The 104,416-nt window shown below is 46.2% G+C and overlaps 3 protein-coding genes across 11 annotated transcripts in view; all 3 read right to left on the bottom strand.

The window, feature by feature from the left end:
- Nucleotides 1-2,559: 2,559 nt before the first annotated feature.
- On the bottom strand, nt 2,560-29,558 carry gfod1 (glucose-fructose oxidoreductase domain containing 1). Its single transcript, XM_080489198.1, has 3 exons — nt 28,676-29,558; nt 7,847-8,040; nt 2,560-6,319 (listed from the first exon to the last, which is right to left on the bottom strand). Exons 1-3 carry the CDS (start codon nt 28,926-28,928, stop codon nt 5,579-5,581), a joined length of 1,188 nt encoding a protein of 395 aa, XP_080345324.1. The 5' UTR covers nt 28,929-29,558; the 3' UTR covers nt 2,560-5,578.
- Nucleotides 29,559-33,429: 3,871 nt separating this feature from the next.
- On the bottom strand, nt 33,430-88,084 carry slc12a7b (solute carrier family 12 member 7b). Of its 4 annotated transcripts, none has more exons than XM_080489192.1 (26): nt 87,761-88,084; nt 53,479-53,573; nt 52,965-53,096; nt 51,810-51,956; nt 49,346-49,400; nt 49,101-49,231; nt 48,602-48,843; nt 48,263-48,474; nt 46,512-46,679; nt 46,214-46,312; nt 46,041-46,098; nt 45,351-45,525; nt 45,148-45,266; nt 44,976-45,074; nt 44,771-44,890; nt 44,093-44,197; nt 43,319-43,487; nt 42,825-43,020; nt 41,658-41,827; nt 41,416-41,547; nt 40,980-41,087; nt 40,467-40,583; nt 37,710-37,885; nt 36,534-36,548; nt 34,622-34,755; nt 33,430-34,170 (listed from the first exon to the last, which is right to left on the bottom strand). In XM_080489192.1, exons 1-26 carry the CDS (start codon nt 87,996-87,998, stop codon nt 34,079-34,081), a joined length of 3,504 nt encoding a protein of 1,167 aa, XP_080345318.1. In that variant the 5' UTR covers nt 87,999-88,084; the 3' UTR covers nt 33,430-34,078. The 4 variants fall into 4 exon arrangements, 3 of the variants coding, with proteins under 3 accessions (XP_080345318.1, XP_080345320.1, XP_080345319.1); XM_080489194.1 differs by lacking the exon at nt 87,761-88,084 and adding an exon at nt 71,044-71,449; XR_013936383.1 differs by lacking the exons at nt 36,534-36,548; nt 87,761-88,084 and adding an exon at nt 61,514-61,714 and having other exon boundaries at nt 37,701-37,885.
- Nucleotides 88,085-98,060: 9,976 nt separating this feature from the next.
- The window catches only part of LOC308125716 (5-hydroxytryptamine receptor 3A-like), a 14,649-nt gene continuing 8,293 nt past the window's right edge, over nt 98,061-104,416 (bottom strand). For 2 of the 6 annotated variants that reach the window (XM_080489669.1, XM_080489670.1), the window contains exons 9-17: nt 104,011-104,165; nt 103,832-103,876; nt 103,578-103,687; nt 103,221-103,390; nt 102,970-103,133; nt 100,471-100,681; nt 98,945-99,109; nt 98,629-98,702; nt 98,067-98,489 (exon numbers count right to left, since the gene is read on the bottom strand). In XM_080489669.1, the coding sequence (XP_080345795.1) occupies nt 98,262-98,489; nt 98,629-98,702; nt 98,945-99,109; nt 100,471-100,681; nt 102,970-103,133; nt 103,221-103,390; nt 103,578-103,687; nt 103,832-103,876; nt 104,011-104,165 (1,322 nt within the window). In that variant the 3' untranslated portion in view covers nt 98,067-98,261. Of the gene's footprint in view, nt 98,490-98,628; nt 98,703-98,944; nt 99,110-100,470; nt 100,682-102,969; nt 103,134-103,220; nt 103,391-103,577; nt 103,688-103,831; nt 103,877-104,010; nt 104,166-104,416 lie in introns of all 6 variants that reach the window. The other 4 variants (XM_080489671.1, XM_080489672.1, XM_080489667.1 and 1 more) reach the window with 3 other exon arrangements.

Genomic DNA, 104,416 nt, shown 5'->3' with positions numbered 1-104,416 from the left:
GAGGAGAGGGAGAGGAGGAGGAAGTTTGCTGGAACAGCCAACAGATAGAAGTTGATTCACTCCTTGAACTTTTTCATTCTTTGTATCAAATTTAAACGTTTTGTGTCTCATTGAAACTTTTCATGATTCTGACTGCTGGTACTGGTACTGGTACTGGTATCAGTATTGGTAACGGTGCATCACAGTCTGAAGCAGCTTGACGGAGGAGGAGATGACGGAGGAGGAGATGAGTCCAGGCTTCAGGTGAATCCTGCAACTGTTGACACGTCACACACCTGGAGGGAGGACGAGCAGAGGAAGGACTGCCAGTAGGTGGAGCTAGAGGTGGAGGGCATGATGTTGCTAATGGTAACAGGAAGAAGAAATCCTCAGAAGAGTGCGTGGAGTTATTTGAGACTTGACATGTGGAGAATCCAAGTGAAGACCTGAGAGCAGTTTGACTCAGTGCAGTATTCAGAGCAGCCAGCAGGGGGCAGCACGTGCTTTCATATCCAGCTGTCACGGTGATAAACAGAGAAACAAGGTTCAGGAGGCTGCAGCCAACCTTCTAAACTTTCTATGAATGATTTTATTTTGATCAGAGGAAGTTGGTCTTCACTTGGGGAAGATAGACTTCTTCAAGGGGGACATTTACAAAAGTGTCTCAATTTTCTTTTTTTGCCATCATAAAAGTTCAAAATATAAGAAGACACAATAACTTGTTTGGAAGGACAGAAAAAAAACATTTCTCTGGAGAAATCCCTTCAGTTTGATGTTTGTTGACCAGAAAACTGATTTTCTCTCCTCAGGGACTCAAACCACGAGAGGAGAAACCTCTCAGCAGGACATTCAGGTTTTTGTGTCTCATCGAACTCAGTAAAATCTCTTTAGCATGTAGCACGGCTCAGAGTTAAACATCAACAGTGGTTGAATAGTTCTGACGGCCGTTACAGATGTTTTCACACACACTCGTGTCTGACTGAAGCTGCTCCTCCTGGACTGCAGCTCCGAGCCATAAATCGAAGGATCACGGGCTAAAGGTGAAGACGTGAGGAAAAGAGAACAATCCGATCATTGTTTCCTGTCCGGTGACGTTAATCTGACTCTTATCTGCAGAGGGGAAAGTCTGAGTGCAGGTTAGATAAGAAGTGTGGACAAACCGAGCACTCTGAGCGCTTCAGGGCCTGGTCACATGACGCAGGAACGCTGATGTTTCAGTTGCCTTTGGGTCTTTTGTTTACATGTAAACAAAGCTCGACGTCACCGAAAACGATTGTCTGAAAACTCTGACCAAAGTGGAGATTTGGAAAAACTCTGTGTGCATGTAGACGGAGTTTTAACGTCACAGTATGAGACAGAAGCGTCATGAGTGTGTGTACCACCCGCATTTACAGGCGTTAACAGACGTTAAGCAGAAGCGTTATGCTTCGTGTTACACTGCCCCCTGCAGGCCTGGCACGGAGCTCTTAGCCAGGTTTTCATGCAAGTTTGTGTAAATAAACATTTTATTTTGAAAACGATCAGTTTTTGCAAATACCTGTCATCTGCGTGCTAATGTGGCTTCAGTTAGCGGAAAGACAGTCTGATAAAACACATTTTAATTCAGCCGCCACAAACAGTCCAGTTTCATCCTGAGTGGGCCGGACCTCAAAATAGTAACGTGATCACGATATTCTTTGAAAATGTTGATGTTTTGCCAGAAATCAAACACTTTTGACAGAAAATGAGTCCAATCTCAACATGAAGCCAATTTTAATGACACCTTCTGGTGCAAATACAATGACATGTCCATAAATTGCCTGCTATCGCTGTTGCATTCTGGGTGTTTTTACACGACAGCGTGGCTTTGAGGCTAATGCTAGTTATCATGGGTGGAAAGTTATGTTTTTGTCTGTGCGTATTTATCTATTTATTGGTTTGTATGTATGTATGTATGAATTTTACCAACGTCTCGCAAAAACTGCTTCCCTGAATTGCTTAAAACTTTCAGGGATGACTTGTCATCATCCAAGGACCAATCAATTAGATTTTGGGACGCTAACGGCTAACTGTTTCCGAAAAACATCCCCCAAAACTGCGAAAGAATGTCCCATACAAAGTGAATGAGGGAGGAGATCAAAGGAGATCAGCGTCTGTTGCCATGGAGACGCTCCCTGCTCAGTGTTTCACTCAGTGATGTAGCTACCTGACAGGCTAGTTAGCGTCACTATGAGCTAACGGCTATCATGCTAATGATGCTAACTTGGTTCCGCAAACAAATGTGGCGTTGGACAAGATCTGCGCTCTACCGAGTGTAGCTCTAGTTTGCCTATCTGGCAGCATCACGATACCTCAGCTCGGGTCTCAGTGTTGTGTTGACGCTTTTAAGAAATTAGTTAAAAACAAAATCTGTGTTTTCTTTGAAATTTGTACCATTTTCTTGGTGTTTTGGCGGATTGCAGCGTGTCGCGGCCGGTTTTGGTCGACGGGCCTTGTGTTCCACGCCCCCGTTCTAAGATGTACATCAATGTGAGAAAGTTGTGGTTCCAAAACGAGACCCAACCAAACAAAATAAAAAAAAAAGAAAAACAGGCCAACAAATCCAGGATGTGTTGATCTTTAACATGAGTTTGCATCGTAAAGATTTTCACAACAGAAGCGTCTGATGAAAGAAGCTGGACGCTCCAGAAGGCCTCGGTCGATCCGACGCGACTCGTCAACAGCAACAAAACACAGAATAAATACTGTAACACTCAGAGCCACATGTTCCACCGCCTCGGTTCTTACAAATAAAATACATACAGTACTCATTTATCTCCATGGACAAACGCATATCGTCGCTTTATAATATTTTCTTCTGTACATTTTCAGTAGTCGTTACATGGAGAGTATTTCAGCACAGCTCACCACAAAGAACGGAGAAGCACACGAGGAAAATCAATCTTTTGGCTTCGGAGGTCATAAACGTAAACGGCACTCTCGCTAACGGCGGTTTATTCCGTCGCGAGACAAACACACGAAGAAACGTCTTCCTGACCCTCGTTCAGCGGCTCTCGTAAACCTTCAGGATGAAAATAATCTACTTTGTTCACAAGAAAAACGGACTTTTTAGCTGAAATATTCACCAACATCGCTGCTGTTGAGGCGCTAGCTAACATATGCTAAAGCTAATATTTCACTTCCTGCTTTACACGTACAGTAATAGCTTATCGAGCTGAACATCTAAGCACCAAGCTAAAGGAAATCTTATATTCAGATCTTGATTTTCATGAACTTTCTGTGGCTTTAGCGGCTAAACGTCTGTTAGCTAGCTAGTTAACTCTTTAACACGCTCAGCGGTTTGAATCAATCTGTGATCAATTTGAAAAGGGTAAGAACTGAAAACATATAGGATCATAGACATCATATTTGATTTATATTTAAAATGTGGACACATTTTGGACCAGAAACTGACGCTAATTGGTGCCACGTGACACATAATTCATAATTTCATGCACTTTAACTTATTAACACAGAATATTTGGGCTTTGGACGGTTTGAGGACGTTAAGGCTCCATTTAGACGACAACCATTTCAAGTGAGAACGGAAAACTTGTATTTTGTGTGTTACGAGCCACTGGAGACGCAACTTTTTGGCAATGCTGCTACAGCGCATGCTCAGCACATTAGTAGTAACTAGTAGTTCTGCACATGCTCAGTAGAGCCAATCAGAACAAAGTTTCCTCCGTGGTGTCTTGACTCCCAGTCCATATTCTCCTGGACTTGGTGGTTTTATTTTGAAAAAATGACTGTCAAAATAAAACTACCAACTTGGTAGTTTTATTTTGACAGTCAACGTAATAACAATCCACTAGAATGGTCTGTCCACAAGAATGTCCGTGTTCTCCTGTTGTTAATGTTTAGAGTTCGTTGATCTGTGTGTGTGTGTGTGTGTCTGTGTGTGTGTGTGTGTGTGTGTGTGCTTTCAGTACTAAAACTAACAACGGCGTCAACTAGTGGCCCGACATGAAAACTACTTTTTTTTTCCAGTGTTTCTGCTATTTCAGACCTCATTTTCAGAACATTGCCGTGTAAATGTGAAACTTTTCTGAAACGAAAATGCAAAAAACGTTTTCACTTGAAACGTTGTCGTGCCACCGGAGCCTTAGACTCGGTTTACGGGACGTTTCAGGTGAAAATACCCGTCTGATAAAGGAAAGTGTTGCGTTTACACAACAGAGACACACGGACAATGATGTAGTTAGTATGCCAGGCTACAAGGGGGCACTGTTGCATGTTGTTGTAATGAAATCACACAAGACACGTGTGCAGAGAACAATCAATTATAAATGTTAAGAAAATGGAGAGAACCCGACATTCCAGTGGACAGATGACGAGTTGGATGATATCGGGGGAGAATCTCAACTATTAAACTCGCGAAGTGGACGATAAATCTAGAATACGGACTGGGAGACACGGCCCTATGGAGGCCGCCATGTTTGTTACTCGCGTGTGCGCAGAAGAACTATTTACCACGGCGTAGGTGTGCATGTGCAGTAGCGGCGCTCTGTATCCTCTGGCGGTCTCTTTGGGAAGGAACCGCGGACGTGAAAGAGACGTTCCACCAGCCTGGGTATACAGAAGTGACGGCTGCAGTGGAGTTGAACACCGCTGTCGTTTCAACGGACCCCGACAGTGAAGAAAGCTTTCCGGCTACACTGGTTTTTCGTGTAAACGAGGCCATTGAGACCAACTTCCTCGTCTTGAGCTTCAAGTTAAGAAATGTTATTTCGCTCCTCGTCGACTCCACCGAGCAGAAGTGAGGCCGTTGATGAAGCGGGCCGATTAGCCCGCCGGCATATTTCTACTTCCTTCTCTTCATGCAACGCGTCCGCACTTAAGGCAGCGATGAACTAACTGCCACGCAGCGTTCAGGCTGATTCACTTCCTGCTGCGGCTGCATGACGGCCGAGCCTCGGTGTTTTTAACCCTTTTGTTCCAGGCGGCAGCCTGATCGTATTGAAAACACCAGCTGGAAGGAAAAGCCCTCAGAGGAACCCGCCAGCCAAACGATTGATTTCCTGTTTCACACCGAAGCACACGGAGCAGACACAGACTATCAAGCACTCTGGCTTTTCTTTTGTTTCATTTTTTTTTTTTTGAACATTCACTTGGTAAAACTAGCAAGTACTTCTGATTACAGCAACAGGAGAGTGAATTCCAGAAGGCCGTCGTTCTTCCCGGGCCGTCCCTCGATCGGAGCCACAGTGTGGACGTTGGTCGTCCCAGACCGCGTTGAAGAGAAGACTTTTGTGTTTTGATCGAGCAGCCAACAGGAAGTGACAACTGTCTCAGCGTCCAATTTAAAAATGGGAAGATTGGAAGTGAATCCGTGCAGATTCCTGATCTGAAAACCCAAGAGCGAGCAGGTTCGTCCTCGTGATCCGTTGTCGGATCAGAATCCCCCAGAAAGGGCTAAAAACTCAAAAGTTGTTCTAATAAATAGATTATTAATCACATTGCTGTTCCTTTACTGCCGAGGCTGTAAACTCTTTGTAACAGACACAATACGGAGCAAACCGGTGACCAACTGAACCGGATCAGAACCGTGGTCCGCCGACTTCGCCACATTAGCTGATCGCTAACAGTAGAGCGACATCCTGCTGCGTCTCATGGCCTCGCTGATCAGGTACGCCGGGCTGACCTCCGGCTCCTCCGTCATCACCACAATGTTCTGCCACTCTCCGCACTGGTTGGACTTCTTGATCGTGTCCACCACGCACAGAGCGTAGAGACAGTCCTCGAAGGTGGCGGCCATCGTCAGGGGCCGGCCGTCCCACGTCCTGCGGTCGTCCTGGTCCTGGAATGCCTGCCGCACCGCCTGGATCATGCGGATGGTCCCGGTGAGGTACGGCGAGGGAATGTCACTGAAGGCCTTCTCCGGTAAGGACGCCTTCTCCAGCGGCGTGGTGTCTTTTAGCAGCAGCTCGGGGCCGCCCCCGCCGCCGCCGCCACCGCTGTTCTTCTGCCCGTACAGGTCCGTCCCCGTCACCGTCAGCCTCCCGACCGTCCCCACCACGATCACCTCCTGTCGGAACTCGCCGGGGACGTTGAAGTTGAGCGTGACGGTGCAGCAGGCGCCTCCTTCCAGAACCATCTGGAAGGTGCAGAAGTCGTCGCTGGTGATCTGGCGGATTCCCCGGATGTGGTCCGTCTGCTTGACGAAGGTCTTCAGGAAGCCGTGGACTTTGGCGGCGCGCTGGCCTGTCAAGAAGGTCAGCAGGTCGATGATGTAGCTGCCCACCGAGTGCAGCCCGCCGCCCCCCATCAGGTCGTCGCAGCTCCAGTTGTACTTCTTCCCGAGGAGGCTGCCGCTGTGGACCTGCAGGACACAACCGACAGAACTCAATCAGCTTTTGTCGTGTTTTGGTTTCTGTTTACATGACAGCGGCGTTTGGAGTCTCTGAAAACACTCGGGCTCCGTCTCCATGGAGACGGTGAAAACGCTCGTCCTGGTCCGGGTCACATCGACCGTCATAACTAGATCTTGTGCACATGCTCAGTAGAGTCAATCAGAACAAAGTTTCCTCCGTTGTGTCATGACTCCCAGTCCATATTCTCCTGGACTTGGTAATTTTATTTTGACAGTCACCGTAATAACAATTCAACTTGGTACTTTTGTAGTTGGCCTCACCGTACTTGGAGCAACAGAGCAAATCAGATTCTTCTCCAGGTGTCAGTGTGTCATTCTGACGTAACTTCGAGATGAAGACATACTTCGAGATGAAGACATACCTCGAGGTGAAGACATACCTCGATGTGTGTCTTCATCATCATGTGAAGCAACGTAGAAATCCCCACTTTAAACAGCTCGACACATCAGACTGAAGTAATAACCTTTGTAGTTTTGTCTGGTTGTGGTTAAGAAACGTGTCCCCCGGTTTCCTTTCTCCTGCCATGAAAGACGTCTATTTGTGTGAGCGTGAGTCTGGTCTTCATCTAAGTTAAATATATATCTATCTTTTTAATATTTTCCAGCTTTTTTGTGTCTACAATTTGTCACTATATTTCGCAGGCCAATAAAGAATTTCGGGATGTCCCGATCACACTTTTTTGCCCCCGATACCGATCCGATTTTTCAAAATTGAGTATCGGCCGATACCGATACTGTCCCGATCCGATACTCACATTGCTATTGCAAAGATGCTCAATGGTCTATTTTTGGAGCGACTAAGACGTCTGAAGCTAAAAGCACTATTGGTAGAAGCTTTGTTTAGCTAGAAATTATTGTAAAACTCACTTATTGAATCAAAATTCTTCACAGAATGACTCAAGAACTTATTTAAACTTTATTCAGTCATAAGAACAAAACCCCAATTACACTCTGCAGTCTTGTATCTCCTATTTATGTTAACCTAAACAACTTCACCTGGATTTTGGGGCAAATAAATCACTATGACTATGGCTCAACACAAGTCTTCAGGGCATGTAGTACACATGCCACGCCTTTAGGGGCGCTGTGCCCACGAAACACAACATACCACATAGAAATTTAGAAGTAGACTCTTGCACAAAAACACATAAACCACTATATATATAAGTCTAGTTTTCTAGGTCTATGGCCCCGCTCCGATTTGCCGATATCGATATCCGATATCAACTGATCTGATGGGGACATTCCTAAAAGAAAGAATAAGTTTGTAGAAGAACTTCAGCGACTTTACATTTTATTGATACGTGAGTCTAGTGGAGAGACTCAATGCACCATCTTGTGGGAGAAATTGGTAATACAACACCGCGTGGTTAGCTTGTTGGTCACTTTTTAAACTCGAGCCGCTCACACACAAACTTTTCATAATTTCTGGGTATTTTTTAAAAACGTGTTCTTGAAAGTTAAGACATTTCATACCTGCGCCTCACAGACGAGGAGCTCTCCGATGTATCCTTCCTCCAGCAGCTCCTTCATTCGGACGAACGCCGGCAGGAAACGCAGCACATTTCCCATAATGCTCAGCAGCTTGGGGTAGTACTGGGCTGCTGACATCATTCGAAAGGCATCCAGAGGTGTGGCGGTCCGGTCGCAGATCACGTTCTTGCCAATACCTGCAGAGGGAAAGAGAGAGGACGGGGAATGAGCCACGTCCTCTTGGGCCTGGAAACATCCCCACCCCTAACCAAACAATGCCGAAACAAAGAAGTCCAGATTTCCCTTCACTTTCAGGGTTTCCTCCTCTGAGCGCTGAGAAACAGACGGATTTGTTCGGTTCATAGCACCACAACAGAGCGGACGCCGCTCTGATGCCTGAACCTCTGATTGTACTTTAAAGGTTTAGATGTTGGCAGGCGGCTGTCGGACCTGGACAGCTCCGAGGGCTTTCAACACACCGGTGGAACCGGGGATGAAATGGATGGGAACTCTGCACGGAACCTCGTTAAAACCACAAAATATCCACAAACAGCTGAGAGGAAAGAAAAGGAGCTACTTTTCATAAACACTTTAAAGCTTCTGCAACAAGGAATCAATAACCTCTGCTGTACTGTGAAGGACGCGGGAGGATTCTGCACAACGTGAGAAATGTACAGAAAGCTGACGGGCTGAAAAAGCTGGTGTGAATGAAAGATAGATCCTGTTGGCTGAAGCTTCGTCCAGCTGAAGGACTCGTGTCGGGCCTGTCCGTGTTCTCGTCAGGCACCGAGGCTGTTTGCACAACGACTTAGTTTCCGCGGAGAACTAAGACGACGTGTACAGCGGCGCTGGAGCCTCGTGTCAGACCCGCATCGTTTGTTCTCCGCTGTTTGTTGTGTCAACCAGCAGTTCTGAGAGTGAACTTCCAACATTAATCTGCCATTAGCTCCAATTGGCCGGGAAATTAATCCTCCTGACCCAGTTCTGATGGAACCTGGGAGCACACACACACCCACACCCACACCCACACCCACACCCACACCCACACCCACACCCACACCCACACCCACACCCACACCCACACCCACACACACACACACACACACACACACACACACACACACACACACACACACACACACACACACACACACACACACACACACACACACACACACACACACACACACGCTTGATGTAATCGGATCGTTTTATTTATTCATTTATTATAAAACAGGTTCCAGAGTGGAGAAATCTGAAAACACCGCTTCGGCTTTGACGTGTGGACGGACAAGGCCCACATTAGCTGATACAATGATGTCATGGCCCCGCCTCTCGACCACCGCCTCCGTGACGCCACTTGATAACAACATGGCGGATGACCTGCTCCAGGTGGCGCTGCTGAGGCTCATCGCTTTAATGAGAAACACAATGTTTAGATTTGTTCATGCTCCAGATCTCATTCTCAGTTTTTGTCGTATTTCTGTGGTCGAGTTACAGCGCCACCTATAGGCCTGGCATAGGTGCTACATCAATTTGAGTGGAAACGGCCTCAGACCCTCCAGAACCTTTTACAGCCTGCTAAAGATCACACTCAGGATAATCCAGCATCATTAATGTACTGTCTCACAGTCTCAGTCCGTCTTATTCTCACTGTCTCATTCTCACTCTCTCCGGCTCAGAGTTCGACCCCCATGAAGACCTTTTGCTCCTGACGGAGAAAGCTCTGAGTCCGGATTAGACGTGTCGGTCTGTCGACTCAGCTCTGCCACGGCCTCTCAGACACTCAGTGTGTCTGATAAAGAGATTAATGGCTGCACCTCGGCACACGATACCATCAGAGCAGCTTCTACAGCAATTATCTGGCAGACAGCGTAACGTTGGACTGAAAGTTCACCAGGTGGAGTTCAGACTGGAGGTGAGGGTGTAGCATAAACGACAGCGTGAAGAGGCGGAACCGTCCTGGGCTTCAGGCCCAGATTCCACCATTTTAAGTGACAAAGCAAAACTGTCATTGTGTTTGTGGTCAGTTTAGACGACAACGGAGCTCGGAGTCACTGAAAACACAACTTTTTAAAATCAGTTCCCAACAGGGAACTTTTTGAAAACACTCTGACCCCAGTAAAAGCGTTCCCACCGTCTACAAGGAGTCCGAGCTATTTTCAAAAAGTTGCATTTTTGCCTGTTTAAACGACGACGGAGTCTGAGCTTTTTCAAAAACTTCCACCCTGTGAGCCGTTGTCAAAAAGTTGTGTTTTCAGTGGCTCCCAGCACCGTTGTCGTGGGGATGGACACCAAAATGCCAGCAAGTTTTGCGACTTCACTTGAAAACGTACTTACTGTCTTCTTATAAAACTACGTTGCCCCTGTGGATGTTTTTTCAAGAGGAGTTACCGAAAACATCCGCTTTTACCTTGACAAATGGGAATAAACGTCTTTTTTCAACACTGATTGAAATCAAACTCATTCTGAGAGTTTTCTAGAAATCTCCTTGAGGATGTTGTTTTCCCCCAAATACTTCAGTATTGCAACTTTAAGTCGTTTCGCTTTGATGACAGTAACGCATTTTGAAGAGCTTTTTATAATATTAACAGGGTGGAGGAGGTGGAGCCAGTATCCAGAGGATCAATCCAGACACTTTGAGTCCACTGAGGCTAAATAGTGACGTTCTGATGCCTCGATGGCACCAAGTATCCAGAGTGACCGTGTGTCTGGACTAGAAAGAGCTTTCTCTTCACTGTGCTGAGATTCCAGAATAAACTCCCGGGACAATGGTTCTTCTTGCTCGTTGGTAGAAAACGTCTGAACTGATGTCCTGTTGATCCAAAGACTCTGGGCTGTAACCTTATTGTTGTCCCACCAAACACAAATACCAGGGAACAAACAGCCACATTCTCTGCTGCTCTGCAATCACATTTGTTTTATGTGGAGTGATTGTGAGAACAGACGGTGGTCCATGCAGTGGTCCATACAGTGTTCCATGCAGTGGTGCATGCTGTGGGCTGCTGTATGCTGTGGTCTATGCTGTGGTCTATGCTGTGGTCCATGCAGTGGTCCATGCTGTGGTCACTGTGAGGCTGTTAGCCACAGCTGCTCTGGTTGGGCAGGTAAAACTCCTCGCCCAGTGGGAGTTCGGTAACGGAGCACAAAAAACCTCCTGCACAGCCGCTCGGTCCCTCGACATCAATAATTCACCTCCAGGACATCGAACCGGGGGACTGCAGGGAGAGCTGGTAGGAAGTGGGCATGAACCATAGCCTTCACATGTCGTTTGCTTATGGAAAATAAATGAGGCTTTATGGCTTCTACTAAGTACAGGTATCGGTAGTTGGTATCGGCAAGAGGCTGAAGGTTCGTATTCGATGGACAGACGTCACCAAAGAAACCCCAGTGGAAGGAAATGGCAGGCTGATGATTCCAGAACTCTCCCAGCACTTCTCCTAGTTCTGGGAGAGTACTCTTGCTAGTTCTGGGAGAGCACTCCTCCTAGTTCTGGGAGAGTACTCCTGCTAGTTCTGGGAGAGTAGTCCTCCTAACTGTGGGAGAGTACTCTTGCTAGTTCTGGGAGAGCACTCCTGCTAGTTCTGGGAGAGCACTCCTCCTAGTTCTGGGAGAGTACTCCTCCTAGCTCTGGGAGAGTACTCCTGCTCATTCTGGGGGAGTACTCCTCCTAGTTCTGGGAGAGCACTCCTGCTAGCTCTGGGAGAGTACTCCTCCTAGCTCTGGGAGAGTACTCCTGCTCATTCTAGGGGAGTACTCCTCCTAGTTCTGGGAGAGCACTCCTCCTAGCTCTGGGAGAGTACTCCTCCTAGTTCTGGGAGAGCACTCCTGCTAGTTCTGGGGGAGTACTCCTGCTCATTCTGGGGGAGTACTCCTCCTAGTTCTGGGAGAGTACTCCTCCTAGTTCTGGGAGAGTACTCCTCCTCCTAGTTCTGGGAGAGTACTCCTCCTCCTAGTTCTGGGAGAGTACTCCTCCTCCTAGTTCTGGGAGAGTACTCCTCCTCGTAGTTCTGGGAGAGTACTCCTCCTAGTTCTGGGAGAGTACTCCTCCTCCTAGTTCTGGGAGAGTACTCCTCCTCCTAGTTCTGGGAGAGTACTCCTCCTAGTTCCAGAACTAAGAGGAGTACCCTCCCAGCAGCAGCTCACTCTGGCTACCTGCTCACCTTCAGGTACTGAACTAAACACTCAGAATCAAATCCCTCCCGGTCGTCTCTCATGACTTCAGACCAAAACTGTGAATCCAAACGAGCAGAGTCCGTTTCCTCCTGCTTCACTTCTCAGTTCAATCATCTGTTCACACACGATGGTCGACTGAAAGCCAATTCCTGGTTCTGACTGAAGACGGAACGAGGCAGAGATCAGTTGAGTGTGTTCACACCATTACAGCTGCAGAACAACCGTTTTCACTGCTCACTGTGACTCACAGCATGGTGAACGTTCACCCCGTCACCAGGAGTCTACCACCATCTCTCTTTATCAGATTAAAGTAGAAAACAGCCTGACGGTGAGAAACTCCACTGTTCAGAACTAAGGAGTGACCTCTCATACGCACGGGAGCTCCATCACTTCCTTCAATAAGAGGTTCTCATGAAAACAGGAAGTGTCTGGTGTTAATGGAGTCACCAGGAGGAGACTGCAGCGTGTCAGGTACTTTCACTCAGCAGGAAAAACTAACGTGACGTCTTGAGTTTTAGAAGGAAACTAAAGACTGGAGTCGCTGTGCATCATCTCATCTGGAGTTGAATAAAACAAAGTACCACTTCTGGTCAAACTGGTCAGATTAGATCCTCACCTCAGTCTGTATCTGTTACAAGGTCAAGAACGACAGTTTGTCTCGTCATTTTGAAGAAATTGTTTTCCAAGTAAAGGGTCGGATTTTATCAAAAGGGGGATATATAGTTTGATTTTCTTGAATAAATTCTAACTGATTCTGAAGAATCAGAACCTTGGAAAAGTGACTTTTTAGTGTTTTATCTGGCCTTTACATTCAGCAGGAATTATTTAGAGGCATATTGACTTCATGTCTACACTGTGACTTCAATTCATCCCAACCCGAAGGTATAAATAAAAACTGTATTCCTTCATAAATCCTCCACTTTATCCCACTGGTGGGGGGGGGGGGGTTAGGATTTATTTATAATCTGCTGAATTCTTATTGTGGATTGGAAATGTCCCGTTTGTTAAGAGGCTCTTTGGTTTATTCTTTGCTGTGAGATAAGATAGATTGTTTTTTATAAAGTATGTTGATTTACATGCAGTTTATTGAAAGGACTGACGCTGCAGACGTGGCGGTGGTTCATGTGGATAATCGGAGCCTCGCTGCCGAGCGCCGCCGTCCTCAATCCTCCCGCCACAGAAACAAGCTAAATAGTCTGTACGCAGACGATGTTAGTGTCTTTGTGCTTTGACATTTCTTCTTTCTCCTCCAACCGAATTTATACTGTCAGGTTATTTCCGTTATGTTTAGCTTCTTCACACACTTTGTGAACTCATATTTACACAGTGGGCGGGGCATCCAGAGCAGCAGGGCTGCTTCTGATTGGCCAAATGTGTTGATGTGCAGATTGTGGAAAATGCAGCGTGCGGGAACGTCGTTTCATCACAGTTCAGTGTTTCTCACTCTGATGATGAAATAATGACGGATTGTGCAGACACACACACACACACACACTCACACACTCACACACTCACACACTCACACACACACACAGAGGAAGGAAAGGCTGGGTTGCGGCGCAGCAGGAAGGTCAGGTTGAAGAGCAGAGCGACGCCGGCGTCTCACTAATCTCTCGGCACATTGTTGAGTGTTTTATCACGGCAGCTTGGAAACGACTCAAACCCAACAACCGGTTCAGACAATCCGATTGTTTCACAACCTGCAGTGAGTCGTGTGTTGAAGAGAAAACCTTCCTCCTCCTCCTGCATCCGCAGGAAACAAACCACAAGTCGTCACTTCTGAGGGCAACAATCATGTTTCTCCCAAATCCTCCAACAGCTGGAAGCAGCAGCAGAACAACCCTGGTGGATTAGGAAGGATCGGTCCTCGCTGGAGGAGGAGGAGGAGGAGGAGGAGGATGTGATACTAATATGATGTCAATATCATACTAACACAAATACCAATATCATACAATATATTACTGAAACAGATACTGATTCAATACCAGTATAATATTGCATCAATTATCATTATTATTATGATCAATATGATAATGATCCAATAATAATACAAATACTGTATAATATCATACCGATACCAATACGATACAAGACTGCATTGATATGATACCAATATTGATAAAGGTACCAATATGATGCAAATACAATACCGATACAGATACAATATAGCATCGAAACTAATACTAATACTATCACTAATATGATACCAATACTGACCTAAGCCTCATTTCCACAGTGCCCCTTGGTGACGGTACCGGTGGGGTGGGGTCAGCTATCTGTAACCAGACCCATATCAGTGCCGCGTTTCCATTACACAGGGTTCGGTTTGAAATGTAGGCGGGGTTATGAACGGTTGTGTAATCACGCAGGATGTGACGCCATAGCCGGAGGACATTTTCAAAAAAGCGACCCGATTGCTGCCGGACAACTGATTGGAAATGGCTGCTTGCTGGGAGAACAGCGGTCGTCACGGACCAATGAACAGACGGCAGTGTTGAAGCTCCTCCCCCTCATATCCGGCACATTGTGCCTGGTACACCAAGTGGAGGGGTAGCGAGAAATGGTTACCAATGGTACCGGTTGGTAATGATTCTGAGTCAGTGGAAACGCACAACAACCGGTTCCGAGCTGACCCGTACCGGCACCAAGGGGCACTGTGGAAACGAGGCTATAGATACCAAGATCATACTGGTAGTAAGACCAATGTGATACACACACAATGGTAATATAGCGTTGATACAGATACTGATCAATGCCAATACAATACGGAAACATACAGGAAAACTGCAATTATCGATATTATAAAGATACAATACAATATGGATGACACCGATACTGATGCCAACATGTCAATATCAGACGGATACTAATTCCAATGTGATACAGAACAATATCAATATAGTACTGATACAGAGCCAATACAATATCAATACAATTCCAACATGGATACGACACACCACCAATACAAGATCGATACCGACAGGATACCAAACAGTTATTGACATGATCATGATACAATACCAAGACACCGATATCATACCAATACTAATATTGATATGACAATATGCCACTGGTAGCAACACTAATGTGATACAACACAAAATGTATCAATAATAGTACAGATACCGATACCGATACTGCACTGATTTCTTCTGTGTCAGAGACTGTATCGGCAGTATAACGTGTTGTAGAGGACCGTTTGAAGACGGCACGATGAAGAGACGCTCAGAGAGATGGAGCAGACTCGTCCTCCTCCTGATCACCTCAAATTCAATCGAGTTTAAAGCAATTAGAAAGAGGCGGAGCCAACATGGAGGCGTCGACCTTCTGACTGGAAACGACTGGAAACGAGGAGGAAATCAGGAGAAGAGCAGCTTCCTGTTGACCGACGTGGCTTTGGGTCTCATTTCCCAGTTCGGCATGTAAATAGAACTTTGACTGAGAGTGGAGGATGTCTGCAGCCATGTCCGGCTTTGTGTTGCAGCTGGGGGGAAGAGAGGGCACCTGGGGGTAAGAGAGGGGCACCTGGGGGTAAGAGAGGGGCACCTGGGGGTAAGAGAGGGCAGCTGGGGGTAAGAGAGGGGCACCTGGGGGTAAGAGAGGGGCAGCTGGGGGTAAGAGAGGGGCACCTGGGGGTAAGAGAGGGGCACCTGGGGGTAAGAGAGGGCAGCTGGGGGTAAGAGAGGGGCAGCTGGGGGTAAGAGAGGGGCACCTGGGGGTAAGAGAGGGGCACCTGGGGGTAAGAGAGGGGCACCTGGGGGTAAGAGAGGGCAGCTGGGGGTAAGAGAGGGGCAGCTGGGGGTAAGAGAGGGGCACCTGGGGGTAAGCGAGGGCAGCTGGGGGTAAGAGCAGTCTGGTTCCTAACGTCCACAGGACAGGCTGGAGGCTCGGCTCCAGAGAATGTAAACAAACCCTAAAGTGAATGTGTGTTGAAGGATTAAAGAATCTATTTGAATATAGAAAAGTGAAATCCATCATTATAATCTGTTGTAAAGTCCTAATAACACTGGTGAGCTGACATTATTTGCGTTTTACTGATAAATCCTCTAGTATTTTACAAACTTTGAATGAGGGACAAAGTGGAAAAGAATTTTTGTCATCAGTGTTCAACTAAGCTTCCTCTGATATAAATGTTGTTTCTTTTATACTTTTTGAGTTTAAATTGCCTTTATAAATGTTGTTTCTTTGTTATAAGACATGAAATGCCTTTCGACACACACACACACACACACACACACACACACACACACACACACACACACACACACACACACACACACACACACACACACACACACACACACACACACACACACACACACACACACACACACACACACACACACACACACACACACACACACACACACACACACACACACACACACACACACTATGGGTAATGAGCAGCATTAGAGTGTGTTCCATTAGTGGAAAAGGTTTTGCGGTTCCGACGCGTTACGAACCAGAAGCTTCAGGTTTCACCACGGAGGCTAATACGTTAGCTCGCTATGTGATGAAGAAGAAAAACGTCAAGGAATCCGATAATAAAAGACGGCCAAGTGAGCTCATTTGTTTATGGGTACAAAGTTGTACGAAAGAATGATACGTAGAAAATTAGATTCAGAGATAGTATATATATATATATATATATATATATTCATAAAACAGTACAAACTCAGAGGTTATGTTAGCTCGTTAGCTTGTGGTGCTAATACTGGCTGTACGATCTCATTACCTGTTAACTGCTGTTGAACTCCAGCTTAACAACAATTAGCTCGTTAGCTCGCTGTGCTAATGCAGGCAGTTTGCTCAATTTCCTGTAATCTTGACTTCTTCTGTGGAAGAAGTGGCTGTGGGTCCATAATGACGCTGCCACCTTGTGGCTGAAGGCTGTTTTTCACACTAAAGTTTAGAGAGTTTGATGTTTGAGATGTTTGTTTAGGGAAGGCAGAAGAATAAAACTGTCACTGTGATGACAGAGCAAATATAGCAGGTGAGATTTTCTTTGTATTCTTCTCATTTGAGAAAAATACAATGTCATGTCCTGATAGATCCTCCTGATTTACATTTAAATGACAAAATGTGGACTTGGACTCATGAAGAGGTAAGTGAGTGCCCCCCCCCACCACGATCCTGTCCTCGGGGGGCTAATTAAGGACCCTCCCCGCTAATCATGCTGACACACACACACACACACACACACACACACACACACACACACACACACACACACACACAGCATCCTAATCAGCACTTCCCGTTGCAGGCAGGAACACAAACATGGCTGCCGATGACTGAGACGTCTTTTTCCTCCCCCAGTGTCGGTTTGCGTTCGTCAGGTTGAGGTGGAGCAGGATAAACCGTCCCAGTAACATAATACATGACGGAATAACGGATTGTTGATGACGATCAGCAGGGGGTCTCAGTACACCGTCCCGTCACAGGAGCAGAATATCAGGCCCGAGAACACGTTCCAAGTGAAAACGCATCGTTTTTGGCATTTTCATTTCAGAAAAGTTTTTCCATTTACACATAACAGCGTTATGTGTTAGCATGTTAGTCCACTAGTTGGCGGTGTTGGTTGTTTTTGTAATAAAACACCAAGTTGGATTGTTATTACGGTGACTGTCAAAATAAAACTACCAAGTTGGATTGTTATTATGGTGGCTGTCAAAATAAAACTACTAAGTTGGATTGTTATTATGGTGGCTGTCAAAATAAAACTACCAAGTTGGACTGTTATTATGGTGGCTGTCAAAATAAAACTACCAAGTTGGAAGGTTATTATGGTGGCTGTCAAAATAAAACTACCAAGTTGGAAGGTTATTATGGTGGCTGTCAAAATAAAATGACCAAATTGGATTGTTATTACGGTGACTGTCAAAATAAAAGTACCAAGTCCAGGAGAATAGGGAGTCATGACACCATGGAGGAAACACTGTTCTGATTGTCTCTACTGAGCATGTGCAGAACGACTAGTTACTACGGCCGCAGTGCGAATGTCCAGTAGCGTTTCTGCTCTCAGACTAAAGGTAGAAGGAATAACAGAATGACTCAATGCACCATCTTGTGGTCCAAAGTGGAACTACAGGACTGGGCAAGCTGCTACATGATTGGTTCCTTTAACATCAGATCGATTGTCAGGTGTATCCTGATGTACAGCCAGTGGTAGCTTTATGTTGCTACCTGACAGGCACTTATCACGTAAAGATGTAACGTTCATTATTAAACTCTCATCTTGACTGAAACGTTTTTGTCGCATTGAAATGAAACGCAGGAGAGAAACTAGTCGACGGATCCATCATCTCCCCACAATCGGGAGGATTTTAGAGTCTGTTAGGAAAATTGAAGTCCAGCACAGTTTGCTGGCAGCGCCTGGCGGGGCCACAAGGCCTCCATTGTACCGACCGAAACCAGGAGGTGACGGGTGTTAGCGGGGAATGGTAATGAGCAGCAGGGAGCTAACAGTCTGAAGTGATGCTGAAACACTCGGCGGCGTGACGAGCGACGAGCGGACGCCTGAAGTCTTCGCTGTTATGTTTCATCCATCTTTCTCGGGAAACAAGGGCGACGCCACGCGAGGGGAGAAGAGCTGCTAAAGACTGGTTAATAACCATCAACGTCCGGAGGAAGACGGACTAATTCTGGCTGACGGATGAGACGTTTCACTGAGGAGGAAGATGAACCAGCGAGCTTTGTTATTACCCGTCACATGGCGGGGTGGGGGGGGGGGGGGGGGGGGGGGGGGGGTGGGGGGTCGCACCGACGTCTCCAGATCAGATCAGAGTTTACAGTTCCTGCTGTAGCTACACCATTTCACGGTTTGAGTTGTTGATGAAGGTTCAGAGCGGCGCCACTCGTTCGTTTCTCGCCAACGGTTGCACAGGAAGTGAGGCGCTGCTCTTGGGGGTTCACCACAGAATCACTTCCTGCTGCAGCCGGACGACTTCATGAGCTGAACTTCCTTTTCTGCAGTGAAGAAGGAGCGAGAGGAGAGAGGAGGCCATCCTCCATCAGGAGGAGCGCGCCTTGCCTCGCCTCGCCTCGCCTCGCCTCGCCTCGCCTCACCTCGCCTCCCCGATGACCAATTACCAAATGCAGCCGCTCTATTCCTGAAGTGGGACATAGCGGCCGAGCCAGACGGCGATAAAAGGCCGGCGTCTCGGGGGGAAACGGGGCGGAGCTAGGGACGCGGTCACACAAAACCATCAGCAGCGAGCTGGTGACGCTACAGCAGGGATTTCCCAACGCCGCGGCTTTGCTCAGATGTCTGTGTTTTGGCTCAGTCAGACTGGAGGAGTGTTTCAACAAGCGCCGCGCCGAGCGGCGAGGTCACGCCACCGCGTGTCGCAACAAGACGATGAAACCACAAGCAGATCAATTATCTTCAGCTCTCCGCCTCACGGCTACGACTTTCTGCTTCAGAACAGTCGGCGCTCAGCAACGTCCAAACTTCCCAGCAGATTCACACTGGGAACGTTTGGTGAGGCAACAGAGCGAAGCGCTGCCGCACCGCGCCGCTCCAGTCCGTCCTTACACCTTCCTTCATGGAGCCTCACCAACACAATCAGCTCACATCTGGTTTAATGATCATTAAAGAATGATGGTTCGTCTCGCAGCCGCCTCTGGAATGTGGCTGTTCAGCTATTGTGTGTGTGTTGTGTTCAGTTGTGTTCAGTTGTGTTCAGTTGAGTGTGTTGTGCATAAATGAAATGAAGGAGTGATGAGTCAGCACTTTTTACAACTCAACCCAGACAAAACGGAGCTCATTGTTTTTGGCCCCAAAGAAGAAAGGTTAAAGGTCAGTGCTCATCTTGACTCCAGGTCACTCAGGACATCAAATCAGGCAGAATCTGGGTGGAGTTCTGGACTCAGACCTGAAATTTAACAGCCACATTAAGACAAGAACCAAATCAGCTTCCTACCGTCTGAACAATGTTGAAGAATCAAAGGATTTCTGAGCAACAAGATTCTGAGAAACTTCTTCTGCTTTCATTTTCACTGGAACGGAGTGTTTACAGGCCTCAGGAGACAATCTGTCAGACAACTACAGCTCATCCAGAACACTGAGGGTGGAGCATATTACACCACCACGCTGAGGATGGAACACATTACACCAACACACTGAGGGTGGAGCACATTACACCAACACACTGAGGTTGGAGAACATTACACCAACACACTGAGGGTGGAGCACATTACACCACCACACTGAGGGTGGTGAACATTACACCATCACACTGAGGTTGGAGAACATTACACCAACACACTGAGGGTGGTGAACATTACACCAACACACTGAGGGTGGAGCACATTACCCCCGTGCTCCACCCTCTCCACTGGCTGCCTGTGTATCAAAGGACTTCAGAACCTTCCTTCTGCTCCAGAAAGCTTTGAATGGTCTCGGCCTAAATCCTCTCAGATTGACTTGTAGAAGATCAAAGCTCCAGACCTCTGAGGTCATCAGGAAGAGGTTGACTCACTGTTCCTACAGTCAGAAGAAACAAGGTGAAGCAGCTTTTAGTTCCTACCTCCTCACCTGTGGAACAAACTTCCTGAACACCTGAAGACTGTTGACACACTCACTTCTTTTAAATCAGGACTTAAAACATTCCTGTATGCACGGGCTTCAGAATAAACAATAGATTTTACTTACTTATTAAACTTATCTTAATAAATCTCTTACCTTATTTATTCTACTTTTCTTCATTATTTGTTTTCATGCATTTCTTTCATTTCTTCTAAAGCTTTAATGTATTTCTTTATTCTGTATTTCTTTCATTTCTATTATTTCTTTGTAAAGCACTGTGAGTTGCCTTGAGTTTGAATGGTGCTCTAGAAATACATTTGCCTTGCCTTGTGTTCAGTTGTGTGTGTTGTGTCGAGTCGTGTATCTTCTGTTGTGTTGAATGTCCTGTAGTGTATGTTGCATTGTGTGTCCTGTGTTCTGTTGTGTGTTTCTTGTGTATGTTGTGTTGTGTATGTTGTGTTGTGTTGTACGGACTGAAGCTCAGCAGGACCCCCCCCCCCCCCCTGCTCACTGCTGCTGTTGTGGTGTTGTGTTGTGTGTCTTTTGTTGTGTGTGAGTGTGTGTGTCAGCAGACTCACTGCTGTGGAGTGAAGTGACATGTGAAGCTGCTCTGCAGTTCACCTCGACTTCTTAAATCCTTTTTCTCTTGAGGAATGCTCACTTGTCAGTGGACCCCCCCCCCCCCCCCCCCCCCCCTCATTCATCTCATCACAAAGGAGATTTCACAGGAGTGGAAACTCTCCGCCGCCTCCTCGTCCCGCCCGTCGCTCACACGCCGTCATTAGCATGTTAAAGGACGTGAACGTGAACCGCTGGGAACCTGGTGACGGATTTTAAAAGAAGGCCTGGGAACGTCAGCAGACCTCCGTCTGCGGGATCTGAGGGAGGCTGCTGATTGGCCGAGACCTGGAGGTCTGAACTTCAACCACAAAGTCCTCGGTCCGTCAGGGTTTGGCACTCTGAGAACTATGGATTATTTAGAACACCGTGATGACTTTCATGTGAAAATACCGACCGGTGGTCGGAGCCACTGAGAGCGCAACTTTCTGAAAATGCTCCAACCCCGTCTCCATGGAAACGGGTGAAAACGAGACTCTGGAAACACTCAGGCTCTGACTGAGTTCTCCATGTTTGTTTCGTTCCCGTGGAAATGGACGTTTTCAAAACTTTGCCATGTAAACGCAAAACCTTTCCGAAACAAAAAACCTAAAACGATGCGTTTTCCCATCATGCAAATGAGGTCAAAGACTGATTTGAAGACTCGTTGTCGGGATTAGAACAACTTCGTTTTTGTCTCAGAGAACAGATTTTGAAGACCTCAGCAAATCACTGTAAAATTTACAAAAATATTTCAGATAATTTCTATCTGGCATTTAAATCTAAAAATGGTTCAGTGACTTGTAACTGAAATAAGGATGATAAGCTAACATGTCACCAAACTACAGAATACCTTGTCTCACAATGTCGCCAAAATTGACTATAACTGTGAAAAGGCTCAAGCTACTGAAGCCGTTAAAACGGCTAAAAATGCTGCATTGCTAACCGTGTGAAATATCAGAATAAAATGTCAGCGGTTCTTAACTAAATCTTTTAAATTTCATAAACACGACATAAACTACAGTTCTGGTGAAAGTTGATAAGCTTCATTTGATGGACAACCTGTGTATTTCTGGTCATGAATGTTGACCTTTGACCTCTGGTACTGTGTGAATACTTAGCTAGCTAACCAGTTAGCTAGCCTGCTAACTCACCAATTCTGCTCCTAAGTTTTCTCAAAGGTGAATTCTCACGAGTAACCTTAAACAGATATTTCTGTTGTTGTTTAACAGTTAACTTTGAGCGGCGGCGTCCTCGACTTTCCCGCCGTAGCGCGGGTTTTGGTTGCGCTGCGTCTTTAAACGAGCGCCTCAGTGGAACGTGTATGCACGATGACGCAGGCAGGTTAAAAATAGGCGGCTGCCACTGGACCGTCCTTCACAGCAGGTGTCTCAGCTGCTTTTCACCGTCAGTCGATTATAAAAATAAAAGCGGGCCGGGAGTCACGAGCTGGTTCTCATGTGATGAAGACTGATCGTCTCTGATCGTCTGGACCGAGGCTCTGCTGCACTTTGAATTCAGTGCGAACAAAGAGGAACTAACTCGTCTGGAAGCAGCTCAAGTCGCCTCGACGCTCAAAATGTTTACGTTTTATAATCGGCTTTTGGCTAATAGCTGGCTACGGAGCGTTCAAGCCAATTCGGTCGTTTAATCACAGAAGTGGAACGTCTGAAACGCCTTTAAATCACTAAAATACAGTAGAAAAAGTTTTGACTCCACCATGACTGTCACCGTGGCGTAAATCTCACCGGTTGTTCCCATCATGACCACCTGGGGGCGCCAGAGAGCTTCAGTAGAAGCAGTAATAAAACGTGGCGGGGTCGGGGAGGCGCCTTCTCCCGACATGACACACTGCAGATTGTCAAGATTTAAAATCGTATTTCTAGACATGATGATAATTTGGCTCATTTTGAAGATTCATGTAATTTTACAGAATAATCTCATATCTAGATTTTAAATCTTTTTTCAAGATTTGTTAACAAGTAAAATTCACTTGCTGCATGGACGTATAATTTCACTAGTTTTCAAGTAATTCTCCTCTCAGATTTAGTTTTAATAACTTATATTTGGGTTACTCTTTCCAGCAGTGTAATCTCATAAGATTTGTGTTCAACATTTTCAAGTAAAAACGCACTGGAAACGCAACTTTCTGAAAACGGCTTCCAAGGTGGAACTTTCTGGAAACACTCCGACTGCGTCGTCACGCTAACGGGGGAAAGCGCAACTTTCTGAAAATATTGGGGTGCAGGAAGTCTGGGTTGCGGAAAACGCAAATTACGAGACAAAACGAAATGATAAATAAACCAGGAGTGCAAGACCAGCTGTACATTTCAAATTAAAAGCATCCAATTATCCACGAAGGGTTCTGCTTGAAGTTTTTACTTATTTATGATTTATCAGCGAAAAAACATCTGATCTGAACAAGGTGAAGAACAGGAACTAGTCTGGCATCCAAACAGAAGTTTGACGTAAATGTAAAACGTTAAAATGTTCCACTGGGGGGGGGGGGGGGGGGGGGGGGGGGGGGGGGGTTCAGAGTAAAAATCCTTTGAGTCATCCGAGCCGTGACTCATGTAAAAGTCCAGATTCTACAGAAGAGACGCAGAGTCTGAAGAAACCTGCTGCTTCGCCCTCATGATGTGATGAGGACCACGAAGAAACAACTCAACTGTTTTCCACTGAGTGACGAAACTCAAGAGGGTTTCACACAAACGTCACACGGCTTCCTCTTCCTCTTCCTCCTCCTCCTCCTCTTCCTCCTCCCCCGTCAAAACAAAACCTGAAACTGGCGCTCTAACGTTTCACTTCGGCTTCAGGTTGAGTTTCAGGCCGCGGCCTGGAGACCGAGAGCAGAACAGAACTTTACTAAAGCCGTCGCTGTTTAACGGCGAAGAGTTTGAGGCGTCGTCTCAAACTTAAACATCAAGATGGCGACGTAACGAATCTGGATAAATTTAGTCAAAGGTCAAAGGTCAAACCCTTAACTCCCCGAGAAACGGAAACACTTTCATCTGATAGCTCAACATGGACTTTAGCGGAACCGTCAGTGTTTCATTCTTTGACCAAAGTAAAGCTGAAAGGCCAGAAAGCGGATCGGTCGGTTAAGATCCAGTTTCCAGAGGAGACAAAGGAGAACCCTGGAAGGTCTAGAGTTCTAGAGTGGAACTCCAGCAGAGAGGCTGGAGGCCGTTGTCACCCGAGAAGCTCCGACGTGATCGCTAAGCACTGCTAATGCTAATGCTAACTGCTAACACTATGGAGGAACCAAAAGATCCTGAAAGTCTGAAGTTGAAACTGTGTGTGTGTGTGTGTGTGTGTGTGTGTGTGTGTGTGTGTGTGTGTGTGTGTGTGTGTGTGTGATGTAGACACTCACACACACACACACACACACACACACACACACACACACACACACACACACACACACACACACACACACACACACACACACACACACACACACACACAGCTTCCTCTTGATGACTCCTGGTTGAAGTATCAGATCAAACCTGAAGAACCGGCGAGACGCGACTCCTGTCAGGGATTTTCCATTTTCTACGTCACGACGAGCGTCTCCACCCTCAGAGGGTTTATTTACAGACACGAGAGGAAACACTGAGCGATGCAGGTTGACGGAGGGCGGAGGTTGGATGGAGGGAAGGTGGAGGATGAACTGAGGGTGTAGAGAGGGTGGGTGGATGGTGGACTGAGGGTGGAGGGTGGAGGTTGAATGGAGGGAAGGGGGATGATGGACTGAGGGTATAGAGATGGTGGGTGGATGGTGGACTGAGAGAGGAGGGAGGGTTGAGGATGGAGGGTGGAGGGAGGAGGGTGGAGGATATCCCACCAGCACTCTTTAAACAGCTCAGCCAATCCTCTCGGCTCAGAGCGAAAGTTCACATTCCGGCGGCACCGCGGAGCTTCTGAGGTGAGCGGCGGGCAGATTAGCATCAGCTCAACACCCCCTCCCCCCTCCCCCCTCCCCCGACACAACCGGTCGGTTCAGCCACTGCTCCGCTCCGTCAACAATCACTGTCCGCCGTGACGACTTCCTGTCAGTGAGCTACGACCTCTGGAGGAACCGATCCACGTTCCATCACAATCAGACCGAGGTTCCTCCACCTTGACATTCCCCGACTCGTCTCTTCGTCCTCACCGTTCCCACACTGGGTGGAGGAACCGATCTGGACGTCTTGGACCCACCATCAGTGAGAGGCTCCAGCTGTGAGGCCAGACTACCAAACCGCTGCTCCACCGCGTCCGACGACATTAACAAAGAAGAAACTAAGATCAAACTGGAGAGACTCTGGATGAACGTCGTACGAGACGGGAGCTTTTTCCTAATTTGTTCCTGGCTGTATTGGTTTAACTGTTACGTTCTGCTGCGAGACGCCTGATATGTCATCAAGCTGCGTTTAAATTCTGGCAAAGAAACAAACATTTCAATCTGAGGCGTCGAGCAAAAAGCCCGACGTTGACGATCGCGGTCGTAAAGGATCAAACAGGAAATGATTCTCACACCACGAGAAAACTAACTGAAGAAAAGACAAACCAGGAAGCGTCTCGGTTCGCGGATCAACGTCTTCCTGGAAACCGGATTTGAATCTGAAGACTCCTGCTGGCGTCTCCTGGCGACGGTCGCTTCGTCTTCTCTGGAACGTTTTGGAAAATTAGGCCTCGTTTCCACGACAACGGATTTGTAGTGTTTTGAGGGTCCGTTTCCATGGTACCGGTGCTTGGAGCCACTGAAAACACAACTTTTTGAAAATGTCCCGACGCCGTCGCTGTGTAAATGGGCAAAATGAGACTTTTTGAAAACGGCGGATTGGTCCTCCTGCTCTGCATCAAGAATGAAGTCGTACGTTTTGTAAACTGGACCTCGCTGCACGTTGGGTTTTTCCGAGAAACACTTGACGACGTGACCTTCGACCTGGAAGCAGCGCGACACGATTCTCCGCCCGACCGCGGCTCGGGAGGCGGCGTGCAGCTCGCACTGCTCCACCAAACCCACTTCCTGTCTGCCGCGCTGCTCCAGATTTCAAACTAGAACGAGTCTCTGGGCGGATTCCCGTCTTCTTCGCTGCTCCCAGTTTGTCACCGAGGTTAAATCAAGAGACGCGCTCGTCCAATCAGAACGCTCCGTCACATCAAGAGATTTCACAGAATAAAGTTCAGGCTATGTTAGTTTTCTGCTGCAGACGTGAAAACAAACAGCAAGAAGAATAAATTCACTCTTAACAAAACTAAAGCTTTAATTAAAACGAATCTAAAATAGAAAATGCAAAAAAGTGTAAAAAAAGAGCGGCGAGTATCAGTAAGTATCTTGAACACGGCCTTTGAAATATATTGGTTGAATCACTGAGTTTCTGAAATCTGCAGCGCAGTGGAGGTTAGCATTTAGCATGATTAGCACTGTGTTGTTTTCTTCTGGTTGTGATTCTACGTCAGTATTTTTCTCCGCAGCCCTGGTACTCTGGGTTGGATCACTGTCTGACGGCTCTTTGGCTCCGACTAGTGGCCGGCGGGGATATGACAGCAGCTCCTTGCGCACGGTTTTCAACACCAACTAGTTTTCCTGGCGCTCACAAGTAAAGAGGTGGACGATTAACCGTTTACTTGAGTGCCCGGACACGTAATTGGTCACGTGACGACTTTCTGAAAGCAAACGTTAGCGGGGTTGACGATACGTCGCGGGACGGCTCACCAAATTAAAAAACTAAACGTGAGTAATAAAATAAATTATACCTGTGTGTGTGTGTGTGTGTGTGGGTGTGGGTGTGGGTGTGGGTGTGGGTGTGGGTGTGGGTGTGTGGGTGTGGGTGTGGGGGTGTGGGTGTGGGTGTGTGCGGGGTGGGTCATGGGTTGGGTTTCCCAATCAAGACCCGGGGGGAGGGGTTATGGGGCGGGTGGATTATGAGGCTCCTGGGGGTGTAGAGTTGACTGTTCTCCGACCGGGGCCTGCGCCGGGCTTCGCTTTCCTGGGTCTGGGGGCGGGGCTGGTCCGGGGCGCGGCGGCTGGGGCCGTCTCTGCCTTGCCGGGTTGGGGGGGGGCGGTGGGTGGGCCTGTTCCCGGGGGTGTGGTGGGACTCGCCGCCGGGGTTGGGGGGGCTCTCGGCCCGCTCGGCCCGGGGGCCCTGCTCCGGCCTTTTCTCGGCTTGGCAGCTTGGGTCGGGGCCTGGGGCCCTGTGCCCTTTGTCCTTCTCTTGTGGGCCCCTCTTGCCTGGGGGGGATTCCTCTCTGCATTCTCCGTCGGGTGCTTTTTGGGCGGGGGCGGGGCTCTCTGGGGTGGTTCGCTGGGGTCTCCCCGGGCCTGGGGGGCTTCTGTCTGCCGGGGTGGCGGTGTCCGGGCGCGGTGGCCTCGGACCCCGGGGTGTCACCACGGGTCCCCCCACAACAGTTCCGGCCACACCCAGTGGACAAGCCACACACACACTCACATACACGCACACACACACACACACACTTTCACTCCTCACGAAAGGTGCTTCTGAAGTTGCTTGTTGTCTGTCATCATTTGCTCAAACTTTAAAAATCATGTTCCTCTTTTGTTGTTGCCTCTTTGTTATTTCATGTTCCTGCTTCACGTTACTGTCTAGATAGAGCTGCTCAGGCTGGTTAAATCTAGGAAATCATCTTACTGTCTAGATAGAGCTGCTCAGGCTGGTTCAATCTAATAACAGTTGGAAAGTATTTGGATGAGTGTGATTATTGCAAATAATATATGTAGCACAACAAGGACATTGTATGTTATCCCCTTCCCCCCACCCCCCTCCCCCCTCCCCCCTCGACTTTCTTCTCTCTCTTCTCTTCTCTCTCTCTTTGTGCGTTCCCCCCCGGTCGTGTACGGCAGCCATGCCAGCTTCTGACGGAGAAGGCAACAGGAGGAGACTCCAGGTCTCTCCCTGTTGCAAGACCAAAAACTGTTCTGACTCCGAAGGCTCTCAATCACATCATATTGTTGGCCCAAGCTGCCGAACAGGACAAGGGCGAGAAAAAAAAAAAAAAAGAAAAAAAAAAAAAAAAAAAAAAAAAAAAAAAAAAAAAAAAAAAAAAAAAAAAAAAAAATAAAATAAAATAAATTATAAATAAATAAATAAATAATAAAAACAATATGTATCATGAAGTCCAGCCTGATGAGGCCTGAACCACTGGGCCAGCAATGAAGCAGGAGTCAAATTACAAGCAAAGGCTCAATTTTGTCTTCAGTGAAAAAAAAACCTTTAAGAAATAAAACAAAATGACTGGAGAACTCGTGAAAACTGCAAGAGGATGATGGATGGATGGAGTTGTACTGGAATAACGAACGGATGATGGATGATAAAGGCTGGTAGTGTTGATGGACAAAGGGATGGCGAGATTATCGATGAATGGTGGTTAACGAATGATGGATGAACTAGTGATGACCGGATGAACTAGTGATGACCGGTGATGACCGGATGAACTAGTGATGACCGGATGAACTAGTGATGACCGGTGATGACCGGATGAACTAGTGATGACCGGATGACGAGCGGCCGGGGACTCACCGAGCGTCTTGACGGCGATCTGGCGGGTGAGGGGCGGCGGCAGGTTGATGCAGACCAGGTCGACGTCCTGGTGCAGCAGCACGTCGTCGATGCGGTTGGTGTAGAAGGGGACGTTCATCTCCTGGGCCAGCTCCTCCGCCTCCTCCTGCGTGCGGCCCCACAGCGCCTTCACCGCGAAGCCCTCGTTCTTCAGCAGCGGCACGATCACCCGGGCGGTCAGGCCGGTGCCGAACACCCCCACCCCGGGGAGCATGGCTCGGCTGGCTGGCTCGGTGCGGAGCTTGGCTGCGGGGGTCGGAGGGTCACAGTGCGGCTCCGGGCGGAGGCGGAGGCGGAGCGGCTGCTGCTGCTGCTGCGGAGCGGAGCGTCAGGCTGGCCATCCACCTGCAGTCACACCCGGAGCTTCCGCACACACACCCCGCATGTCCCGCTGCAGAGTCCCGCTGCAGAGCCCCGCTGAGATCCCAGGTTAAAACGAATAAAAGCGGCGGAAGCGACGCGACGTCAAGGCGGAGGGTTTCACCTCCTCAACGACCGCGGCACGCAGCGCTCCGCATGCCGCCGCCTCCTGCACACGCAGCCCGGCGGAGGACGCCGAGCTCCGGTGGAGGTCCGGAGAAAAGCCCGGGGCGGAGAGCGGAGCTCCGGCCGACGTCCACACAAAGAGGCCCGGGCAGCAGAGCGGAGCTCCGCCGTGATGAGGTGCTCGATCCCCGCAGGAACCCGCTGCGGCGCCGCGGTGTTATGGTGGAGGCTGCGAAGATGGTGCACACACGCGCGCGCGCACACACACACACACACACACACACACACACACACACACACACACACACACACACACACACACACACACACACACACACACACACACACACACACACACGGGAAAACTCTTTCACAATAAAACACAGGGCTATAGATATAGATTAAACAAAGTTAAAATTCATAAATAAAAAGAAACAACGAGATTATGTTTAAAGATCCAGTGAAACATTTATTTCTGTGGTTTCTCTTTATTATCACACTTTATTTATCAACACACCTTTATTTCACATTCACACGATTTCAAATGAAGACATGAAACTTTTGAGAGACAAAACATAAAAACGACGAGTTTTGACTGGAAACGTCGTGGGAACGAGGCTTCAGTAAAGCTGTAATTATTCGCGAGCTTTTATTTTTAAAGTGTAGTTTCCGGTTTGTTTGTGGTGTTTTCTGGTGACTCTACTATCCTCAGTCCGCTCCCTCGTTAACCCTTCAGCCCCTGGACTCATTTAGTCTCATTAAACGTTTCGATTCTTAGATTCACTTTTCATTAAATAAAACTTTTTTTCTTAAATTAATACCACATTTATCAAGTTGCACAACTCAAAGTTTATGGTTTAGGGAAAAGTCTTTTTATATTTTCATCTTTTTATATTTAAAGATCATCTTCCTCCTCTATCATCCAGATTATAGAGCATCTTCCTCCTCTAACATCAGATTATAGAGCATATTCCTGCTCTATCATCCAGATTATAGTGCATCTTCCTCTAACAGCAGATTATAGAGCATCTTCCTGCTCTATCATCCAGATTATAGTGCATCTTCCTCCTCTAACAGCAGATTATAGAGCATCTTCTTCCTCCAACATCAGATTATAGAGCATCTTCCTGCGCTATCATCCATATTATAGAGCATCTTCTTCCTCCAACATCAGATTATAGAGCATATTCCTGCTCTAATATCCACATTATAGAGCATATCCCTCATCAAACCTCAGATCATAGAGCACCCCCTCCACAACATCAGATTATAGAGCATCTTCCGCCTCTAACATCATATTATAGAGCATCTTCCGCCTCTAACATCAGGTTATAGAGCATCTTCCTCCTCCAACATCAGGTCATAGAGCACATCCCTCCTCTAATATCAGATCATAGAGCACCCCCTCCACAACATCAGATTATAGAGCATCTTCCGCCTCTAACATCATATTATAGAGCATCTTCCGCCTCTAACATCAGATTATAGAGCATCTCCCCCCTCCAACATCAGATTATACAGGGTATATGCAGGAATCCTGAGGTTAGTTTCAATACCTTTTAAAGACTTTTTAAAAAACTTTCAAAAGAAATTAAGACCTCATCGCCACTTTAAATTGTTGTTAGCAAGTATGAAATGTACTAATGTATACATGTATTCTCTCAAAAGACAACTTGAGGATAATATCAGGTCAGAAAAGGAAACAGGACAAACTATTTTTGTTCCATTTGGACAATGTGGGGGTCCGCAGGACGTCATCATCTCAGAATAAACTAGCTCTATCTTTAAAAGCTCAGAATAACTTTATTAATCCCGGGGGAAGTTCTTTAGCAGCGCAGCACCAACAGAATGTTTCCAGCTCTAACGCAGCTCCAACCATTGGGACTATTTTCAGGGAGTTTAGCGCGGAGTAGGACGCAGCTTCACGGAGGTGTGAATCGCCTGCTGACAGCCTGGAGGAGCTGCTGTTCGTTGTTTTGATGCCGCGGTCGGTGCCGTTCTCCTCGGGGAGCTGGCGGTGACGTCTGGCGGCAGAGCGACCGCCTCGCTGTACTACGGCTTTGCAAACATCCCCGTCGATGCTTTGAGCGTAAAATAGATCCAAACAGCAACATGTTGTCATGAAAAGTTGGACAGCACAGTGCTACTTCCCTAGCCTGCTCGCTGGCTGGCTGCAAACTGTGGAATGGATTTCCTGACTCACTCCTCCTGGTCTCATTGAGACCCGCCTCCCTTCAGGAAATCCAGTCCACAGTTTGCAGCCAGCGAGCAGAGCGGCAGCAGGGAAACACTGTGGAGTCATTTCAGTAACGCGCGCGGCCCCGAGGCGATCGGGCTCCGAGAACGCAACCGAGTCAAAGCGTATAAAATTTAAAACCTGATAGAATCGTGATTAAGACTTTTTTAATACTTTTAAGGGCCTTAATTTTCCCACAATTGATTGATCAACTGTTGATACTTTTTAAGACCCCGCGGACACCCTGTTATAGAGCATCTTCCTCCTCTAACATCAGATTATAGAGCATCTTCCTCTATCCCCCCAGGGCAGATGACTCGGTTTGGATCGATAATGGAATAATGGAGCGAGTGTACAGCGTCCTTCTGTCACTTCTCTGAAAAGTCAATGAGATTTATTTTGGTCTGAACAGAAGTGAGGCGCTCGTATGGATCCGACCGACATGGCGCGGCGGCGGCAGCGCTAACAGAGCGGCGGCAGGACGGGAGGCCACATCCTGAATGAGACGTGCTCCGTTTCTTTTTCTGTCGATCTGAATGAGCTCATGAGATAAACACAGATGACATGAAACTCTGCACGAGTTCACTGGTAAAGTCATGAGAGGTCAGACTGAGCACGTGCTCCATGGCTCAGGTTCACCTGCAGCGCTCAGAAGGCGAGGTCGCCCCCTGGTGGACAGAACTCAATTCTATTTGTAAAGCAGTCACTTGTTTACAGTCCTGGTAACTCGCAGGTTCCCCACAGTGGTACTGGAGGTCAAAGGTCAAAGTAATACCATCCAGTGGTTCTACATGTTTACGTCAAATAGAACAGCTTGTGTTTTCACCAGCAGAACGTTCCAGCTCTTGCAGGCGTTAAGACAAGTTGATCAGGATCATCTGGTTTCACTGATCAATCAACCGCATAACAATGAGAAGTTACTGGAGTGTTTCCTGGAAATATTCCTACAGGACGCAGGTACAACGTGACGAGTAGAGGGCCTAACATGGAACCCTGTGCAACTCTAAATCTGTGAACTTTAATCCCCGATGAAATGTTCCAGTAGTCGGATGTTCAAGATGACTTCCAACTACTTGTTCACACACACACACACACACACACACACACACACACACACACACACACAGCTGAAGCCTCCATCTAAAAAGAGAAATCACACAAACTCCGCGGTTCGTTTCAGCACTTTATTATTTACTCAGAGAGGCACAAATACAAGTTACAGGGCTACTTCCTCTAAACCTGCGCCTACGTCCACCGGGCCAGACGACCTGCATCTCTCACGCACGCACGCACGCACGCACGCACGCACGCACGCGCACGCACACACACACACACACACACACACACACACACACACACACACACACACACACACACACACACACACACACACACACACACACACACACACACACACACACACACACACACACACACACACACACACACACACACACACACACACACACACACACACACACACACACACACACACACACACCTCTCTGCACAGCTACGTACTTCAGCTCCGATCAGAACAAACACAATAAATTATCTCCATCGTTGCGACGCCTCCCGACTAAAGCTACGTGGGTTTATTGACTCTTTGGTGGTGCGGCGCCCCCTGGTTGTCTCGTCCTCCCTAACGGTGAACAGGAGAAACTACAGAGTTACACAGGACACAACAACAACAACAACAAGAAAACTGATAAAAGTGCAGAAGGTTCTGCTTTAAAAACACTGCACAGCTACGACAAAGAGACTGTGGAGGTCCCGTCAAGTCTTCACACTTTCTCCTCTGAATTTACTTCCACAGTTTCTTTAAAAATAAAGGTTTTTTTGGCACTTTTCTCCCTCCTGCATAGCCTCTATCTACTCCCGCCGAGACGGACAGAATAAGCCGACAGATTGTCGGCGCGCTAGATTATAAAAACATAGAAATGAGTGTGAAAGAGTCAGAAAGTGAAATAAGTGCTGAACGTTTCTGAGTGCAAAGTGGGAAGGATCCAGACAGAGTCACTTTGTGCTTTTTGTTTTTTTTTTTCAATTCAACGTGTGACGTGAGCGACGGCGTGCTGTCAAACAGCTCGCCACTCAGAAACCAACTAACTCAATCACCAGGAAGTACGGCGGCGGCGAAGCACTCTGATTGGCTATATGGCTATCTCCTGATTAACAACGTCCTGGAACATGAAGCCTCCAGGAAACCTGGTGTGTGTGTGTGTGTGTGTGTGTGTGTGTGTGTGTGTGTGTGTGTGTGTGTGTGTGTTCACAGCTAAACTCCTTCCCGTCTCAGGTCCAGAAAAAGTCGAGAACAGCAAACATTGAAGACTACGAGGTTGACACACAGAGGACAGAACCAGAACCGGTCCAGGACCGAGGTTCACAGGAAGAACAATGTACAGAGAGTCTATGTCTATGGTCTTTGACCCCAAGGGGGTGGGGGTTCCGCCCTGAGGCCTCGTCGTGGCTCCGCCCGCCTCCATCCCGGCGTCCAGCGGCGGAACGCCTGTCAATCACAGTGGCTCCGCCTCCAACAAACCAAACAGGGACTTCAGTCCCCGTGGAAACGTCCGGCAAGCGGTCTCCATGGCAACGCGTCCATGTGTGCAGGGGGGGCCAGAGAGGGCTTCTGAGGGGGTTTAAGAGTAAATGGTGATGACCTCTTGGCCGCCGCCCCGCACAAGGAGCACCCGGTTCAAACCCTCCAGGAGGACCTCCAGGAACTCCATGTCTGAGAGGTCAAAAGTCAAGGACAAACAATTCACCCCCAGGAGACCGAGGTCCTGGACTACAGACTGAGGTCCTGGACCAGACACTGAAGTCCTGGACTAGACTGAGGTCCTGGACAAGAGACCGAGGCCCTGGACTAGAGACCGAGACCCTGGACTAGAGACTGAGGTCCTGGACTAGCGACCGAGGTCCTGGACTAGAGACCGAGGCCCTGGACTAGAGACCGAGGTCCTTTACTAGAGACTGAGGTCCTGGACTAGAGACCGAGGCCCTGGACTAGAGACCGAGGTCCTTTACTAGAGACTGAGGTCCTGGACTAGACTGAGGCCCTCGACTAGAGACTGGACTAACGGGGTTCGGGGATGAATGCTGGCTAATGATGACCGTTAGCAACAGGATGCTAAGGAAGTTAGCATAGGCCTCACTTCCTGTGTGGGACTCCAGAAGGATACAGTTCTCGTCGCCTCCCCGGTTCTTCGGCGGTCCCGGCATGTTGAGCAGGACCAGGTGGGCGCCCTGGGACTTGTTGACCACCATCTCGTTGAGCTTGACGGCTGTGTGCATGCGGCGGACGTTGGACTGGTTCCTGGGGAGACAGAGTCCCTGTGAGGACCAGATCCTGCAGGACCAGGAGCGATTCTGTCCAGGCTTTAGACTAGTCTGCTGAGCGACGAGTCAGCAGGTTTTCCTCTTACCGAGTACTGATACAAGTACTTGTTAAATGCAGTAAAGTCTGATTCATACTCGATACATGTTGCTGCTAACATCTGATTAGTGTGTTGAGATTGTTAAATATTCCTACATTTCCAACAGAACTTTTAATAGTAGACAATTTATTCTTTGGTAGGACTGGAAAAGTTGTACTTTGTCGGATGGATAAAGTTATTTTACATGTCTTTTATAAATGTATTGCTGTATTGGGTCATATTATGCAAAATCCACGTCAGAAAAGTTTTCCAACAGTACTAATCGTCCCCATACCTGGAATGACGCCCCAGAAGTGAAGACAGTCTGTCCTCTCTCTCCCTGGCTTGTTTCAGTTTTTAAAAAGTGTGTTGCTCCAAGCAGCCAATCAGAAATCAAACCCTATATAGTGTCATCAGGGGTTTAGCCAATCACAATCAAGGTAGGCCCTCCCTTTGACTCCCCCCACAATTAGGCAGCTCTGCTCTGGCACATGGCACCACGAGAGTAAGTACTTCCTCCTCTTCCCAAGATGGGCATGTGTGGGCGGAGCCAGTCCAGCTCACACAGACACAGCAGATTCTGAATGCAGCTCCTATGATCCAATATTCAAATGGAGGAAAATTAAGGAGGAGCTAGAAACTTTAAATAGAAAGTTTCTGGACCGACCCGACCAAGAGGAAGAGTTGAAGTTGGAGAATATGACGCCTTTAAAAACCAGTATTATCAGAATGAATCTGGTTTCTATTACTGTAATTTCTGGACTATTGACCTGAATATAAGCCACAACCACCACATAAAAAAAAAGAAAAAAAGAAGGTACATCTATAAGCCGCAGGTGTAACAGGGCAGGAATTTCACTGTGGCATTGCGAGTCTTTTTGTTGTTGTTATTTTATTTTAAGAAAAAGCAAGTTTTAAACACGGCTTCCATGGTGGGGCGGCGCAGGTCGGAGTTACATGATGCACCTGAACGCATCACCCATGTTGTGGTGGCATGACACCTGTTAACCTGTAAAAATCCATAAATTAGCCGTCACTGTTTAAGCCGCAGGGTTGAAAGAGAGTGGAGAAAGTAGCGGCTTATCGTCCAGAAATTACGGTATTTATATGGAGGGAAACTTGTTACTGTTCCTGCTGGTTATGAACCAACGAGTTCTATAGTCAAACTGTTCATGGTGGAAGATTGTTTCTTTCATATTCCCAGAAGAGTTTCTGATCTGCGACACATCAAAGTCTGCAAACCTCTGGACAGAATCGCTCACCTGAGAAGCAGCTGCTGAATGAAAACATTGTTCTTAAAGTTTCCACAGAAAACAGATTTAATAAAAACGGTTTAGTTTGGGGACTGAAGCATTCAGACTTTTACACAAAGAGGAAACATTTAAAGACCAGCGGGCAGAATCGTTTTTTTTACCGTCTGGGTTTTATTTGGTTCTGAATGGGTCCGATAATGAGTCCCGTCTCTTTAAATGTTCCCTCCGTCACGGCCATGCAGACGAATCAGGACACACCAACACGTTTTAATCAAGTGGCTGCTTTTTTAAATGTTAGATTCAGAACATGCAGGCGTTCCCGCCGCCGAGCGCCATGCAAGCACCAGACAGAGCGAAGCTACCACCACACAGCAGACACACGGGGGCGGAGCCAAGGGGGGGCGGGGCAAAGAAATCAGACTTACAGACTCTCCCACTCTCTAGAAGGAGGAAAAAAATGGGACAGAACAACAGAAAACAGGCTTAGATGCTTTTGTCTCGTCGGCTCTGCTCGCTGCTCTTCTCCTGAAGGACTTTGACCTGGGCCATCAAGTCCGGCAGGACGGGGACACACCGGTCCACATGGGTCCACACAGTGAGACCGACTCATGTTGAGATTTTAAACACGGAAATCATTTCACCAACTCTCAAAACCCCAAAAAAGCTTCATTTGTCTTCCATTTAACTTCACTCTTTCAGCTGCGGGTGTTAGCATTCACCCCGGGACGCTTCAAAAGGAACTACAGGGCCCCCTGGTGGCACTCTGGGGTACTCCTAAATTCTTAAGTATTCTAAGGACCCGTTGACATGACGACGTTTTCAAGTGAATATGGAATGGATTTGGATGTCTGTGTACGCGACAACAGTGCTTTGAAAATACAACTTTTTGAAAACGCTCACTTTCTGTTCCCGTGGAAACGAGACATCATTTTAAAATTGTTGCCACGTGAATGATAAATAAAAATAAACAATCTCTTGAAACGTTGTGTAGTAAATGGAAAACAAAGTCAACTTCTACGGCTTGTTGTCAGGAGTCTAACAAAGTCCAATGACAGCGCCCACTAGTGGCCCAACATGAAAACTACATCGTTTATAAAAGGGCTCTGTGTAAACTCAAAACTTTTCTGAGACGAAAACGGAAACATGAATCATTTTCACTTGAAACGTTGTGGTGTAACCTTAAATCGTTTTCTGGTATTTTGACTCGAACCGACTTCCTGCTCACTAACTTTCTGTAAACATCCTCCAAACAATCAATGGAGTTTTTTCACGTTATTCCTCTTTAATCTGTGACGTTAGCGGCATTTCTGCATCCGACACGTCACTTTGCTCGTTTTATGAAATAGAGCCGTCTCATCAGAAGGTCGGGGAGTCGATCTGTCTGCAGATCGTTCTGACTGAACATCTCCTCTGGTCTGCCGGGTTTGGGGGCGGAGTTAGTGCATGGAGGTGTGCGTGGCGTGGCCATGCTCTACGGCTCCAGTGGTTCAGCGTGCACACACCCAACGCCATGCGCGCGGCGGCAGCTCCGCGAGGCTCCCAGGAGCTGCCGCCGCTCCGCTACAGCAACCGGACTGGACTCTGCGCCTGGCAGGACTTACGGCTTCATGTTGAACAGGTCGCGGACCGCTACGTTGGCGTTGCACTCGCGGTTGCGGTTGCGCTCGGTGAAGAGCTTGTCCTTCGTCCAGGTCATGTGAACGCGCTCCGGCCCCGTGTCAGCCTTGTCGTTGATGGTGGCGTGAGACGCCGTATTCCTGTCGTGGATCAGCTGCGCCTGCATTGAGGAAGAGAGGAGGATGAGGAGGAAGAAACCATGATGGAGAGAGGAAGAGGAGGGGGAAGAGGAGGAGGATGAGGAGGAAGAAACCATGATGGAGAGAGGAAGAGGAAAGGAGGGGGAGGAAGAAACCATGATGGAGAGAGGAAGAGGAAAGGAGGGGGAGGAAGAAACCATGATGGAGAGAGGAGAGGAGGAGGAAGAAGAAACCATGATGGAGAGAGGAAGAGGAGGAGGAAGAGAAGAGGAGGAAGAAACCATGAAGGAGAGAGAAAGAGGAGGAGGAGGAGGAAGAAACCATGATGAAGAGAAGAAGAGGATGAGGAAGATGAGAGAAGGAAGAAACCATGATAGAGAGAGGAAGAGGAGGAGGAAGAAACCATGATGAAGAGAGGAAGAGGAGAGGACGGTGAGGAGGAGGAGGAAGAAACCATGAGAGAGGAAGAGGAGGAGATGATGGTGGAGAGAAGAAGAAGAGATAGAGGAGGAAGAGGAGACGGTGATGGAGAAAAGAGGAAGAGGAGATGATGATGGAGAGAGGAGGAAGAGAAGACAATGATGGGAAAAGGACAAAGAGAGGAGGAAGAGGCGATGATGGAGAAAGGAGGAAGATGACGAGACACCGAGGAGCAAACAGCCATTCATGGTCGAAATAAAAGGGACGAGTGAGAGAAGCATCAGTAAGAAGTATTGATGCACCGATACCGATACCGATACCAGTATACTGCACAGAGTACTAGTTACAGATTACAGATACAACCCGGCGAGTATTACTTGATGTTATCTGTCAACAAGGTCAGTACTCGTGTCTGTACTCAGTATCGGCAGGTAGCTGAAGGTCAGTATTCGTGTCTGTACTCAGTATCGGCAGGTAGCTGAAGGTCAGTATTCGTGTCTGTACTCAGTATCGGCAGGTAGCTGAAGGTCAGTATTCGTGTCTGTACTCAGTATCGGCAGGTAGTTGAAGGTCAGTACTCGTGTCTGTACTCAGTATCGGCAGGTAGCTGAAGGTCAGTATTCGTGTCTGTACTCAGTATCGGCAGGTAGCTGAAGGTCAGTATTCGTGTCTGTACTCAGTATCGGCAGGTAGCTGAAGGTCAGTACTCGTATCGTCTGGTATCGGTGCGTCACTCAGGACACAAACACGTCACAAAGGAACGAAGATGAACGAGTTCCTTCTGGAAAGTCGTTCAATCTGAGTTCAACTGAAATCTTCTGGGTGGAAACGACCAAACGATGAACATGAAGACAAAACGGGTCGAGAAGCTGGAAATGAAAACGTTACAGGAAGCAGAGCTGATGTGTCTCAATATATTAAATATCCTGCTGATAATCGACGACAACAGGAAGCAGCTGCAGGTAAATTTTATTTAGTTATGATCAATCTGCTGTTTTCAAACTTTTCCGCCCTCAAAAGGCAGAAAAAAATAAAAGCAAATGTAAGATTTGTGGAAACCAGTTCTTTCCAGAGTTTTGATGTTTCAGCTTCAGTGATGAAGGAGTGGAACAGTTTCCAGGCTGTGACAGAGGAACACAACATGTTTGTCTCCTCGGGGGGGTTTACTTTTATTTCTAAGGGGGGGGGGGGGGGGGGGGGGTCACATCCACGTGGTGAGAATCCAGAGTAGAACAGAGTGGAGACAGAGTGTCGCTGAGGGTCTGCAGGTCTTTTTTCAGACAGGCCTGTCCACGCTCTGTGCTCCGGTGGGGGGGGGTGGTGGTGGTGGGAGAAGGGGGTGAAGGTGGGGGTGGGGGGGGGCTGTTGTTCACAAAGCCGCTCTCAATGACTCCTCAGTGTGCAGAAGGTTTAAAATGTAGTCCTGATGTAAAAACTGACCAACTAAATCCTGAAAGTGAAAACAAAACAAGATTCTGCTCTCCGGATGTAAAGTTTGTCAGAAAGTTCCTCTTGTACGCCACAAGTTGTGTCGACACGCTACCCTCAGAATCAGCTGCTGCAGCCGGAGTTCAGCTCGAAGCAGAGCGGAGGAGTCACACACACAGCGGACGTCTCTTATATTCCATCTTTATTTCAGGGACATTTTGTTGCCGTTTCTTTTTGCTCATTATTTCATTGTGTGTTTTACTGCCGTCTCAGTTCTAGGTTGCCGTGTTGCTTTCAGGCTGTTTTTCACCCTCTGGGATGTTGAGAGGACGAGACAAATACATCGTGATCCATTCACTGACTGATTGCCTGCAGGTTTTGAAAAGTTGTTTCCAGAGGCTCTGAGCACCGTTGTCATAGAAACAAACCTCCAAAAAGCAACTCAAGTTTCATGGTTACTAATAATCCACTTCTCTGCCGCGTGTCGTGTGTCTGATTACATTGACGGCAGGTCGTATCTCATGCAGACACTTTGAAAACGCCGCTCACTAACAGCTGGTGTGGAGGAGGAGCCCTGTGACAGTGGAGAAATGATTTATCACCGGTAATCCCTCTCATCTCATGAAGTCTCTTTAGAAAATGTAAACAAGCTGAAGATGGGTCAGTCTGAGCGAGGCTTTGTGAAGACGGGCCTGTGTGTCGGACGCCGGGGGTGGCAGTGGTGGCAGTGTGGGGGAGGGGGGGGGGGGGTACCTCGTCCTCCTGTGTGTCCTCCATCTGCGAGGACCGGCGGCTGAGCTGGGCGCCCTGATCGGCGCCCTGGTTCTTCCTCCGGATGGAGTTTCGTGACTCGTCAGTGATACTTTGAATCTGAGAGGCGGCGGCCGAGTCGACAGGAACAAACAACTTCATCAACTACACACTCTCTTTGTGGCCTGCCGGCTTTAAATCAACTACCTGACCTGTGTGTGTGTGTGTGTGTGTGTGTGTGTGTGTGTGTGTTAGTACAGAAACACCAGCAGGACAGCAAAGTGCAGTTACAGCAGGAAGAGTTTACAGTCTGAATTTATCTGGGAGCAAAGAGGTTAATATAGGAGGAAGACACACACACACACACACACACACACACACACACACACACACACACACACACACACACACACACACACACACACACACACACACACACACACACACACACACACACACACACACACACACACACACACACACACACACACACACACACACACACACACAGGTTACCTCTCTCTCCCGCTCCGTCCTCGACAGCTGCATCTGTTTCAGCATCTGAGATCGTTGCTCCATCACCAGCGTTTTCTCGTAGGTGAAGGCTGAGATGTCGTTATCGTGCTGCGGACGACACACACATTTTTACATCTGTTTGTTTTTTTAACTCTTCATGAAACATTCCTGTACAAATGCGACTGATATTATATATATATATATATATATATATATATATATATAAGTTACAGCCTCGATGTCTAAACACAGCCTTCATTTGCAGTCCTGTTTGTCCCTCATGTGCTCAGTTACTCTACGATACGTCACACTGGTGAAGGAGTAAATTATTGAATACAGACTATTAATGATATTTCCTATAAATAGAACGACAGTCCTCTCAGAATAAATGTCTATAATTAGAACTATTGAACAAAGAGGATGAGCTCAGTCTCACCATCTCCACCACCTCCACCTCTGCGTTCAGCCGCAGGTGATACAGGAACATCTGCAGGTCTCGCTTCATCTGGATGCTGTTGTCGTCCATCTGGGCCACGGTGAAGATACGCATCTTGCACTTCCTCCACACCTGGAGGAGGAGGGGGAGGGGTTAGAGAGAGGAGACACACACACACACACACACACACACACACACACGCACACGCACACGCACACGCACACGCACACGCACACACTGACCTTGTGCTGCCTCAGCAGGAAGGGCAGCAGCATCAGCATGCCCCCGTCATGCACCACCCACCACACGTCGATGGTTCCCTCGCCCAGCCGGTCCTGGTTGGTGGGGAAACTGTCCACGTTCTTGGCCACCATGAGGGCGTGGTGGGCCGCCGTGGTCTCCCGGACCGTCTCTGCTCACAGGAACAGACAGGATCCTTCGTCAATCCTTCACTGGAGGAAGACTTTAAACCAGGGTGGCAAACACCACGACCGGCCAGAGGCTCCGGTCCGGTCCGGTCAGAGGCTCCGGTGCCAGAGCACCAAGCAAACAGTGAACATTTCAAAGAAAACATTTTTTTAACAGATTTCTTTGCTGAGATCTTGTGACGCTGCCGTGAAAGTAGCTCCCTGGTTGCCATCAAACAGCCTCAATGCCACGCTGTCGGGGGGAGTTTGTAAAAATACCCAGAATGCAACAGCTCCAGGAGAAGTTTCTGGACATTTCACTGGACCAGAAGGTTTCAATCAAATTGGCTTCATGTTGAGGTTGGAGTCGTTTTCAACCAATCATTGTTTGGTTTTTGCGAAAATATCGACCGTTTCATCTGGAATACTCGGAACAAACACAAAGAAAAACTTTGAGTTTAAATTTAAAGTTATTACGGCTCGATTTTACCTGTCCGGTCACTCAGGATGAAACTGAACTGCAGGTGTCCTCTGAACTAAAATGAGTCCTGATTTAAACTGTATATTATCTGATATCACCCAACTTACCTTCCTCAGGTATTTATATCTTTTATGGGATATATTATTTCACAGTGCAGTACATTAGTACCTCATATCTTATAATGTGAAGACATTAGTCCAACAGGTGAAGTGAAACTGGAAGAACTGGCGATATGTGTAATAAATAAGTAGAATAAATTGATGTCCTACGGTTTCTAGACTTTGGTATTCTTTGTGTTATCCTCCTTCACTGACGTAACACTGAGATTTTCCCACTGTGGGATTAATGAAGGTTTATCAAATCTAATCTGATAAAATGGGAGAAATGAAATCGAGTGATGATGTTTAAAATAGTTCGATTCCACGTGTCGTTTAATCAGCTGGCGTTATGGAGGCGCGGCCGACTGAGTTATAGTCATGAGCTGTGGACTTCAGGGTGACTGATGTGCGTTAACTGCGTACCGATGAAGTTCTTCCAGGACTGCGGGTCGTTGGCCTGCTTCCAGGTCCCGGGCCAGGCCATCAGCACCGTGTTGTGCTTCATGCCGCCCAGACCGGCCGACTGGATGAGGTGGGAGACGCCGTCCCGCAGGTTGGAGGAGATCACCACGTGGCAGAAGCCTTTGGTGCGCTCTGTCGCCATGGCCGCCTTGATGTTCTGGAGGAGGAGGAGGAGGGGCCGTTACCGTGGCAACAGGTCAAGGTAGGACAATTCCGACTGATGGACTCAAACAATAACATTTAATCTGAAATGTTGCTCCTGTACAGGAGAAAAAAAAATAATCCCCTGATTTAAAAAAAGGCTTGTGAGGACAGGAGTGAGGTCAGGCTGCAGGAATCATAAGAAGTACTCAATCTGTCCAGCAGGTGGAGCAGCTTCTCTTCATCATCAACCAGGTAACTTTCCTCTGCCTGTGACGAGTTGAAACCAGAGCGACTGCCCTGCCGGGTCCTACCTGCTCTGCCTTCTTGGATTCCATGTCCTTGGTGAGGTAGGTTCCCTCCAGAACGTTCCCCACGATGGTGAGGCCTTTCCCCGCCTTCAGCTGCGTGGTCAAGGACAGCAGGCGGGGATGTTTGACGGCCTGGTCCGAGTCCACGTTGAGGAGGACGAGCACCTGAGGCCTGAAGGAGGCGGAGCAGAGAAACCAGCGGTCAGACTCCGTTCACTCCGGTTCTCCCGCTCAGCCCGGTTTCACCTTCTCAAACCAAAACGCTAAACTTCTGAAGTGTTGTGGAGTACGTTTACATGGCGACGGTGCTCAGAGCCACAGGAAACACACGCTGTTGGAAACTCCAAATTTGGAACTCACTCAGGAAAACACTCAGGATTCATTATGGAAACAAACAGCACCAACTAGTGGCCCCAAATGATAACGACATGGTTCTCAGTGTTTCTGCCTCAGAGTGAGAAGTTATCTGCTGCGTCTGAACTTGTACAGAGCAGAAAGTGGAGGAGCGTCTCCACCGAGCGCCGCAGCTCAAGTGAGTGAAGCGGCTTTGGCTTTCGGAGAGGTCGTCAGCAAGGTCGTCCAGCGTGAGCTCATCAACCTTTTCTGTCAGATTAGGGAGGAACCGAGAGATTAATCAAATTCACCCTCTGCGTCTATTCTTGGCCCTCGATTGTCCGGCCCCACGGTGACAGGTGGTGCACGCGCGCACACGCACACACACACACGCACACACACACACACACAGAGAGAGAGAGAACAGAACAGAACAGACAGAACCTCCAGTTCTTGGTGTGTGGTGGGGCGTCCTCCAGCCGGATGAGGGCGTAGCGGGCTGCGTTCAGCGAGAGCCCCCGGATCCCGTCACCCCACTCCTTCTCTGCCCTGATGGTGAAAACACTTCAGATCAGCTCTGCACAGAACGTCACATGTTCATCCTCGTCAATATCCAGATGAAACGCCACAAAACTAAAGTGTGGGATTAATGAATCAGACGGAGGAAGAGCAGCGTTATTGTTCCCATCGTTGTTGTTGTTTTTCTGACTGTGTGACTGTCTGCTGTTTTGCTGCTGTTCCACTGGACTTCATGTCTCAGGAGGAAATAGTGAGGACAGACGTTTATGTCTTTAAAAAATAAAACACTCAGATATGTGAAATGCTGTAGGAAAGTGTAAAGCTGGCCAGGGTGGCATCAGACTTCACAAATTATAGATAAAAACACTCTAAAGAGACTAAAGTTAACACGGGATGTCTTGTAAAGTGTGTTACAGTTTTGACGGCAAGAAAAAGCTGGAAGTGGTTTTTCCCCATAAAGAGTTAAACCTCCTAAAGTTCAGTAAATCTCCCGATATTAATCACATTTAGAATATTTTGTTTTATCTGCATTGTCAGAGAAAGACTATGAAGCTGGGAGACAGATGAAAGTTGAAGAACATGTTGCAGCCGGCGGCGACTCACCCTCGGTATTCGATGTACTTGTAGATGCATCCTGCGATGACCATGGCCACGATGGCGTAATACCAGGACGAGATGAACATGAGGGCGAGACACAGACTCATCCCCAGGAAGGACAGAGCCCTGCAGCACAAACACTCTGTGGTTAAACTCCGCCGGGCAGCGGCGTGGCGCGGCGTGGCGCGGCGTGGCGTGTATGGTCACCCACCAGTGGTAGTACTTGAAGCGGGGCCTCCAGTTGGGCGTCCGCAGCAGCGTCTGGACGGCGCAGGCCAGGTTCACAAACAGGTAGCACATGAGGAAGAACCTGCAGGGAGCCCAGCAGACGTTTATCACACGAAGCGTCCCGGGCGGCGGGATCAGAGGGCAGAGACACTCACATGGAGAGGATCGGCGCCACGGCGTCCAGCGAGGCGATGAGGATGCCGATCTCACAGATGCCAGCGGTCAGCAGCAGAGCCCAGGTGGGCTCGCCGTTCGCTTTCCCGTGGCCGAACACCTGCAGGGCGACAGGAGAGCGTGAGCCAGAGGGTGGGGCAGGGGGCGGAGCGAGGTCGAGCTGGGCGGAGCTTCAGAGTCTGACCTGCAGGAAGGGCACGATGCCGTCGCGGGCGATGGCCTGCAGCAGGCGAGGAGCGCCGGTCAGGCTCTGCAGGCCGGCGCCGCAGCAGGAGAAGAAGGAGCCGATGACGATCACCCAGGGCGACGGCCACGACAAGGTTCCTATCACAAGGTTCCCCTTCACAGAGTCTCCGAACCTGGACACAGGACCAGGATCAGACCGACTGGAGACCTCCGACAAACATTGCTGGTTTTCAGAATAAAAGCATCAGGAGCTCTTTGTGCTACAGAGTGTCTTATCGCGTTTCCTTTGACTGAAGACACTCCAGCATTCACTCGTCATCGAAAAAGTATTAAGTATTCAGCAGGTACAGTGGATGAGCCAAAAACTTGTGGCCCAACATGGAAATGACATTGTTTTCAGTGTTTGCGTTTTGTCTAGTGTAGAAACGCAAAACCTTTCTGAAATGGGCCTCAATCCCATTTGTTTGTATTTGAGCAACTGGACGTCATACAAATGAGGATTTCCTCTTTGTTGTGACTGGATTAAATTCTGTTCTGATGCTGATGGATCAATATATTTAATGGAAGATAAAACATGAAGGGCAAAAACGACAAACTGCTGCAGTCCTCAACCTCTGCTGGTGGACGCCCCATTAAGAAGTGAGCAGTGTTGTTCCTCACACTAACGGATCAGGTGTCCAGCTCTTACTTGTCTCGCAGCAGGACGCCCTCGATGCAGGCGCCGAACAGAACCACACAGGTGACGTCTGACAGGCCGGGTCAGGAAAACAAAACACCTTCACATTCTAGAGTTCTCTTCAACCTGAGCAAATCTAATCCGGACTGCCTGGGAGCCCCGGACCGCCGGCGAGAAAAGGATACAGATGAATGAAGTGGTGGCGATGGCCAGGATGGTCCCGACGGGGATGGACTTCTGGGCGTCCCTCAGGTCTCCAGACCGGTTCGATCCGGCCATGATTCCTGAAAGACAAACGCCACATCTGATTCCAGATGCACTCGAGCCGCGATAATCCGCAGGTTTTATTGGCACTCAGGATGCAGTGATACCACTTTAAGCACCGTTAGCCGGCGTGTTAGCCGGCGTGTTAGCCGGCGTGTTAGCCGGCGTGTTAGCCGGCGTGTTAGCCGGCGTGTTAGCCGGCGTGTTAGCGTGACTCACCGGTGACGGAGGGGAAGTAGATGCCCACCAGCAGCGTGAAGAAGGTGGTGATGTCATTGACCACGTAGGGCATGTAGATGTCCTGGGCCGGGTCGCTGCCCCCCACCGAGTCCAGCTTCGGGTTCTCCACCAGCATGGCCAGGGGTCCGTACTGGGACCACATGTTTTCTGAGGGAGACGACAAACACACCAACACCTTTAGCCAGCATGTTTCTGAACAGGCGAAGCTGCTGGAATCTGAAATGAGCAGCAGGACACAGCGAGGGGCCGATCAGCCAGAACATTATGACCACCTGCCTGCGATTCATGTGGATTCTGAGATTTTTCTATCAAAAACAGCTCATCTGCTGGATTAGACCAAATAGATACTAACTTAATAAAACTATTCTTTTCCACAGAACTAGATTATGAGTCACACAGCAGAGTTGGACCGGTCTCGTTTATTTGATGACACATACACAAAAAGTCTTGTTGGAAAACAAAAGCAGACTTGAATCTTGCATCAGACTCAGATTTTCACATGTGACCGTTTTAAAAACCGTTCTCTGCATGTGTGGGTTCTAAAATCTTCTTTTCAACTCTTTTGTTGGTGTGATCCACTTTTATCAAACGGCTCCATGTTGCTGATCAGATCAGAAAAACCCGACATGGCTTGGAATCAAGTTTTCCAGCTGGACTGAACCTGAATTCAAAGGATTCGAACTATAAGACGACGTAACATCCTGTCACTCCTGCAAACAGGACATTTCTGCTCTTGTTGGCGTTAAACTGGAACTACAGTGATCAGTGTTTAGTTAATTGCTGGTCAGGACAGTCTGAGAAGGAGGACAGACTGTTTTGATCAGAGAGAAAGACTCATTCAGCTCGAGAGTAATGATTACATAAGAGAGACAGAATGAGTTCCTCTTGCAACTCACAGACATATTCCTCAAACCAATAACAACTCTTAAAGGTATGATGTCACACCTCAACACCCAGATCCCTTCGTCTGGTCTCCATTAATAGGATCAAATTTACTGCGGGAGGCCATTCTATTGAGGCGTTGTTTGGAAACTTATTGAACGAAATGCTATGGCTGCACTATTTGGCTCGACTCCATCTGACTCTTTCCTCCTCTCAGTAAATCGTCTGGCCAGAAGATTAATTCTGTTAAAGTGAAAATCTGCAACTCCCCCCTCACATGCTCACTGGTTAAAAGTCCTTAAGGCAGTAAAATTAGAGCGAATTAGAAGCATAAGGAATGGCTCACTTAGTAAATGGAAGCGCTTCTTTAAATATGTTCAAGAAGTAAACATCCAGGAGATCCCAGAGTGACTGACAGCATATTTCACCTTTTCCATTTTTGATTTATTGACACTGATTGCCTCTTTATCTTCAGTTTTTTGTTTCCTTTTCAGTTTTTGAGTTTGATTCTCTTTCCTCTTTTTTCCTCTTCCTTGCCGCCCTTGGCGATATGTTCGTTTTTAATGGTTCATGATTGTGAAATCACCAATAAACAGATCTGAGAGAAAACAGAAAGTTTCTCATTGACGACGGATCGTAAACAAGGCGAATAAGGTCGAGCTGAGTCGTCTGCTCCTGTCGTGTCTCAGGAAATATGGTGAGAATGTTTCTGATGTGAGGATCCAGTTACTTCACATGAGGAATGCAGAGAATGTTCCCGTATTGAATCCATCATCTCAGAGACTCTGTGGGAAGAGGAGAGGTTTTTTTCTCGAAAAGGTCCGGTTCGGCGGCGGCGGCGCTCTGACCTGAAACGACGCCGCTGGTCAGTCCGGGGATTCCCTGCACCAGCGTCACGTTGTTGTTCTCAAAGTACTCGTTGCAGGTGGCGTTGAGCTCGGGCCCGTTGCAGAACAGCTTCCACAGCTTGGTGGTGACCGTCAGGTTGTCGATGATTTCCGTCTTCAGACACTTGTCGAAGCCCTGGTTCTGCAGAGTCCGGTTCCCCAGCATGCAGACGCTGCAAGGAAGAGGAGAGATGCTACGCTGATGAGGCTGTAGACGGTGACGAGTGAAAACGCCAAAGTTTTCCGAAACAAGACTGAGACTGAGACTGGTGATGTCCAGCTCTGTGACGAAAGACTCACGGAAAGTCTGGTGGCTCGAAGATGGTTTTGATGACCCCGGCGTAGATGGCGAGGATGGACAGGATGACGCAGGCCAGGAAGACCAGCGCCAGCTTGTTGACGTACTTGACCCCGACGAAGACGACCACGGCCATGAGAGCAAGGCAGCACGTCCCGTAAACACGCATGTTGTTGAACAGCGCGCCAACCTCGTCCTCCTTCCTCTCCGCCACAAAGATGGCTGCTTTGGGCACGATGTAGGTCTGAAAATAACACACGGAGACGGAGAGCAGAGCTTTTTTTTAAAACACTCTGGAAGCAGTTTTCAAAACACTTAAGGGGGAATAAAGGTACGTCAATTGAATCCACATAAATACAACTGATATTTATCAAATATACATCACTCAGTACGCCGATATTTAAAGAGTTCTGGTTAAAATGTTCCTAAAAGAGCTTGGTTTGGTTTCCAGGTCACTGTTCAGTTCTTGTTCCATCGGGAGCTCGTAGAGGCGCCACTCACCAGAAGAATCTCGATGGTACCCAGGATGTACATGGAGCCGGCGAAGGTCGTCCCCAGGTAGAAACAGAGACCCACGGCTCCACCAAACTCTGGACCCAGAGACCTGGAGATCATGTAGTACGAGCCTCCGGCTGCAGAACCGCGACCAGGACGGGAAGAAGAGTTTGAACCAGAGAGAACCGCGTCACGCCAAACCACCACAACGTCTCAGCCTGAATGTTCTGTATGAGGAAGCGGGATCGTACCTGGAACCACACCGTTGGTAGCGATTGCACTCATGGAAATGGCCGTCAGCATCGTCTGGACAGAGACACAGAACAAACTTAGAACATTGGCTTGTTGTGTCCTGAGCATGAATTCAAAGGACAAACCAGAACAATAAGCCACGAACTCCACGATTTTCCAAAGAAAAGGACCTTTGGTGGGTTAATCTTGCATTAAATGCTTATCGGGGGCTCAGGCTCTCAGTCTTTGGGATTGGTAATGGATACGCACTTTTCCGTGAAATCGGTCATTGTGGCCGAGGATATTTCCTTCAGCCTGTTACATAACGGCGCCGCCGGATGAGAGGAGGTCACAACGATAAGACAGGACGGAGGAGAAAGAAAACCTGGAGACGGAGGAGTGTGAAGGACGGCGAGGTGATCAGGATAAAGCTCCCGCTCGCCGCCGTGCAGACCGGTTGAAGAAAAGCCAATTAGCCGACAGTTTTACCTCCCACTTCCTCTGAAACGCTGAGCAGCTACACGGAAGCAACATGTGAAAAGGTGCAGGCAGGGCGGAGGGTCAGGGTCTGCAGAGGTTTTGTTGCCCTCGCCGGGTTTTACAGTCAGGCGGCACTTTGGATTAAAGGGTCAATCTGAACGTGGAACACGAGACGACAGAGGGGATTCAAAACTCCTCTAAACAGACAAAGATACTTTCTACAGTTATTCCAATCATATAGAACTATTCCAGCAAGTTAGAAGGAAATAGTAAACAGCCTGTTCAAAACAATAACTTGAAAAATACACGAGGCACCAGGCAGAATGAACGACAGCGTCAACTGCTGATTTTTAATGAAGTTATAAAAACATATAGAGCCTGATTTTAGAAAGTGGAAAAAATTTGTTAAGAGTTTAATTGTCATTATCCACAGACTTTAGCACGCTAACGAACTCCTCACTGGCTTTTCTGGCAATGACACTTTGCACCACTAGAGTGTGCAGTGAGTCGCTATAGGATGGAGTCGTGTTATAATGTGATAAAGAACGTTCAGTTAGTGAACGAAAGGAAAGCGTTTTCAAAAACACTTCTGGCCTGATGCCACCTAGTGGCCACAGGGAGGATGAGATTTCTAGATGAAAAGGCGATAGAATAAAAGTCTATTTTTTAATGGTTCCAAGGAACTATTCATGCGTCTTTCTTTTTATTTTCAAAAAGCCTCTTGTGCCTTTTTTCCTTCATCTGTTGATCGTTCAGATTTACAAACAGACAGGGGATCATAGTTAAAACAGCCTGAGTGATCTGTAGATGGTTAGAGTGAAAATAGCTCATGTGATCCTGAAGCTTTATTTCCGTTGGTTGGAACGTTCTGGTTCCGACTCCCTCTGGTTGGCTCAGTTCTGGAGAAGAATATTCATATCTGTGTGTGTTGGAAGACTGTTTTTTTTTTTTTTTTTTCAAATTGAGGATTATAAAGTTCCCATGGATTAGAGGATCTGCTGTGGCTCAGTTCGTCGAGTGGATCATTTTCCATAAAAAAGGTTCATTCTGTCCTAAAATGTCTTTGGCGACACACTGAACCTGAAATTACTGTCAGGACAGCGACTCCTGAGACTGTCTGACTCGATGCGTCTTTGCTTGGTTCTTCCCTTCATTCGAGTCCAGTTTTCTGACCGAACACTAAACAGCCTTTTAAAAAGCAGCAGGAATAAGTGGAGTAGCAGATACACAGATGTACGTTAAGTTTATCACCATTCCATACAGTTGCTTTAAGTCAGTCACGCACTTATTCACCAGTTTTCCAAACTGCATTGCCATGACTCGTGAGTTAATCCTGGAAACGGCTGGTTATCATTTCAAGACTTTCAGGAGATGGAAGAGGAGGCTGATGTGGAAAGTCTGATGCAGCGGTGAAAGATGGAGAGACAAACCCTCATCGACGGTGACATCACCATTAATCCTCCGCCGGAGTGAAAGGTATTTAACTCCAGGTTTTTATTTGTACTTTCCCTGATTATACTGAAATAATCCGGCGGGGTTGCGGGGTGGAACCGCAGCGTGGGTGAGCATGTCCCTATGTTTCTGACAGAATGCAGATGGAGGGATTACAGGTACCATTAGAGCTGGACGGGCGGAGGAAATGGACATTCACCGCAGCTAAATATAGAAGGGATCAGTGGCTCCGCGCTCCTCCGCCCAGCGTTCAGACCAGTCCGCCATTAAAAGCAGAGGCAACATCTGCCTGCAGCAGGAGTAAAGAAACACTCACACTCTCATGTTCTAATGTCTTCCTGCTGCGATACAGAGCCGAGGATGAACATGGAGTCTGCTCCGACATAATCCTGCACGTCACCGCTCTAATGACTTAAACACTAAATCCCTTGAGGAAGAACAAATAATAACCATGACAGGAGTCGGAGTCCCGTCACCTTCCACCACTGAGACCCAACACCTCAACACGGAGCAGGATGAAGCGTTGGGGGGGGGTCGTGGTGAAACACTCACACATGAGCAGCACAGGCCGACGATGGCCAGCGACTCCAGGATCCCGGAGGTGCCGACGATCCAAGTGAGTCGCAGGAACAGGATGACGCCCAGAATGTTCTGCAGGCACGGGAGGTAGACACCCATGAAGGTCCCCATCTGAGGGCTCTGCGGGGGGGAAAGGCAACCGTTAACCCTTTCAGAGCCGGTTCAACCGTTTGGTAGAGCTGCTTCCTGTTTACGCATTCATCAAACTTTCATTCAAAGAATCTGGGCTCAGGTCAAAGGTCCAGTTGAGTTTGATTGTGTTATAAAGAGTCTAGGTCTGATTCTTAAGAGTTTGGATCGGAGAGTCTTTGGGTTCAATTACTTGACAGGTTAAAGTGAAAATCCATAATTTTAGTTTCAGAAAAGTTTCGCATTTAACGCAGCAACATTTTTTAATAAACATGGAAACGTCGGAAACGCTGGGAAACCATCGTCTACACGACGTTCACAAAAAGCCGGGGTCTGCCTATTTCCACAGAGACAATGTTTTCAAAAAGTTACACCTCGGAAGCCGTTTTCAAAAAGTTGCTTATTTAGCGACTCCGAGCTCCGTCGTCGTCTAAACAAACACTCAAAATGCAACAGAAGTTTTGCGTTTTCACTTGAAATCGTGTAAACGGGGCCCGAGTCAATGAATCCAGGACGACCTGAAATATTTTTTGAAGCATTTTTTTCTTTGAGGAGTTCAGTTTGTAACATGTGTCCATGTGGAGCTAAAAAAACCTCTGGTGAGTTCTTACAATATATCACGAACATGAAAAATAACTGGTGAACTTGTCATTACGGCGATATCAACCTGTGCGTTATCGGTATGGCAGGAGACTCTTCATGCTCTGCATGCGAGGTCACGTCACTGCTGCTGTGAATTTAGGGGCAAGAGAAAGCCCACTGTGACTTTGAAGAACAAATCTCAAAGCAGTAGATGCCGTCGTCCCAGATCGTATCCTCGATGCACTCGGCAACACTGTCATGTTGCGTCATCATCTTTGTAGGATTCATGTGATTCAGATTCAACAGGCCAAACAGCTTCGTCGGTCAGAGCCCCGGTTACATAACGCTGGCTCAGCACAGTTCAAAGCACAGCAGTTCATGCGCTGCTGAGGGGGTGTGTGTGTAACCCGGCCTCACCTTGATGGCCTTCTTCTTGGGGCCCTCGTCGTCGTCGGCCTCCTCGTGCTCCTGCGCCCCCTGCGTCAGGTTGGTGTAGTTGGCCAGTTTGTTGAGGAGGGACGACACCATGGGGTTGCTGTCCATTTCCTCCTGCAATGAGAGAGTGAAGCTGGAGCCTGGGCAGCAGCACAACGAGCGGTTCACCAACGTTCAGGCTGTGGAGCTGTTCTACGGGGATATCAGCTCGGAAACAGAAACTTTGGTACGCGGTCGATTCTCCACAGAGAGAAGTGACCAGAGGTCAGCGGGGTCAGCCAGGCGGCGGCAGGAAGCGCCTGGCGCCGCTTCAGCTGGATCCGCTGAGAGGAAGGCACCAGCCTTTATTTCAAATACACTCTTTGACTAGTGCACCGCTGAACCCGGAGCAGATTAGTACTTGTACTTCTCTGTGGGTTCTGTTTATTCAGTCTCAGAGGAAAACATTCCTCCGTGGTTATTTTTAACCCGTTTCACCACATCTCTCAACTCTCACCTCAAAAAGGGCCATGTTGGTGCCATCGTAGCTGTTTCCTTTGTCGTTGTCGGTGTTGTTGATGAAGGGACTGTTTTCCTTTGGAGCACCATCACCTGTGAAGACAACCACAGTATCGTTGATCGTCAAGACGACCTGATGGTTCAACTCCTGGAGATGTTCGGAGACGACAATCGTCAATTGGTTGATCAGAGTTTTGTACAGAAGAGTGAATCTGCTGCGATGGGACAGATGGGAAGACATTCCCTTTGGTCCAAGCTGAGCCTCTGTGGTCGATTATAAAGACACATTTTAATAATTCAGATCATGATGATGACTTGGAATAAATTATTTATTCCTTCAGCAGATAAAGGTAAATGGATCCTCGTTATGTGTAAGTGACTCACAAACAAAAGCTGTAAAAGCATCAATATTTCAGGTGAAATAATACTTAAGTCTGAAGTATTGACCGAACGCTTTGGGAACAGAACATCTCAATATTGAACATTATTAGACATTGGCGTCTACATCTGTGCTTCTTGTACAATTACTGATCCGGTGCTAAAAAACTACAGATTCCAAAGAAGTCCACAGGCTCCGAGGCGGTTTGCGGTTTGTTCTGAGTGATTGTTGACCAGTTCGTCTTACAGTCCAGATCAATGTGTGAAAACTACGTCCTCATGTTCAGCGCGGACGCGGGCGGGGCAAAATAACCTGCACCGAACAGCAGGAAACCACAAACCACAGAGATAAAACATTTTAATCATCTGAGCAAGAAACACAAACAGTGTCCTGGATTTTATACCCACCCGATACACTTAAACAGCAGCTTGTTCACATTATGACTTCTCCATTAATCGTCTTTTAAAACTTGTAGGAAAATCAGCGTCCGGAATTAATAGGTTTGGAACAACTGTGGCAAACAGAAAATACAAATGCAGACGAAATGAGGGACCAGGCAGCATTTGAGGAACACGAAGAGTCTGAATCCAACTGGTTTCGGTCAATTATTGTTATTTAACTATAATTTAAGGTGAAAGATCACAAGTTGTGAGAAAGGCTGGCAGTTCCCGTGCGAGGGCCCACTTACACAACAACCATTTCAAGTGATTACAAAAAGCTTTCATTGGGTTTTGGGGTCAGTTTCTATACTCCCATTCTTAATATTTATAGCGAATTGCAAAAAACCCCAAACAAACAGCACCCACTAGTGGCCCAACATGAAAACTACATTTTCAGAACGTTGCTCTGTAAATGTGAAACTTTCCCGCGACAAAAACGACGTGTTTTCACTGGAAACGTGGTGTAAACGGGGTCTTGCTCTCACAGTTGGTTCGTACAACAAGCAGCAGGAAGAACATTCCAGCACCAGACTGTGAAACCAGGCCGAGTCCTGCTGCAGCACACGCTCTGAACGGACGGACCCAGAAAACCAGCAGCAGCAGGTGAGAGAGGAAACGGACTGAATTCAACCCAGAACCAGTCCAAACAATCTGAGAGGTGAAACCCAAAGAATCAAACACTGTTCAGTTCTTCAGAGTGAAGTAAAGTAGAAATCTGAGCTTCCAATGGAAATACAGGAGAGGAAATGAGAGGTTGATGATGGATTAAATTATCGACGCAAACAACTCAAAACGTAACATGAAGAAAAAATAATCCATGACGTTTACTTGTGTTGTACTTGACAAAACTTTGTGAGGAAAACTGAAACGTTGAAGGTGTTTGTCTAGAGAATCCCGTCGCTTTCGTCTGGATCATCGTTGCTCGGTGGGCTCGATCTGTTTCTGCCCTCCGACCAGAGCTCACACACCCCGCTCTCTGCTTCCAGCTTGGACACACTTATTACAGCTGTTATTACAGCTGTTATTACAGCTGTTCTCAATGGAGTTCCAGACTGATTTCCCAGTCGGGGACCGTGCAAGTGACTAGTACTCTCATCTCACAGCAGGAGGATCCGGGTTAGAGTCCGAACCAACTTTCTGTGTGTTTACATGACCCTTTATCTGTGTGTGTGTGTGTGTGTGTGTGTGTGTGTGTGTGTGTGTGTGTGTGTGTGTGTGTGTGTGTGTGTGTGTGTGTGTGTGTGTGTGTGTGTGTGTGTGTGTGTGTGTGTGTGTAGCCCTGTGATGGAACGATGGGGTTGGGTGAAGACAAAGAATGAAAATGTGATTTCATCATTTATATAATAAATTGATGGATTCCAGTAAACACTGTGAGTCCAAACACAATCAAACTCTACTAAAGTCGTCGAACTGCTTCTGATTGGTGAAGATCTAATCAATGATGGTGATCAAACTGAGCCCAGGAGGAAAAACACAAGACGTTTCCGTTCTTGTCTTTTTCACATCCGCTCTGGTTCGCCGGCGGCGTTACTCTGAACTCCGGTTCCCGTGAGGATTTCAACCGGGAACTTTTCCTGCCTGATCCAGCTGCAGTGGGAATAAGAGGCTTGCGGCGTGGCTTAGCTGGCTGGTAATCACAGAGAAAGTCACTACGTCCTTGTGCAGCGCGGCTCTTTAAAACAAAGCCTGAGGCGGGGCGGGGCGAGGCGAGGCGAGAGGTGGGAACACAGTGTTTTAAAGGCGTGGACGACATGGAATTAATTTAAGATCATGTCCGTGCAGAAGTGGCGACCCCGGCTCGGCGTGACGCTGCAGGTAATCGCCGTCAACAATGGCAGTGGATAAATCCTCTTTGAGAGCCGGCGGAGGGCTAAAACGGGAGCTTCTCTTTTTAAACGTCGTCCGCAAATAGGACGGTTTAGACGTCAGTCGGGAGGTGAACAGAGCCGCTGCCACAAAGCTTTCCACTGCACCCGAGGCAGGTGGAACATTCCCTGTTTAGAATGGCGCGTTGGGCCGGGAAGAACGGTGGAAGAAGATTTGAGAAAATAAAAGAAAAACTCATGAATCAGCAGCAAAAAAAAAATAAAAGTCCGACATTTTTCCATTCCCCAGTTTTTCTTATTCTTAAGAAATAACGATAAAGAGTAAAAAATGTCGAAAAGAAAATAAAAAGAAAATCACTATTTTGTTAAACAACAGTTTTGATTTTAAATAAAAGAAGTTATTGAAAATGACATCACGTGACAACTTTCCCCGTCTAAATGGACCGTTTGTGTTTGTTTCCAAAAAGTTCTGCCTTGTGAGCCGTTTCCACAACGTGGTGTTTTCAGTGGCTCTGAGTAACGGAGGGTTTTCACTCGAGACCATCGCCCTGAGAAAAGCCTGGTGACCCGGCACACGACGCAGCGGCACAGGAGACGGGTGGGAAGATAAACGATGATGGAAATGAAAGATAAAATAAGGCTTCAGTGACGTTCTGTCAGTGGTGAAAAGACCGAGCGTATCATTTCAGTTTACCCTATACAGCACACTCAATTAAACATTCATAAACTATAAAGACTTTAAAGCCAGCGTGAAGAGACACTATGAAATACCAATTATACGAACAAAGCTCTTTGAGTGGCGTAAAAACTGACTTGAATCACACACATTTCCCGATTTGTAGTAAATAAATAATTCTAAATCGGCGTTAGCGTCCCCGAAAGATTGAGTTTGTATCATAAAACAATTCAATACAATGTGGGGTTTTTTATACAAAAATGTCTAATAAATATGACTCACTGGATTTAATAGGTCCAGAAACAGAAAAGTGCAGTTTAATTTTCTGTGTTCAAGAAAAGCGTTTCCACAGTTTTTCAGCAAATTTGTGGGACTAGGAGACGTAAACGAGCCAAATACAGTCTGTAGGACTATTATTGAAAAACAGAGATTTAATACGTCTTAATAATTAGAATAACTACGGTAGTTTAAGATTGTTAGATGAGACAAAGCGGGGATGTACTCAAAGCTCATTGGAGATCAAAAAGCCCAAAGTGGTTTGTGGGCGGCTCCAAAAACACTCCGTCACGAAATCCTCTGATGACCTCGAGCTGCACTCGCACGTCACAAAAGGACGGGAAACGATCCAGATGTTCCAAAACCTGCCTCCCTGTCGCCGCGCTGATTGGTGCAGCAGATTAAGAAAAAAATAGAAGCCTGAAGACGACCCGGACCCTGGGTACGTCAGTCTGTCACTTCATGTGGAGTGGAAACATCCAGAGTGTGTGTGTGTGTGTGTGTGTGTGTGTGTGTGTGTGTGTGTGTGTGTGTGTGTGTGTGTGTCTGTCTCCCGGGACGCGGTCCAGATTCCTATACAGTAGCGGTGGTAAGACACTGGCCTAGTTAACAGCTGTCGGCCTCTGTGGACTCGACACATGTTGCACCGACTCCCTCTGCTTCCGGAATCATCATGTTTGTGTGTAAATCATCTCAATCTGACGCCTCCTTCGTTTACACACCATCAGTTGGGCGCACTGCCGTGACATCACCATGTCATGAATGAATGAATCGCCAAAGCCACAAAGCCAGTCTGGCCCGGTTTACACCACAACAGTTCAAGAGAAAAGGCATCGATTTTGCATTTCGATGGTAACAGAAGGAACATTGAAAGACGATGTGGTAGGATGCTAGTTGGTGCTGTTTTAGTACTGAAAACACACACACACGCACGCACGCACGCACGCACACACACACACACACACACACACACACACACACACACACACACACACACACACACACACACACACACACACACACACACACACACACACACACACACACACACACACACACACACACACACACACACACACACACACACACACACACACACACACACACACACACACACACACACACACACACACACACACACACACACACACACACACCAGAGAACAATGAGTTCTAAGCATTAACAACAGGAGAACAGGGACAATCTAGTGGACAGACCACCAAGTTGGATTGCTATTACGGTGACTGTCAAAATAAAAGTACCAAGTTGGATTGTTATTATGTTGACTGTCAAAGTAAAACTACCAAGTTGGATTGTTATTACAGTGACTGTCACAATAAAAGTACCAAGTTGGATTGTTATTACAGTGACTGTCACAATAAAAGTACCAAGTTGGATTGTTATTATGTTGACTGTCACAATAAAAGTACCAAGTTGGATTGTTATTACAGTGACTGTCACAATAAAAGTACCAAGTTGGATTGTTATTACGGTGACTGTCAAAATTAAAGTACCAAGTCAGAATATGGACTGGGAGTCATGACACCAGGAAGGAAACTGTTCTGATTGGCTCTACTGAGCATGTGCAGTAGAACTAGTTATTACAGCTGTGGTGACCAGGAGCAGGAGCAGGAGCAGGAGCAGGAGCAGGAGCAGGAGCAGGAGCAGGAGCAGGAGCAGGAGCAGGAGCAGGAGCAGGAGCAGGAGCAGGAGCAGGAGCAAGGTTTCGACCTTCGACTCCGGACGGAGCCCGATCGTTTCCAGAAAGTGTGGTTTTCGCCCGTCTACATGACAATGGTGCTCGTGGTTTTGAAAACATTATGTTTTCAGTGGCTCTGAACGTCATGTGAACGAGCCCTCGGTCTGAATCCAGGAGAAAACCCTCTTGTTTTCTACCCATAAGGCTTTGCACAAAGTCCTGACATCATCTGACTCGGTGCGAGCTCAGGGATGCTGATAACACACTAACCGGGGAAACGGAACAAAAAGACAGCGAAGGACGTAAACAAGCCTGGAGGAGTGTGAGTGATCGCAGAGCGATTTCAATCTTCATCAGATCGCAGCTCTTCATGTAAACTGTTATGGTTTAGCTTGAAAGACCTGAAGAGAAAAACGAATCAACACTTCCATCAAGCACAAATCTGATTTCAAGACATCAAAAACACAATGTGAGCTTGAGAACAGAGACACTACCTCAGAGACACAAAGACCGACGAGAGATGACTTGTTCCAGGAAGAGACGGGTCTCATCAGCTAAACAGTTTCCTCATTAATGAACCTCTAAAAACAACCAGCAGCCAGGAGTGACACTCAACAAGCCATCAATAACCACAGTCCAGGGAGCTGCAGCAGGCTGCCCAGAGTTTCATTAAAGAGACAGACAGCTGCATGTCGACACATCGACCAATCAGAAGCAGCTCTGCTGCACCAACACGCCCACTGGCCTGAACTCAGTGCAGGAGAAAGAGCACTGTTACTTGACATTATCATCGTCTGTGCTATCTAACTGTTGTTTTTATTACGACATTCCACGAGAACGCCTCATCTTCACGCGGCAGATAACGACACTGGATCATTTCAGTAACGTCACAGTGTTTTGAAACAAGCTGGAGGAACACCATCACAGCTCCCTTTGATTGGTCCTCATGTCAGCGGCGCTCTGCTTTTCCAGCTGACGTTGACTGGAACACCCCGGATCGCTAAACCGGAGACGCTCCTCTGGATAAACCGGGACTAAATCTGCTCCGGGGACTGACTCTGACTCTCCGGTCCTCAAGTAGGTCACGAACTAGAAACCTTCTGTAATGTGTGCTCTCATCATCATCATCTCCGTTCTCCAGCTCCAGTGGGCAGCTGTGTTCAGCAGTCAAGCGGCGATAAAGCCGGTGCTCGTGACCGACCGGCCCACCAAACACACAGCAAACACACACCGAGAGCTGATGGAGGAGAGCTGCAGCTCAGCCAGTCGACTAGCGCACAGACCGGAGGCGTCAGACACGTGAACCAATGCTTGCGTTGTCACTTGGAGGTGTCGGCGTGTAAACCGACCCGGGAACTAAGCGCTGCCGTCACTTGGCTGTAGGACGAGCCGGTTGTGACTCCAGTGTCCAGCTTTGTGATGAGGAGAGCAGTTTGCTGCCTGAAGGTTGGAGGACAAAGTGAAGCGCGCTGCAGAGGAAGCAGCTTGATAAATGACCGCAGTGCTCGTGTTCCTCTTCTGCAGGTGTCCTGCTGCGAGTCGCATGACCGCAAACACTGAAGGTACACAGCTAGGGGCGTGTGTGTGTGTGTGTGTGTGTGTGTGTGTGTGTGTGTGTGTGTGTGTGTGTGTGTGTGTGTGTGTGTGTGTGTGTGTGTGTGGAGGGGGGGCTCTGAAGCCAGAGGACGGAAAAGTCATAGTCAGTTTGACTGGAGATCGTTTAAACAGCGAGGATTTAACGTGAAAATGCAAAACTTTCTCTGTGTTTTGTCACTTTGGTTCGTCGACACCGCCGGTGCTCGGTCACTGAAAACGTGAGTTTTTGCGAACGGCTCCCAAGGCAGAGCGCCGAGGCTCAGCCCGGCGACTCGCAGTGTCTCCTCATCATATTAACCACATCGTCAGGGTCGAGGCTCCTCTGGGGCCAACATGCAGCAGGACAAAGTGGAGCTTAAGCAGAAGTGCAGATGGTTTGTAGAGAAGCAAGCTGGGAGATTTGCATCACATCCAGAGTTGTTACATAAGACACTGGGATTCCCTGAATCCGCCTGCTGCACTCTGATCGCGAGGCGGGACGGCAGGTTGTTGAGCCTCGCTTCTTCTCCTCAGTCTTTGTGACGACGTTCGGAAACCGACCGGACACCAGCGGCTGACCGGCTGCTGATTGGTGGGAAGTCTGGAGCAGGTACACGGAGGATGTGCTGATGAGGCTCAGCCTCACTGCCAACTGTAGTAATAAATGACAAGGCATCCTATTTATAACCGCTAAGCCGCGCGCTGTGACGACGCCGTAAGCTGCATTAACACTGCCGGTGTTAGCGCGGCACATCGGACTCAGGCAAGAAATAAAGAACTTTAACAAGGTTTTAAAGAGAGAAAACACCCGAGGATCCACCGCAGACCTCAAACATCATGTTGGAGTCAGCGATGAGACGAAGACCGGCGAGAGAAGCCCTTCTGGACCGTCAGGGTGAAAATCCACCGGACTGTTAAATGTTTGCCATCCTCTGACTGAGAACGCAGCAGGACTCCATCAAACGTCACAACATCTGATTTGGAACACTTAAAACCACCGGACAACACCACTTTGCAGAACCGTTGAAGCCTGACTGGCTCCAGAAGTTAAAGAAAAAGCTGAATGACCCGCAGAAACAGTCGTAGTGATAAAAGATAAATTCTTGACTCACAGCGAAGCGACTAGAGGGCAACTGAAGGTTCGAGCCGAGGGAAACTTACCCTTCCGCTGAGAGCCTCCCCGTTGCTCCATCATGAAGAGCGGGGCAAGAAGACGAGGGAAGGGTGGAAGGGACGGAGGGGGGGTCCTAGCAGCGGTCCCTGAGGAGCTCCAGGAATGGGGCTCCGAGGTAAAGAGATGACTGCCAGTGAGGAGCGGGAGTCAGGAATGCTGCCTGCGCAGTGCTGGATAATGTGAGGATCAGCTATTTCTGTGGCACTGCGTGTGTGTGTGTGTGTGTGTGTGTGTGTGTGTGTGTGTGTGTGTATAAAGTGGCCTGTGACGACGATGTCAGCGACATCAGCCATGCATCACAAAGCACTCTCACCCTCCCAACGATAGACTTGCACACACAAACACACACACACACAAACGCACACACGCGCGTGTGTGTGTGTGTGTGTGTGAGCGTGCGCGTATACACAAAAGGGGAGGGGCAAACAAAGCGAGGGAGGCAGAAAGTGGGAATTAAACGAGAAGAGGAGCTTCATGTGAGAGACGGAGGATGAACTGTGGCGGCTGCAGGACAGACGGTTCACTTTTCAATCAATATGTTCTCTCTGTTCAACCTGCAGGTGCTTCATTCAGGGTCTGACCTCACAGCGACCTCCAGGACTCCCCGGTGGACATCCGTCAGAGGGCGCGCGGTAAACGACAGAACCGCCGTAAAATATCCTTCTTACAAATAAAACTACAAAAAAAAAAAAAAGAATTTTGGGGGGTTTAACCTTTTCTTATAAAGCATAAGAAATCATGAGTAATTAAAAAAAAGTTCTTTTAGTGAAAACTGTCTTCTAATACATAAAATAACCGTGTAGGGAAGCCACTAATAAAATAATTAGGTTTAAATTATCCACATTTAATTCAACGCCCGAATATACCTTTTGTAGGTAAAAGGCCAAAATGCGAAAATCTAATTTTTGGATGTTTTATAAGTTAAAAGATAAATAAATAAATAAATAAATCTACCGGAGTACAATATAAAATAAAAACAAAATCGAAATATATTGTTATTTGGAAGAAGATTTCATCTGATTCAAGCAAATACATTTAAACAAAACTGAAAATTAAACGATAATATAAAAATATGTATTGTAATTATTAAAAATGTACCTAAATAAATTAATAAATATTGTTCAATAATTGGTTATTGATCCAATAGTGTATTAGAAAAACAAAAAAAGTAATCACTAAAGACAGAAATATAATGTTCTTTGGGTTAAAATAAGAAATTTCAAAAAAGATGAAAAGAAAAGAAGAATATATTCTGTACATTACAGTAAATGATCAGAACATACAAACAGATATTCCTCTAAGTCCGGCCGTGTGACGGTCCAGGTGGTTCCTGCCTTTAACTCAATGTGAGTGACGAATGTGTGTCGTTTTCCAGTTTTATTTACGTTGGAAACAGAGCGTGATGTGAGCTCTGGCCGAACTCCCCGCCGCCTCCACAAAGCTCGACTCTTGCCCTCCGTCTTTGTCCTGCACAGTAATCTGCCGTCTAAGAGCATGTGAAGTGGGCACTAATCACTAAACCAGATTAGGCTAATCCTGACCTTTTTATAAAGAACGGAAACCACGACAAGGAAGGTATGGCTTTAACGCCGCCTCGCGTCGGCCAGGACGACGTCCTGGACGACGTCCTGGACCGGGCGGTACCGGGTCTGTCAGGACAGGAAACCCGTTCAGACGCTCAGAGACCAAAGTCAACTGGAGTCGCCTACGTCACTCCTCCGACAGATGTGTGAAGGCCGAGCTCAAAGAGACGAGCTATCACATCACAGTAAGAAGGATTTAGTCCGATCATGTCAGATGGCTGCTCAGTGTGTGTGTGTGTGTGTGTGTGTGTGTGTGTGTGTGTGTGTGTGTGCAGCATTTAATGATGTCCTGAGCCCTTAAACTTGTGGGGTTATGTAACAGAAACATCCACACAGCTGGGATTGATTGTTCTACCAGCACTTCAATAAGCACTGAGTGGTAAAGAGAGCTTTAAACACACGAGGATACGACCACCAGTCCAACTCTACCCGATAAACATTCAGGCTCTGCTCAACGCTACCTGGACGACAGGTATCTGAGTGGTGGGGTGGGAGGTGGGGTGTTCCAGGACGGGGGGGGGGGGGGGGGGGGGGGGGGGGGGGGGGGGGGGGTCAATGTTACCAAACTAAGAGAAAACCAAGCATGAGATGAAGTGAGAGGAACTCAGCGGCTGTTGATTTCTCTGAATGTGTTCATCCCACTGCAGATAAACAGTCATCAGTGCTGCTTCAGAGCTCAGAACATGTTTTCACGTGAAAACTTGCGTTGCAATTTTGGACGTCCACTTAAACAACAGTGTTCGGACTCGTTGAAAAACATCTTCCAGACGTAAACATTTCAGAAAGGCGTCGCTCTGCGTAAACAGGGAACGAGTTAACGATTAGTTTTTGCACTTTCATTCCAGTAAAAGCTTCATGTTTATACAGCGATTTGAAAAAGATGTTTGTTTACACCGAAAAAATGAAAAAGATGAAGTTTTCACGTTGGTCCACTAGTTAGTGCTGTTATTAATTTGATGAGTGAAAGCACACACTAACACAATGGGAGAACACGGTCCTGACATTTAAACATTAAACTTTGTGTAACTGATCCACAGAGGAACCCTTCCTGCTGGCTGTGACGTGAGAATGACTTTCGGGGGACATACACACTCACACACTCACACTCACACAGATTAGATAATGAGTGAAGTAAAAGCAGTACATAGGCAGGCCGGTGTCGGTCTTATCAGAGACAACATATTGAGAGCGGGGACCTCGTGAGGATGAGATCAGGGGAGGAAGGAGGAAGCAGCTACGACTGCCTGACACACAGAAAGCACACAGGGTGGATCAGGCTTCCCTCAGCATGAAGACATTAGTTAGCATTCAGCTCAGGTGACTGAGAACATCTGTTTATCTCTTAAAACCTGTTAAAAGTTTTGTTCTTACTGGATGAAAGATTGGGTGAATTCCAGATCACCATGGGTCTCATTGCTTCACCCATGGCATTCCTGCAGTGTTTTCCTGGAACCCCCCCCCCTTCCATCTTTTCCTCAACATGGAGACTGAAGTGAAACAGGTATTATTGTTCACTGATGCATAGGAAGGAAGCGTGGACATTGACTAATGGCGTCCATGCAGATGAGACCCTGAGAACTGCGCACTGAGGCCAAGACAAATACAATCCAGTGAGAGTCGGGAGTGGAGGGACACGAAACTAAAACCTGAGCGGGGCAAACGGCTCGCATGCCTCCAAACAACTGTTCAGTGGAGTGCTGTTCCTGGGAAAGACGCAGCTCCATACGATTTGGGTTTTACGGCAAATATATGAGGAAGTGAAAGTGTCAGCTCATTTATGGATCGCCCTGAACATCACGGTGGAATTTTACTTCTCCAGCCTCGTTTACACGACAGCATTTCAAGTGAAAACACAAACTTGTAGCATTTTCGTTTCACATAAGTTTCATGTTTACGAGGAAACCTTTTGGAAACGATGTCTGTTTCCACACACAAAAAAAAAAAAGCATTTTCTGAGGCCGGGCACCGCCCCCCAAAAACACGAGGGAAGTTTTGTGTTTTCACTTGAAACAGAGTCCGAGTGGCAGCACATGTATTGTTCGCTCACTTCAGGCTGGCATATACATAAATACTGCTGAATCTAAAAGCTCATAGTGCTAATAGGAGGACGGGAAAGACTCTCTACAGGCGTAATGTGCTGCAGAGTGCGGTGAAGACACAGCCGAGAGTCTTTAGCGAACTGTATTTGTTTACAAGCCTTTTCTAACTCGTTAACATTTCCGGCTTCAGCCTCAGGATTGTGCTCGTGACTCATGAGAGCGACGATACCGTCCTCGGTGGCTCTGAAGCAGATCCTCATCCCCTTCCCCTCACTGGGCAGTGAGACAGCAACACACAGGACACTTCTGAACAACTGCACCTGAAACAAGAGTTACGCTGTTTTCTGCTCCCGATATCTATAGACCTGTGAACTCAGTGGAGGAGGAGTGTGCAACGCAATGTTATGAACTCTTGCTAAATATGCACAAGTTCAGCTGGAGTACAGCAGAATAGAGTTAAGACGGGTGTTGATGTTTAACTAAAGGAAATATTTCATCACGATGGCCACATACTAAAGCTTTTTAGAAGCAGGATTCTTTTTAAAATGAGTTGCTTTGGGATTTCACATCAGCTGCGAGCTGACATGAGTACGGTCGATGCTCTGGCTCCTCGGGACGCCTGCATGGCAGTTTGCTGAAAGGACCGCAGGTAAAGCCACGTCTGAATAGAGGCCGTATGGAAAGCCCTGAGATTACAGAGCTGGAAAGAGAAAAATACAGAGTGCCACATTGAGACACGGCAGCTTTAACCAGAAACAGACCTGCCTGGGAAATAAACAGGAAACACATGACTGGGACAGACGGGCCAAAACAGACCAACGGACAGAGGCAGGAACGGCTCACACAATCACCTGTGTGGCTTCAGCAGCGCTGCAACAAAGCTGCAGCTTTACCAGGAGCCCTGGGTTTTGTCTTCAGGTGTGGTTCTGTCCAGTTCCCTCACTGCTCACTCTCAGTTCCAGGCAGAGCGTCTTAATCCACACATCAGCTCCAGAAGAAGATTTCATTATGACGTACACCCATGGACTTCCAGCTCCCTCCCCTCTGGAACACTGTGTTCTCCCCAAAATTCCCTGTGCAGGAGAATCTGCAGTATTCATTGAAACACTGAAATAAACACTAAAACCTTAAGTGCATCTCTAGTTGTCACCTGTCTGAGAAGATTTTAATGATTCCTGGTGACCTTCTACACGAGCCAAAATGATCTTTTTTTCCTCCCCGGCATTCTCAAAAAGAATTCCGTCCACATGTCACTATGAACACGGCTCAACACGAGGCTTCAGGGCATGTAGTACAATGCCAGGCCTTTAGGGGCGCTGTGACTCACCAAATACACCAAAAACGCAGTAGACAAAGAACATAGATTTATATAGAAGTCTATGAGCAGGAGTCAACTTCTATATTTCTGAGTTGTATAGGTCTATGCTCCTGCTAGTATCAGTAGCTTCTGCAGCGCCACCTGGAGTATGTAGTCCGCGATTGTTGTGGTTATTAGGCGACATCGTGGAATGCGGTGGGGGGAGAGGGGGCGATGACATCATCGTTTTCCACAGATGTGTACTGTCTTCGCAGTCCACAGCTCGCAGCAGAGCCGGCGCTTTACAATTTCTCAACCCTGGGACCCGTGTTAAAAAAAGACAGAACGCGTTGTGTGGATGATAAGCCAAAAACAGTGAGTTTACGTACAACTGCGTTCTCGTGTGGACGGCCCCTAAATTTTCCTCGTCCAAGCAGCCAGCATCTACAACTGCTTGTTAAATCTCTTGGAGAACAGTACAGCATGGTTCTGGTCTTTGGGTTCGGTCCAGCGGTACCGTCCTGTCCCGGTCTGATTCACCCTCTGAATACTGCTACTTTCTCTGCACACCAACTATGTTTGGAATTTCTTTTACAATCGGCTCGTAAAAAAAGACACAATGGCACCAGGCACACTTTCACAGAGCGCTCTGCTCTGCTTCGTCTTGAAAAGAGGTAAAATACAGTCAAATGTTGCGGCTTAAGGCTGAGGCCAGTCGTGGAGCTGAGCTGCTCTCATTCGATTGTGTTTGCTTTAGTCTGCTGGCGGACTTTGGCTGCGAGGGAAAAATGAACGCGTGAACAAGACGAAGAGAGCATGAAGGGAGAGGTGGGCAGAGAGGAAGCCCACAGTGGATGGAGGAACACAGGAGGTCATTACATTACAGCATGGGGGCGGGGTCTCGCCTCCCCCCACTCAGCCAACGGGAAGCTGGCCAGCATCACGATCAATACCAGTGTTCCTGAGCCTCCATTCCTCAAACGCTCAGGAGCTGGCATTAGTCCACGGTCAGGGAGGCACTTTGGAAAACAGCACGTCTCTCATCCTAGAAACAACTGATTAGTAGGATTAGGGATGCACCGATACCAGTATTGGATCAGATACTGCTTGGGGTGCTTGTATGTGACGTCATCAATCAGCAACGGCGCCCGTGGAGAGAAAGAGAAAAGGAGCGATGTCTGCAGTTTAGAGATTCTAATATTATCTAATATTAATGAGAATAACAGAAGTACGACAGACTGTAAATTAGAACGGGAACTCTGTAAAGCGCATATCGTCGCCAAGGCCACATTTGTTTGCAGAATCGCGTTAGCATGGCTAGCATGTCAGCTGTTAGCTCATGTGCTAACGAGCCTGTCAGATAGCAACATCACTGTACGAAACACAGATTAGCTGGTGTTCCAGAGTACTTGCTCAACCAAGAAATTAGCTGCAAGCTCCAGAGCAGGATTAGCAGTGTGCTAGCAGGAGGCTAATGGAGCGGAGTTAGCAGTGTGCTAATAAGTGGCTGATGGAGCGGAGTTAGCAGTGCGCTAGCAGGAGGCTAATGGAGCGAAGTTAGCAGTGTGCTAATAAGTGGCTGATGGAGCGGAGTTAGCAGTGTGCTAATAAGTGGCTGATGGAGCGGAGTTAGCAGTGCGCTAGCAGGAGGCTAATGGAGCGGAGTTAGCAGTGTGCTAATAAGTGGCTGATGGAGCGGAGTTAGCAGTGTGCTAATAAGTGGCTGATGGAGCGGAGTTAGCAGTGCGCTAGCAGGAGGCTAATGGAGCGAAGTTAGCAGTGTGCTAATAAGTGGCTGATGGAGCGGAGTTAGCAGTGCGCTAGCAGGAGGCTAATGGAGCGGAGTTAGCAGTGTGCTAGCAGGCGGCTAAAGGCAGCTTCCTTCCTGCAGCCCAGACCGACGACTCACAGCGGAGCTCCAGTTTCCACAATGAAGGAAATATCTCGCCTCTCCTGGAGCTGATCGATCCCGGATTGGTCTTTGGATGATGACAAATCATCCCTGAAGATTTCATGCAATTCAGATTAATAGTTTTTGCGAAACGTTGGTAAAACCCATACATACATACACACCAATATATAAATACACGTGGACAAAAACAGAACCTTCGCCTCAACTTTCATTGGCAGAAGGTAATTATGTGCCGACAAAAAATCAAGAGGAGGAAGATAGTTCGTACAACAGCAACTTCATCACGAGCAACTTAATCACCAGCAGAGTTAGCCTGATGTCACTCAGTAGTTTAATCAGTATATAACTCCGAGCTGCGCTACATGCTAAATGCTAGAGAGTTTCAAGCTCACACACCAGCAATGCTACATGCTAAACATGATTAAAGAATGACTTTTTGTATGGAGTATAAAATATTCTTTTTGCTAATTAATAAGTAATCGTATCAGTACTCGGTGTTGGCAAGTCAGTAAAGTGTGTGCTCATGCTCCGTTAAAAAAGTGGTATCAGTGTGTTGCTAATTAGGACCACTTTAACGTTACATAAGTATCACACACTGTATTCTCTGGTCTGACTTTGTAATTTCAGTCTTAAAACAGTGTCGGGCTTTTCTTTTTCTCAGCAGAACACCGTCTCATGTTCACAGCGTTTCAGGAACCAAAGCAGCTTGATGTCCTGCAATAAAACCCACCATTCTCTCTCTCCCACAGTCTGTAAAATCTTACTCAGCATGCAGCTTTAAGCTCCACAGCGGGAATTAAATACTGGGAAATTATTTACTCGGCGCTACGTGAAGCATTGTAAAACAATAATGGGAAAAAAAAAAAAACACGACCAACAAAAGCTGTGCAGCAGCATGGAGAGTCTGAAAGTACTTGGTTAAAGATGCACTTGGTGAACTCTGGTGTTGTGGTTCTGGCTGAGCACCTAAATGCAGGTTGATCGTGCTCGCAGGGGAAAACAAGTACAACGTTCTGTTTCAACTGTCAATCCAGAGTTTGGGGATTAGTCACTCCGTCCAGATGAAAGAAGTCATTTAGAGGGAGAGAAATTCCACAAATCAGCTCATTTTCCACCTGTGAGCGTTCCGCTGGTCGGTACCGACAGAGTCCAGTGTGCAGCAGCACGAGCCAAGGCACGATATTAAACAACACAAAATCTCCTAATCCCTGTATTGGGGTCTGAAGTGCAGTATGCTTAAAAACACAATGAGTGCCAACTCCTGAGCGCTCTGGAAAGCCGGCTGTCAACGCCACCACCACCACCACCACCACCACCAGCGGGTTCAGCACGAAGGAAGCTGGTAAACAGAGACTGTCAGAAGCTGAGCCTGCTTAGATACTGCTTAAGATACTGATAAACACAAAAACGCTGTCACAGTCCGTCGCTGAGCACGTCATCGGCCCGGCTGTGATTACGAGCAGTTTTCTGCCCGATTCTGTTGAGGCTTCACTTCCTAAACCAACAGGACTTCCTGCAGACTGATACCATCACTCTGTGTTGCTTTTTACTACATGTGACGCAAACACAGAGCTCCATCTTAATGAATTCTGATTTCCAGAAGACTATACGTTTGCCTTGACAGACCAGGAGTCACAAAGTTTTGCCACATGTTTGAATCTCGTACACGTCCTCAAGTCTGACTTTTAAAACAAGTTTCTTCAGATCAACAAGTCCAGATAAACGTGCATCAAGGCCCCGTTTACACCACAACGTTTCAAGTGAAAACGCATTGTTTCATTTTCGTTTGCATTTTCCTTTCAAAATATTACACACAGAACTACTATTTACTCCAGGGCTGCTGCTCGTCTTTAGAGGGTGTTCCACCATGGGAGTAAATGGACCCAAAACCACAACAGTTTTCACTTGAAATTCACTTCAGAAGGCTCCACAAATGTGAGACCAACTGCTGAAAAAAAAAAAAAAAAATCTGTTCTCTTCAAGAAAAGTCCTGGTGGACTGAATTTCAGAACAAGACAGAGTTGTTGAGACCACGCCTTCGATCATTTAGGGTCACGTACGAGTTTCTTCAAGGGTTCTGAGAGGAAATGAAGAAATGCCTGCGCTGGGCTGTGGTGCAGGAGTGTGTGTTGTCGTGTTGTCAGCAGCAGGACAGGGTTTAGGGCCGGGTCTCCAGAGGATCAGTCACGGGGAAGGTTGCACGTCAATGGCAATCGGCATGTGTAGACGTCAGGAGCCACTTCAGATATGGATGTTCCAATTAGAGTCGACGTGTGGACATGAGGAACCATTGCTTCAGAAGGGAACATTAACAACACTTCCACCTCCCTATCAGGGACAGTCCCCGGGAGACGAAAACAAACGGGTAGGAAAACAACGCTCAGCTCAAACTGACTGGACTGTCGTGAGACGGAGATCCTCATGTCACGCAGGCGCTGGGAAATAAACAATCCAGCCTTGCATGCACATTACCCGCCCACACACAGCCCTAAACTGTTTTCTGAAAAATACACACATCGGCGTCTCTGGCAATGAGGCTTAATGGGCATCTAGCGGTGGATCCTGCAATCAAAGTCTGGAACCTTCGGGTTAAAGATGGCGAGCTGAGGCCGACTGAGTCGGGAAAGTTTGCTGCTGTAGCGGTCCACCTGATGATGATGATGATGATGATGATGTACTAACTCACCTGCGGCGCCCTCCTCTTCCTCCCTCAGCACATTGTTGTCATCTGCATCCTGGTCGTCCTCCGCTGCCTTCCTGGAGCCGTCCTTCACCGGCACCACCGTGAAGCTGGTGGGCATTTTTACACCATGTGTTTTCACTCAGAGCCTCCTGTTTGTCACAGTCTTATCTGCGTCTCTCCCCACCCCCCTTCCTCCCCCCTCTCTGCTCCGCGGCTCCTCTTTCTTCTCCTCCTCCGTCCAGCAGCTGTCACTCCTCTCCTCTTTTTACCTCCGGCTCACTTTGTTTGCTCTCTTGGCGTCCCGCTCGACTTTCCTCCTTCCCCGAGCAGACGCCCAGCCGTACTTCTGAGTTTCTCTTCCTACCGCTACAGTTGGGCTGTCCACCCATGTGACCCCGACCCCCACCGCACCGACCAGCCAAATAAGGAAGAGCGGGGTCTGCCCCGCCCAATGGGAGCTACACACACACATACACACACACACACACACACCCAGAAAGCATGACAAGCGCTATCAGTGTGTGTGTGAGCGTGTGTGTAGACGGCTTTTTCCTCCGCCCGAGGGTCGATGCTCCACACAGGAATGTTGCTCCGTCTCACAGCCAGAAGAGCCGGAAACTTCCGCTTGTGTTCAAACACTGCAGACCTGCTTCATTCAAGAAATAATCTCTCACACACACCGACACACACACACACTCGTATACATTTCCTGACTTCCTCTGCGGTGTTATTTGACCCTGCGTGCAGACGAGTGTGGGCTCTCTGAACACGCCCTCATGCAGAGGGTTACATCCACTTCTGCTTCTCATTCATCATCATCATCATCATCATCATCATCGATGTAATGTGGCGACTAAACGAGACTAAAAGAGGGAAGAGAGCGGTGAAGGAGGGACAATTTCAGACTTGGCAACACATCAGATGGTCAAAGGAAAACATTGGAGCTGTTCATAGACTTTTTGCTGGTTTTGGGAAGCGGCGGAGCATTCCCTCTTCCTTTACCGTCTGTAAACACTGTGAACATTGCTGCTGCCTGAGGGAAGATCCTCGCTGCTCAGGATCCAGCCAAACTTTCCTGCTGGTGAAATGTAGAGAGGCACCAACACTCGTTGGTCTCATCCTCTCACCACTAACGGGATTTGACTTGGATACTTCTAATAACCAGAACTCTGAAACAGTTTTTTTTTTAAAGCTAATGGAGAAAAAAAATTCAACAACAAAAAAAAAAACAGCTCCCAGTCCAGATCTTGAAGAGCTGTCAGCTATAGAAGGAAATACTCTTTACACATTTTTGATGATTCTGCAGCCATAATATCTGAATAAATCCCGGTCACTGCTTCTTTTATATCATAAAATAAATGCTGGTACATAAAAGACCCTTATCGCTAGCCAAAGGTTGAAGATCGTAAAGATCACAGACTTGTGAAATCTTCTCATATGTCCCTCAAAACAAAGGAAACGGGAGAAAAGTGTTGAAGAGCACACCCCTGCTGGGTCGCGCTTCCTCCTGGGCAGATTCCTTTGCTGCTCACATTCAAATCCAGCAGCGGTGCCGAGCGTCAACAGAAACAATGAGGGATTTCCTCGGGGAATGAGTGCACTCGCAGTGACCCCAAGTATCATGTGTCCCGCTAAACCACCCCACCTCATGTGTGATGGGAAGTGAGGGGTGATGTCATGGTGCTGAAGCTCCAGAGGACGACCCACCCAGATCATGCGCTGCTGCCCCGACCTCGTCTTCACTTCCCCCAAAATGACGCCATTACAGATCAATACTGTGGAGGGAAGGGGCGGGGCAGGAAACGGGAGGGGGAGGGGTGAGAGGGCGAGAGACTCTGGCCCCGTTTACACGACAACATTTCAAATGAAAACACATCGTGTTGTCATTTGTTTCCGAAAAGTTTCATATTTACACTTTAAGATTTTGAAAAAAAAATGTCTGTTTCCACAGAAACGGCAGAAACACTGAAAATGATGTAGTTTCTTGTTTGGGCCCCTAGTTGGCGCTATTGGTTGTTTTGTAATGAAAGCACACACACACACACACACACACACACACACACACACACACACACACACACACACACACACACACACACACACACACACACACACACACACACACACACACACACACACACACCAATGAGCTCTAAACATTAACACCAGGAGAACACGGACATTCTAGTGGACAGACCACCAAGTTGGATTGTTATTATGGTGACTGTCAAAATAAAAGTACCAGGTCCAGGGGAATATGGAGTCATTGTTCTGATTGGCCAGCTACTGAGCATGTGCAAAAAAACTATTTACAACAGCCGTGGCGTGCAGGATCAGTAGCAGCATTTCCGCCGCCAACAAGGAGATGGAGCATTTTTGAAAAGTTCTATCTTTGGAACCGTTTTTAAAAAGTTGTGTTTTCAGTGAACGAACCCCAAAATGCAAATAAAGCGTTTTGCCTCGACATGTTGCTGTGTAAACAGGCTCTCAAGGACTCGGGGTGAGCCTCCATCTTCTGCTGAACTCTCTCTGAAACTCAAAACTTTATTCACTATCTCAACCTGACGACTTCGCAGACGTTTTGCTGGAACTGTGAAATAACCCGGGCCTCCGCGAGACGGCTCTTTCCCTATAAACAGCTTTTATTGCAGTTGACGGGCTGTGCTGGTCTGTCTGCAGCAGAAACTCAGACCTTTTCCATTACATAACGGGCCACAACTCTGGTCCGCAAAGCTTTCAGTGCAACACCTCGCAGTTCCAGTAAGAGGGTGTGGCTGTAAATATGCTGCTGGATCCAGGCTGCATGCAGATCTAACTGTGAGGTAATGCAGGGGTAGTTCGGAAGGAAGCCACAAAGTCTACCGTAGCATCAATACTGTGATCGGTAGGAGCCTATTCCAGAAACAAAGGCGGGACTCATCTGCTGGCTGGATGAACAGTCATGTAACCTTCTGCTGATTAAGTGGCCACACAGAGGAGCTGCTGGATCCAGGAGCACAACGTCCCCTTTGTGAGGGAATTCACCGCAATACATGACGAGCTGTGATACAAGACTGACTGAGTACGACACGACTTCACTCTACAGTCAAGCAGACGCAAGCAGGAGAATCTCTGTGGTACACAGGGTCTGAAGGACTGCAGGATGTAGGAACTGTTCTCAAACGAAAATGCAAAACACATTTCAATAAATGGGACGTATATAGATAAAACATTAAATCCATAAATGAGGTGGTCTTGTATAAAAACGTTGCGACTGTAAGAGAATGTTCTGATCACCTGAGAAGTTCTGGGAATCAAACTGACCCCGAGATCGCTCAGCGCTTCATGACCGAGAGAAACGACGCGAGAAGACTCCCAGATGTAACGTACGTGTTTTCTCCAGGTTTGTGGGGACTTGTTCTGATGTTTACTGAGACCTTCGAAAGCACGACTCCAAACTGTTGTGGATCCTGTTTGGACACAGGTTCTTTGATTCTCTGTAAACTTGCATTCTTTGTTTTTCTTCTTGTACAAAGTGCTGAGTAATGCACTGATGGATTTCTGGGTGTGTCTGCACACAACAAACCAATAGTTGAAGTGTTCTGAACTTTTCCTTCTTGGGCTCACATTTCTGAAGCTAAAATAAACTTATTGATTTGTGTGGAGGGGGTGGGGTGGGGGGTGGGGCTGGATCAGAACGAACAGCAGGCTGAGGTCAGTGATGAGGAGAGCAGCTCTATCTGCTGCTACACAATCTCTCCACAGGCTTCATCCTGATGATTTCACTTGATATTGTCGTTATCTGTTAAAACTCCAACTGTTGTTTAGGGATGCACCGATACCACTGTTTTTAAAGGACTACAAGTACTGACCTTTAGCAACTTGCCAATACTGAATACTGATATTGGCATTTAAAATGCCATGAAGTCTAATTCATCCTCTCATATACTGAGCTCCGTTGTTCTCAGCAGTGGTTAAAGCGACCAGCCTCAGATCTCCGTTCCATCACCGGTGTGTTCAGGAGCTCCTCAGCAGCCCACTCAATCCCTCTACAGGACACTGCAGCGACGGCAGCTTCAGCTCAGGCCTTCTAAAAAACACACATCTGATAAAAAATGAGTGGCAGCTTGAGCCATTCTACTGTGTGAGACGGCGTCAGTCAAACAGGAGGATCCTCAGGACTCGTCTCTTTACTCTGAACATTCCGTCTCTATTTTTATCTGTTGAATGCAAATAAAACTGTGGGTCAAGGTTTGAGCTGCGCTTCCACAGACATGAGTTCAGGTACCACTAACACTCTGACTCCCCCTGGTGATCACAAGTGGGAAGTGCAGCTGTTTGTTTTACTATTTACATGTTATCTCTCCTGCAGGATTAACACTGAACCGTGTCCTGACATGGTGGAAATAATGAAATCAGACTTTCCGGATGTGTGTTTCTGAAGTGATGAGCAGAGTTGCTTAAGCACGTGGTCTGGCTCGGCCTCACCTCTCAGGTAGCAGCACACTCGCCTGCCATTCATGCGTTAAACACTGCGTTCGTCCCCTCTGGCTCAGGTGACACTTTCATTGAGGCCCGAGGCGGTTCACAGCTGAGGGAAACGTGTGTGTGTGTGTGTGTGTGTGTGTTTTAACACACAAGTTGCTTTCAAAAGGAACTGGGGGAGTATAACACTTTCTTACGTCTTTACACAAAAGAGGCAGGAGCGCAAACCAATTGTAACCAAGAATTTCAAGTCTTTGTATGAGTTCAATTCTAAACATGTAGCCAACAGCCAAACCTGTAGCCGCCAACTAGCTCTAACATGTAGCCGCCAGCTAAACCTGTAGCCGCCAGCTAACTCTAAACATGTAGCCAACAGCTAAACCTGTAGCCGCCAGCTAACTCTAAACATGTAGCCAACAGCTAAACCTGTAGCCGCCAACTGGCTCTAACATGTAGCCGCCAGCTAAACCTGTAGCCGCCAGCTAACTCTAAACATGTAGCCAACAGCTCAACCTGTAGCCACCAACTAGCTCTAAACATGTAGCCAACAGCTAAACCTGTAGCCGCCAGCTAACTCTAAACATGTAGCTGCCAGCTAACTCTAAACCTGTAGCCACCAGCTAAACCCGTAGCAACCAGCTAAACACATAGCCACTCGCTAATGCTAAACATGTAGCCACCAGCTAAACATGTAGCTGCCTGCAAACTCGAAACATGTAGCCGCCAGCTAAACATGTGGCTGTCAGCTAAACATATAGCCACAAGCTAAACATGAAGCCACCTGCTAAGCATGTAGCTACCCGCTAAATACCAACTAAACATGTAGCGGCCAACTAATGCTAAATTTCTAGTTGTGTTGATGTAACTTATGAGAAGTGACTGAAAATACACTGAGACATACCACCTGTGACCACTAGAAGTCGCTCTTTGACAACAGAAAACTTCTCACTACTGTATTTGACCGACAGGTCACAAAAAAAAAGTGTCTCCAAAGAAAACACTCAGAAGGTCAGGAGGCTACTGGTGGGCTAAAATTGCCAGAAGGTTCTGGAACAGCAGCTGTTGGACCACGATTATCAACGGTTACATCTGGACATGAGAAACAAACGTGAATTGTATTTTTACTCTTGACGCATTTGTAATGTGTTGTACTGTACTGATGTTCCACCGAGTGGATTTAGCAACAAAACCACAGGCTGTCTCTTTTGTCGGATCACTTCCTCTTTGTAGCGTCAGTCACGAGCGGGGTGACAAACGACTGAAGCATCCACTGTCCGAGCACCATTTGCCAGCGAGGGGGGGGCGGGGTCGAGGAGATTATCTCCGGCTCTTCATTCAGACACGGGCAGAACATGATCTTCACGCCTACACTTTTCAGACATCCGATCTCCAACCGCGCCTCCTCAAGCTGCCCGTCAAACCCGCGACATTAAAACATCTCAATCAGATAAACATCAGGTTCTCGATGCTTCTCTACCACCTCAGATCCAAGTTCTGCTCTCCCAATGCTTCACTCTGATTGGATATGACAAAGGCAGTGGGGTCAAAATGACTCACAGAGCTGGAAAAACCTGTGACGGCCACTTCCAAATGCAGAAAAGCCTGTCGGAACAACACGTGCTGTGTTTCTATGACGTGTGGTCGGGATCGGTGCTGTTATCAGTCTGAGCTGAGCATCGTCTGTATGAAGCCACCGGCAGCTGTAGGTCATGTACTGAGCCTCAGGAGGGATAAAACCAGATTACACTACTGTCTGCTCGATCGGATACATCCCAATCAAGGTTGAAACAAACCAAGCTACACATTTAAAAAAAAAACTAAAAACACAATTTGTCAACTTAACACCTTAAAACAAAGAAGACTGAGGCCCTGTTTACATGACGACAATGTTCAAATGAAAAGGGAAAACTTTCGTTGTGTTTTGGGTTTCTGTCTCCACGACAGCGGTGCTCAGGGTCACTGAAAATGGAACTTTTTGCAAACAGCTCCCAAGGTTGAAATTTTTGAAAATGCTGCGACTGTCGTGTAAACCAGCGAAAAACAAGACTTTCTGGAAATGCTCGGGCCGACGTGCTGCTACTGGTCATGCCACCACGGCCATAGTAAATAATTCTTCCAGAGTGTCATGACTCCATATTCTCCTGGGACTTGGTACTTTTATTTTGACAGTCACCGTGATAACAATCCAACTTGGTCGTCTGGTGATCATTGTTAATGTTTAGAGCCCATTGTTCTCTGCTGCATGTGTGTGTGCTTTCATTACTGAAACTAACAACAGCACCCATTAGTGGCCAAACATGCTAACTACATCATTTTCAATGTTTTTGTTTCCGTGTAAAAACTTTGTTTTCAGAACATTTGCCGTGTAAACGCAAAACTTTCCAGAAAAGATAAAACAACGCATTTTCACTTGAAATAGTCACGTAAACGTGGCCTAAATATGATTTAAGAAGGATTTGTGTATCTTAAAAAACTAAACAAAAACAAGAACCAAACTTCACTGTATCAGTTAAACAAGTTCGTCTGTGGAACCTTAGAGTTCAAACCTGAGCTGCTGAGTCAACAAAAAAAACACAATCATATTGAAGTCTGAATTAAACTCATGATATATAAATCCCGTGTCCCCCCCCCCTCTGGACCCTCTCATGGGGATTCTTTTTTTTTTTTAAACCAGCTGTTGCAGCCCAAAGCTGTGAACCATTTGTCCATGTTCATGTGGAAACAATAACAGCTGGGGCATTCATCAGGCGTTTGAGGAATGGAGGTCACTTCAGAGCCCAATACAGTGATAAAGAAACTTAGACTTCTGTTTCAGGTAGGAACTTGCAGTAAAAATGACTCTTCTGGTTGGTTTTAAATGATGCTGCCTGTATAATAATAATATTTTTTTACTTATAGGGGTCTTTCAAGGAAGTCAAGGTCACTTTCATTTAAAACAAATAGACTTCAGTTTGTTTGCATGTTGCATAAGATAAACTGATCAAAGGTTTCTTCGGGAGGCTACAACGCTATGCTGATCTCTTTCGGACGAGAACTTCTGCTTCCAGTGACCGTGAACACGGGCCTTTACAACGACATAAACCTTTGGAGCACGTCCCGACGGCATCCAGCTCACAGGTGCAATGTTGTGTTCACTTCTGTCATGAAAGAGAGAGAGAGAAAAAAAAAAAAAGAAGAGCAGCGGCTGCACTGGGGAGCTGCGAGGCCTGCGGAGGTGATGACTGCAGCCGGAGTTATTTTTAAAAACAGACAGGCCGCTCCAGACGGCGGTCGCTCAACACTTCAGTTTGTCATAGAACGTTATCTGCGCGGCCATTCAGGGCTGAGAGTGGAGGGAAAACTACGGCGATGTAGGTTTGGTAAAGACGTGGTGATGGTTGGAGGCCGTTCCTCCAGGTCAGGAAGGAGTAAAAATGTATAGATCAAGTTATCGACAAACGCAAAGTGAACTGACCACAAACATACAGCCTGTAAGACGAGAGCTGATCGTGGGAAACGCCAGAATCAAGAGAGACTCCAACAAAGCGATTCGACGGCCTCCTGCACACACGCGCCCGTCCGAGCGTTGCGTGTAAACGGGGAGCCGCAGCAGATATAGCGGATGCCAGGGCCCAGTTGGCGTCCATGTGCTGACTGCTGGGCTCCAAATAAAGACGCGGGCGGCACATGACACCCGAGGTACGTGCCTTTTTAAACATGAATGCAACGCGCTCGGGCATGCACACAAAACGCTGGGCGACGGGGAGATTCTGGACACTTCACACACTTCAAATTCACTGCACCATTAATGAAAGAAGAAAAAACAAACTCAAATATGATCACAACTATATTTCTGATCATCACCTACTGTGAGACGATTGAAACAAACCTACTGACACGTGACATTGTGAAACTAAAAATGAGGATCTTGGTGCCACAATGTTCTCAAAACTACTGAAGATATCGTGACTTTTACATCTTGACGAAGTACAAAGAAAACACAAAGAAACACCAAAAATCGAAGTTCATGTGCTTCAGAAGGTTTGTATGCGCCAATTCAACAGTGTACAACAACAAAGTAAATCACATTGGCACAGCTGAACACAGAATAGCCTAAATATTGTATATATTACTACTGTTGCTATTATGTGTATTTTGGCCCCATCTTGATTGTTTATATTTTTCTATTTGTAAATTATACATATATATCTACCCAATAATATATACATAGTCTGTTTCTCTGTGTGTAACTATATTGTCTTTATTATTTTGAGCAATGTTAAACGGCTGCAGTGAAGACCGAATATCCCCACGTGGGATTAATAAAGTCTGAAGTACGAATATTAAAAGCTGCATTAATCTGCACAGAATGGATCGAGACAAACAGGAAGTTGCCACACACAACACACAGGAAGTCAGGTCAGTAGATGGACAATCAGAACAAAGTTTCCTCCGTGGTGTCATGACTCCCAGTCCATATTCTCCTGGGACCTGGTACTTTTATTTTGACAGCCAGTGTAATAACAATACAAATTGGTAGTTTTATTTTGACAGTCACCGTAATAACGATCCAACTTGGTACTTTTATTTTGACAGTCAGCATAATAACAATCCAACTTGGTAGTTTTATTTTGACAGTCACCATAATAACAATCCAACTTGGTACTTTTATTTTGACAGTCACCATAATAACAATCCAAATCGGTAGTTTTATTTTGACAGTCAGCGTAATAACAATCCAACTTGGTAGTTTTATTTTGACAGTCACCATAATAACAATCCAACTTGGTAGTTTTATTTTGACAGTCACCGTAATAACAATCCAAATTGGTAGTTTTATTTTGACAGTCACCATAATAACAATCCAACTTGGTAGTTTTATTTTGACAGTCACCGTAATAACAATGCAACTTGGTAGTTTTATTTTGACAGTCACCGTAATAATCTAACTTGGTGGTCTGTCCACTAGAATATTCTCCTGTTAATGTTTAGAACTTATTGTTCTCTGCTGTGTGTATGTGTGTGTGCTTTCAGTACTAAAACTAACAACAGCACCAACTAGTGGACTAACATGCTGACGACATCGTTTTCAGCTCGTCTATTTCCATGTAATGTTTTAGAACGCTGCAGTGTAAATGTGGACCGTGTGAAAACGTTGTTGTGTAAATGAAGATGAAATATTTAGATTTAACATGTAACATTATTTCACTTTATCAATGAAACTTTGCCAAACCTTATAGCGACAGGCCAGAAACCCACCGCACAAAAACACAAGACAAACAATGAAAACAAAGACGGTAGGTTCTCCACATCACACACTAGAACCTAACGGGAGAGCAGGAGCTGTGTTTACATGGACAGATCTAATGGGGATGGGATGAATGGGATGTTATTCCTGGTGTAAATACACCGGCACATTAATCTCATCACTCCCTCCATTAAACACAAAACTCTCCAGCCCAATAAATCTGATCAAAGTGTGACCATGTAAACAAAACTATCTGCTGCTGCTGCTGAGAACTCGGCCAGAGAGGAACTGGACTGGAGTCGGACCACACACTTTTTGTACTCCACACTAGTGAACTCATTCCCACGGCGTTTTTGTGGCTATTTTTGTTGGCGGGGCTGAAGTTTCTTCATGGCTGTAACAGCGTCTGTGCTGAGGCTCATCGTAGTGAGGTAAGAGCTTCCTCTCAGCACACACACACACACACACACACACACACACACACACACACACACACACACACACACACACACACACACACACACACACACACACACACACACACACACACACACACACACACACACACACACACACACACACACACACACACACACACACACACACACAAGTGCCCATGTGTGAAATGTCAGGACTCTGAGCGACAGTCTCACTCCGCATTAGGTTTAAATCCGACACCTTTTAAGAACACTCTGGAACCTCATTTATCTTTCGCTGCCTGTTTAATCCCTCATAAATCCACATGTAATCTTAGTTTTCCACAGCGTGCGGCAGCCTGTCACCAAATCAGCCGTGATGTAATCGCGGTATCTCAGGCCGACGCGACTCTGCTGGGCATCAGAAAAACCCACGGAACATTTTGGCCTCCGTCACACGACAACGTCCCCAAGCGAATCTTTTTTTTTTTGACCTTTGCACAGCAACACTCCGAAAACGACGTAGTTCTTATGTTGATCCACTAGTTGGTGCCGTCCGTTGTTTGTTGTAATGAAACCCCACACACCAGAAGAACTCACTTTGGTGACGGGGCGCATGACCAGTCGCAGCGCTTCTGTTCAGGACGGAGTCCAAACTTTTCGCCCGTTTACACGTCAACAGAGTTTTTTTTTTTTGAAAAGTTCCACCATCGGTAACTGTCGCATTTTTACTTGGAATCGTTGGCGTGTAAACGAGCCAGAATAGAACAGACCTATTTGATCAATCCCAGAGGGATCTACTTGACCTTACGCTGTACGTAAACTGTGCTTGCTATGAATTCCTTTTATTTGCTCGAAAACAGCCTCAGAGAGTACATTTGTACACGGCAGTGATTTCTTCACCAGGGCTGCTTCCTCTTCACAGAGTCTGTTACTTCATCGCCTCATGAACAAGTTTGAGGAGAGAAAGCAGAGCTTTACTTTCACATGCATTGTGTCTGATCATGTACCGAGTCTCCTGAGCTCAGAATAAAGACCCCTTTTATTTAAACTCATGAGTCAAAGGGGGGGGGGGGGGGGGGGGGGGGGCATCCACAATCAACAGGGCCTCTTTCTAAAATAAGAATACTCTCAAAGAAATATTTTAAACACCAAAGGAAGTTTTAGGGCCACTGAAGAAAAAAAAAAATTTGGAGGCTAAAAAAAAAAAAAAAAAAACCTTTGAGGCCTCAGAAAAAGTCGAAAATTAAAGTCGAGATTTTTTTTTTTTCAAGTTGAAATAAAAAGTCTGTCCGTCCACATGCCAGCGTGTGACTGTTTCCTCAAAATGTTTATCAGGCGGTTTAATGAAGTGATGAAAAGAAGCTTCAGGACAGAATGGAGCTCATAAACACGGAGCAGTTATCATCAGTATCAGGACCAGAAGAGACAGAGCAGACTGCTGCCTGGTTCTGTAGAGGAACAGTTATCATCAGTATCAGGAGCAGAAGAGACAGAGCAGCCTGCTGCCTGGTTCTGTAGAGGAACAGTTATCATCAGTATCAGGACCAGAAGAGACAGAGCAGCTGCTGCCTGGTTCTGTAGAGGAACACAGTTATCATCAGTATCAGGAGCAGAAGAGACAGAGCAGCTGCTGCCTGGTTCTGTAGAGGAGCAGTTATCATCAGTATCAGGACCAGAAGAGACAGAGCAGCTGCTGCCTGGTTCTGTAGAGGAACAGTTATCATCAGTATCAGGACCAGAAGAGACAGAGCAGCCTGCTGCCTGGTTCTGTAGAGGAGCAGTTATCATCAGTATCAGGAGCAGAAGAGACAGAGCAGCTGCTGCCTGGTTCTGTAGAGGAAGTTCGTCGAGTCCGAAGGACAAAGACACGGATCCCGGGCTGTTTATTTAAATGTTCTTATTAATCAAGGAAATCCTGTGTAAAATCACACGTCCATCAGCAGTAAGCAACCCGATATAGTCAGAATTAAGTGATTTAATGTGAATTCACATCTCCGGGCAAATGATGAGGGACGGACAGACGTCTCTCCGTGAGAAAAAAAAAATCTCGACTTTGATTTTCGACTTTTTCTGAAACCACGAAGGTTTTTTTTTTTTTAGCCTCCGAATTAGTTTTTTCTTCAGTGGCCCTAATACTCTTCCGTAAAACGGCACCACGGATCGATTGGAACATGACGAACGTCACCGAAGCAGGAACAAAGAAAACAGACGTTAATGAGAATATATTTAAGTGACAAATGACTCGAGTCCAGTTTCCATTATCCAGTCACGAAACTCATTCAGCCCAAAATCTACCGCCGGCATTTCAAGGTACCTGTTCCTCCCCCCAGCAGCAGAAACCCGAGGTATTCATCTCAGAGGTTCCGTAACGACGCGAAGGTTGTTTCCTCCGACATCCGACGAACAGAACACATGTAGGCGGTTTCTTTAATAATCCCTTCATCTGGGATGATCTATTGCCTCCTTTCTACTTGTGGGATGTTTATCGGATCCTGCTGGGTGCCTGTTTACACCACGACGGTGCTCGGAGTCACTAAAAGCACAACTTTTTGAAAACAGCTCCCACGGCAGCAGTTAAACAAAGTTACCAAAAACGTCTTGGATTTGTTGGGTTTTGATTCCTCTGAAAACGTGTCCTGAAATTACTTTGTTGTATTTGGCGCTATAATAAATGAGAGTTGAATTAAACTGACCACCATTGTCATGTAGACAGACACTCAAAACACAATGAAATCACTTGAAATTCTCAAACCGAATAGTTCACCTGTAAACAGCAAAATTTAAAGCAGATTATCAGAACAGTATCTCAGGCAAAATTGGATGGAAATGAAATTCAAGGCAGCTCGAGTCTTTAAAAACCTCTCCTGCAGTTAGATGTGTGGTTGTCCCAGATGCATTCTGTCACATGAAGGAAACAGCGACAGTAGAGCAGAAGCTGACACCTCCTCGTTGGTCGTCTATCTTTACACACAAACACACGCAGCGACTGTGGTGTGCTGGACACAATGAACACGAGTGAGGCTGCAGGAGGAACCCTTCCTCAGGGGTCAAAGAAAGAAAGGAGAGCTCCACACGTTTGTTGATAGATGCTCACGCGCGCGCTCTCATGATCTCCGCCATTGTTCGATTGAGAGGAACTAACACAGCGATCAGCGTCTCAGTAACTGGATCTGATTTGTACAGAAACTTTATCTCTTTTCACACGAGGGAGTCGTGGGGGGAAACATTTTCACGGCTCTGCAGCTCGGTGCCGTTTACATGACAACGTGTCAGAATGCATTGTTTTGAAATCTGTGTTTGTTTTCATTGTTTCAGCTGTTGTGGTGTAAACCAGGTTCAGTTGGGCCACTAGTTGGTGCTGTTTTCGGTTTTTCGTTATGAAACCACACACACACACACACACACACACACACACACACACACACACACACACACACACACACACACACACACACACACACACACACACACACACACACACACACACACACACACACACACACACACACACACACACACACACACACACACACACACACACACACATTCCAGTGGACAGACCACCAAGTTGGATTGTTATTAAGGTGACTGTCAAAATAAAACTACCAAGTTGGATTGTTATTAAGGTGACTGTCAAAATAAAACTACCAAGTTGGATTGTTATTAAGGTGACTGTCAAAATAAAACTACCAAGTTGGATTGTTATTAAGGTGACTGTCAAAATAAAACTACCAAGTTGGATTGTTATTAAGGTGACTGTCAAAATAAAACACCAAGTTGGATTGTTATTAAGGTGACTGTCAAAATAAAACTACCAAGTTGGATTGTTATTAAGGTGACTGTCAAAATAAAACTACCAAGTTGGATTGTTATTAAGGTGACTGTCAAAATAAAACCACCAAGTTGGATTGTTATTACGGTGACTGTCAAAATAAAACTACCAAGTTGGATTGTTATTAAGGTGACTGTCAAAATAAAACTACCAAGTTGGATCGTTATTAAGGTGACTGTCAAAATAAAACCACCAAGTTGGATCGTTATTAAGGTGACTGTCAAAATAAAACAACCAAGTTGGATCGTTATTAAGGTGACTGTCAAAATAAAACTACCAAGTTGGATCGTTATTAAGGTGACTGTCAAAATAAAACTACCAAGTTGGATCGTTATTAAGGTGACTGTCAAAATAAAACTACCAAGTTGGATCGTTATTAAGGTGACTGTCAAAATAAAACTACCAAGTTGGATTGTTATTAAGGTGACTGTCAAAATAAAACCACCAAGTTGGATTGTTATTACGGTGACTGTCAAAATAAAACTACCAAGTTGGATTGTTATTAAGGTGACTGTCAAAATAAAACTACCAAGTTGGATCGTTATTAAGGTGACTGTCAAAATAAAACTACCAAGTTGGATTATTACAGGAACTGTCAAAATAAAAGTACCAAGTACAGGAGAATATGGACTGGGAGTCATGACACCACGGAGGAAACTTTGTTCTGATTGGCTCTACTGAGCATGTGCAGAACTACTGGTTACTACGGCCATGGTGCACATTCTTCTGTCTCCTCGGGATGGAGCCAGAGCGTTTCCAGAATGTGTCGTTTCCTGCCGTCTCCGTGGAGATGGCGTCGGAGCATTCTTCAAAAGTTCCACCTGTGGATCTGTCCTTAAAAACGTACATTTTCTGTGGCTCGTAAATATGCCGGAGTCCTTCAACACGCCTGCGAGTCCTTTCAGATTTATTCTGAAAATACAAGTTCAACACCTCTGTGAGTCAGTCGGAGCTACAGATGAGGATCCAGCCGTGGTGGGATGCATGCTGCGTCACGCATCATTCATTCCTCATTTCTTTCCGATGAGTGTCAACCTCCAGTTCTGAGGCGGCACATTGATTCTGGTGTGTCGATAGACGACACTCCTCTAAATCAGCATCGACGGCATCAAAGGGTGAGAGAAGGACTTGTTAACAACGTAGCATCTTGTCCTGGCCCCGGGCCAGGCGGACATTTTTTTGCCGGACCTAAAATAACACGCCGCTGCACTGTGTCAATAGCAACTCTGTAACTCTGCCACCACGAGCTGAGCGCCAACCACCAGCGGGATCTCGTTAAAATATTCCATCTGGAGTTCCCTTTCACCCACAACAAGTGGAGGCGACACGTTTCCCCACTGTACTTTATTAAAACCCACTGAAAGCAGCTCCCGCCTGAGCAGACCTGCGTGCGCACGGCCGATCACCAATCATCACGCATGCTGCGTCAGCTACACACTGTAATTCAGCGTGGACAGATTGTGAGATGATTATTCCAGCCGGCCCGTTGCTATAGGAGCATTTTGTTTGCCAGTAAGTGGAGGCAGGGGGGGGGGGGGGGGGGGGGGGGGGGGGGGGGGGGGAACGCACCGCGGCACGGCCACGGCCTTGTTGTGCATCAGCTCCAACGTGTCTTAGTAACTGCAGTCCCCGCGGAGCGCCGGTCACACAGGTACCTTCAACTTTGATCAGACATTTCAGCCGTGACACTGAAGCACACCTGTCCAAATCTGAAACTGATCCAGAGCCGTTGTTTTGGATCATATCAGACCAGGGATGCACCGATACCACTTTATTGAAGGGCGACTACTAACCTCTACCGATATCAGTAATTATTAAATGCCATAAAGTCACCTCCAACAGTGTAGAGTAGGCATACCACAGAGCGTAACGTCTAGCTACACCACATATAAAACAGACCAGATTTCATAGACATGCCAAAGGCCTTCAGGGTCCTTTTATTTAAATAATACAAAATACAGTGGGACAACACCTTGTCGTCAATCATCCACACAAGTCCAGTGAGGAATTCATCCGATCTTTACACGCTTTAACTGTATGATATTGGAAAAACATGCAAATATGATGGAGCATAACAGTGCTTTCTCAGTTCATTGATTTAATGTGGGTTTAAATTAGCTTTATCTTCAGGCGTTTTTATTTCCCCCAGATGTGTAATCCTGTCATTTTCAATTTGCAGAGCATAAATTTATCTCAACTGAATCTTGAATATGTATATGAAATAAAATAGAAATGTTTTAATAATTAAAGTATTGTAATAATTGACAATTTGGATTAAATGTTAATTATTTGAATTGGCAAATACTGTATATACATGTTAAAAATCGTGGGAAAATATTGTGTTAAATATCGTATTAAAAACCATGATATATGTGTGTTGAATACCGTGAATATATATTGTGTTTAATATCGTGACACATATTAGTTTAATACCATGATAAATATTATGTTGAATGTTGTGATGAACGCTGTTGGGTATCGTGTTAAATGACATAAATATCATGATAAATATGCTGGAAGTGTTAAAATGTGATTTTGACACGTTTGTGGTTTCGGTATTTCAATAAGCTGGAAGCTCACTGGGCTTTTCCCTGGAAGCAGTTTAGTGATTTTATACTAATGTCAGCGGAGGCTTTATTTACAGTTTTGTGTTTTGGGGGTCGTGCCGCTCGGTTCGGAGGAGCTGACTGTCCGCACTTAATTGACTCATAACGGCTCCAGTTAATCGGTTTATCCGGGATCAATGCGATAAGAAGTGGGACATGGAGACAGTCTCACCGTACTTAATGGGCTCCCTGTTGTACTCCAGGATGGGTACCACTGCGTCAGGGTCCTGCGGTCCGACCACCGGGTCCTCCGCCGGGTCGTGCCCGGGGTCCGCCGCCTGCTCCGCGGGGCTCTCGCCGCCGGCTCCCCCTCCTCCGCCGGGGTCGGGCTCAAGCCCCTCCGAGTGCTCCCCGACCCGTCCTCCTCCTCCTCCGCTGTCCACGGGGACGACCACGAACCTTTCCCCCATGCCCGGTGTGCTTCAGTGGGAGTTACGGCTCTTCGAAAGCGGAGCGCCGCGGCGTGTCGTCCGGTCCCGCTACACTCCGGCTCGGCGGCTCCCCTCCGGCTCCCATCAGGGGATTGATTACACCCCCCCCCGAGGGGCCGCCCCCGCTCCACGCTCATTGGTCCGGAGCCTCCAGGAGCGGCGCTAATCAAAGTCAGACAGCCAATCAGATGGTCTGGAACCTTCCGATTAACTTTTCACATAAATCAACTTTCACGTTTGTCATCAAATGACGAAATATAAATCACTTCCTCAACATGATTAACATTTTGTTTGGAACTATATAGAAAAAAACAAAAGAACAAAAACAGTGTTTTCTGAGCTGCCTAAGAAGAAATCCATGCATTTCTTTTTTTTCTAGGACGTTCACAGGCTGCCTGATTGTTATAAAACTCACACAAGGACCGAAGTACATGTTTCTGTGGTAGTACTGTCTTTTTGTACTTTGAACAGCATATCAAGACCAAACCTAAAATTGAATGATCATAAAAGTAATCATAATAATAATCACTTCAGTTTTGTGCCTCCAAAACCCTAAGGCCAGTTAACTCAACATTTTCGGTGAAAACGCATTCTTTGTGTGTTTTTAATATCAGAAAAGTTTAATGCTTACAATGCAATGTTCTGAAAACCATGTTCGTTTATATGGTAATTCCAGAAGTTTCATGACAGGCCACGAGTAAGTGATGTTGTTTGATTTTGTAATTAAACCATGCACACACACAGACACACAGACACACACACACACTAAAATAAAACAACAAAAAACAAAAATCCATTGTGTACCTGTTGTATGCAGAATGTTTGTTATAAAGATCAATAATAACAAAATAATAATAAAAAAAGAAACCACACACGCAGCAGAGAACAATGGGCTCAAAACATTAACAATGTTCCTACACTCACATTCTAGTGGACAGACTACCAAGTTTGATTGTTATTATGGTGACTGTCAAAATAAAACTACCAAGTCTTGGAGAACATGGACTGGGGGCACGTCCGAATTGTCCCTCCGAACTCCTTTACTATCGACTTTACCTTAACCCCGTGGATGACGTCACGGGGTTAAGTAGTTAGTGAAAGGCGATCACGTTCGTGTGGCAGTCGGACGGCACTTTCACTTAGTGACGTCATAATAATGCGACGGCGGCGCAAGTTAGTGACGTCAACTATGGTGAGGGGAAGAGCTACAACTTTCCGAAAATGGACTACAAAAAGCGCATTTGGGTTTTATATGATTTGAAGTTGTTCAAGGCAGATTATTGCGTTGGTAACTTACATGATCTGCTCCCTTTTTCCGACATGAATTTTCGTGAACGCTCGGATGAATCACTTTAAATGTTGTCGTCGCAAGGTATTCTGGGGCAGCATGAGTTCGCCTCCTTTGCCAAAGGACGCATCAGTGGTTCCTAAGCTAAAGGAGGCTCGTTGCTTCCTTTGGAGCCTCCTTTCCTTTGCTTATTGAGAATTCGGACAGTACTTATCATGGCCGCCACACAAAACACTTCCGGGGTTAAGGAAAAGTCGATAGTTAAGGAATTAGGAGGGACAATTCGGACGTACCTCAAGAGTCATAACACCACGGAGGAAACTTGGCTCTAATTGTCTCTACTGAGCATGTGCAGAATTACCAGTTACGGCAGCCATGGTGCGCACGCGCAGTAGCATTCCCGCGGTGGGCAAGGAGGCGGAGCTCGAGCGTTTCCAGAAAATTCTAGTTTGGGGACTCCCAGCAAAATGAATGTGCCAACGGACCAACAACTAAAGGTAAAATAGTATATGTATTTATATAGTATATATGTCAGTACTTGTGTTTACAAGAAACCAGAGGTTTCTGAGTTGTTGTGGCTTTTTACCCAACATTTTCAATGATTTCTCATGTTAGCATACAAAAACAAATCAGCAATGTACTAAGTACTATGTTCAGTACTCCAGGACAGAATAGTGAACACGGTGTGCGACTTTACAATTGCACATTTTCACTTTTACCAGCAGGAAATTGAGATAAAATAAAGTAGTAAAATTAAACATTCATAACATTTTTAACATAATCCAACATATGACATCTAACAGTTTTGTATATTTTGAGCATTTTAATGTCCTGCATTTCTTTGTCTCATTAGTAAAGTAATTGAACAATACTAAACCGAAGCTAACATCACAGTAAGGGTACTGATACTATAGTGTTATTGCTAATGATAATCAATCAGAAACGTGAATTTATGAATATCATTGTCAGTCCACAAGAGTTTGTGGGTAATTTGAGTATTTTTACTTGATTAGCAGGTACTTATTAGCTTTGAATGTTACAAATATGCCAAGATAAAGAAGAACTGTATTGTCAGGTTGAAAATGATGCTGCTAACATTTAGAATTAGATTGTTTGGCACTAAGTTATGAACTTTTTGTGTGGGTGTCATGAGCTGTTTTAACTAAAATGTCTAAAACACAAATGTGAAACTCTTGAGTTTTCTTTAAAGCTTCAGAATAGTGAAGCAGCCAGATTAAATTAGTGATCATGTAAAGCGATGCCCTGCTGTCACAGTTGAGCACTTGTACTGGCACGTCACACCAAACTCATTACAAGCTTCTTTAAAGGTCTTAGAATGAGCAGTAATTAACACTCACTCTGCACATCCCCTGTCATCCAATAGATCATTGTAATTTAAAACGTAATGATGTGCCGACACCCCGCCATAATAACTTTGGTATGTTCCAGCCCAGAATAAATGGTTTAATACCTCCGGATGGAATGACCTCTGATTTTCCGTGGAAGTTTTCATACATCGTGTCCAGGGACTAATTTTCCTTGACACATTAAAAACAACTTTTCAATGCAGTCTCTCTTTTTTCTATGACAACAGCTCATATTTCTTCAGCAGGCTTTGGATTGAAGTGAAGAAATGGTGCCAGAAATCCAACATTAAGTCCAACTAACCTTTCCTCATATTCTGTCTCTTGGACAAACACCACCTGTTTGCTTGACTTAAGGACGATTTGTCCACACGCATAACTATGATCAAAGAAAAAGGGTGAGGATTTGAAACACAAGGCCTTCATCGAGATGATGTTAAAAAAAAGTATACAAAAAAACTCCCCAACAAACTTAATATTCCTCAATTTCAAAGACAGAACACGCTTCTCATTGTTGCCAGGATCATTATAATGATCAGGAGTATCACATTAATTATATATAATGAGTCAAATCACTCCTTGACTTCCTGTCCTCGTGTCTGATCGCTGATCCCTGATGTGTTTCACCTGATTGTCTTCACCTGGTGGCTGTGGTAGAGCAGGGGGGCTCGGGGGTTGGCCACCTCACCTTAATTATTGCCCCCCCCCCCCCCCCCATTGCAGCATGCTGCCAACAGATGTCGGAGTTGCCTTGGGAGGAACCTTCGTACACTGTCACAGCAGCACGTCTTAGACATAAACAACTAATATTGACAGGTAAGCTAAAATATCTTCACAGTTGGATGGCCGGGGCATGGGCGGTGAGTCGGTGGGTGGAGTGGTCATGACTGGGGAGGGAGTAGAAGTCAGAAGCTCGACAGCAAAATGGAAATACATTGGAGATGAGCTGCAACTTGGGTCACAATTAATCCACGAAGGGTGCGACACAAACTAAAAATAGGCTGACAGGAAGTTGTAATCCTCCATGTCTGTGCTGTTTTACCATCAGGCTCTTGAACTCTCCATCCCGGTTCAGAATGACTTATGATCCCAACACAGTGAAATGCAGATTACTTCTTTTAAGCTGGGTGAGAACAGATGTGACCTTTGAAACAGTCACAGCCGCAAGTGTTCAAAGGTCAGACTTCATCTCCGTGCCTTTAAGCTGAAGCCGCTGAATCCTAAACAGCTGATTTTACCACTAAAACCACGTATTTATACTCTTTGGAAAACCCTAAATGTTCATCTGAGATAAACTCTTTTTCAAAATATTATAAAGACAGAACATTTTGTTGAATCTCCAATTTGGTGGTTGTACATGCAGGAAATGAGTCATTGCCTCCGGACCGGGTTATGGTGACACACAGACAGTGTGGCATATTAAACTGCATACACAACAAACCACAGTCACCTATTTCTGCCAACAACTGCAGAACTAAACATTTTCTACATGATAGACATCAGTACTACCTGGTGGCTAGATTCTATGCCTACCAGAAAAGTAGGAGTCTTTTAAAACTCAACAAACGCACAATAAAGATATTTTCTTGGATGTGTGATGAGTGTAAATTTCAAAGGCTGCTTTACACGACATATGGTTGCGTTGTACAACAACATCAGTCTTACAACTATACTGACCCAGTCTACAGTTCCCTGAGAAACAGCCCACAGATATGTCTTTTGTTTTCAAGGCACGATGTTTAGTTTTATGCCGAATGGAATATTATTCATATCATTGGAAATCGGCATTTTGCATTAACTTGGGTTTATCTTTATCTAAAATAAAGTTACATTTTGTGAAAGATATCCGGGTTTGTTTACATCTTTCGTTCGTGAAAACTACCGAAGATTCCAGAAGAATTGTGTCTCAAGATCCCGATCGTACACGCAATCTTGCCAGATCTCGATTCGCTACTTGAAAAAATTATTAACGATCAATTTCACAACATTTCAGACGATTCCCGTGGTTTGAACACTCTTTTTTTTGAGAAAGTCTGGATTCTTTTCAACCTGAATGACAATGAATTGTCATACGTCATGCATCTGTCAACCCTCTCACATACTGTACCTAGTTCTCCATCCATCTACCTCACAGAATGACCAACCTATCTCCGTCCATCCATCCATCCATCCATCCATCCATCCATCCATCCATCCATCCATCCATCCGTTCTGTTTCCACCTAGTGGAGTGAGGAGCTAGAAAAGAAGACTGTGGCCTGTAGTTGTGATAAAATGTCACCGTCTCATAATGCGTCATCAGTTTGGTTTCTGTTTCAGCCCTTTCTTAGCAGAACCACCAGACTGCACTTTTATCTGTAAATCCAGTCTGCACAAGTTTAGAAAATGGGCAGCAGTTGGGTTAAATTGAGTTGAAAAGAAAATCTCATAGTCATTTAATGTTGATGGGCGGAGGCTCCCCGACCCTCCGAGGACATGAGGGCTTCAGCTGTGTTGGGAAATTATTGAAGCTAATGGTGCATGCTCCGAGTTTATGTGGGTCAGTGCTATAGTATGAAAGGACGCTTTTAATGTGAAACATAGGGGGAGGCAGGGGTGGGAGAGTGGGGGGTGTTCCCCACTGTTGTGTCATTGTGTTGCCCCTCCCTGCGCTCCAGTCTGCCGTTACAACAGCAGTACAATCTGTACTGTACAGTCAGGGAGCATGATGTAAGAGTGTGCAGATTAACACTGGTAAGGTTCACCTCATTGAACACATCCTAAAAATACCGTGGAAATGCTTTGTGGCCACATTAACGCAAGATGATTTGTGTTTCTATGGCTTTGAATTAAACCGACAGGGTGGCACATTGGTGTAGTGGTTGGCACTGTCGCCTCACAGTCAGAGGGTTTATACCGAGCCGCTCGAATACAGTGGCGATATCATTACTGAAGTCTCTGAGAGTTTGTTCGTTACTGTAGTTGTACAAGAAGCTAACATCCAGCTGATATAGTGCGTTTTCCTAATCTAACATAAAGATTATAGACGATTTTCCTCCTATAACATCCAGATTATAGAGCATCTTCCTCCTCTAACATCCAGCTAATATAGTGCGTTTTCCCCCTCTAACATCCAGATTATACAGGATTTTCCTCCTCTAACATCCAGATTATGGAGCATCTTCCTCCTCTAACATCCTGCTAATATAGAGCGTTTTCTTCCTCTAACATCCATATTGTAGAGCATCTTCCTCCTCTAACATCTAAATTATAGATGATTTTCCTCCTATAACGTCCAGATTATAGATCATCTTCCTCCTCTAACATCCAGCGAATATAGTACGTTTTCCTCCTCCAACATCCAGATTATAGAGGGTTTCCCTCCTATAACGTCCAGATTATAGATCATCTTCCTCCTCTAACATCCAGCGAATATAGTACGTTTTCCTCCTCCAACATCCAGATTATAGAGGGTTTCCCTCCTATAACGTCCAGATTATAGAGCATCTTCCTCCTCTAACATCCAGCGAATATAGTGCGTTTTCCTCCCCCAACATCCAGATTATAGAGCATCTTCCTCCTCTAACATCCAGCTAATATAGAGCGTTTTCTTCCTCTAACATCCAGATTGTAGAGCATCTTCCTCCTCTAACATCCAGATTATAGAGCATCTTCCCTCTCTAACATCCAGATTATTGGTCATCTTCCTCCTCTAGCATCCAGATCATAGAGCATCTTCCCCATCTAACACCCAGCTAATATAGAGCGTTTCTTCCTCTAACATCTAGATTATAGAACATCTTCCACCTCTAACACCCATACTGTAGAGCATCTTCCTCCTCTAACATCCAGATAATAGAGCATTTTAAACCCAGTGTGTTGGTAGAAAACCTGGTTTAACAGATGCAATAAGTGGCAAATGTCCAGTTTCACAGCGCTGCGCTGTGGCTGTCATGAAAATATGTAATATTAATTAAATGGACAAAACATGACGGCAGGTTCTGTCGACAAATGCTTTTCTATAAAAGTGTGAACCTGAGAGGAAGGAGGCTTGTTTGTGTCTGCATGCAGATGGCACGCTGTTTGTAACGAGATCCCCCGGGGGTGGTGTTGGGGGGGGGGGGGGGGGGATGCATTTGCGTGTGTGTGTGTGTGTACAGTACCATTGCATGAATCACAGCTGGGTGAATGTGCCGACTATGACGTCCAAATATAATAGATGGAAAATCCCTGCTGCAGAAACATTATTGTTGTTGTTGTTGTTGTTGTATTATTCATTTATTGTTAATTTACTATTATTTACTTTTTTTACACACAATAAAATAATATCAAAAATATATAAATGAAAGTTTTTAATTTAATTTCATTCATAGGTGATGTAGGATATATCAATTCAATTCGATTCAACTTTATTTATATAGCACTAAATACAGCAGTCATTTTTAGGTGCTTTTAACAGAGAAAAACCCAACAATTCCACATGAGCAAGCAGATTTATTTGCGAGTGTGGAAAGGAAAAACAGGAAGAAACCTTGGCATTAAATTGAAAAGAAATGAAAGCAAATTCAGTTGTCTAATTCAGTTCAATTTAGTTTAAATCAATTCAGTTTTATTCAGTTCAGTTCTGTCTGTAATGTGCTTTAGCTTCATTGGCTCTAATAGACTGGATTTCATCATATAAATAAACCTGCAGTTTGCTCAAACTACAAGTTATTGTTGTTCGCGTGTGGAAAAGCCATCCGAGATAAATGAAGAGGTCTGAACGATGCGTCTGGTTGTGATTTGGAAGAATTTCCACTTGACGGTTGTTGTTTGGTAATCCCTCTCACGTATAACTACTGTTAGTGGAACGAGAACATCGGCCTGTCGCAAGATTTCCTCACTAACTTTTGGACTTTCTCCAGGAAAAGAAGCTTGTCAGTTATCTTTTTAGCACGAGGTATAAAAGAGTCGCTCCACGCAGATATTCGTGGCCCATTGTTGATTCTGGAAAAGCAACAACCCGGGGTAATATTTGGAGCCTCATTAGGATGTACCTCACTAAGTGCTGCGATTACGCCGGGGGGGGGGGGGGGGACTCCACCTCCGCCTCAATGGAAACACTCGGCCAGCTCGGAGCAACGTGTGAGCTCCTTTGGTACGGGAACTAACACCGAAACGACACATTCGGGCTCAGTCGATAGTGTCGGCATTATGTCCCACAAATCTTCTGTACGGATGTTTGAGGAGTTTCACAGGTCTGCTTCAAAATACACAGAGTGTTTCATTCTGCTTTTCTTTTGCACAAATCTAATTATTTATTACCGCCTGACGTGGTGTGTGTCCCCCCCCCCACCTTTGTAAACGTGAACCTTTTTACTTGAATTGTTGTCGTGCAAACGGGGCCTTAAAGTACACAGTGTGTTTTTTTTAATGGTTATTTGTGTACACCGGGTAGTACACTGGGTAGCAGCAGTGAGTCAAACTGACTTGTTCTGTCAAGAGCTGCTTTTACTCTTCTTTTCTCAAATATCTGAACTATCCCTCACTGTGCCATCGAGTGCTCCACAGTTGTTTTGGGTTAGCTTTCTTTTTTTTTTCCTTTTCTTTTCTTTTTTTTTTTACAATTTAGGGCTAAATCTGTTTCGTTTAGATTGTTTTTGACTGACGATATTACAGACAGGACTTTGAAGTATGGCCACTTTTGCACATTGAGAGTCGGCGGTCAGTCGTCGTATTGTTAGCGGTCAGCTTTTAGGGTCGCGTTTACCCAGAGCGTTAGAAAACAGTGAAACTGTAGTGTGTGTTCAGTGTAGTGTGTAACTACGTGTGTTTCAGGCTCGCAATGCATTCCAATAACTTCCTGGAGCTTTTACCTTTAAGTTGAATAGAAGCTTTCAAACAGGTCACACAGTATCAGGATAAATTATGTTGGATTTTTCTTTCATTATTATAGCGATTATTACCTGGTTCATTATTTAAATTTTTTTGGTGTCTTTTATAGTTTCTTTTTTAAGAAAAGCAGTTTACTTTGTTTTTATATTCTAAACATGTTTTTGGAATGTGTACTAATCCTATTGATTTTTTGCCTGTTACAATAACTCAGAGCTTAAAGTTTTGTTTTAACGGTTCTTTTCAGAAAGCTTTTTTCCACGTTACTAATCATATTTCAGAAGGCACACTATCTGCCTTTTGTTGCATTTCTTCTTGTTTTTGTTTCCCATATTCTACATTACTGCCCATGAGCGATTTCATGCAATACTTTAAGTCCTCAAGCGTTTCATTGAGTTCGCTTTTAATTTGTGACCCATCGTGTAAATGGAGGTCAAAATGTAATGCATGGCGTTTATAATTGCATGCACTATTTACTTTAATGTATTTTGTGTACAAAAGGGCCCCGGAAACTTTGGATGTATTCTGTCGTTACGATTGTGATCGTTTCATTGCAGTTCCTATTCTGGGATAAATATGTGCTTTTTGACATTTAGGTCTTTTTTCTGTTGGTATGAACGTTTTTTTCCTCTGTGTGAGACTAGTGATGCTAATATGTCCAATATTTCAGAAGGTTGTATGGGCACAGCACACTGGAAGAGTTTATCCATGAGTGTCCTCCTGCTCCCCTCTGCTGGATACTGTCTGCAACTGCATGATAGTTTCACCTAATTCAGTAGTCTGCAACCTTTATGGCCAAAAATCTAATTTAACTGGAGCCACATAATATTTTTAAACTTTGAAATTAGGCTTTTATTACACTTTGGGTTGTTTTGTACCAGATAGATTTTAGTGGTTTCAACCCATTGTTTCTGCATTTTTGAGAAATTGTCTCACAATTTAGCTGTTTGGCTCATTTTTAAGCAGTTTTCTTCTATTTCTAAGCAATTTGTATTGTAGAAATTCGAGTCATTTTATTTTTGTAAAGCTGTTTCAGCAGTTTTTCTTATTTGTCATTTTAGTCATTTTGTGTAATTTCTTGTTTTAGGTATTGGGCCTTTTTTTAGAGAACTTTTTAGGTAAGAGTCCCCTTGAAAATGACTGTTGTTTAAATAGAAGAAAAATAAGATGAAATGTTTATTGATGTGTAATTTATGGAAATGTTGAGGGAGCCCGTGAAGAGCCACATGTGGCCCTGAAGCCACAGGTCTCAGACCCCCGTCCTAATTCATACTGCACATCAGGGTTTGATTAAGAAACACTGAAACTAACAATCATTTGGGCAAATAGATGAAAGTGTTCATGAATTTGTTAGTTTTAGGTCAGAATTTTCTTCCAAATGAATCAGTGAAACAGAATCACAGCCAGTTTTTGAAGCCGATGGAGTTGAAGTGTTTGTTCTATCACCAGGCCCAGAACAAAGTACGTTTGGATCTGTGGTGGTGAGAAAGTCTTCTCAACATCCAAAAAGATCAAAGTGTATGAAGAGACAGAGACAGAGAACTGTGCACATTATTCTAATAAAGGCTTTAATGAGAGACAGTCAAAATCAATACAGAGGAAGGTGTTCATGTGCTCGTATACAGTCGTGTATCAGATTACATCTTAATAATTTCAGGTTATTTAGTGTTTAATTTCATGATTTCATGTTCTGTGAGCAGAAGCTAATCTTGAGACACTTTGAAAGGCACCGGTTTTTACTTTATAACTCGTCGTCACCTGGATGGATCCACTGTGAAAACAAATAGACTAAAAACACAGTGGCTGTTGTGAGATACAGGATGAAGAAGCCTCTGTTGATCTTCTGGGCCTGCCGGGTCCAGTAGCCAGGTTTCTCCTCTTCCTTCCTAAAAAGACTTGAGTACTTTTCCAGCTCATCTGCAGCCTTTGTAAAGTTCAGGTTCACCTCCGATGGTTTCTCATTGTTAATCTGCAGAAGAAGATCATAAACTGTCTCAAAGTGACTCACAGGGTTCAAGATGTGAAGCTTTATGACTTGTTTTCTCAATTTTTCTCCCGTTTCTTTTGACTTTAAATCGTCTTTGAATCACCGTTCTTCTGATTTTTACCTCTTTGGTCTCAGACAGCGTTTTGTCAACCAGCGTGTGACAGAGGGATGAATGTCTGGTGCAGTTCTTCGACTCTGGGAGGACAGATTGGATGCAAGGTGAGTGTGACACATGTAAATGGAGGATTCAACAGTCCGCTGTGAGGTTTTCCATCCTAACTCAACACTCGTATCTTTCCTTTGGTAAATTGTAAAATTACAACCACATTTAGGTGCAAATTCTTGACGTTTTTTTCAGGCAAAAATACAAAGATTTGCAGAAGTCATGGGTCTTTGTCATTCCCGTTTTTATATAGATCTTTTTAGTGTATACTCACCTTTGGAAGCGTCAAAACAACTGACCCTTCTCTCTGAGTTCCTGCTTTGTTCTGCATCGGTTTGGTGGTCTTGGGTTTCCGAGTCCTTCTGTACCAGATACCTCGCCAGAATGGCCTCCAGGAGGCTGATCAGCATCATGAGAAAAATCCCAATGCAGTAGACAGCTGAAGGAGCAGACAGTAGAATCACTGAGTCAGCATTCTGCAACCTGCCATCACAGGACTCAATGACTATAGACCCGTCGCCCTGACGTCTTTGGCCATGAAGTCATTTGAGAGACTGGTGTTGTGCCACTTGAAGGACATCACAGGTCCCCTGCTGGACCCCCAGCAGTTTGCCTACTGGGCTAATAGGTCGGTGGAGGATGCAGTCAACATGGGACTGGACTACATCCTACATCACCTCGACTCCCCAGGGACCTACGTTATCCTGTTTGGTGACTTCAGCTCTGCGTTTAACACCATCATCCCGGATATTCTGCACTGCAAACTCCCCCAGCTCACAATGCCGGCCTCCACCTGTCAGTGGATCACCAACTTCCTGACTGACAGGAGGCAGAAGGTGAGGCTGGGGAGCGTCACATGCAGCGCCTGGTCAGTAAGCACTGGCGCCCCCCAGGGGTGTGTCCTGTCCCCACTGCTCTTCTCCCTCTCCAGAACCATCTGGAGCCCCCACCACCACCAACATTCTGAACAGCAGAGTGTCTACTTTGGACTCTTTCAGGTTCCTGGGACCCACAATCTCTCGGGACCTGAAGTGGACCTCCCACATAGACACCATCATAAAGAAGGCACAGCAGAGGATGTACTTCCTGCGTCAGCTCAAGAAGTTCACCCTGCTGGTCATGTTCTACGCCATCATTCAGTCTGTTCTGTGCACCTCCATCACTGTCTGCTTTGGATCTGCAACCAAACTGGACAGACTCAGACTCCAGTGGACAATCAGGACTGCAGAAAAGATCATTGGTGTCGACCTTCCCCCCATCCAGGACTTACACCGGTCCAGGGTCAGGAAACGGGCAGGCAGCATCACTGCAGACCCCTCACACCCCGGACACAAACTCTTCAAACTCCTCCCCTCCGCCAGGCGTTACAGATCACTGTACGCCAAAACAACCCGTCATAAGAACAGTTTCTTCCCCCAGGCTGTCACTCTGATGAACAATACTGTCACTGGATGTCAGACCTGCTGCTGTGGAATAACCTAGAACAAAACTGTCACTGTGAATGTACATATACATATATTATTTGATTTAAATAATCATCTACGCACACTATAATGTAAATACTAAAAGTTAACTACCTCATGTTTACTTCATCATCCTTTTGCACTATTCACCACTGCTCTATTATCTGATTTAGTCTTGTACATATTAGTCTTTAATTGCTTGTTTATATTTTTTGTTTATCGTTATGATTTAATGTTAAAATTTTTACAAAGAGAGCACATTCACAGGCCATTAAAACTGATTCTGATTCTGATATGAAGCATCGCCCAACAAAAATGAGGCTCTCGGGATATTTACCGATGAGAGGCAACTTTGTAGACGAGCAGGGCAGAATTTCGTGGAGAATCAGCTGCAGCACAGTGACTGCGAGCAGCACAGTGATCCTGAAGCTGATCTTCTCTCCCCCGCCGTCTGGGATCAGAAAGGAGGCCAGGTCCATGCACAAGAAGAAGAAGATGGGCATCAGGAAGTTGGCGGCATGCAGGATAGCTCTCCTCTGCATGAAAACCTGGGAAATGATATTCAAGGACAGGAAGTGAAAACGTTTGTTCTACTTTGACATGTTGGAGAGAGGAAACTGTCGACTTATCAGAACACAGATTAAGGCCTGTATCCTGAATTCGCCCACGGTTAGCTGGAATAATCCCGGATAAACCTCGGTAAAGTAACGAGATGATAGAAGATGTATGGTTTAGTGTTATGGAGATCCTCCTTACAAGAGGAGGATCAACACACAGTGAAAGTCTCGGACTGTGACGAACCTTAGCATGTCTACGTTTCACTGTGTTTCTATCTTTGCACTGGGGGGTATACCAGAATGGAGGTTCAACAATATCTGAGGGTACGTCCGAAAAGTCCCTCCTATCTCCTTCTCTATCCACTTTTCCTAAACCCTGGAAGAGTTGTGTGTGGAGGCCATGATAAGGACTGTCTGAATTCTCAATAAGCAAAGGAAAGGAGGCTCGTTGCTTCCTTTAGAGCCTCCTTTAGCCTAGGAACCACTGATGCTTCCTTTACCAAAGGAGACCAGCTCATGCTGCCCCACAATTCCTTGAGGCGACAAAATTTAAAGGGGCCCACTAATCCGAGCGTTAACTGAAAATCACGATTACGGAAAAAGGAGCAGATCATCTAAGTTCCCAACGCAATAATCTGCCTTGAACAACTTTAAATCATTTAAAACCCAAATTAAGTTTTTGTAGTCCATTTTGCCAAACTTGTAGTTCTTTCCCCACCATGGTGGACGTCACTAACTTGCGCCGCCGTCGCATTATTATGACGTCACTAAATGAAAGTGCCGTCCGACTGCCACACTAACGTGATCACCTTTCACTAACTACTTTAAGAAGCCTTCTAACACCTTTCCTTAACCCCGTGACGTCATCCACGGGGTTAAGGTAAAGTCCGTATATAAGGAGATAGGAGGGACTTTTTGGACATACCCTGAGTCTTTCCCTGAAGCCGACTGTCTCTGAACTGGGAAATTCAGAGTTTCCGGTTCCAGAACAGCTGATCTGAATTAGTTCAATCGACTCTCAACCTTGAGTTAAGCAAGTGCACAACCACAATAAAAAGCCATCATCAACAGAGCCCCGATACCACGAGTCACTATGGCAACAGACCGAAAACCCAGTTATTTTGCCGTAAATGTTCCGTCGCTGCAGCAGCGGAGGAGAGAGACGACTGGGAGAAAACTGCTGCCAGAGTCAACGCATAAGTTTGAATGCATCATTTCATAGACTTAACATTTAATTTAAGATCGCAGCATAGAAATAACACATAGGTGTAAAATCTGAATTCAATTTAAGCTGCGGTCCCACTGCACTATTTGTGCCTGGTTGGTTGGCACCAAAAAAAAATGCGACCACCGGCTATGATTTTCCGTCACCCTTCCGTTGAGGTACTTAGCAGCGAGGATGTTGAAAATGTTGATTGAACTCGTCCTTTGTTAGTATCCTACTGAGTAGATTAACACACTTTAGACATTTTTATTAAAGTGGCGGCATTTACAATGTAAGTGGTAAATGCACTTCACTTATGTAGTGCCTTTCAGCTGCGTGAGCAGCCCCAAAGCGCTTTACATCGTTCATCACATTCACCATCACATTCACCCACTCACTCACCAATGGAGGCTGCAGCCATGCAAGGCGCTGTTACTCCACTGGGAGCAGTTCTGGGTTCAGTGTCTTGCTCAAGGACACTTTGGCACGTGGACAGGTGGATATGGGAATTGAACCTGCAGCCTTCCAATTGGGAGACGACTGCTCTACACAAACGCACACGCACGCGCCCGCTTCTTGAACCGCTCTTTACACTGTTGCTTTACCAATATTATAAAGAAAACTAACATTTCACACAAAAAAAACGTAATGCTGTGCAAAAAATGGGCTCTGATGTGAGGCACGGGTCGATTTGGGAAGGGATTAAAACAGTAAAAAAGAATGGGCCTGGGCTGGAAAACTCTCTCGTGACATAAGTTATCTCAAACTATTTCTGCTTTGATGTCGATCGGGTTTGGAAATAACGGACAATCCATTTCTAATAGCTGCCTCAGGTAGGAGGAGCCAGTAGAAACTCAGCGTTTCCTCTACAAAACCTGCCAGCCAGCAGAGTCTGTTACCGTGGGGACCGATCCAGAGCTTAATTCAGCTCTCTTTCTGGAACGGAAAACTCAGTTTCTCCCTCATTCCATGCTTAACATGCCCGGATTTTTCACAAAACCCGCTTTCTGGAATACTGCCCAGATCAGCTAGTACAGACAAAAGCTGCCGATCAGCATCCAGAGGAGATACTCACCGTGTAAACAATCACAGTTTGGTTGGCTCCAAAGTAGTAGCTGGTAGTTTTGGAGCTGACTGTCATCTTGACAAACATCCACTCGTGCTGCGACTGCATCGCATAGCTAGCCCACTTTGAGACCACTGTGGTGTTTTTGTTGACCACAAAGCGTATCTCCTCGTCTGGAGGGGGGGGGGGAGAGGAAGCAGTCCGGTTTCTGGGCGCATCAGTGAAGGAAAACATTCATTCACGCGTTCATGTGGCCTCACCTGAGTGCAGAAGGGACTTAAAGGAGATGTTGCACCGCTGAACATCGAAGGGGAATTTGTAAACGTTTATGGGACAGGCGCCCATCACGACCTGATCGATCCGATGTTCAACCTCGCCGAATGAGTTTATCTTGAGAAAAGGACTCGGAGCAGTTTTGTCCTTCTCAACCCTGTGTGAGATACGTTACACACAATATCAGTTTAGCACCTGCAAAATGTAAAATGAGGCACCTGGACCAGAGCTGGGCACCCCTGTTCTATGTCCTCTTATATTTCCCTATTTTCATGTCCCAACTGTTCCATAACATTTGAAACATGAGGTAGATATTTGATTGCATGACAGCCATATGAACTTACATCTCTTCAATAATTAGGTCTGGTTTCCACAGAGTGTCAGTAGGAACGATGATATGTTTAATTCCACAAAAATCATTTGGATTCCAGAAAATGAACTTATTGTGCCAGGACTATTCAGGAAGATGGAGGAGAGGTGGCGAGTGTCCATATGTCCAACAGAAGGTGTAAAAAAAAAAAAAAATACAATTAATATGTTAAAGGTAAATAACTTCTCTCTTTCCACTTTAGGCAAGAGGAAGTGAGGAAAAACTCACCATATAAAGCCAAATATGCGTGATAAAAAGCTGGTCATTCTCTTTCTATGGACAAAAACATACATGAAAAAAAGGCCAAACACAGCAAAGATGTATGCAGTGGAGTATGGCAAACATATACTACAGCATCTGAAACTTCACTAACCACAACTGAAGAAATAAAACAAACAACAGCTTACCACATTAAGGATGGCAGCGATGGACATTTCCACGTAAACGTATGTCAGGGTGTGGTAGTTTTTAACAGGCCGACTCATGGTGAACTTATTCTTTTGTTGGTCCAGTTCCAGTGCGTTTATAACCTGAGAGTAACTACAGTGCATTTTGCAAGGATCTGCAAAGAAATGAAGGAACAATTTAAATCAGAACGTTTGTTCCAAACAGGATAAGAATGTACACATGCGAAACGATAAATCCACACAGTATTTGCTTATAGCAACAAATGAAAAGAAAGCTTTTTCCCTCCTGGAGTTCATTTTCAATCTATTCTGTTTTATTGAGGGTTCATGGTTATAAAGCAGCAACCAATGTGACCGAAACATTTTTGATGTTCCTGAGATGGTAAGTTTTTGGTTGTGCTTTGCC

This window comes from Lipophrys pholis (genome assembly GCF_963383615.2).
Source record: "Lipophrys pholis genome assembly, chromosome: 20".
Classification (NCBI taxonomy): domain Eukaryota; kingdom Metazoa; phylum Chordata; class Actinopteri; order Blenniiformes; family Blenniidae; genus Lipophrys; species Lipophrys pholis.
This window is presented reverse-complemented; position numbering and strand designations above follow the sequence as displayed.

Coding starts and splice junctions, on each gene's coding strand:
- gfod1 (XM_080489198.1), bottom strand. CDS start 28,928: ATGCTCCCCGGGGTGGGGGTGTTCGGCACCGGCCTGACCGCCCGGGTG. Junction 8,041..28,675: donor GATCGCCGTCAAGACGCTCG/GTGAGTCCCCGG, acceptor TTCCCTCTGCAG/GTATTGGCAAGAACGTGATC. Junction 6,320..7,846: donor TCCTCGTCTGTGAGGCGCAG/GTATGAAATGTC, acceptor TGTGTCCTGCAG/GTCCACAGCGGCAGCCTCCT.
- slc12a7b (XM_080489192.1), bottom strand. CDS start 87,998: ATGGGGGAAAGGTTCGTGGTCGTCCCCGTGGACAGCGGAGGAGGAGGA. Junction 53,574..87,760: donor CAGGGAGCCCATTAAGTACG/GTGAGACTGTCT, acceptor TTGTCTTCACAG/GTGATGGTGCTCCAAAGGAA. Junction 45,075..45,147: donor GTGGCGCCGATCCTCTCCAT/GTGAGTGTCTCT, acceptor GGCTCCCTGCAG/GTTCTTCCTCATGTGCTACC.